This window comes from Bufo bufo, chromosome 3, assembly GCF_905171765.1.
Source record: "Bufo bufo chromosome 3, aBufBuf1.1, whole genome shotgun sequence".
NCBI classification, from domain to species: Eukaryota; Metazoa; Chordata; class Amphibia; order Anura; family Bufonidae; genus Bufo; species Bufo bufo.
This window is the reverse complement of record NC_053391.1, coordinates 498,369,888-498,514,066: the sequence shown is the minus strand read 5'-3', so window position 1 is coordinate 498,514,066 and position 144,179 is coordinate 498,369,888.

The window sequence follows — 144,179 nt, the reverse complement described above, 5'->3', positions numbered from 1 at the left end:
GTATGGTTATGTCCCAGTCATTTCTTTCATTAAACCATGTCTCCGTAACAGCCACTAAATCTACATTCTCAGATGCCATTATTGACCCAAGTTCATTGATTTTTTTACCTAAACTGCGAGCATTTGTAGACAGGACTCTGAGCTTATCATTTCTTAACCTCAGTGCTTCTGGCCTGTTCTGGCATTGTTTCGGGGGGCAATTGGACTCTTTTATTTTCACTCTTTTGCCCCCCCTTCCTAGTTTAAATACTCTTTCGCAAATTCTTGGAGTTGTTCACTAAGTACATTTGTTCCTTTGAGAGAAAGATGCAAACCATCTTTTTTGTACAGTTCCTTTCTATTCCAAGTAGAGCTATCATGAGAAACAAAGCCAAATCCTTGGTCTTGACACCATTTACCAAGCCATATGTTGAACTCCTTTATGCGCCTCTGCCTATCATTCTGAACATTATGCACAGGCAGAACTTCAGAAAATGAAATGGTGGATGCAAAATCCTGTACGTCATTACCAAGTGTGATAAAAGATTTTTTCACCTCTGACACTTCATTGCAAGCCAGGTCATTTGTCCCTAGATGGACAAGAACATCCACGTCCCCTTCCTGCTTTGCTTGCTTAACAATATTAATAATACGTCTTCTAACTCTTCTAGCAGTAGCCCCAGGGAGACATCTCACAAAACCATTTTCTTTAAGCTCCACACTTCTTATGATTGAATCACCCAGCAACAGCTGCATCCTTTGAGACTTCACTTTATCTTTTTTGTTGCATACATTAGACATAGGAGTCGATGGTTTCTCACCCTCTGTGCTTGAGTCCATATCCATGTTGTCCTTACATTCTGAGAGTGCTGCAAATGAATTATGGAGAACCACCGACTGTGGGACATGTCTTCTATCCACCACTCTAAGACTTCCAGAACCTACATTAACCCATCTGCCATTTCTGGGGGTCCTCTGTGGCAGTGGCATTGCAGCAGTCCTAGCTGGAGTTTGTTTAACAGATAATTTAAATATTTCAGCTTTCAAAAATGCAATTTCCTGCTGCAGTAAGGAGAACTGTCTACAGATCTGACAGCATCCGAATCTCCAAAGAGTGGAACATGAAATAAATGCACAACAATTCCTGCACTGAACCAAGTCTGCCATTTTAAAGAGGAGAAAAAAATAAAAAAATAAAAAAATAAATTTGTAACTTTAAATCAAACAAATCTTACCTTTTTTTTTTTGTATTGTTTCCACCTTCCAGCCTACCTCCTGACTATCTCCTGCAATATCTCTTTACTAGTACTTAATGTAGTACTTGAAGCTAGTACTTTCAGCTAATGAGTCTGTCTCTATATATACACACACTCCTTCCCAAACTCCTCCCCCAGCAACAAATGTAACACCTTTGTGAGCTAGGCTCATTAGCAAACGCACAATAGCAAACAGCTGACCGAATTCCTTACCTCTTCTCAAGCAATGATCAGCAAAAACAACACAGATGAGCCAGTTGGAGACTCTAAGCCAATCTCTTGCAGTATCTCTTGAATCTCTTCAGTCTGCTGCAATATCTCTTTACTAGTACTTAATGTAGTACTTGAAGCTAGTACTTTCAGCTAATGAATTAGGCCAGCTAATGAGTCTGTCTCTATATATACACACACTCCTTCCCAAACTCCTCCCCCAGCAACAAATGTAACACCTTTGTGAGCTAGGCTCATTAGCAAACGCACAATAGCAAACAGCTGACCGAATTCCTTACCTCTTCTCAATCAATGATCAGCAAAAACAACACAGATGAGCCAGTTGGAGACTCTAAGCCAATCTCTTGCAGTATCTCTTGAATCTCTTCAGTCTGCTGCAATATCTCTTTACTAGTACTTAATGTAGTACTTGAAGCTAGTACTTTCAGCTAATGTTAGGTCAACAAGTCAGTGAGGCAGTGGAAGAGGAGGTGGTGGACAATGAAGTCACTGACTCAACCTGGGAAGGTGGCAAGCCGAAAGAGGACAGCAGTACAGAGGGGGAGGGATCCGCAGCACCGAAAGAGCCTGTATGTTGCAGTGGGGGGGGGGGGGGGGGGAAAAAGGAAGAAGGCAGGCCACACTAAACAGGCCCGCAACTGTTTCTCCGAGCACACTCTTGTGGAAATCTCCCTTGCCAAGGGGTAGATGTTCCACAGTCTGGCGCTTTTTTGAGGAAAGTGCGGGCGACAAAAGAATTGTAATTTGCAACCTGTGCCATACAAAAATGAGCAGGGGCGTGAACACTAGCAACCTCACCACCACCAGCATGATCCGCCACATGGCATCAAAGCACCGTACTAGGTAGGCTGAACATCTGGGTCCACAATGCTGGCCAATCCCCTGTTGAAGGCACAGGCCCAGATGCCTTCTACCCTGCACATAGACCTTCACAAGCACAATCAGCGACCACATCCACTTCCGTGTCCCAGCGCAGCATACAAATTTCCTTACCCCAGGCATTTGAACACAAGCACAAATACCCAGCCACCCACCCACAGGCCATAGCACTAAATGCACAACTTTTAAAATTACTGGCACTGGAAATGTTACCATTTAAGCTTGTGGACACTGATGCCTTTCGCAGCCTGATGTCGGTGGCCGTCCCTCATTACACAGTCCCCAGCCTTACAACAGCATGTGTCCCGTAACATTAACCGTGCCCTGACCAACGCACTTACTGGGAAGGTCCATTTAACCACTGACACATGGACAAGTGCTTGTAGCCAGGGACGCTACATTTCCCTGACGGCACACTGGGTGAACGTTGTGGAGGCAGGGAGTGAGTCGTACCCTGGGATGGCACAGGTGCTACCGACGCCAAGGATTGCAGGCCCTAATTCCATCAGGGTTTCCGCCACCACCTACCTTAGTGGCTCCAAGCCCCACTTCTCCTCTTCCGCCTCCTCCTCCACTTCCACTTCCGAATTATTCTCTTGCAGCACCAGTCAGCCATCAGTCGGTGTAATGACCGACGTCACGCACAGGGAGGAAAACAGGGAAAGCCCTGCCCAAGGGAGAGGGAAAGGTGGTGACCCCTAACTCACCTTGCGGCTGGCACCTGACTGCCCTGACGTCCCTAGACGGGTTCCTCACCCGTGCGGCGATCACGTGCCTAAACCCTGGCTTTCCCTAATATGAGCCCTGGATAGTGAACAGGCCGGTGGGATCGCTAGTCCACACCACTATCACTAAGAGGGAAACACCAGGGAGAGGACAGACAAAACATACAAACACATACACCCAGGTGGGCGACCACAATAAACCAAAAAGGTCCAACAGGGATCCGGAGGGTAGCGTACTGGACCAACTACCAGCGAACGCAGCAACACAGCTCCAGAAGGTCAGAATAGATGTCCAGGCAGGAAGCTCTATCTCTGGCAACCAGAGAAGTGTGAGAGAGGAATATAAGGAGGTCTGGGAGTGCTGGACAAGGAACAGCTGAGGAGAAGGAGCTACGGATCCCTGAGTGAGCCAAAAGGGTTTGCTAAGCAAACCCAGAAAGCTACCATAAGGAAAACAGCCCTATCTTAAATAGAGCGTGCAGCCAACCACTGCGACTTCCTGACCCCGGGTATAACAGAGTCAGGCGTGGTCCTCGACACCCTCGTGACAGTACCCCCATCTCTACGAGGGGCCTCCGGACACTCAGGACCAGGTCTCTCAGAATGAGAGGCATGAAAAAATAATTTTATACAGTATTAGCCGCTGGTGACATCAACAACATTATCTGCGGTATTTCTCCTACGTAACGTGTGCGCATCCCAAAAATATCAGTGACATCCAGTGTACTTTTTCCGTAGATGGTGTCCGCTGCAGACAGTGACATTAGCTGTGCTACATTTCCTGAGTAACGTTTCCACATCCAAAATACCTGTAACATTCCCTTTAATTTTATATTAGCTGCTGGTGACATCAGCAACATTATCTGAGGTATTTCTTCTATGTAACGTTTCCACATCCAAAATACCTGTGACATTCCCTGTAACTTTATATTAGTCGCTGGTGACATCAGCGACATTATCTGCAGTATTTCTCCTGTGTATCGCTTCCACATCCAAATTACCTGTGACATTCCCTGTGATTTTATATTAACCGCTGCTGACATCAGCGACATTATCTGTGGTATTGCTCCTGTCTAACGTACGCGCATCCCAAAAATATCAGTGAAATCCAGTGTACTTTTTCCGTAGACGGTGGCGCTGCGGACAGTGACATTACCTGGGTTGCATCTCCTGTGTAACGTTTCCACATCCAAAATACCTGTGACATTCACTTTAATTTTATATTAGCCGCTGGTGACATCAACGACATTATCTGCAATATTTCTCCTATGTAACGTTTCCACATCCAAAATACCTGTGACATTCCCTGTAATTTTATATTAGCCGCTGCTGACAACAGCGACATTATCTGCGATATTTCTCCTGCGTAACATGTGCGCATCCCAAAAATATCAGTGATATCCAGTGTACTTTTTCCGTAGACTGTGTTTTCTGCGGACAGTGACATTAACTGCAATACATCTCCTGTGTAACGTTTGCACATCCCAAAAATATTAGTGACATCCAGTGTACTTTTTCTGTAGACAGTGTCTGCCTTGGACAGTGACATTACCTGGGGTACATCTCCTATGTAACGTTTCCACATCCAAAATACCTGTGACAATCCCTGTAATTTTATATTAGCCGCAGGTAACATCAGCAACATTACCTGCGGTATTTCTCCTGTGCAACGTGTGCACATCCCAAATACCTTTTTTTTGTGCATACACTTACAAATCCTATGCTACTGTACGTGTGAGATACTTTCAAGCATATATAACATTTAATATATAGAAGGTGAGCAGTAAGGGACAGGGGAGTGGCCGTGATGCTGATGGTGCACGCAGAGGCCGTGGCCCTGGGCACGTTGAAACTTTGCCTGCAGGACAACACTCTCGAAGTCAGACCAGTGCAACAAGGTGGTCGTTTGGATTGCAACAGATAATGCTTCCAGTCGGTTAAGCACCACCCTGTCTTCCACCAAGTCCAGTCATAGTAGCCAAGAGTCTGGTCAACACAATCCTCACCCTGATCCTCCTTCCTCCCACCATGGAGAGTCTTGCCAAAAAAGTGATCCCACACTCGGATATTCTGAGGCGCTCTTTTCAGCACCATTCCTTTATTTGGGCCTCTTGACAAGCCCACTTGAAGAGGGACATGAGATCTTGTGCCCTGATTCCCAAACTCTTGAGCATCCACAGGCACAAGAAGATGACGGTCGGGAGCGGCAATTAGTGTTTCCCAAAGTGGATGATGATTATGAGATACAGTTTCCAATAAGCCAATGGCAATTAGTGTCTGAAGAAGTTGATGATGAGGATGAGACACAGTTGTCAATAACTGAGGTTGTTGTTAGGTCAACAAGTCAGTGAGGCAGTGGAAGAGGAGGTGGTGCACAATGAAGTCACTGACTCAACCTGGGAAGGTGGCAAGCCGAAAGAGGACAGCAGTACAGAGGGGGAGGGATCCGCAGCACCGAAAGAGCCTGTATGTTGCAGTGGGGGGGGGGGGGGGGAAAAGGAAGAAGGCAGGCCACACTAAACAGGCCCGCAACTGTTTCTCCGAGCACACTCTTGTGGAAATCTCCCTTGCCAAGGGGTAGATGTTCCACAGTCTGGCGCTTTTTTGAGGAAAGTGCGGGCGACAAAAGAATTGTAATTTGCAACCTGTGCCATACAAAAATGAGCAGGGGCGTGAACACTAGCAACCTCACCACCACCAGCATGATCCGCCACATGGCATCAAAGCACCGTACTAGGTAGGCTGAACATCTGGGTCCACAATGCTGGCCAATCCCCTGTTGAAGGCACAGGCCCAGATGCCTTCTACCCTGCACATAGACCTTCACAAGCACAATCAGCGACCACATCCACTTCCGTGTCCCAGCGCAGCATACAAATTTCCTTACCCCAGGCATTTGAACACAAGCACAAATACCCAGCCACCCACCCACAGGCCATAGCACTAAATGCACAACTTTTAAAATTACTGGCACTGGAAATGTTACCATTTAGGCTTGTGGACACTGATGCCTTTCGCAGCCTGATGTCGGTGGCCGTCCCTCATTACACAGTCCCCAGCCTTACAACAGCATGTGTCCCGTAACATTAACCGTGCCCTGACCAACGCACTTACTGGGAAGGTCCATTTAACCACTGACACATGGACAAGTGCTTGTAGCCAGGGACGCTACATTTCCCTGACGGCACACTGGGTGAACGTTGTGGAGGCAGGGAGTGAGTCGTACCCTGGGATGGCACAGGTGCTACCGACGCCAAGGATTGCAGGCCCTAATTCCATCAGGGTTTCCGCCACCACCTACCTTAGTGGCTCCAAGCCCCACTTCTCCTCTTCCGCCTCCTCCTCCACTTCCACTTCCGAATTATTCTCTTGCAGCACCAGTCAGCCATCAGTCGGTGTAATGACCGACGTCACGCACAGGGAGGAAAACAGGGAAAGCCCTGCCCAAGGGAGAGGGAAAGGTGGTGACCCCTAACTCACCTTGCGGCTGGCACCTGACTGCCCTGACGTCCCTAGACGGGTTCCTCACCCGTGCGGCGATCACGTGCCTAAACCCTGGCTTTCCCTAATATGAGCCCTGGATAGTGAACAGGCCGGTGGGATCGCTAGTCCACACCACTATCACTAAGAGGGAAACACCAGGGAGAGGACAGACAATACATACAAACACATACACCCAGGTGGGCGACCACAATAAACCAAAAAGGTCCAACAGGGATCCGGAGGGTAGCGTACTGGACCAACTACCAGCGAACGCAGCAACACAGCTCCAGAAGGTCAGAATAGATGTCCAGGCAGGAAGCTCTATCTCTGGCAACCAGAGAAGTGTGAGAGAGGAATATAAGGAGGTCTGGGAGTGCTGGACAAGGAACAGCTGAGGAGAAGGAGGTACGGATCCCTGAGTGAGCCAAAAGGGTTTGCTAAGCAAACCCAGAAAGCTACCATAAGGAAAACAGCCCTATCTTAAATAGAGCGTGCAGCCAACCGCTGCGACTTCCTGACCCCGGGTATAACAGAGTCAGGCGTGGTCCTCGACACCCTCGTGACAGTACCCCCCTCTCTACGAGGGGCCTCCGGACACTCAGGACCAGGTCTCTCAGGATGAGAGGCATGAAAAAATAATTTTATATTAGCCGCTGGTGACATCAACAACATTATCTGCGGTATTTCTCCTACGTAACGTGTGCGCATCCCAAAAATATCAGTGACATCCAGTGTACTTTTTCCGTAGATGGTGTCCGCTGCAGACAGTGACATTAGCTGTGCTACATTTCCTGAGTAACGTTTCCACATCCAAAATACCTGTAACATTCCCTTTAATTTTATATTAGCTGCTGGTGACATCAGCAACATTATCTGAGGTATTTCTTCTATGTAACGTTTCCACATCCAAAATACCTGTGACATTCCCTGTAACTTTATATTAGTCGCTGGTGACATCAGCGACATTATCTGCAGTATTTCTCCTGTGTATCGCTTCCACATCCAAAATACCTGTGACATTCCCTGTGATTTTATATTAACCTCTGCTGACATCAGCGACATTATCTGTGGTATTGCTCCTGTCTAACGTATGCGCATCCCAAAAATATCAGTGAAATCCAGTGTACTTTTTCCATAGACGGTGGCGCTGCGGACAGTGACATTACCTGGGTTGCATCTCCTGTGTAACGTTTCCACATCCAAAATACCTGTGACATTCACTTTAATTTTATATTAGCCGCTGGTGACATCAACGACATTATCTGCAATATTTCTCCTATGTAACGTTTCCACATCCAAAATACCTGTGACATTCCCTGTAATTTTATATTAGCCGCTGCTGACAACAGCGACATTATCTGCGATATTTCTCCTGCGTAACATGTGCGCATCCCAAAAATATCAGTGATATCCAGTGTACTTTTTCCGTAGACTGTGTTTTCTGCGGACAGTGACATTAACTGCAATACATCTCCTGTGTAACGTTTGCACATCCCAAAAATATTAGTGACATCCAGTGTACTTTTTCTGTAGACAGTGTCTGCCTTGGACAGTGACATTACCTGGGGTACATCTCCTATGTAACGTTTCTACATCCAAAATACCTGTGACAATCCCTGTAATTTTATATTAGCCGCAGGTAACATCAGCAACATTACCTGCGGTATTTCTCCTGTGCAACGTGTGCACATCCCAAATACCTTTTTTTTGTGCATACACTTACAAATCCTATGCTACTGTACGTGTGAGATACTTTCAAGCATATATAACATTTAATATATAGAAGTTGAGCAGTAAGGGACAGGGGAGTGGCCGTGATGCTGATGGTGCACGCAGAGGCCGTGGCCCTGGGCACGTTGAAACTTTGCCTGCAGGAAAACACTCTCGAAGTCAGACCAGTGCAACAAGGTGGTCGTTTGGATTGCAACAGATAATGCTTCCAGTCGGTTAAGCACCACCCTGTCTTCCACCAAGTCCAGTCATAGTAGCCAAGAGTCTGGTCAACACAATCCTCACCCTGATCCTCCTTCCTCCCACCATGGAGAGTCTTGCCAAAATAGTGATCCCACACTCGGATATTCTGAGGCGCTCTTTTCAGCACCATTCCTTTATTTGGGCCTCTTGACAAGCCCACTTGAAGAGGGACATGAGATCTTGTGCCCTGATTCCCAAACTCTTGAGCATCCACAGGCACAAGAAGATGACGGTCGGGAGCGGCAACTAGTGTTTCCCAAAGTGGATGATGATTATGAGATACAGTTTCCAATAAGCCAATGGCAATTAGTGTCTGAAGAAGTTGATGATGAGGATGAGACACAGTTGTCAATAACTGAGGTTGTTGTTAGGCCAACAAGTCAGTGAGGCAGTGGAAGAGGAGGTGGTGGACAATGAAGTCACTGACTCAACCTGGGAAGGTGGCAAGCCGAAAGAGGACAGCAGTACAGAGGGGGAGGGATCCGCAGCACCGAAAGAGCCTGTATGTTGCAGTGGGGGGGGGGGCAAAAGGAAGAAGGCAGGCCACACTAAACAGGCCCGCAACTGTTTCTCCGAGCACACTCTTGTGGAAATCTCCCTTGCCAAGGGGTAGATGTTCCACAGTCTGGCGCTTTTTTGAGGAAAGTGCGGGCGACAAAAGAATTGTAATTTGCAACCTGTGCCATACAAAAATGAGCAGGGGCGTGAACACTAGCAACCTCACCACCACCAGCATGATCCGCCACATGGCATCAAAGCACCGTACTAGGTAGGCTGAACATCTGGGTCCACAATGCTGGCCAATCCCCTGTTGAAGGCACAGGCCCAGATGCCTTCTACCCTGCACATAGACCTTCACAAGCACAATCAGCGACCACATCCACTTCCGTGTCCCAGCGCAGCATACAAATTTCCTTACCCCAGGCATTTGAACACAAGCACAAATACCCAGGCACCCACCCACAGGCCATAGCACTAAATGCACAACTTTTAAAATTACTGGCACTGGAAATGTTACCATTTAGGCTTGTGGACACTGATGCCTTTCGCAGCCTGATGTCGGTGGCCGTCCCTCATTACACAGTCCCCAGCCTTACAACAGCATGTGTCCCGTAACATTAACCGTGCCCTGACCAACGCACTTACTGGGAAGGTCCATTTAACCACTGACACATGGACAAGTGCTTGTAGCCAGGGACGCTACATTTCCCTGACGGCACACTGGGTGAACGTTGTGGAGGCAGGGAGTGAGTCGTACCCTGGGATGGCACAGGTGCTACCGACGCCAAGGATTGCAGGCCCTAATTCCATCAGGGTTTCCGCCACCACCTACCTTAGTGGCTCCAAGCCCCACTTCTCCTCTTCCGCCTCCTCCTCCACTTCCACTTCCGAATTATTCTCTTGCAGCACCAGTCAGCCATCAGTCGGTGTAATGACCGACGTCACGCACAGGGAGGAAAACAGGGAAAGCCCTGCCCAAGGGAGAGGGAAAGGTGGTGACCCCTAACTCACCTTGCGGCTGGCACCTGACTGCCCTGACGTCCCTAGACGGGTTCCTCACCCGTGCGGCGATCACGTGCCTAAACCCTGGCTTTCCCTAATATGAGCCCTGGATAGTGAACAGGCCGGTGGGATCGCTAGTCCACACCACTATCACTAAGAGGGAAACACCAGGGAGAGGACAGACAATACATACAAACACATACACCCAGGTGGGCGACCACAATAAACCAAAAAGGTCCAACAGGGATCCGGAGGGTAGCGTACTGGACCAACTACCAGCGAACGCAGCAACACAGCTCCAGAAGGTCAGAATAGATGTCCAGGCAGGAAGCTCTATCTCTGGCAACCAGAGAAGTGTGAGAGAGGAATATAAGGAGGTCTGGGAGTGCTGGACAAGGAACAGCTGAGGAGAAGGAGGTACGGATCCCTGAGTGAGCCAAAAGGGTTTGCTAAGCAAACCCAGAAAGCTACCATAAGGAAAACAGCCCTATCTTAAATAGAGCGTGCAGCCAACCGCTGCGACTTCCTGACCCCGGGTATAACAGAGTCAGGCGTGGTCCTCGACACCCTCGTGACAGTACCCCCCTCTCTACGAGGGGCCTCCGGACACTCAGGACCAGGTCTCTCAGGATGAGAGGCATGAAAAAATAATTTTATATTAGCCGCTGGTGACATCAACAACATTATCTGCGGTATTTCTCCTACGTAACGTGTGCGCATCCCAAAAATATCAGTGACATCCAGTGTACTTTTTCCGTAGATGGTGTCCGCTGCAGACAGTGACATTAGCTGTGCTACATTTCCTGAGTAACGTTTCCACATCCAAAATACCTGTAACATTCCCTTTAATTTTATATTAGCTGCTGGTGACATCAGCAACATTATCTGAGGTATTTATTCTATGTAACGTTTCCACATCCAAAATACCTGTGACATTCCCTGTAACTTTATATTAGTCGCTGGTGACATCAGCGACATTATCTGCAGTATTTCTCCTGTGTATCGCTTCCACATCCAAAATACCTGTGACATTCCCTGTGATTTTATATTAACCTCTGCTGACATCAGCGACATTATCTGTGGTATTGCTCCTGTCTAACGTATGCGCATCCCAAAAATATCAGTGAAATCCAGTGTACTTTTTCCGTAGACGGTGGCGCTGCGGACAGTGACATTACCTGGGTTGCATCTCCTGTGTAACGTTTCCACATCCAAAATACCTGTGACATTCACTTTAATTTTATATTAGCCGCTGGTGACATCAACGACATTATCTGCAATATTTCTCCTATGTAACGTTTCCACATCCAAAATACCTGTGACATTCCCTGTAATTTTATATTAGCCGCTGCTGACAACAGCGACATTATCTGCGATATTTCTCCTGCGTAACATGTGCGCATCCCAAAAATATCAGTGATATCCAGTGTACTTTTTCCGTAGACTGTGTTTTCTGCGGACAGTGACATTAACTGCAATACATCTCCTGTGTAACGTTTGCACATCCCAAAAATATTAGTGACATCCAGTGTACTTTTTCTGTAGACAGTGTCTGCCTTGGACAGTGACATTACCTGGGGTACATCTCCTATGTAACGTTTCTACATCCAAAATACCTGTGACAATCCCTGTAATTTTATATTAGCCGCAGGTAACATCAGCAACATTACCTGCGGTATTTCTCCTGTGCAACGTGTGCACATCCCAAATACCTTTTTTTTGTGCATACACTTACAAATCCTATGCTACTGTACGTGTGAGATACTTTCAAGCATATATAACATTTAATATATAGAAGTTGAGCAGTAAGGGACAGGGGAGTGGCCGTGATGCTGATGGTGCACGCAGAGGCCGTGGCCCTGGGCACGTTGAAACTTTGCCTGCAGGAAAACACTCTCGAAGTCAGACCAGTGCAACAAGGTGGTCGTTTGGATTGCAACAGATAATGCTTCCAGTCGGTTAAGCACCACCCTGTCTTCCACCAAGTCCAGTCATAGTAGCCAAGAGTCTGGTCAACACAATCCTCACCCTGATCCTCCTTCCTCCCACCATGGAGAGTCTTGCCAAAATAGTGATCCCACACTCGGATATTCTGAGGCGCTCTTTTCAGCACCATTCCTTTATTTGGGCCTCTTGACAAGCCCACTTGAAGAGGGACATGAGATCTTGTGCCCTGATTCCCAAACTCTTGAGCATCCACAGGCACAAGAAGATGACGGTCGGGAGCGGCAACTAGTGTTTCCCAAAGTGGATGATGATTATGAGATACAGTTTCCAATAAGCCAATGGCAATTAGTGTCTGAAGAAGTTGATGATGAGGATGAGACACAGTTGTCAATAACTGAGGTTGTTGTTAGGCCAACAAGTCAGTGAGGCAGTGGAAGAGGAGGTGGTGGACAATGAAGTCACTGACTCAACCTGGGAAGGTGGCAAGCCGAAAGAGGACAGCAGTACAGAGGGGGAGGGATCCGCAGCACCGAAAGAGCCTGTATGTTGCAGTGGGGGGGGGGCAAAAGGAAGAAGGCAGGCCACACTAAACAGGCCCGCAACTGTTTCTCCGAGCACACTCTTGTGGAAATCTCCCTTGCCAAGGGGTAGATGTTCCACAGTCTGGCGCTTTTTTGAGGAAAGTGCGGGCGACAAAAGAATTGTAATTTGCAACCTGTGCCATACAAAAATGAGCAGGGGCGTGAACACTAGCAACCTCACCACCACCAGCATGATCCGCCACATGGCATCAAAGCACCGTACTAGGTAGGCTGAACATCTGGGTCCACAATGCTGGCCAATCCCCTGTTGAAGGCACAGGCCCAGATGCCTTCTACCCTGCACATAGACCTTCACAAGCACAATCAGCGACCACATCCACTTCCGTGTCCCAGCGGCAGCATACAAATTTCCTTACCCCAGGCATTTGAACACAAGCACAAATACCCAGCCACCCACCCACAGGCCATAGCACTAAATGCACAACTTTTAAAATTACTGGCACTGGAAATGTTACCATTTAGGCTTGTGGACACTGATGCCTTTCGCAGCCTGATGTCGGTGGCCGTCCCTCATTACACAGTCCCCAGCCTTACAACAGCATGTGTCCCGTAACATTAACCGTGCCCTGACCAACGCACTTACTGGGAAGGTCCATTTAACCACTGACACATGGACAAGTGCTTGTAGCCAGGGACGCTACATTTCCCTGACGGCACACTGGGTGAACGTTGTGGAGGCAGGGAGTGAGTCGTACCCTGGGATGGCACAGGTGCTACCGACACCAAGGATTGCAGGCCCTAATTCCATCAGGGTTTCCGCCACCACCTACCTTAGTGGCTCCAAGCCCCACTTCTCCTCTTCCGCCTCCTCCTCCACTTCCACTTCCGAATTATTCTCTTGCAGCACCAGTCAGCCATCAGTCGGTGTAATGACCGACGTCACGCACAGGGAGGAAAACAGGGAAAGCCCTGCCCAAGGGAGAGGGAAAGGTGGTGACCCCTAACTCACCTTGCGGCTGGCACCTGACTGCCCTGACGTCCCTAGACGGGTTCCTCACCCGTGCGGCGATCACGTGCCTAAACCCTGGCTTTCCCTAATATGAGCCCTGGATAGTGAACAGGCCGGTGGGATCGCTAGTCCACACCACTATCACTAAGAGGGAAACACCAGGGAGAGGACAGACAAAACATAAAAACACATACACCCAGGTGGGCGACCACAATAAACCAAAAAGGTCCAACAGGGATCCGGAGGGTAGCGTACTGGACCAACTACCAGCGAACGCAGCAACACAGCTCCAGAAGGTCAGAATAGATGTCCAGGCAGGAAGCTCTATCTCTGGCAACCAGAGAAGTGTGAGAGAGGAATATAAGGAGGTCTGGGAGTGCTGGACAAGGAACAGCTGAGGAGAAGGAGCTACGGATCCCTGAGTGAGCCAAAAGGGTTTGCTAAGCAAACCCAGAAAGCTACCATAAGGAAAACAGCCCTATCTTAAATAGAGCGTGCAGCCAACCGCTGCGACTTCCTGACCCCGGGTATAACGGAGTCAGGCGTGGTCCTCGACACCCTCGTGACAGTCGGTAGCTGGAAGCAGTGTAGCAGTGCAGTAGGAAGCGTCAACAGGCCGTGCTTAAGCTGATTTGCTTAGGTGACAAACAGCACACCGCCGCAGAGCTGTGGCAGGGTATAAGGGACCAGACTGAGCTGTGGATCTCGTTTTTCAACCTAGAACCAGGCAAGGTTGTGTCTGATAATGGCCGTAACTTTGTGACAGCTTTGGATCTCGGGAAGCTCACACACATCCAATGCCTAGCCCACATTTTCAACTTAGTGGTTCATCGGTTTCTCAAAACCTACCCCAATTTGCCTGAACTACTGGTGAAGGTGCGCCGCATGTGTGCCAATTTCCGCTAGTCATCGACAGCTTTCGCCGGTCTGTCAATGCTGCAGCAGCGCTTACAATTGCCAGCTCGCCAACTGTTGTGCGACTTCAGTACGCGCCTGAACACCACGTTCCATATGTTGGCCAGGCTTTGTGAGCAGCAGAGGGCAGTAGTGGAATACCATCTGCAATATGGTCGTTACCTTTCCAGTCAGCTTCCACTAATCATAAGCGAGGAATGGGCATGGATGTCTGACCTCTGTGACGTTTTAAGAAACTTTGAGGAATCAACACAGATGGGGAGAGTTGATAACGCTATTATCAGCATCACCATCCCACTTCTGTGTCTACTCAAACGCTCGCTGATCACAATTAAGGCCAATGCTTTTCATGTGGAAGAGGTGGAAATGGTGGAAGACATTACACAGGGTGATAGCCAGACCACCCTCAGTTCGTCTTCTCAGCGCAAATTGGACGATGAAGAGGAGGAGGAGGAGCAGTAGACGGTTGCCTCCACTACAGAGGGTAGTACCCATAGCAGGTTTATTCCATCTGTTTAGCATGGATGGGCCAAAGAGGAGGAAGAGGATAAGGAGATTGAGAGTCATCCTCCTGATGATGACAGCAAAGTTTTCTATGTTGGGACTCTGCCACACATAACTGACTTTATGCTAGGCTGTCTTTCCCATGACGCACACGTTTTATGCATTTTGGGCAACACCGATTACTGGTTGGTCACCCTTCTCGACCCCCGCTACAAAGAGAAATTCTCATCTCTCATTGCTGCAAATCATAATGAGTTGGTTATTATGGAGGACTTCAACTACCCAGATATAGACTGGGAAACTGAAAGCTGTACATCTCATAAAGGAAACAGGTTCTTGGCAATAACCAAAGACAATTACCTTTCCTAACTGGTTCAGAACCCGACTAGAGGGACGGCCATACTGGACTTAGTATTAACCAATAGACCTGACAGAACAACAGTGCAGGTTGGGGGACACCTGGGAAATAGTGACCATAAAGTAATAACCTTCCAATTATCCTTCAAAACAGCATTTCTACAAGGAGGAACAAAAATACCAAACTTCAAAAAAGCAAAATTTAGCCAACTAAGAGAGGCCATAGGCTGGGACAAGGTCCTCAAATATAAAAATACTGCCACAAAATCGGATATTTTTAAAATCATCCTTATAGGAATAAAGTGTTAATGAACAAGAAGAAACCAATGTGGATAAATAGAACTGTAAAGAAAGCAATAAATGACAAAAAAAAAGCATATAAATCAATAAAACATGAGAGTAGCAAGGAAGCACTGAAAAACTATAAGGAAAAAAATTGAATATGTAAAAAACAAATAAAAGCCGCCAAACTAGAGACCGAGAGATTAATTGCCAAAGAGAGCTAACCCTAAAATGTTCTTCAATTATATAAATGGTAAAAAGTATAAATCTGAAGGTGTCGGTCCTCTACAGAGCAATGAGGGGGAAGTTGCAGAGAGCGAGGAGGAGAAAGCAAAGCTATTAAATATTTTTTTCTCCACTGTATTCACTGAGGAAAATAAACTGTCAGATGAAATGCAGAATGTAAAAGTAAATTCCCCAATTAAAGTGCCCTGTCTGACCCAGGAAGAAGTACAACAGCGACTTAAAAAGATTAAAATAGACAAATCGCCAGGACCAGATGGCATACACCCCTGTTTCCTAAGAGAATTAAGTAATGTCATAGCCAGACCCTTATTTCTGATATTTATAGACTTTATACTGACAGGGAGTGTTCCACAGGATTGGCGCTTAGCAAATGTGGTCCAATATTCAAAAAGGGTACAAAAATAGACCCCGGAAACTATAGGCCTGTAAGATTAACATCTGTTGTGGGTAAACTGTTTGAAGGTTTTCTAAGTGATGCTATCTTGGAGGATCTCAATGAAAACAAGCAAATAACATCATATCAGCATGGCTTCATGAGGGATCGGTCATGTCAACTAATTTAATCAGTTTCTATGAGGAGGTAAGTTCTAGACTTGACAGTGGTGAATCAATGGATGTCGTATATCTGGACTTCTCCAAAGCATTTGACACATTACCACATAAAAGGTTAGTATATAAAATGAGAATGCTCAGACTAGGAGAAAATGTCTGTATGTGGGTATACTGGCTCAATGATAGAAAACAGAGGGTGTTTATTAACGGTACACACTCAGATTGGGTCACTGTCACTAGCGGAGTATCTCAGGGGTCAGTATTGGGCCCTATTCCCTTCAATATATTTATTAATAATCTGGTAGAAGGCTTGCACAGTAAAATATTCATTTTTGCAGATGACACTAAACTGTGTAAAGTAAATAACACTTATGCACATGGGAAGGAATAATGCAAATCACACATACATACTAAATGGTAAAAGACTCGGTAACACTGACATGGAAAAAGATCTAGGAATATTAATAAACAGCAAACTAAGCAGTAAAAAACAGTGTCAGGCAGCTGCTGCCAAGGCCAATAAGATAATGGGTTGCATCAAAAGGGGCATAGATGCACAGGATGAGAACATAGTCCTACCACTTTACAAATCACTAGTCAGACCACACATGGAGTACTGTGTACAGTTCTGGGCTCCTGTGAACAAGGCAGACATAGCCGAGCTGGAGAGGGTTCAGAAGAGGGCAACTAAAGTAATAACTGGAATGGGGCAACTACAGTACCCTGAAAGATTATCAACATTAGGGTTATTCACTTTAGAAAAAAGACAACTGAGGGGAGATCTAATTACTATGTATAAATATATCAGGGGACAGTACAAAGATCTATCCCATCATCTATTTATCCCCAGGACTGTGACTGTGATGAGGGGACTCCCTCTGTGTCTGGAGGAAAGAAGGTGTGTACACAAACCTAGAAAATGATTATTTACAGAAAGAGCAGTCAGACTATGGAACTCTGCCTGAGGAGGTGGTGATGGTGAGTACAATAAAATAATTCAAGAGGGGCTTGGATGAATTTCTGGAGTGTAATAATATTACAGGCTATAGCTACTAGAGAGGGGTCGTTGATCCAGGGAGTTATTGCCTGAATAGAATCGGGAAGGATTTTTTTACCCCTTAAGTAGGGAAAATTGGCTTGTACCTCACAGTTTTTTTTTTTTGCCTTCCTCTGGATCAACTTGCAGGATAACAGGATGGACAAATGTCTTTTTTCTGCCTAGTACACTATTTTACTATGTATTCCTGTGGTGAAGAGGACTAGCAAAATGGTGCAATACCAGAAGGCCCTTGTGGAAACATTGGTCCAAAAATTTCCAGCTGACAACACTGGCAGCAGAGTACGTAGTTCCTTGGGCAACCGAGTAGGGGAGAAGAGGGGAACACACAACAGTTCCAACAGAGGCAAGGCAACACTCTCCAAGGCCTGGGACAGTTTCATGACTCCCCGCCAGCACCCTCACCCTCATGCGCGGCCTAATGTCACAAGGAGAGAAATGTTTGGAAAGGTGAAGGAGTACGTAGCAGACCGTGTAAGCATTCTCAATGATCCCTCTGTGCCTTACAACTACTGAATGTCCAAGCTGGACACGTGGCACGAACTGGCGCTCAACGCATTGGAGGTACAAGCCTGCACTACTGCCAACTTTTTGTCAGAGCGGGTATTTAGTGCTGCTGGGGGCATAATTACTGATAAGTGCATCCGCCTGTCAACTGAAAATGCAAACAGGCTGACTTTTAAGAAAAATGAACAAGGCCTGGATTTCCTCTGACTTCTCTACTCCATCAGAGGAAAGTGGCTGAACATAAAGGCACTTTAATTATATTTTTTTTATAATGTACTAAATACACTGTATTCCCATGCACCCCTTCTACCACAAAAAAAGGGTATTTGGTTCAATCTTCCTTTTCTTGTCCTTTTTTTTCCTTCTCTTCCATCATATCAACATGTCTATTAGTCTGCCCTCGCTCCTAATGTTGTAGAGGGACAGTTCACCTGCAGGCCCTCACATATAATGTTTTAAAGGGTCAGCTCACCAGTAGGCTCTCACCTACAATCTTTTAGAGGGTCATCTCACCTGCAGGCCCTCAAATTTAATGTTTTAGAGGTTCATCTCACAAGCAGGCCCACACCTACAATATTTTAGAAGGTCAGCTCACCAGCAGGCCCTCACCTACAATCTTTTAAAGGGTCAGCTCACCTGCAGACCCTCGCATGTAATGTTTTAGAGGGTCAGCTCACCAGCAGGCCCTCACCTACAATCTTTTAGAGAGTCAGCTCACCTGCAGGCCCTTGCATATAATGGTTTAGAGGGTCAGCTCCCCAGAAGGCCCACACATACAATCTTTTAGAGGGTCAGCTCACCTGCAGGCCCTCGCGTATAATGTTTTTGAGGGTCAGCTCACCAGCAGGCCCTCATCTACAATCTTTTAGAATTCAGCTCACCTGCAGCCCCTTGCATATAATGTTTTAGATGGTCAGCTCACCAGCAGGCCCTCACCTACAATCTTTTAGAGGGTCAGCTCACCTGCAGGCTCTTGCATGTAATGTTTTAGAGGGTCAGCTCACCAGCAGGCCCACACCTACAATCTTTTAGAGGGTCAGCTCACCTGCAGGCCTTTGCATATAATGTTTTAGAGGGTAAGCTCACCAGCAGGCCCTCGCATATAATGTTTTAGAGGGTCAGCTCACCAGCAGGCCCTCACCTACAATCTTTTAGAGGGTCAGCTCACCTGCAGGCCCTCACATGTAATGTTTTAGAGGGTCAGCTCACCAGCAGGCCCTCACCTACAATCTTTTAAAGGGTCAGCTCACCTGCAGGCCCTCGCATATAATGTTTTAGAGGGTCAGCTCACCTGCAGGCCCTCGCGTATAATGTTTTTGAGGGTCAGCTCACCAGCAGGCCCTCATCTACAATCTTTTAGAATTCAGCTCACCTGCAGCCCCTTGCATATAATGTTTTAGAGGGTCAGCTCACCAGCAGGCCCTCACCTACAATCTTTTAGAGGGTCAGCTCACCTGCAGGCTCTTGCATGTAATGTTTTAGAGGGTCAGCTCACCAGCAGGCCCACACCTACAATCTTTTAGAGGGTCAGCTCACCTGCAGGCCTTTGCATATAATGTTTTAGAGGGTAAGCTCACCAGCAGGCCCTCGCATATAATGTTTTAGAGGGTCAGCTCACCAGCAGGCCCTCACCTACAATCTTTTAGAGGGTCAGCTCACCTGCAGGCCCTCACATGTAATGTTTTAGAGGGTCAGCTCACCAGCAGGTCCTCGCCCATCATTTTTTCAATGGTTAGCTTAGCAGCAGGCACTCACACTTAATTTTTTCAATGCACAGATCAGCAGCAGGCACTCGCCCCTAATGTTTTAGATGGTCAGCTCAGCAGCAGGTCCTCACGCGTAATGTTTTAGAGAGTCACCAGCAGGCCCTTGCTCCTAATGTTTATATGGGTCACCAGCAGCACATCAATCATGATTTTTTTTCAAGGGTGTGTATGATGCCCTCCTTTATGTGTAATAAAGGGTGTATTGGAGTGACGATTCCTTGTTTTTTTTGGAAGCCCTTTCACTTAGTGCATAGGCTTTATAAGTGCAAGAGTCCCACTACCTGAACAATTGTACCACAATGTGAATGAGGCCCTTCATTATGGGATATACAGGTTGTATCAGAGTGCCTCTTCCTTGTAATTTTTGGCAGCACTTGCACTTTATATACAAGTAAATATACAGGAAAGAATGTTTCCTAACGATTTTTCCTCTAAAATCAATTTATCTTTGGTTTTGTGCTTATAGTGTCAGTCTGTAAAATTGTCATACTACTCGGACAACATCGTTCCCAGCAGCAACCTGGGAGTCCAAGATGCATCCAGACATCCTCCCCATGCTGTTCCCGAACCATTTTGGTGGTGTTTCCATCAATTTCTGACCTTTTCCTATGAACCAGACACCCTCCCCTCTTCAGAGCAGGGGGTGCCTGGTTTAATGCTCGGGTTCTCCCATTGACTTCCATTGTGCTCGGGTGCTCCATAGAGCACCCGAGCATCCCGAGGTGTTCGACCCGAGCACCCAAACACCCGAGCACTTTGGTGCTCGATTAACACTAATGGTCAGAGATCAGAGATAAGGAGTCTGTCAGCTGAGTTGCCTGATGGAAAATAGTAAAAATACTGAGCATGGTACTAGAGATCTATAGGCTGTGCAGAGAAAAGGACTCAACATTTTTTAATAAAGACCAAATTAAAACATATCCTCTCAGTACATCGCAATGCTTCAAAACAGTGTTTGTAAGATGGGGGTGAGAGTTAGGGTTGCCAAAATTGGGGCTTTGTGACTTTAAAGCCCCAATTGAATGTTTTGTTTTTCACTCCAATGACTTGTTTTAAAAAGTGGGTGATAAGGTAGGTGTGATTGGATATGTTAATGTGTTTCATACATTTGGTGTTATGTACTCCAATGCAGACTCAAGCAAAACTGACTTCAAATATTACCCTCATGATAAATTCCCCCTGTGTTATTATTCATATTGGCATGGTTATCATATGTAGATATAAACATAGATCTACTGTCATCTTTCTTTTTATTCCTATAATTTGACAACACCCAAGGCAATGTTCCAACCTCATTCTCCACCTTCATGACCTCTTCTCAACAGTATCTTTAATGATTAAATTTGCTCACTAACTAATCTTTATTTCTCTCATAGTTAACATCCTCCTTACAAATCCGACATGCTCTAATAAGTTCAGAATGAACTTAAAAGTTTGTGGGGCATAAAAACTAGTCCTATGCTAAAGATTATTTTTATCAGTTGGTTTTATATATATTGCATTAACCATACCGTGTTTGCATTTACATACATCTAAATAAAGGATATATCTCCAGTGCAGGAAGATATCCTGCACATATCTAAACCACATGTTAATATCCCTGACATAGCGCTCCTCAAAATAAGCCATAAAAATATTAGAATAACTGGTTGCCACTGACAAACTCATAGAAGTTCCTTACAATTGTATATAAATCTGATCCAAAATGAAAATGACTCTTAGACACATGTCAAGAAGATTCATAATGAACCAAAATGTTTAATTTGTTAAGATACAGCCTTAAAGGGGTGACGTCACGAGTTGTATCAACTGGCCTGGGCGGGGCTAAGCTCCATTCAAAGGAACGGAGCTTAGCCGCACCCAGGCCAGTGATACTAGTCGTGACGTCACTGGGCCTGCGGTAAACAGTGAGAAGGCCGTGGCACTGCTGGAGCGCCGCTGCCTTCTCAAACAGCTGATCGGCCGGGACCCCTGCCGATCAGAAGCTGATGATCTATTCATAGGATAGATCATTAGTTAAAACAAAGTGCAGAACCCCTTTAACAAATTCTGTCTCACTGTCAACATTCTCTCTGTATATGGTATTTTGGGCTGAAAGACTTTTAACGTCTAATGCGCAGAGAAACGTCACACCAGCAACATTTTCAATTCAGGTAAAAAAAAACACCTGTGTCCTTCAGCCATAGAGGTAATTTAGCAACCACCTTCTGTTAAAAACTATCTACTGTATATAAACTGCCAAAGACTGGGATACAGAACACACCCTAGAGACAATAGGAGATCTGGGGGATAGTGATGGACGAACATCTGCCGGGACGGTTCGCAAACGCGAACGCGATCAAATGTTCGCGAACCGCAAGTTCGCGGCAGGTCCCATTCATTTTAATGGCAGGGAAACCTGAAAAACCTTCATCTCATATTTGCAGCCAAGAAATAATTACTAGAAGTGCACACATAGTCCCACAACATGAACAGTGACATACCAGATGTATTATTTGAATTTGCGATCTCCATTCAATATTTTTTTTTATGCGAAATATCGGCAATATAATTTTTGCTTACGCGCATGCGCACACCAGTTATAATTATTTTTTCCAATACCGTTTGTCACTGTGTGTAGCAGAGGGAACGCAGCAAAACCTCAAACAAATGCTGCAGTACCCAAATGCACTATATAGAAAGTATATTATTGGTATACACCCCGCTTCTATCAGTTTTTTGGGGGGATGACTGGTATATCACACCAGTTATAATAATTTTTTCCAATACCGTTTGTCACTGTGTGTAGCAGAGGGAACGCAGCAAAACTGCAAACAAATGCTGCTGTACCCAAATGCACTATATAAAAAGTATATTATTGGTATAAAACACCCCGCTTCTATCACTTTTTTTTGGGGGGGGCGACTGGTATATCACACCAGTTATAATTATTTTTTCTAATTGCGTTTGTCACTCTGTGTAGCTGCAGTATCGCTGCAGAACCGCTCACCGCTGCACAATACAAATCCACTATAATATGCTTTTTATGTTATAAAGTATATTATAAGTGTATTACATCCCTCTGTACTGCACACCTATCCATAGCACACCTATACCAGTCCTTAAACTGACTTGTGTGGCCCAATTAGCTAGCGTTTTGTGTCCCTAACAGACTGTCCCTGCTCCACACAGCAACCTCTCCCTACACTGGCAAAAGACTGAATGTAAAATGGCGGTCAGATCGGGTTTATTTATAAGGTAGGGGGTATGTCCATGTGCTGAAACATCTCAATTGGCTGTCCTGTACCACCTGATGGATGTGTCACTGGTCAAATTCTTCACAACGTAAAAGAATATGGCGGGCGCGAATATCACCATATGTTTGCATATTCGGCGAATCGCGAACGAGCAAAGTTTGCAGTGAACCGCAAGGCCATCACTACTGGGGGAATTCTCTTAGCTTTTGTACACCTTTGAAACATTTTTCTGTGCCTCCAGGGGAGCACCTAGCCTTTCTGCTGCCTGAGTCGAAAACTGAAACGACATCCCCCCTTCCCCAAATGCCAATTTCTTAACCTAATCCTTTTGCCAAAATGAAAGTGCTCATTGCCCATGACCCTTCTGCTGCCCCCCTCTTATCCCTACCTGGTGCTGCCTGAGGTGATCGCCTCACCTGGCCTCATTGGTGGTGCACCCCTGTGTGCCTGCTACCTTTGGAAGTAAACACAGGAACATGTGGATGTTAATCACACAGATATTTTAGTAAGATTTTTAATAATTCCAGCCTTATACATCAATTTATAGTGTCATTTATCAAACTGGTTTAAAGTAAAACTGGCTTAGTTGCCCATAGCAACCAATCAGATTCCACCTTTTATTTTCCAAAGGAGCAGTCAAAAAATGAAAGTTGGAATCTGATTGGTTGCTATGGGCAACTAAGCCAGTTCAACTTTACACCTATTAGTTTTTAAAATGACCAGAAGGATCATTATTCAATTCTCTCATATATATGCACTCAATATCTGCATCATAGTCTGATTCCAATACATGACATGACAAATGATCACTGTAGCATCACATTGTCTGCCTTCTTAAGTATAATCCTGTTTTAAACATCTAATAGCCCCAAATTCTATTTTTCTTTAAACGATATTTAACAATGTTATCGTATGCTTTACATTTCTCTATAATGTCAGTAATACAGTAGTCACCTCTGGATAGAACTGACTATGTAACCATAAACGTACAAGTATGTTACGTATTACTTCTCACATTGTAGAAATACATTCTAAGGCCTCATGCACACGACAGTTGTTTTTCTCGGCCTCCGTTCCATTTTTTTTAGCGGATAGGATGGGGACCCATTCATTTCAATGGGTCAGCAAAAAAAATGCTGATAGTTCATCCGTTTGTGTTCCGCGTCCGTCGTCCATGTTTCCCGTCAGCAAAAAAAATTGTGCATGTCCTACTTTTTTCACATTTGCGGACAAGGATAGGCATTTATTACAAGGGATCTGTGGAAAAAAACGGATCCTCAAAAAAAACTGATCCGTTTTTTTTAGCGGACGCACAATTTGCAGACACAAAAAACAACTGTGTGCATGAGGCCTTAACTGAAGCCCTAAACAAAACTTTTAAAGTGTAACTGTAATTTTTTTTTTATATTTGCAATGTATAGGGGCAGTGATGCTGACCATTTTTGTAATATACTTTAATTACTGAAATTTCTATTAGAAAAATAGCTCTAAAGTCGCCCATTTTGTGCCTTATCAATGCTCCTCTGTCTTCTGTTTACATAACACAGTCAGTGTTAGCAAGTCTCCACTGTTATGTAAACAGAAGACAAAAATAATAGTACAAAATTAAAAAAGAATGACAGTTACACTTTAAAAGTCCACAATAACATCAAATTTCCCAATTTTCTGCATAAAGAACAAACCCTAGCCCATTTTAAATTAGGCATAGCTCACTACCTGTCACTGGCTTAGCAGAAATATAGACATCTTGTTCACTCAGCTTCTCCTGCTGTTCTTGGCCTTGGATTTTGTCTCTATTGTTTGTGATGAACTTCTCTAGCTTGATGACTCCAGAGCATTCCCTCTTCGGTAATAGATCCCCTAAAATAGAAGTATATTTCCCTTTACAGTTAGAAGAACACAGAATCATGTGTTCCTTCTTCTGAGTGCCACTATGCATTTCAGTAGATGAATTCTCAGAGCTGTTGATAGAGCAATTAGGCATGTCTTCGCCTTTAAAAGGGTTGTCTCACTTTAGCAAATGGAATTTATCATGTAGGTAGAGTTAATCCAAGCCACTTAATAATATATTGTGATAGTCCATATTGCTTCCTTTGCTGGTTTGTTTTATTTTTCCATAGCATTATACACTGCTCGTTCGCAGGGGTTTCGGCCATGCCACAATATTCCGCAGTGCTTTACAAGTTCATAGGGTTCATATACAAAACAAAAATATCTGGATAATATGCAAGTGAAACACTAGGAGTCAGGGCCCTGCTCGCAAGAGTTTATAATCTATGAGGAATTGGGGGTGACACATAAGGTAGTTGATTGTGATAAGTAGGATTTGAGCCATTATTGAACTGACAGGAGTGGTGCCGGCCGATCTGCTTAGGGTTTGGGACTACTAGAGGATCGAGTTTAGGCCAGAGGAGTTGGTGGGGAGAGGTTTAATCGGGGAATAGTCAGTTTAGGTAGCTTGATAAGCCTGCCTGAAAAGATGTGTTTTTAAGGCACGTTTGAAGGTGGAGAAGTTGTGGATTGACGTAGTATTCCGGGGCAGAGTATTCCAGAGAGTAGGTGCAGCTCGAGAAAAGTCTTGAAGTCGGGAGTGAGAGGTACGAATTATGGAGGTTATTAATCTTAGGTCGCTAACAAAACGGAGAGCACGAGTAGGGTGGTAGATGGAGATGAGGGAGTTGATATATGGAGGTGCAGCACTGTGGAGAGCTTTGTGGGTGAGGGTGAGAAGTTTGAACTGTATTCTGTGAAGTGACTGGCAACCAGTGAAGTGACTGGCAAAGGCTAGTAGCATCAGTGTAGCGGTTAGATGGATAGATGAGCCTGGCTGCAGCATTTAGAACAGACTGAAGGGGGGAGAGTTTAGTAAGAGGGAGACCGATTAGTATTGCGTTGCAATAGTCAAGACGAGAATGAATCAAGGCAACAACAAGAGTTTTTGCCATTTCCACCGTAAGAGAAGGGCGGATTCTGGCGATATTCTTGAGGTGCAGACGACAAGAGCGTGTAAGTGATTGAATATGGGGAACAAAGAAGAGATTGGATTTAAATGTGGCCCCAAGACAGTGGGCATGTTGCACAGGAGTTATGATAGTGCTGCAGACCGAAATTGAAATATCAAGTTTAGGTGAATTAGTAGATGGGGGTGATGTCAGGGGACGAAATGTATAGTTGGGTGTCGTCAGCAAAGAGATGGTATCGAAAGCCAAATCTACTGATAGTCTGTCTGATGGGGGCTGTATAGAGAGAGAACAGTAGAGGACCTAGTACTGAGTCCTGAGGAACTCCAACATCAAGAGCAAGAGGAGAAGAAGAAGAGCCAGCGAATGATACACTAAAGGAGCGACCAGAGAGATAGGAAGAGAACCAAGAGAGAGCAGGAGGAGTTTATGGTCTACGGTATTGAACACTGCAGAGAGATCCAACAGAGTCAGTAGAGAATAGTCACCATTTCTTTTTGCTGTTAGGAGATCGTTAGACACTTTAGTAAGGGCAGTTTGTGTAGAGTGAAGAAGGTGGAAGGCAGATTGTAATGGGTCAAGAAGAGAGTTTGCAGAGAGATAGCTTATTAAGCGAGAGTTGACAAGATGTTCAAGGAGTTTAGAGATGAAGGGAAAGTTAGAAACAGGTCGGTAGTTAGACGCACAGGTTGGGTCAAGAGATGGTTTCGTTAGTAGTGGGGTGATAATAGAGTATTTGAAAGAGGAGGGAAAGATACCAGAAGAGAGAGAGAGAGGTTAAAAATTGTTAACGGGCGAACCGGGCGAACCACCATTGACTTCAATGGGCAGGCGAATTTTAAAACCCACAGGGACTCTTTCTAGCCACAGTAGTGATGGAAAAATTGTTTCAAGGGGACTAATACCTGGACTGTGGCATGCCGGAGGTGGATCCATGGCAAAACTCTCATGGAAAATTACATAGTTGACGCAGAGTTGGATTTTAATCCATAAAGGGCGTAAATCACCTAATAATCCAATTTATTTTTGAACAACGTGGTTTAAAACATCCAATGTGTGTATACTATCAGGTATGATGTTGTATCGATCAGGTAGTGTAAGGGTTACGCCCGCTTCACAGACATTGACAGACCAAACTCCCCTTTTAATGCACCGCAAACAACCGCAAACAGTCCATTTGCCCAACCGCAAACTCCCCATTTGTACAAGGTTGGATACCAAGCTAGCCATGTCCCGTTGATGTCATTGAAGGTTTCTTCCTCCACCCAGCCACGTACAACACCAAGGGTCCCGGAAAGGTGAATTGAATTGATTTTTCGAACGGGGAGATGGTTAAAAAAACGCTGCCTCCCTCCCCTTTGTGTGAATCCACGGTCACTGCGTCTGTGCCGTGCAATTTACTGTCCAACCCGATATGAGTGGTATTTTCTGTAGTTCTCTCTTCTCATCAGTTTAATCCCTGTTACGTCCCCAATCTGGGGTCCATTTATTAAATTGATTTTTCGAACGGGGAGATGGTTAAAAAACGCTGGCTACCTCCCCTTTGTTTGAATCCACGCCACGGTCACTGCGTAGAATTTTTTTTTTATCTGCGAGGTATTTGTGAGTGAGTGACACCCTGTAACGGTATGAGTGGAGGCCTAGCCAGTGGCCACAATACAGTCTGTGTGGGCCTGACACACACTGGCTTGCAACTGTGATTATATCACAGAAAAATATTAAATAAAATTTTTATTTATCTGCGAGGTATTTGTGAGTGAATGACACCCTGTAACAGTATGAGTGGAGGCCTAGCCACTAGCCAGTGGCCACAATACAGTCTGTGTGGGCCTGACACACACGGGCTTGCAAATGTGATTAGATCACAGAAAAATATTAAATATATTTTTTTTTATCTGAAAGGTATTTGAGTGAGTGACACCCTGTAACGGTATAAGTGGAGGCCTAGCCAGTGGCCACAATACAGTCTGTGTGGGCCTGACACACACGGGCTTGCAACTGTGATTAGATCACAGAAAAATATTAAATAGAATTTTTTTTTATCTGCAAGGTATTTTCTGTCACACCCTGTATGAATGGTGTGCACACAATACTGTCTGTGACTGAGCCTGCAGCCTCTCACACACGGGCGGGCAACTGCAATATATATATATATATATATATATATAAAAAATAAAAAAAAATCTTTTTGGGGTGCTGTCAGGATGCTGTCCTTACAGCAGATGAGTCTGTGGACACAGAACACTGCCCTAGCTAACGCTTTCCCTATTGAATCAGCAGCAGCAGCACTGTCCCTCCTCTCACTGAGAATGCAGATTCCGAATGAATCTAAAATGGATGCTGTCCAGGAGGTGGGAGGGTCTGCTGCTGATTGGCTGGAATGTGTCTGCTGACTGTAAGGTAGAGGGTCAAAGTTTACTCAATTATGATGTATAGGGGGCGGACCGAACATCGCATATGTTCGCCCGCCGCGGCGAACGCGAACAAGCTATGTTTGCCGGGAACTATTCGCCAGCGAACTATTCGGGCCATCTCTAGTGATGACAGCTGGGGAGAGGGACTGGAGGAGGTGTGATGGAATAGGATCACTGCTAAAGGTCGTGGGTCGAGAAGAAGAGAGAAGCGGGAAACTTCTTCCTCTGTTATAGGTTCAAAAAAGGAGAGAGAGCATGTGGAGGAATTGGAGGGAGGAGGATTGAAATTATTTGGGGACTGGGAGATTATTTCCTGCCGGATACTGCCAATCTTTTCTCTGAAGTAAGTGGCCATGCCATCAGCGCAGAGGTCAGTGACAGGTTCTGGAACTTTAGAGCTTAGAAGGGAGTGAAAAGTGTCAAAAAGTCATTTTGGGTTATTTGAGAGCGAGGAGATGAGAGAGGTGAAGTACTTTTGTTTGGCAATGTTGAGAGCCGAATTATATGTTTTGAGCATAAATTTATAATGGAGGAAGTCTGCTGATATTTGCGATTTTCTCCATAAGCGTTCTGCACATCTGGAGCAGTGCTGGAGAAAACGTGTTTCAGGTGTGTGCCAGGGCTGCCGTGTTCTGTGTCGAGAGGGTCTGATTGATATTGGAGAAACTTCATCTGGGTGGTTTTGAGGGTCTGGTTGTAATGATTTTATGTAATTGTATAAGTCTGCCGGGATTCGACCACGGCATTCGTGCTGCAGCGGGAAGTAGTGAAACTCCACGTGTAATTCAAGAGAAGATCCCAGCTGCCGGGATCTTCTCTTGAATTACACGTGGTGGTTGTAATGATTGGCAGCCAAGTTTTGGACAGGGGAGGGAGTGATTGGGGTAAGAGCTAGTTGTAGGGTGTTAATAAGTTGCTGGCAGTTAATGGTGTGTAGGTTTCTGTAAGTGTGAAAAGTAGGATTGTCATGAGAAAAGTGAGAGGTCTTTATGGTAAATGAAAGAAGATTGTGGTCAGTAAGTGGGAAGGATAAGTTACTAAAGTTTGAGACTGAGTAGTGACGGAAGAAGACGAGATCAAGTATATTGCCCTGTTCATGCGTGGCAGAGGAAGTAAGTTGTGATAGGCCAACAGAGGGGGTTAAAGAGAGAAAGTGAGCAGCTGATGGGGAGATGGGATCATCAATGGGGATATTAAAATCACCCATAATAAGAGTTGGTGATTCAGCAGAGAGGAAGTGAGGAAGCCAAGCTGCAAAGTGATCCAGAAATTGGTGGGGGGATCCGTCATACTTTGTCTTCAACTTCTTGATATCTTCAACTCATTAAGTTCAAAATTATGTTCCTCTACTCCAACAGTTTTTTTTTTTTTATGCAAATCTAGTTAACTAAAGAAATAGAGGTTCTTCAGTGCTCCAGTTAGAAGTGGCCACCTGGTTATGCTCATTCCCCTGACCTGCTTAGGATAGGGATTTAATGACAGGCCCAGGGTTTGATAGGTTAATATGAGGTAACAATCTGTATTACCTCAAGACCCGCCAACAATCTAAGAAATTAAAACAAAAACAAAAATAAAAAAATCTTCTCTCCCCTCAGAAAATGTGCTATTTAAGTAGCTTAACTATATATTATAATTGCAAGATCACTCCAGACTACCTCCTGGAGACACATCTGGTAACTGTATGACAGTTACACATCCACTATTAGGAGTCAGTATTAGAAGCTCACTTTTGCCTTCTCTCCCCCCCCCCCCAAACCCCTTCGCCCCCCCCCCCCACCTCCCATTTCCTCTCCTCCTTCAATGTCCCCCTTACCTTGACTCAATAGTCTTCCAGGGAATTGGAAAAATCTGCGGGGTAATATAATATATAATATAGTACAATATAATGCAATGTTATGGTGACCATCTTCTTCCAGAATGTTCTCAAATGTTTCAGGTTATTATAAAATGTTTGATAATAGCTCTGGCTTTCAGCCTGAGGCAGGCTGTAAGGCTACAAGTTAAATACAAATTTCCCTACCGCCTCATAATATAAGATTTTATCTGGGACTTATGCAGAGGTTTTTTGCCCTTGCCTGAGTTACAGATATTTCGGAGAGTCTGCAGTTTCTGACGGGCCTTCCCCCTAACATTCTAACATTCAATATATAACATCTATAGGGGTTCCTTTTACTCAAATAGACATAGATGTGTCTATTGAGGCCGACTACGTAGAGACGCAAGTATCATTTCTAGCAAAGAACTACAAACCGGATTCCAGAAAAGTTGGGACACTAAATAAATTGTGATTAAAAACTGAATGCAATGATGTGGAGATCGCAAATGTCAATATTTTATTTGTAATAGAACGTAGATGACAGATCAAACGTTTAATCCGAGTAAATGTATCATTTTAAAGGAAAAATACGTTGATTCCAATTTTCACGGTGTCAACAAATCCCAAAAAAGTTGGGACAAGTAGCAATAAGAGGCTGGAAAAAGTAAATTTGAGCATAACGAAGAGCTGGAAGACCAATTAACACTAATTAGGTCAATTGGCAACATGATTGGGTATAAAAAGAGCTTCTCAGAGTGGCAGTGTCTCTCAGAAGCCAAGATGGGTAGAGGATCACCAATTCCCACAATGTTGCGCAGAAAGATAGTGGAGCAATATCAGAAAGGTGTTACCCAGCGAAAAATTGCAAAGACTTTGCATCTATCATCATCAACTGTGCATAACATCATCCGAAGATTCAGAGAATCTGGAACAATCTCTGTGCGTAAGGGTCAAGGCCGTAAAACCATACTGGATGCCCGTGATCTCCGGGCCCTTAAACGACACTGCACCACAAACAGGAATGCTACTGTAAAGGAAATCACAGAATGGGCTCAGGAATACTTCCAGAAACCATTGTCAGTGAACACAATCCACCGTGCCATCTACCGTTGCCAGCTGAAACTCTACAGTGCAAAGAAGAAGCCATTTCTAAGCAAGATCCACAAGCTCAGGCGTTTTCACTGGGCCAGGGATCATTTAAAATGGAGTGTGGCAAAATGGAAGACTGTTCTGTGGTCAGACGAGTCACGATTCGAAGTTCTTTTTGGAAATCTGGGACGCCATGTCATCCGGACCAAAGAGGACAAGGACAACCCAAGTTGTTATCAATGCTCAGTTCAGAAGCCTGCATCTCTGATGGTATGGGGTTGCATGAGTGTGTGTGGCATGGGCAGCTTGCATGTCTGGAAAGGCACCATCAATGCAGAAAAATATATTCAGGTTCTAGAACAACATATGCTCCCATCCAGACGTCATCTCTTTCAGGGAAGACCCTGCATTTTTCAACAAGATAATGCTTGACCACATTCTGCATCAATCACAACATCATGGCTGCGTAGGAGAAGGATCCGGGTACTGAAATGGCCAGTCTGCAGTCCAGATCTTTCACCTATAGAGAACATTTGGCACATCATAAAGAGGAAGGTGCAACAAAGAAGGCCCAAGACCTTTGAACAGTTAGAGGCCTGTATTAGACAAGAATGGGAGAACATTCCTATTTCTAAACTTGAGAAACTGGTCTCCTCGGTCCCCAGACGTCTGTTGAGTGTTGTAAGAAGAAGGGGAGATGCCACACAGTGATGAAAATGGCCTTGTCCCAACTTTTTGGGGATTTGTTGACACCATGAAATTCTGATTCAACATATTTTTCCCTTAAAATGGTACATTTTCTCAGTTTAAACTTTTGTTCCGTGATTTATGTTCTATTCTGAATAAAATATTAGAAGTTGGCACCTCCACATCATTGCATTCAGTTTTTATTCATGATTTGTATAGTGTCCCAACTTTTTTGGAATCCGGTTTGTACATAGTCGGTTTACTCTTACTGCTATATTTCATTTACTTCTACATTGCTGTTCATAATTTGTGACGGTTTCAGTGTTTGTATTTGTTTTCCTTCCCACCCATACCTAATTCCTTATTCCTACCAGCCAGACTTCTTCCTATATAGGATACCTCAGTAACTACAAAGGGGATCCTTTCAAAAAATTTACTAAAAAATATCACAAGCTATCCTACCAAACGTTCAGACGTAGGACACACTATGAGTGACTTAAAGGTCACAACATTCAACGTTAAGGGGTTATACTCCCCAGCCAAACGTAGTCAGTTGATGCTCACACTTCGGAAACTACATACACACATCATATTCCTCAAAGAAACACACTTCCGCCAAGATAAAATACCAAAAATGCATACTCATCCATATAAACAATGGTTTCATGGCACACACCCTACCTTTGCCTCCAAAGGAGTGTCGATAGCAATACATCATACTATTCCGTTCATCATAAAACAACAATCAGATGCAGAAGGCAGGTTGCTGATACTCAAAGGAGACATAGGCAATCGCAGATTCACACTTGCTAACCTGTACGCCCCTAACACATCCACAGTCCCATGGCTAATAAAAAGCCTGGACACAATTAAAACATTTGCAGAAGGACAGATAATCTTAGGGGAAGATCTTAATCTGACCCTTAATCCTCTTGTAGACTCATCCACCACAAAAACACACATTTCGCAAAAACATATAGGTAAAGTGCATACAAAATTGCAAGAGTTACATATAGTAGACGTGTGGAGATGTCTTAATCCCACAGTTAAAGATTTATCTTTCTATTCCAATCCGCACAAATCCTATCAGAGACTTGACTATATACTAACCTCTGCCTCTCTTTTGCCCTTCTTTAGCGCTGCTGGGATAGGAAGCATCAGGATCTCAGACCATGCTCCATGCACGGCGAACCTCACCTTGGCCTCCCTGCTCAAGAGAGATTGGAATTGGAGGCTGAATGAATCACTCCTAAACAGCAAACAGAATTCGGAGCAGGTTAGGTCTCACTTAGAGACTTTCTTTGCAGTTAACTCTCCTGCACACAGTAAACACACAGTCATTTGGGAAACGCACAAAGCTTATATTAGAGGAATTTTCATAGCCCTGGGTACCAAGGTCAAAAAGGAACAACAAAAAGAGATAGATTCGCTCCTTGCCCAAATAGCAGCCCTAGAGAAACTAAACAAGCAATCTAAAAGTAGGGCTTTCCAGGAAGACCTGAAGAACCTTAGACTCAAACTACACAACCTCCTATCCCTAAAAGCTGCAAAACAGATGTTATATTTTCAGCATAAAATATATGCACACGTCAATAAAGGGGGGAAAATGATGACCTCACTACTCAAAAAAACTAAACAAATGACACACATACCCAAAATCAAAGATGCAAAAGGAAATATTCACTCAGACACCCCTACTATAGCAAAAACTTTTCAAAAGTTTTATGCAGCGTTATATAACCTTAATAAAAATGAAGACAGTGATAGCGCAAACACTAGGAAGGAGAACATCACTAAATTTCTTGGCTCTCTGAACCTACACTCTCTTTCACCTGAAGGAGCATCTTATTTACTAAACCCGATTTCACCAGAGGAGATCAGGTGTATAATAAACAGCTTTCCCCCAGGTAAAAGCCCTGGTCCGGATGGACTCCCCTTGGCCTATTATAAAAAATTTGAGGATATGCTCATCCCCAAACTTACAGAGGTATGCAACTCCCTCATGCAGGGAGAATTGCTGACACGACAAACACAAGAAACCTTTGTAACCCTGATACACAAAGAAGGTAAGGATCCACAGCAGTGTGGCAGTTATAGGCCTATCTCGCTACTGAACCTCGATTTAAAAATTTGGGGCGAAAATACTGGGTGGGTGGGATCCTCCCGGATTTGATAGGTACTGAACAGGCGGGGTTCGTAAAGGGGAGAGAGAGTAGGGACACCTCTCACCGAGTATTTCACTCTATCCATATTGCTCAAACAAGAAAACTGCAATTAGTATTGCTAGGAATTGATGCTGAAAAAACGTTCGATAGGGTGAATTGGAGATACATGCGAGCAACCTTCAATAAATTTGCCCTTCCAGAGCCCTTTATTGACGCTATATTCACTCTATACGAACAACCAAATGCTAGGTTGAAAGTTAACGGCACACTCTCACCAACGTTCGAAATTACGAATGGCACTAGACAGGGCTGCCCCCTATCCCCGTCCCTGTTTATCCTGGTAGCCAAGACGCTTCTACAAGCGGTCAGACAGGACCCAGAAATAGCAGGAATCAAATATGGAGAGAGAGAGCTAAAATGCACAGCATTTTCAGATGACCTCCTGTTTCTCATAACAAACCATAATGTGGGATTAAATAACTTAGAAAAGAAACTGGAGGAATTTGGCAATTTCTCAGATTTTAAAGTAAACACCTTACCGACCTAGAGACTCTATTGACAACTATTGAAAACAAAGGAAGATCTCTGAGATCTGCTTGGTGCTGGGGAGTCGAGGTGAGGCTACAAAACCACTGTACTTATTGGCATGGGAAAAAGAGCTAAATATTGAGCTCTCAGAACAGGAGACAAAAAAGATACTAGCAACCTCTCACAGGTTTTCACAATGTGTCCGCCTACAAGAGAACCATTTTAAACTTCTCTCTAGATGGTACAGAACACCAGAGTTCTTATTCAAAAGAGGGCTTTCTGATTCCCAGCGGTGCTGGAGATGTGGTGAAGGAGTGGGCTCTATATCACACACATGGTGGGCCTGCCCCCGGATCACAAAGTTCGGAAAGCAAAGGTAGATCAAATTTACAACTTGAACTGAAGAATAGACTAGCTGGATAAATAGAAGCTATGATAACTTCCTAAAAGTCTGGAGATTCTGGGAAATTGTCAAGACTGATGGATAGGAATTCACAGGAGGAGTGAGTTGGATGTAATATACTGACTCAATGTGAAAAGTATGAAATCAAGTTAAAACTAACTGAAAAGCAGATTATAGCTATCTAGAAAAGATACGGAAGAATTGGCTGCCCCCCCCCCCCCTTTACATTACCCCACCCCTCCTTGTTCCTTCTGAAGGTTCTGATTCTATTAAGCAACAATAGGCTTGACATCCAGGGCAACCCAGAATATTATATTCAGGATATCTGATGCTAGAAGACAAAATATATGTACATTTGTAACCAAAGGAGATCTCCTCTTAAACATATATGTACATCATATATATTTTGTAACAACTGTTATTTACGGCTACCTTAGCCCTATGTCGATTGCGAGAAAATTATCAGATTGTAACTGAAATGTTTATCAAATTTGAATAAAAAAATAAGGAAAATAAAGTATTTACAAAAAAAATAAAATAAATGCAAATCTAGTTTAATCACATCCTTACAAATGTCCTTAATTATCAGTTGTAAATGCATTTTTCCCCCCAGTAGAAAGCTAGTATTTATGCCGGTAAACTCCTTGATCCCATTATATTGAATGGGGATCTAGTGGTGCCCAGCAGTGTGCCGCTATGCCGGATACAGTAACTTCAGTAGTCTGCTCCACTGCCAGACATCAGATTTGCCTAACAAAAAGCTTAATTTAGGCTGTAATTCTTTTCCTGATGGTTTGTTGCAGTTAAATGCAATCTCTTGCATGATCTTACATCACAGAGAGTTGAAGGAAGCACATTGGATGGTACAATAGTGTATTGTGCATGGCTCCTATTCTAATTCCAGTTCATCTTAATTGTCATAGGATCTGTACATGAAACTTAAAAGGAAGCTTACCATTGTAGGAGAGAGCAGTATAATACAATGTTCCAGAGACTTCCAGTGGCAGGACAAGTGTGTGATGTGGGATAATGATTGGTTGAGGTGGTTGGGAAGCACAGCTGTTGCTATTCAGGCAATTTTCGGGGTTTGTAAATAGGTGTGATGTTGCTGGGGTAAACAATAGGTGTTATGTAGGACCACTAGGTATATATTTGGTTGTAAAAATCATCCAGTGTTACAGACTCACCCTGCTCTCACCCTGTGACACCCACCCAGTAATAAGCTGCAACCTGAACAAGCCCTGCTGGGACCTTTATTGTCGAACCTTGAGACTCTACGACTGAGGGCATATTCCCTAGTGAACAAGTGAGTCAGCACTTACATGAGTGATGAAAAATTCTTCAATTATCTACAACTCCGACAAGCATTGTCTTGGCAACTCTACCCCCTTCATGGTAGCTGTTTTTCTAAGCCCATGTAAAACTTGACAAGATATTACAATAAAAGGGACACTTTAATGCAGCTTTTCAATTAGGACAACTAATGTCAAAGAGAAAGGCTACCTCCATGCAGGTCTTTCTGTTAGGACTCATTCACACGACCGTATGAATGAGTCCGCATCTGTTCCACAATTTTGCAGAACAGGTGCGAACCCATTAATTTCAATGGGGTTGAAAAATATGAGGACAGCGTGAGGACAGCGGACACTGTGTGCAGTCAACATCCGTAGCCCCGCATAAAATATAGAGCATGTCCTATTGAAAATTGCGGAACGTACATGGGCCAGTATAATATGTGTAAAATGTGTAAAACAGCCACCTGCTCCATTGACCAGCCCAGATACCAGTCTGCAACTGACTGAACGTGATTGAACATCTTCAAGATTATTTAGACAAAATGCACCCAGCTTCTCAAATAGCCTATTCAAATATTATTTGTCAAAATTCCCTGAAAATGGAAGCTATAATACACAGAGATACCAAAATAGTTTAAGTTTAACAGCTGTTTCAGTTTATTTTTAATACTGTGTAGGGAAAGAGATGTTAAACAGTTTTGTTATATACTTTTTTAGGGAAATGTTTTTCTTTTGGCTATAAAAGAAGGTATGAAGAGTCTCCTCAGTAACATACTGAGCATTGCTAAGGATAGTCCGCCATCAGGGTTCTACTGAGCGCTAAAAAAGATTATGTGAGACATAGTGGGGCAGGTTTCCAGACCTTTCCTCAATATGTGGGCCCTATCATTGCTGTCATTGTTTCCATTGCAGTATCCCTGTCTATCTGACTTGTTGCCAGCACCATTCATAGGCAGCTCTTTACATGTCTGCACTTCTCCACTCAGCAGATCTGGGAGATCTGCAAACTAAACATACTGTACAGAATACAAATGAGACAACACCTAAAAATGGCCACATATAAGTTTTATAATGGCCAGTTGTATATATGCAGTTTATTTGTGGTGTAAGGGAGAAGATAATAGATATTAACGATTTTAAGCCATTGCTTTGATGTTTGGCAGTACTAAAAATATAAGCAGGCAAAATAAATTATAGTACTTTCGCATTTTCAGCTTTAAAACATGTTACATGGTTGCAATCTGCACAAATATAGTGAATAATATGGAATACATTTCTTGAGACATCAAATGAAATAAGATATTTTAGACTGAGTAAGCTAAAATCTTCAAAGGCAAATCCTGTAAACCTTCATATCTTTTGGATTCTAATTCTATCTTTGGTCACATTTTGCCGAGGAACATTGGTAGTTTAGGACTAGAGATGAGTGAGTCGATTCTAACCTAATTGGATTTGCTATGAATTTAACAAAAATTCATCAGCCAAACAAATCTGAAGTTTGTATTCTATTAGTTTCTGACTAGTTGCATAAAAACTGTTCCATTTTACTTTGAATACTGGTGGCAAAAACATGAGGAAAAAAGGAGATAAGTGATCACATGACACTAGGAGGAAATGGGTGAGGTTTGCCCTGATTGGCTTAGACCAGGGGTGCACAACCTTTTTTGGTCTGTGGGCCGCATTGTCACATCGCTCTATTTCAAGGGCCCGCAAATAAAAAATGTTCAAAAAACGCTCATCTGCCTATTACACAAGCCAGTGCAAAGTGACTGGGGATGAGTGATCGCTGCCACAGTCGTTCCATCTTCATTTAGATTACACAGATAGATGTGCTGCAGATAATCAGACATCTTTCATCCTGATAAAATATGCAAATCAGCCGACAAATGAGCGATTCCTTGTTTATCGACTGATCAGCTGAACGATTATACCGGCCAGATGTAAGATATGAGCGCTCCTATGAACACTTGTTCCCAGTAATTGTCCCAAATCTCATGCTGCAGCATAGCCCCTGAAACCGAAGAGTTATACTTACCTGCTCCCCGCCGCTCCGGTCCTTAAAACTGCCCCCGCTGTTTACACCTGGCAGTGCATGGACATGGTCATACACCACTCCAACCAATGACTGGCTTACGCGGTGATGTGGCCACAAGCAACGTGTCACTGCTGAAGCCAGTCATTGACTGGAGCCGTGCAAGTGATCATGGTTATGCACTGTCAGGTGTAAACAGAGCAGGAATCGGAAGATGGAGGCAGCGGGGGCAGCGCAGAGGACCAGAGCGGAGTGGAGCAGGTAATTATGAATCTTCTATTTCAGAGGCCATACTGCAGGAACTTATTAAAAATCATTTTATCAGAAAAGTGGCGACATTTCCTTCCATCCTGCCTCCTATTTATAAATCATCGTTTTCCTTCACTGCAGAGGACGGAGCTCACTGGTTATTACCATTTCCTGCCAATCCCAAACATTACCTTGCTAATAATTTTTGCAACAATTTTTATTTAGGGGAAACTGTACAAAACGTTTTTAAAAAGTATATTTTTTTCAAACTATATCTCCTTATTCTTTTAATATGCAAACTGACACCAAAATAAATTATTATAATTAGTTCCCTATTTCGTGTAGGCCGTTTTGCTATATAATATGAAAAGTTTCACGTGAATGGGGCGGTAATGGTGACGGTTTTGATTGGTGTGGGTGTTTTTTCTTTTATGCATATTTCTGCTACATAATATGTCCCCCAAGAGGTCATAAAAAGACCTTGGGGGACACTGTCACTTTTTTAAATTTTGCACTTTTTCCTTTTTATTTTTTACTTCTATTTGAAATTTATTAATATTTTATTGTATTATTTTTTAAAATTTTATAAATTTATTTTTTTGAATTTTCTATAATTTTTTTTAAATATATTTTTGCCACATAATATGTCCCCCAAGGGGTCATAAAAAGACTGTTGTGGGACAGTGAACACTCTTTTATTAAGCACTTTTTCCTTTCTATTGTATTTTATTTATTTTTATTTTTAAATCATTTCCAATTTTTTTGTGCCACATAATATTTTATTTCTCTTTTATTTTATTTATATTTTATTATATTTTTTATTTTGTTTTCACATTTTTTAAAATCATTTTGTAACTTTTTTTAAAATATATTTTTACCACAATTTGTCCCCAAGAGGTCACTGAAAGACCTTTGGGAGACAATAAGTGACTTTTTTTGGTACTATTTCCACTGTAACTGGAGCATCCAAAGGAGCCCCAGTTACAGGGAAACCAGCCTGCTGCGGAGGCTTTGTACTAGGGCAGCGCTCCTCTGTTCCCGAGACACCCAGCGATCACGTGATCGCCGGGTCCACACTGAGAGCGCTCATAGAGGAGAAGGCAGAAGCGCTAATAAAGCACTTCTGTCTTCTCCTCGGCTTCCCAGCTCTCACTAATAGCCGGGGACCCTTTTCGCTTCTGCTACAGTGCAGGAGCAAAACCTGTGATCCATCTGCTGTGCGGCGCTCTGTGCAGAAACACAGCTGATTGCAGGATCAGCTGTGTTTCTGCCCAGCGGGGCGGGGGACGCAAACTATGGCTCTGGGGGCCGCATGCGGCCCGCGGGCCGCAGGTTGTGCACCCCTGGCTTAGACGCTAACAGACAGTCTGATTAGGCAAGGGGCAGAATTCAGGAAGATCAGGGAAAGCTTTGAGGGAGTGTGTGACCCCTGATGAAGCCAGGTAAACTGGCAATACACGTTGACCCCTGACGATATGGGTTGGGTGAGCTAGAGGAAATTCAGCTTCATGGCAAATAAATTTTTTCCTTAAATTCTTATCAAAGTCAGTTTGCTTCGATTAGCACTGACTTTTTGATTGTAGTTGTAATAAACTTGCAGGTCACAATGCGACCCCATTCATTTTAACTTACTGCAACATAACATTGTGTTACTGTGATCCTTGGTTGCAGGACACATTCATCTCATCCATTTGCTTGTTGAGAGGTGATCGCGGCCATATTAGAAACATAGAATGTGTTGGCAGATAAGAACCATTTGGCCCATCTAGTCTTCCCAATATACTGAATACTATGAATAGCCCCTGGCCCTATCTTATATAAAGGATGGCCTTATGCCTATCCCATGCATGCTTAAACTCCTGTATTTGCAGCTACCACTTCTGCAGGAAGGCTATTCCATGCAATCACTACTCTCTCAGTAAAGTAATACTTCCTGATATTACTTTTAAACCTTTGCATCTCTAATTTAAAACTATGAAGCAGTTTTTCTTCTTTTAAATATTCTCTCCTCTTTTACCTTGTTGATTCCCTTTATGTATTTAAAAGTTTCTATCATATCCCCTCTGTCTCGTCTTTCTTCCAAGCTATACATGTTAAGGTCCTTCAATCTTTCCTGGTAAGTTTTATCCTGCAATCCATGTACCAGTTTAGTAGCTCTTCTCTGAACTTTCTCCAAAGTATCAATATCCTTCTGGAAATATGGTCTCCAGTACTGCACACAATACTCCAAATGAGGTCTCACTAGTGCTCTGTAGAGCGGCATGAGCACCTCCCTCTTTCTACTGGTAATGCCTCTCCCTATACACCCAAGCATTCTGCTAGCATTTCCTGCTGCTCTATGACATTGTCTGCCTACCTTTAAGTCTTCTGAAATAATGACCTCTAAATCCCTTTCCTCAGATACTGAGGTTAGGACTGTATCACTGATTTTGTATTCTGCTATTGGGTTTTTATGCCCCAGGTGCATTATCTTGCACTTATCAACATTTAATTTTAGTTGCCAGATTTTTGACCATTCCTCTAGTTTTCCTAAATCCTTTTCCATTTGGTGTATCCCTCCAGGAACATCAACCCTCTTACAAATCTTTATGTCATCAGCAAAAAGACACACCTTACCATCAAGGCCTTCTGCAATTTCGCTGATAAAGATATTAAACAATATGGGTCCCAGAACAGATCCCTGAGGTTGAAGAAACAGCACTAAATACCACATGTCACCGCGTAGTTTCTTCAATCAAGATGGCTGTGACGGCCTCTCCGCGAGCAAATGGATAAGGTGAGTATGTATTTTTTTTAACCCTAATTAGCGGTATCTGAGGGATTCTATGACGGGGTGAGGCGTGATCGCCATTACCTGTCATTGGGCCTGCTACTTACAAAGGAATGCGATTTGTGATAAAGTAATCCATAACTATTGACACTATTGATACTTACCGTCCGTGCGGCTCCCGGGGCGCTTCAGAGTGACGTCAGGGCGCCCCACACGCATGGATGACGTGTCGCATGGATCACGTCATCCATGTGCATGGGGCGCTCTGACGTCATTCTGGAGCACCCCGGGAGCCGCACGGACGGTAAGTATACTGCTTCCCTGCTCCCCACTACTACTATGGCAACTAGGACTTTAATAGCGTCCTAGGTGCCATAGTAACACTGAACGCATTTTGAAGACGGATCCGTCTTCAAATGCTTTCAGTTCACTTGCGTTTTTCCGGATCCGGCGTGTAATTCCGGCAAATGGAGTACACGCCGGATCCAGACAACGCAAGTGTGAAAGAGCCCTAACACATATTTTGGCTTCCTTGTAGCTGTTGGGGACCTACATGAATAAAGTCCCATGGAGGAGGAAGTGGAAGATGAAGATAAGGAACTACCACTGGAGGAGCAGGAGGAGGAAGAGTCTCTTGCTCAGGAGCACAAGGCTGCTGTCGATAATGACGATACCAACCAAGATGACCTATCCTCTCAGTTGGGGGCAGAGCGGCTAAGAACTGAGTCATTGGGCACGCTGGTGAGAATGGCAAGCTGTATGCTTGCTTGCTTATGTAATTACAAGAGTATACTTACTATCACACAATCTGATGATTACTGGATAGACATGATTTTAGACCCTCTCTACCAAAACAAAATATAGGAATATTTTGCTGTTGCCGAAAGAGAGGCCAAATTACTTTATTACCAAGATAAACTGTGTACTTGACTTGCCACAGCTTTCAGAGAGCAAACACCTGTTGCCTGTGTGTCTGACCAGGAGGCCCATCTCAGTCTCCTGCAGAGCCTCTCACTTCCAGCCATATCCACTACCACAAGCAGCAGAAACCACACCAGCCAGTTCAGTATCATCAATATGATGTTGAAATTTTTCTATGTTCCAACCCAGGCTGATGCAAATCAGGAAACAGAGCAGTACTGCCTCAATACCCCGGCTCAGTTCTACATCTGGGTAGCAAGATTGAAACAATGGTTGAAACTGTCCCAGTAAACTTTCTTTGTACTGTCTTGTCCAGCCTTCAGTGTCATCTGAGAAAGAGTAACGGATGTCTGAATATTTTCTCTCACCTTCGGCTGAGGATGATGAATAGATTTGCCATTGCTGACCATGGCCCATCATGCCACTGCTGCTGTCTGTCTGCCTAACAACATGTTATGTACCATAGGGCTACCATTGCCTTCATGATGCCACTGCGGCTGTCTGCCTGCAATCATGTTCCAAACCACAAGGCTGCTGCTGCCTCATTCCACTGCTTCTGTCTACCTCCCTACCATTATGTTCTGTACCATCTGGATACTGCTTTCGACATTGTGCCACTGCCACTGTCTGCCTGCCTATCATTATGTTCCGTAAGGTATGGCTGTTGCTGCTGCCACTGAAATCATGCCACTGTCTTCCTGCCTATCATCATGCTCCATACATGGCAGGCATACGGCTGTAGACAGTTCCATACACCTGTTTCTGTTTCTGCCAAAATCATACCACTGACACTGTCTGCCTGCCTATAATGTTCTGTACTGTATGGTGCTGGCATCATGCCACTGTCGATGTCTGTCTGTCTACCTTAATGTCCCTTACAATAAAGCTGCTGCTATTGCTGCTGTCATTCTGGCACTGCCACTGTCTGCCTGCCTAGCATAATGTTCTGTACCGTATGGCTGCTACTGCTGCTGCCACCACAGCTTTCTATTTTCTTCTTCCATTACCCCTACTGCCACTACCATTACAGTTACACAGCTGGTGCTACCAATATCACCCTTAAAAAGCAGCATACGGGGGCGGAGCTAGCCGCGAGCCGAGATGGACGCTTGATCTCAGAGCTCCTCACAGACGCCGCTGCTTTTCCAGCATAACGGAAGCCTTATCCCCCTAACATGGTGAAAACTAACAAAGATAGAAGTGAGAACACTCCTGGCACACAGAAATCATGCCACACACAATCTGAAATGGATCACTTTCTCAAAAAGAGAGGTTATTCACCGGCACACAGAACCAAGATGGCACCGGAGGGTGCCAGAGCAGCCACGCAGGCGGAAGACTCTGATGGAGAGAGCTCTTGCGCCATGTCAGAAGGAGCAGAAGCCGTAGATCTTCCTTTGTCAAGAGCCTTCTTCAAAAAGACACTGTACAAAGCTCTCCAGCCTCTGCATAAGGACATTTCAGACATCTAAACAGAGCTAAAACAAATTGGGGGATGCTTACTGGCGCTGGAGGAGACTTAAGCGGCCATAGTCAATCATGGCGAGGCCGTGCGTAAGGTCCTGCAAGACCACAACTCTTATCTTACCTCCGCTCTCCTCCACTTGGAGGATCAAGAAAACAGGAGCAGGCGGAAAAATGTCCGCATCAGAGGTGTGTCTGAGGACGTTCCCCCGGGAGAGATTACAAATGCGGTCACCGCTATCTTTGCTTCCCTTGTGGGAGAAAACAAAGCCTCACAGATAATAATCGAAAGGGCCCACAGAGATCTTCGGCCGAAACCACCAGAAAATGGCCCACCTAGAGACATGATTTGCGGCCTACTAAATTATCTCGACACTGCCTCTCTTTTACACGCTGCAAGAGATACTAAGGACATCACTTATAATGGGGCGCGAATGCAATTTTACCAGGACCTTGCCTCCAGCACACTGGCGAAACGCAGAGCCGTAAAACCTGTCACAGATGCCCTCAGGGCGCACAAGCTACCAGTGAGATGGTTGTTTCCCTTTGGCCTGGCTACCTCCAAAGCAGGGCAGCAAATTGTGATCAGAACGCCACAGGACTTAACAGCAGCTTGGGACAAGCTTGATATTGCACCAGTGGAAGTTCAGCCTTAGATGCCTGTGCCAGAGGAACTTCATATTCCGGACTTACCTGAGATTCCAACGTGGCAAGTGGTCAAGAAACCAAAGTCCCCAAGAAGCAGGAAGAACACTTGAAGATCGCCAGGAGTCCGCCTTATCTAGCTATAGATTTACAGTCGCCTCTACTCCTCAACACCAGACGCGACACTAGGGGGTCATCGGGCGACCCTCTAACTGATTTTTCTCAACAATTCAGATATGTGTTTCACTGCAGGTCGTATGTTCCCCTTGTTATGTTATAGTCTGCAGTAGGTTTATGTCTCCTAGTTCACTAATCCATTATCCTTTTAGTGGATGGTGAACTGCATCTGTAATTCACTTCTTTACAAATAGTCTTGAAAGGTTTTATATGGCTTTTTCACATTTTAGGATCTTGTTTGAACTATTCCTTGTTTGAACCCGTTATGCAATGATATGTGTAATCCTAGCTATTTACAAAAATGCAGCTAGTCTTGCTGTCAATGGCTTTCCTCCCTTCCCAGCGGGGGTGTTGTGTTCCTCCGGGCCCGTCCTCCCCATTTACACTTTGGGGATGATGTGGTTGGGCTCGTTGAAACGCAAGCACCTCAGTTACTGATTATATCAATAACCATTACCAACCCCCTGTCTGGTTCCTATTAGTTCCCACCTTTAAAAGGCAAGCACCTCAGTTACTGATTATATCAATAACCATTACCAACCCCCTGTCTGGTTCCTATTAGTTCCCACCTTTAAAAGGCTCACAGTAGGCAGTTATATTGGCTTTTCCTCATGGGGTTATGGCTAATTTAAATGTATTGTCCCACAATATGAACTGGCTTAATGTTCCCCAAAAAAGGAAACAGATTTTCAACCTGCTACTTAAACAAAAAGCGGATATAGTCTTGTGGCAGGAGACACATTTGCACCATAGCCACATACCTTCCCTACCCACATCTAAATATTCACAATGGTTTCATGCCACACACTCATCTGCTTCTAGAGGTGTGTCTATAGCCATCAGTTCCTCCATCCCTTTTCGTCTGGTTAAATCCTACATTGACCCAGATGGAAGTTTGCTCATTATACAGGGCACGATTTTTAATTTCAAAATCACTATAGCCAACGTATATATACACCTAACTCTTGCCAAGTTCCTTGGTTACTAGGGACGCTCAAGACGATTAGGGACTATACTGAGGGCATGCTGATAGTGGGTGGTGATCTTAATATCTCATTAGACACTTCCTCCTAAGGATCCTCCCAAATTCCTAGGAAACAAATGGTGAAATTGATGATGGCGATGGCGGAGATGTGTCTGGTTGATGTCTATCTATCCCACGGACAGGGATTACACTTTTTTCATCACACGTCCACAACTCATACAGTCGAATTGATTACCTATTCTTACCCGACTCCCATATAACATTGGTGAAGAGTGCAGATATTGGAAATCTGGTGATATCAGATCAGGCCCCCGTCATGATGTCACTCTCTCTCCAATTCTAGTAGAAAACATGGCGGCACTACCTTCTTTGAATTTGCGGTGCGCGTGTCCGTGGAATGGTGTCCAAACAAACGTTTCAGAGAAGAAGACCGGCACTTCGCAAAGATGTAGATCACAATGTAGATTTATTCAGTCACATATTCAAGTGGCATAGTGACGCGTTTCAGCACAAGTGTGCTTTCATCTCTCTCTCGCCAATGTCTCCCACATAAAGCTTGGTCATGGAGGTTGAATACCACACTTCTTGAAACGCAGACACGCCTAAAGGCATTAGGAGAAAAACTAGAAAATTACTTCAAAACTAATACTACACCCGAAACTTCTACCCCAATACTGTGGGAAGCTCATAAGGCTTATATAAGGGGCGAACTGATAGCCTTAGGTTCTTATGTTAAAAAGAAAACCACAAAGGAGTTGATGTCGTTGCTCTCTCAGATTCAAACGCAAGAAAAAATGCACAAATTAACACATTATGATGTGCATAAAGAGGCGTTGATCACACTTAGACGTAAGGTCAAAGACCTTCTTAACATTAAGGAAGCTAGATCTCTCTTACGCCTAAAAAGTTAAATATATGAACACGGCGACAAAGGGAACAAAATGATGACTCACTTAATTAAAAGGAGGAGAGAAAAAACCTTTGTTTCATCAATATGGTCCAGCCCTTCCTTAAGAGTCTCCTCTACCCCTCTCATTGCCAAAGCCTTCCAGACATTTTATACAAAACTATATAATCTCCCTTCACCAGCTGCGGACCCCGACTCACAAGGAAAACCATGTGAATCTCTCATAGAGGAGTTTTTAACCTCAATTAAATCTCCTACGCTATCTGGTAAGGAACGACAGCAACTCTTTAAACCTTTTTCTATATCTGAAGTAGAAAAAGTCCTCAGTTCCATCCCTGTAGGGAAGAGTCCTGGTCCTGATTGACTCCCAATTATCTACTACAAGAAATTTAAACAGTTCTTACTTCCCCATTTTACTGACCTCTGCAACTCGCTGTTGGGAGGATCGTCTTTAGCTCCCCAGGCCTTGAGGGCTCATATAACAATTCTACACAAGGAAGGCAAAGACCCTGAGGACTGTGGAAGCTATAGACCCATCTCTTTACTCAATTGTGACTTGAAATGGTTGTCTAAATTGCTGGCATATACTGTAGAATATCCCCCCTATTAAACAAACTTATTGACCCTGAACAAGTAGGGTTTGTCCCTGGAAGGGAGGGGAAGCACAATATATGGAGACTAATACACCTGATCCATAATGCCCAAGTAAAGAATACACCCATGTTGCTTTTGGGTACTGATGCAGAGAAGGCATTCGACAGGGTCAACTGGGAATTTATGAAAGCTACATTAATGAAATTTGGTTTCCCCTCTGTTTTTTTTACAGCAATTTTTTCACTATATTCCTGTCCTATGGCGCAAGTATTGGTAAATGGTGCCCTGTCGGATGCCTTCCCCATCAGAAATGGGACTAGGCAAGGTTGTCCCCTTTCCCCTTCCCTTTTCATCTTATGTCTAGAGATGCTCCTCCTAAAAATCAGACAATTGAACAAAATACAAGGTATTCCCCTTGGTCATTATTATCATAGGTCTGCAGCGTTTTCTGATCACCTCTTAATTATAATTTCCAACCCGACTGAAACCCTCCCCATTATCATGTCCATATTTAGCCAGTATAGTATGATCTCTAATTTCAAGATTAATTTTTCTAAATCAGAGGCCCTCCCGATTAACATTTCAACCACCACTTTAGCCCCAATCAAACGTTCCTCTCCTTTTAAATGGCCCACAACAGCAATTACGTTTCTGGGTGTTCAAGTCCCTGCTGATCTGGACCTACTGTTTAAACTTAACTACACTCCATTACTTTCTAAGATTAGATCCTTTATGTCTTCTTTAACCCCTTAGGGACGCATGACAAACCGGTACGGCATGTTTCCTGAGTCCTTAAGGACCCATGACGTACCGGTACGTCATGAGTTTAAAATGAGATTGCGGCGCTGCGGGTGTTAATCCGAACAGGATGCCGGCTGAAATCATTCAGCCGGCATCCTGTCACAACGCCGGGGGGGGGGTCATGTGACCCCCCTGTATCGGCGATCACGGCAAACCGCAGGTCAATTTAGATCTGCGGTTTGCTGCGCTTCCTGCCGATTCTGATCAGGGACCGCGGGGATCAAACTTTAAAATTTTTTCACAATTTTTTTCACCCCACCTGCACCCCTGAATGATTTTATGGCGGCGGGTGGTGCAGGGGGGGTGTTGCAGGCGGTGCGGGATCCCCCGCCCGCCTCCTCTTGAATAATTATTGGTGTTCAGTGGGTATACCAGAGTGTCAGCACATTGCTGACACTCTGGTATAAACGGCTGACATCTGTGATGCGATGTCAGCCGTTTAACCCTTTCCATACCGCGGTCCGTACGGACCGCTGTATGGAAAAAGTTAACAGTAAGAGGGGGCTCCCTCCCTCTCCCATCGGGGGGCTGCTGTGCCTTTGCAGCCCCCAGACAGGATGTGGTGACAGAGGGAGGGAGCCCCCAGACGGCCCCCCTCCTTACCCGTCCCCGTCTGCGCAGTTGTGGCCACAACTGAGCAGACGGGGAAGGTTCCCATGGCAACAGGACGCCTTCTCAGGCATCCTGCTGTCCATGGTGCTGAACAGATCTGTGCTAAAGGCATAGATCTGTTCAGACAAAGTATAAGTAAAATACAGTACAATACCCTATATAGTGTACTGTACTGTATTATACAGACATCAGAACCACTGGATCTTCAAGAACCAAGTGGGTCTGGGTCAAAAAAAAGTGAAAAAAAAAGTGAAAAAAGTTAAGATTAAAAAAAAAAACATTTATCACTGAATCAAAATTTTAAAAAATAAAATACACTACACATATTAGGTATCGCCACGTCCGTAACGACCTGATCTATAAAATGGTCATGTTACTTTCCCCGCATGGTAAACCCCATAAAAATAAAAAAATAAAAACTATGAGGAAATTTAAATTTTGCCCACCTAACTTCCCAAAAAAGGTAATAAAAGTGATCAAAAAAGTCGCATGTACGCAAAAATAGTACCAATCAAACCGTCATCTCATCACGCAAAAATCATACCCTACCCAAGATAGTCGCCCAAAAACAGAAAAAACTATGGCTCTTAGACTATGGAAACACTAAAACATTATTTTTTTTGTTTCAAAAATGAAATCATTGTGTAAAACTTACATAAATAAAAAAAAAGTATACATATTAGGTATCTCCGCGTCCGTATCGACCGGCTCTATAAAAATATCACATGAACTAACCCCTCAGATGAACACCGTTAAAAAAAAAAAAAAAAGTGTAAAAAAAGCAATTTTTTGTCATCTTATGTCACAAAAAGTGTAATAGCAAGCCATCAAAAAGTCATATGCACCCCAAAATTGTGCCAATCAAACCGTCATCTCATCCCACAAAAAAAGAGACCCTACCTAAGATAATTGCCCAAAAACTGAAAAAACTATGGCTCTCAGACTATGGAGACACTAAAACATGATTTTTTTTGTTTCAAAAATGAAATCATTGTGTAAAACTTACATAAATAAAAAAATTGTATACATATTAGGTATCGTCGCGTCCGTGACAACCTGCTCTATAAAAATACCACATGATCTAACCTGTCAGATGAATATTGTAAATAAAAAAATAAAAAAACGCTGCCAAAAAAGCTATTTCTTGTTACCTTGCCGCACAAAAAGTGTAATATAGAGCAACCAAAAATCATATGTACCCTAAACTAGTACCAACAAAACTTCAAACTTATCCCGTAGTTTCTAAAATGGGGTCACTTTTTTGGAGTTTCTACTCTAGGGGTGCATCAGGGGGGCTTCAAATGGGACATGGTGTCCAAAAAAACTGTCTAGCAAAATCTGCCTTCCAAAAACCGTATGGCATTCCTTTCTTTCTGCGCCCTGCCGTTTGCCCGTACACCAGTTTACGACCACATATGGGGTGTTTCTGTAAACTACAGAATCAGGGCCATAAATAATGAGGTTTTTTTGGCTGTTAACCCTTGCTTTGTAACTGGAAAAAAAATATTAAAATGGAAAATCTGCCAAAAAAGTTAAATTTTTAAATTGTATCTCTATTTTCCATTAAATCTTGTGCAACACCTAAAGGGTTAACAAAAATTGTAAAATCAGTTTTGAATACCTTGAGGGGTGTAGTTTCTTAGATGGGGTCACTTTTATGGAGTTTCTACTCTAAGGGTGCATCAGGGGGGCTTCAAATGGGACATGGTGTAAAAAAAAAACAGTCCAGCAAAATCTGCCTTCCTAAAACCATACGGCGCACCTTTCCCTCTACGCCCTACTGTGTGCCCGTACAGTAGTTTACAGCCACATATGGGGTGTTTCTGCAAACTACAGAATCGGGGCAATAAATATAGCATTTTGTTTCGCTGTTAACCCTTGCTTTGTTACTGGAAAAAATTTATTAAAATGGAAAATTTGCCCAAAATTTTAAATTCTCAAATTTCATCTCCATTTGCCAATAACTCTTGTGCAACACCTAAAGGGTTAAAAAAGTTAGTAAAATCTGTTTTGAATACCTTGAGGGGTGTAGTTTCTAGAATGGGGTCATTTTTGGGTGGTTTCTATTATGTAAGCCTCACAAAGTGACTTCAGACCTGAACTGGTCCCTAAAAAGTTTGTTTTTCTTCTAAACTTCTAAGTCTTGTAACATCCCCCAAAAATAAAATATCATCCCCAAATTGATCCAAACATGAAGTAGACATATGGGGAATGTAAAGTAATAACTATTTTGTAGGTATTACTATGTATTATAAAAGTAGAGAAATTGAAACTTGGAAATTTGCAATTTTTTAAAAATTTTTGGTAAATTTGGTATTATTTTATAAATAAAAATGATTTTTTTAACTTCATTTTACCAGTGTCATGAAGTACAATATGTGACGAAAAAACAATCTCAGAATGGCCTGGATAAGTCTAAGCGTTTTAAAGTTTTCAGCACTTAAAGTGACACTGGTCCTTAAGGGGTTAAGGGTACCTTACATGTCATGGTTTGGTAGAAAAAACCTATTGTCCACGTTTGTTTTACCCCAACTTCTATACGTTCTGCAAGCTGTCCCGATACATCTACCGTCCTCCTACTTTGCCCAAATTAGGAGCTTATTCACATACTTTTTATGGAAAAACAGAAGACCTAGAATAGCCTACTCACTTCTTTCCCAAAGGAAGCATAAAGGGGGTATTTCGCTGCCTGATATCTGTTTATATAATAAAGCTATCCAGATGGGCACTCTTAGCAAACGACAAATTAGAGGCACCCTATCTAGACATAGAAAAAACTCTATTGGGAGTGCATAGAAATGCTCTATTGTGGTTACAGGTTGCCCCGCTCTCTCTCTGCCCTAAGATGTGCATCCTGACCAGTGCTTTAAGTGGGCCAAAAGAGGTGCCGGTACTCTATTAGGCGCCGGTGCTCCCCCCCCCTGCACATCAGACCCCCCCATCACACACATATATATTAGTTCCTCTATGTACCAGTACAGTACCCCCCCCACCCCCGCACATTCGTTCCTCTCTGTACCAGTACCCCCCTGCACATCAGACCCCCCCCCCCCACTCATCACACACACACACATTAATTCCTCTCTGTACCAGTACCCCCCTGCCAGGGGGGTACTGGTACAGAGAGGAATTAATGTGTGTGTGTGTGTGATGAGGGGGGGGTCTGATGTGCAGGGGGGTACTGGTTCAGAGAGGAACGAATGTGCGGTGGTGGGGGGGGGGGGTACTGGTACATAGAGGAACTAATATATATGTGTGTGATGGGGGGTCTGATGTGCAGAGGGGTACTGGTACAGAGAGGCACTAATGTGTGGTGGTGGTGGGGGGGGGGTACTGGTAAAGAGAGGAACTAATGTGTGTGATGAGGGGGGGGGGTCTGATGTGCAGGGGGGTACGGGTACAGAGAGGAACGAATGTGCGGTGGTGGGGGGGGGGTCCTGGTACATAGAGGAACTAATATATATGTGTGTGATGGGGGGGTCTGATGTGCAGGGGCCCCCTACACATCAGACCCACCCATCAGACACATATATATTAGTTCCTCTATGTACCAGTACCCCCCCCCCCCACCACCGCCCATTCGTTCCCCTCTGTACCAGTACCCCCCTGCACCTCAGACCCCCCCCCCCCTCATCACACACATTAATTCCTCTCTGTACCAGTACCCCCCTGCCAGGGGGGGGGGGGGTACTGGTACAGAGAGGAACTAATGTGTGTGGGGGGAGGGGGGGTGCCTGTCACTCACCAGTACTCTTCAGAAGTTGGATTCCAAAGCAAAGTCGATGTTCTTTGCTGCACCGTCCGACTCCTGACTCCAAGGAGGACCAGTCACTGGTCGCCGCACTGATCGCTCCTCAGTCACAGGCGCGCGGGAAGGAGTTGACGTCACCTAACGTGAGGTCAACTCCCTGCCTGCGCCAGCCTGAGCCGTACTCTGCAACGACCCGCCCCCCTCCACTAGCTGCCCAGCCAACGACATTAGGGAGGAGATACTGCCAGCTCTCCGCTGCGCTCCGGCAGGGCCGGCCTTAGGTGTCCAGGCGCCCTGTGCGAGCTAACCTTGTGGCGCCCCCCCCCCCCCCAAAAAAAAACAAAAAAACACTGCTTGTTGCTGGCATCATGGCATAGGCTGGCTGACTATCCAACCAAGTAGTTACCAGCCCGCGCACCCCAAAGGCCGGTGTAATGTTATACTTCCCTACTTCGTGAGATTTCCCTACCTTCGTCACTTCCGGTCGCACCGGACATGACGTGAGGAGGTGTGCAGCGCCGCGCAGGCGCACAATGACAGGTTAGGGAAGTTTCACAGCAGAGTGCGCATGCGCCAGGAGTCTCGCCGGCGGTTAGGGTAGGGAAAAACTATGGGCCAGTGCGCAGGCGCAGTGATCGGATGGATGTTCTCAGCTGGACACCGGCCGACACTGCGCATGCACCGGGAGCCTCACCAGCGGTTAGGGAAGGGAAAAATTATGTACGGGTCAGTGCTTTTTCCCTACCCTAACCGCTGGTGAGGCTCCCAGCGCATGCGCAGTGTCGGCCGGTGTCCTGCTGAGAACATCCATCCGATCACCGCACCTGTGCACTGGCCCATAATTTTTCCCTACCCTAACCGCCGGCGAGGCTCCCAGCGCATGCGCACTCTGCTGTGAAATTTCCCTAACCCGTCATTGTGCGCAGTGCGCCCCCCCAATATAATAAACATTGGTGGCGCAGTGCGCCCCTCCCAACACTCCAGTATAATAAACATTGGTGGCGCAGTGCGCCCCCCCAACACCCCAGTATAATAAACATTGGTGGCGCAGTGCGCCCCCCCAACACCCCAGTATAATAAACATTGGTGGCGCAGTGCGCCCCCCCAACACTCCAGTATAATAAACATTGGTGGCGCAGTGCGCCCCTCCCAACACTCCAGTATAATAAACATTGGTGGCGCAGTGCGCCCCCCCAACACCCCAGTATAATAAACATTGGTGGCGCAGTGCGCCCCCCCCAATATAATAAACATTGGCGCAGTGCGCCCCCCCAATATAATAAACATTGGTGGCGCAGTGCGCCCCCCGAACACCCCAGTATAATAAACATTGGTGGCGCAGTGCGCCCCCCCAACACCCCAGTATAATAAACATTGGTGGCGCAGTGCGCCCCCCCATCACCCCAGTATAATAAACATTGGTGGCGCAGTGCGCCCCCCCCCAATATAATAAACATTGGCGCAGTGCGCCCCCCCCAATATAATAAACATTGGTGGCGCAGTGCGCCCCCCGAACACCCCAGTATAATAAACATTGGTGGCGCAGTGCGCCCCCCCATCACCCCAGTATAATAAACATTGGTGGCGCAGTGCGCCCCCCCAACACCCCAGTATAATAAACATTGGTGGCACAGTGCGCCCCCCATCACCCCAGTATAATAAACATTGGTGGCGCAGTGCGCCCCCCCTCAATATAATAAACATTGGTGGCGCAGTGGGCCCCCCCTCAATATAATAAACATTGGTGGCGCAGTGCGCCCCCCCTCAATATAATAATCATTGGTGGCGCAGTGGGCCCCCCCTCAATATAATAATCATTGGTGGCGCAGTGGGCAGTGCCAATGAGGGTTAAAAAATAAAAATAATAATTAACTCACCTCCTCCAATTGATCGTCTTCTGTTCTTTCTTCATGACCTGTCAAAGGACCTGTGGTGACATCACTGTTAGCATCACATGATCCATCACCATGGTAATGGGTCATGTGATGAGCTCAGTGACGTCACCACAGGTCTTGAAGAAAACAGGAGAACGGCAGCTACGCGATCATCTGGAGGAGGTGAGTTAAAAAAATTTTATTATTTTTTAACCCTCACTGGCACTTCCCACTGAGCCACCAATGTTTCTTATACTGGGGTGTTTGGGGGGGGAAAGCGCACTGCCTACCAACGTTTCTTATACTGGGGTGTTGGGGGGGGGGGGGCGCACTGTGCCACAAACGTTTCTTATACAAAAACAGGAGGCGGGTGCTGGAATCAAATAGCCGGCACCCGACCTCTGTGACAGGGAGCTGCGATCAGCTACAATTAACCCCTCCAGTACCGCACCTGAAGGGTTAACTCAACTGCAGCTGATCGCAGCTCCCTGTCACAGAGGTTGGCTGTCGGCTATTTGATTCCAGCACCCGCCTCCTGTTTTTGTATTCAGGTCAGTTATCTTCATTGGTGGCGCAGTGGCCACAGCCCCTCCCCTCCTCCTCCCGTCTCTCTTCTTATTGGCAGCGGCGGGGGCAGCAGGCAGGTCAGACAGGGGAGGAGGAACGAATCAGGTCAGACAGGGGAGGGCTAGATGGAGGGGGCGCCCCGAGGGGGAACACAAGTTCAGCCTCGCCTGCCGCATATTACATTGCGAGCTGTCGGCCGCTCAGCGCCCCTGTTACTATGGCGCCCTGTGCGGCCGCACAGCCCGCACACCCCAAAGGCCGGCCCTGCGCTCCGGTACCGGAAACCCACGTACTGGGCGCACGGAGAGGTGCTGGTACTCTCCAGGGCAATTTTTGGAAGTGGCGGTACTGAGTACCGCCGCGTTCCGGCCCACTTCAAGCACTGATCCTGACTAAAAAGGATGCTCAATAACTATCGCAACTCCCCAGTCTCTCCTCAAAAAGGAAGTAAAGTGTCAAAAATGGCCCCACTTAGTGTGCTGCCTTACCTTTTTAATAAGATGGGAGGGGGAGATAAAAGTTGGTGGCACTCTTTGGGAGGAATAAAGATAGGCAAGATGACAGAAACCAATCATATACTACCATCAGTTACTTATAACAATTTACTGAATATAATTAGTGTCTCTAAACCATACTATCTATGTCACTGGGAAAGAGAATTAGGGGGATGTTTCTCTGACATTGAATCTTCCTATATCCTCTCCCATGCAAAAGGTTTTTCTACCTGCATTCGATATCAGGAAAACTCCTATAAAATTATTACTAGATGGTATAAGACACCAGTTTACCTAGCTTCTATAGGGATCTCTCCCACTGATCAATGCTGGAGATGCCATTCAGATGTCGGATGCATGCTCCACATCTGGTGGTCTTGCCCTCTATTAGCACAATATTGGAAAGATGTAGAGGATTCCATCAACTCAATATGCTCTACCTCTATCAAACTTACTCCCGAGCTGATATTGCTTTGGATCCCAACCCCCAATTTCCAGCCTACTAAAGAAAACCTTCCCACACATATGATAGCAACTGCAAAATTACTCATTCCCACTAAGTGGAAAGACACCACTCCTCCAAATATAAAAATGTGGTTCAATAAAATGCATCAGCTTCACGGAATGGAGGAATTGGTGGGTTGGATCCATGGCAATAGAAATAAATATCTGGAGGTGTGGCAGCCTCGGAAAGGGGCCCAAGCAGTGAAAGACTCAGATGTTCTAGATCAGGTTGTAGTATAAGACCTTTAAAAATACATGAGTTCATTGCAAAAAACAGTATCCACTTCTCATCCTCTGAATATTGAGTTGATCCCGTTCATTACCAACGTTTGTGGGAAAGACATACTCATATTTATACTTGCATAATAACATATGCCTTCTTATCTTATATCAGAGCCTAGTTTCTTTTCTTTTCTTTTGTTACACCCTTGTTGTTTATTCTGTATTTTTCTTTGTCCTTATTGTACTCATTGTGCAATCTGATTATAATGTGCTTATGTACATATACAGCTTTGTCTTATGTCATGCAATGATGTTCTATAACTTCACAAACTGTATATCTCATGTGTCATAAGCCATTGTTTTATTTATATCTAAAACAATTGAAACAATAAAAAGAGATTATACAAAAAAAGCAGCACACATATCTATTGTACTCTCTGTTCAATGCTGTGCTGCAACTGTTGCCGCTTCTATACCAGCCACATGTCATTACTTTTCTATCCTTTTCATAACCGCACTGTACTACTCCCAAATAAAAGGGAGAATTGTTCCAGGTTCATTCAGAACGAGCCACTCTTTCTTCTGACAATTAATGCTTGTGCAGGTTTAAATATGGGAAGGCATTCAGCTCCCATTAAGGCATGATTTTCCACAGTTTTTTTTTTTTTTCTCGCAATACCATGTGTATTTAAACCCCATCTGCCCCCAATTATTTTTTGAAAGCTTTATAAACACGCTGTTTGTTAAGACAACATCAACCATGCGTTTACCCATACCTATATACAGGGAGTGCAGAATTATTAGGCAAGTTGTATTTTTGAGGATTAATTTTATTATTGAACGACAACCATGTTCTCAATGAACCCAAAAAACTCATTAATATCAAAGCTGAATATTTTTGGAAGTAGTTTTTAGTTTGTTTTTAGTTTTAGCTATTTTAGGGGGATATCTGTGTGTGCAGGTGACTATTACTGTGCATAATTATTAGGCAACTTAACAAAAAACAAATATATACCCATTTCAATTATTTATTTTTACCAGTGAAACCAATATAACATCTCAACATTCACAAATATACATTTCTGACATTCAAAAACAAAACAAAAACAAATCAGTGACCAATATAGCCACCTTTCTTTGCAAGGACACTCAAAAGCCTGCCATCCATGGATTCTGTCAGTGTTTTGATCTGTTCACCATCAACATTGCGTGCAGCAGCAACCACAGCCTCCCAGAGAGGTGTACTGTTTTCCCTCCTTGTAAATCTCACATTTGATGATGGACCACAGGTTCTCAATGGGGTTCAGATCAGGTGAACAATGAGGCCATGTCATTAGATTTTCTTCTTTTATACCCTTTCTTGCCAGCCACGCTGTGGAGTACTTGGACGCGTGTGATGGAGCATTGTCCTGCATGAAAATCATGTTTTTCTTGAAGGATGCAGACTTCTTCCTGTACCACTGCTTGAAGAAGGTGTCTTCCAGAAACTGGCAGTAGGACTGGGAGTTGAGCTTGACTCCATCCTCAACCCGAAAAGGCCCCACAAGCTCATCTTTGATGATACCAGCCCAAACCAGTACTCCACCTCCACCTTGCTGGCGTCTGAGTCGGACTGGAGCTCTCTGCCCTTTACCAATCCAGCCACGGGCCCATCCATCTGGCCCATCAAGACTCACTCTTATTTCATCAGTCCATAAAACCTTAGAAAAATCAGTCTTGAGATATTTCTTGGCCCAGTCTTGACGTTTCAGCTTGTGTGTCTTGTTCAGTGGTGGTCGTCTTTCAGCCTTTCTTACCTTGGCCATGTCTCTGAGTATTGCACACCTTGTGCTTTTGGGCACTCCAGTGATGTTGCATCTCTGAAATATGGCCAAACTGGTGGCAAGTGGCATCTTGGCAGCTGCACGCTTGACTTTTCTCAGTTCATGGGCAGTTATTTTGCGCCTTGGTTTTTCCACACGCTTCTTGCGACCCTGTTGACTATTTTGAATGAAACGCTTGATTGTTCGATGATCACGCTTCAGAAGCTTTGCAATTTTAAGAGTGCTGCATCCCTCTGCAAGATATCCTACTATTTTTGACTTTTCTGAGCCTGTCAAGTCCTTCTTTTGACCCATTTTGCCAAAGGAAAGGAAGTTGCCTAATAATTATGCACACCTAATATAGGGTGTTGATGTCATTAGACTGCACCCCTTCTCATTACAGAGATGCACATCACCTAATATGCTTAATTGGTAGTAGGCTTTCGAGCCTATACAGCTTGGAGTAAGACAACATGCATAAAGAGGATGATGTGGTCAAAATACTCATTTGCCTAATAATTCTGCACTCCCTGTATGTCAGTGTTATTTTGACATTATTTTCTGTTGCTGTGTAGAGCGCGAATATTCGAATCGTGAATTTTAATAGCGAATATCGTCACTTTGAGAATTTGCGAATATTTAGAATATAGTGCTATATATTCGTATTCGCGAATAGTGTTGAATATTCTAATCGCGAATTTATCACAAATTTATCGCAAATATATTACATTGAGGATTTTAGCAATCAAGTAAACAATGACTGGAGATCACAAATTCTCGAATTTGCTAATTTATGGGGAATATTCGGCCAAAATTTTTCGAAATATCGCGAATTTGAATATTGCCTATGTCGCTGAACACTATTGCTGTCATTGTGTTCAAGAGCTTAAAAGGGAAGGTGGAGAAGAGAAAGAGCAAACATTTGTTAAAAATGTAAAAAAGATGACAAAAATTGTGTCATACAATTTTTGGGGCCAATTGGAGTAACTTTGATTTGTGATGAAGGGATTTGCTCATCTCTATTTAGGGTTCTTTTTTTTCTTTATGTGGAAAGGTAAAAGGAGCAATGATCAGTTATTATGTATTACCTAACGGAAAATGCAAATGTGATCGCACACTACATCCAGCACTCTGCCCTCCATGCTGGATGAGACATTGGTTTATATTTTGGCCAAAGCATAGTAAGCCACTCACCGCGTCAAGGACGTCTCAATTGAGTGGTCTCTAACTCTTGTTCCCACCTGTTCATGGGCCATAACAGACACATGAAATCCAGGGAATGCAGGTCAGCATGCAAGCCAAGTATACTTTGCTTGTAACCCCGTCCGGTGCCATTACAGCTTTCATTGGATCCAGGGATGCAAGTACCAACATGCATGCTGAACCCACCATATACTTCTCCTGGAGCCAGATGGCTAATGGTAGGTTCTATATAAGCAGACTCAGTTTTATACTGACTTTAAAACCAGCCTCCAGGACAGATTAACTGGTCAGGTGTGCTTGACTCAAAGGAGATCGCCACGCCTCCAATATATGTTACAAAGAAAAAAATATAGGGGTTTGAGTCCGCACAACCTGCCTGCAGGTGCACATCAAAATGGCGAAATACATACACAAACGGAAAATGCAAATGTGATCGCACACTACATCCAGCACTCTGCCCTCCATGCTGGATGAGACATTGGTTTATATTTTGGCCAAAGCATAGTAAGCCACTCACCGCGTCAAGGTCGTCTCAATTGAGTGGTCCCTAACTCTTGTTCCCACCTGTTCATGGGCCATAACAGCCACATGAAATCCAGGGAATGCAGGTCAGCATGCAAGCCAAGTACACTTTGCTTGTAACCCCGTCCGGTGCCATTACAGCTTTCATCGGATCCAGGGATGCAAGTACCAACATGCATGCTGAACCCACCATATACTTCTCCTTGAGCCAGATGGCTAATGGTAGGTTCTATATAAGCAGACTCAGTTTTATACTGACTTTAAAACCAGCCTCCAGGACAGATTAACTGGTCAGGTGTGCAATGACTCCAAGGAGATCGCCACGCCTCCAATATATACTACAAAGAAAAAAATAAGGGGTTGGGTCAGCACAACCTGCCTGTAGGTGCACATCACTATGGCGAAATACATATACAAACGGAAAATGCAAATGTGATCGCACACTACATCCAGCACTCTGCCCTCCATGCTGGATGAGACATTGGTTTATATTTTGGCCAAAGCATAGTAAGCCACTCACCGCGTCAAGGTCGTCTCAATTGAGTGGTCCCTAACTCTTGTTCCCACCTGTTCATGGCCCATAACAGCCACATGAAATCCAGGGAATGCAGGTCAGCATGCAAGCCAAGTACACTTTGCTTGTAACCCCGTCCGGTGCCATTACAGCTTTCATCGGATCCAGGGATGCAAGTACCAACATGCATGCTGAACCCACCATATACTTCTCCTGGAGCCAGATGGCTAATGGTAGGTTCTATATAAGCAGACTCAGTTTTATACTGACTTTAAAACCAGCCTCCAGGACAGATTAACTGGTCAGGTGTGCAATGACTCCAAGGAGATCGCCACGCCTCCAATATATACTACAAAGAAAAAAATATAGGGGTTTGAGTCCGCACAACCTGCCTGCAGGTGCACATCAAAATGGCGAAATACATACACAAACGGAAAATGCAAATGTGATCGCACACTACATCCAGCACTCTGCCCTCCATGCTGGATGAGACATTGGTTTATATTTTGGCCAAAGCATAGTAAGCCACTCACCGCGTCAAGGACGTCTCAATTGAGTGGTCCCTAACTCTTGTTCCCACCTGTTCATGGGCCATAACAGCCACATGAAATCCAGGGAATGCAGGTCAGCATGCAAGCCAAGTACACTTTGCTTGTAACCCCGTCCGGTGCCATTACAGCTTTCATCGGATCCAGGGATGCAAGTACCAACATGCATGCTGAACCCACCATATACTTCTCCTGGAGCCAGATGGCTAATGGTATGTTCTATATAAGCAGACTCAGTTTTATACTGACTTTAAAACCAGCCTCCAGGACAGATTAACTGGTCAGGTGTGCTTGACTCAAAGGAGATCGCCACGCCTCCAATATATGTTACAAAGAAAAAAATATAGGGGTTTGAGTCCGCACAACCTGCCTGCAGGTGCACATCAAAATGGCGAAATACATACACAAACGGAAAATGCAAATGTGATCGCACACTACATCCAGCACTCTGCCCTCCATGCTGGATGAGACATTGGTTTATATTTTGGCCAAAGCATAGTAAGCCACTCACCGCGTCAAGGTTGTCTCAATTGAGTGGTCCCTAACTCTTGTTCCCACCTGTTCATGGGCCATAACAGCCACATGAAATCCAGGGAATGCAGGTCAGCATGCAAGCCAAGTACACTTTGCTTGTAACCCCGTCCGGTGCCATTACAGCTTTCATCGGATCCAGGGATGCAAGTACCAACATGCATGCTGAACCCACCATATACTTCTCCTTGAGCCAGATGGCTAATGGTAGGTTCTATATAAGCAGACTCAGTTTTATACTGACTTTAAAACCAGCCTCCAGGACAGATTAACTGGTCAGGTGTGCAATGACTCCAAGGAGATCGCCACGCCTCCAATATATACTACAAAGAAAAAAATATAGGGGTTTGAGTCCGCACAACCTGCCTGCAGGTGCACATCAAAATGGCGAAATACATACACAAACGGAAAATGCAAATGTGATCGCACACTACATCCAGCACTCTGCCCTCCATGCTGGATGAGACATTGGTTTATATTTTGGCCAAAGCATAGTAAGCCACTCACCGCGTCAAGGTTGTCTCAATTGAGTGGTCCCTAACTCTTGTTCCCACCTGTTCATGGGCCATAACAGCCACATGAAATCCAGGGAATGCAGGTCAGCATGCAAGCCAAGTACACTTTGCTTGTAACCCCGTCCGGTGCCATTACAGCTTTCATCGGATCCAGGGATGCAAGTACCAACATGCATGCTGAACCCACCATATACTTCTCCTGGAGCCAGATGGCTAATGGTAGGTTCTATATAAGCAGACTCAGTTTTATACTGACTTTAAAACCAGCCTCCAGGACAGATTAACTGGTCAGGTGTGCTTGACTCAAAGGAGATCGCCACGCCTCCAATATATGTTACAAAGAAAAAAATATAGGGGTTTGAGTCCGCACAACCTGCCTGCAGGTGCACATCAAAATGGCGAAATACATACACAAACGGAAAATGCAAATGTGATCGCACACTACATCCAGCACTCTGCCCTCCATGCTGGATGAGACATTGGTTTATATTTTGGCCAAAGCATAGTAAGCCACTCACCGCGTCAAGGTTGTCTCAATTGAGTGGTCCCTAACTCTTGTTCCCACCTGTTCATGGGCCATAACAGCCACATGAAATCCAGGGAATGCAGGTCAGCATGCAAGCCAAGTACACTTTGCTTGTAACCCCGTCCGGTGCCATTACAGCTTTCATCGGATCCAGGGATGCAAGTACCAACATGCATGCTGAACCCACCATATACTTCTCCTGGAGCCAGATGGCTAATGGTAGGTTCTATATAAGCAGACTCAGTTTTATACTGACTTTAAAACCAGCCTCCAGGACACATTAACTGGTCAGGTGTGCTTGACTCAAAGGAGATCGCCACGCCTCCAATATATACTACAAAGAAAAAAATAAGGGGTTGGGTCAGCACAACCTGCCTGTAGGTGCAGATCACTATGGCGAAATACATACACAAACGGAAAATGCAAATGTGATCGCACACTACATCCAGCACTCTGCCCTCCATGCTGGATGAGACATTGGTTTATATTTTGGCCAAAGCATAGTAAGCCACTCACCGCGTCAAGGTTGTCTCAATTGAGTGGTCCCTCAACCATGCTGGTTGCAGGCAGGTTGTGCGGACTCAAACCCCTATATTTTTTTCTTTGTAGTATATATTGGAGGCGTGGCGATCTCCTTTGAGTCAAGCACACCTGACCAGTTAATCTGTCCTGGAGGCTGGTTTTAAAGTCAGTATAAAACTGAGTCTGCTTATATAGAACCTACCATTAGCCATCTGGCTCCAGGAGAAGTATATGGTGGGTTCAGCATGCATGTTGGTACTTGCATCCCTGGATCCGATGAAAGCTGTAATGGCACCGGACGGGGTTACAAGCAAAGTGTACTTGGCTTGCATGCTGACCTGCATTCCCTGGATTTCATGTGGCTGTTATGGCCCATGAACAGGTGGGAACAAGAGTTAGGGACCACTCAATTGAGACGACCTTGACGCGGTGAGTGGCTTACTATGCTTTGACCAAAATATAAACCAATGTCTCATCCAGCATGGAGGGCAGAGTGCTGGATGTAGTGTGCGATCACATTTGCATTTTCCGTTTGTGTATGTATTTCGCCATTTTGATGTGCACCTGCAGGCAGGTTGTGCGGACTCAAACCCCTATATTATGTATTACCTGTTAGTTATTATGTAAAAAAATAAATAAATTTCCAAATACCATAGTAATGAATCACTTCCCCCCAACAACAACAAAAATCCTTAATTCAAATTTTCACTCAGGTTATCTCAATTGACCACTAGTTCATAATGATTAATTGCTATTACCGTATTTTCCGGCTTATAAGTACATGTATCTTCTCCCCAGATAGACTCAGTTTTTTTTACCACAGATAAGATGCACACCAAACTTCATTAGAGATCCACCGTTCCAACATTAGAATTGGCTGTAGTGCAGATGCTTCTGCTTCCCCCTGCCTTCCCTCAGAATCGACAATCCAACCCAGTATACAACAACCAGCCAATCACTGCAAGCGATGTACCGGTATTTTCTGTGCACACTGCATACAAAGCCTGCTTGGATTGGGTGGGTCAGCTCTCCCTGTCTGCCCAGCCCTCCCTGTCTTCAAGACGATCTGAGCGGTAGTACGCAATGTGATACTGCCGGCATGAGAAAACCACTGAGAGCAGGGAGAGGGGCTGCTTCAGGAGCGGCTGGCCGGGATGTAGTGCACGGTGGCTCAGCTAGAGGGCGCCTGTCCCTGAAGCTGGAGAAGGACAGCTTCTCCAGTCCGGCTAGGAAGTAAGTTTCAGCAGGCCATATACCGGCATATGAGACGACACCCGGCGTATAAGACGATCCCCGACTTTTGAGAAGATTTTCATGTGTTAAAATGTAGTCGTATACGCAGGAAAATACAGTATTTATCATTTACATTTTCATGGGTAATTGTTAAAAATGTTGCAATGTATATTGTGTCCCTTCTCTATTCCATTCTATTGAAAACACAAAGCTCCCACAATAACTACATTTTCCCATGTCCTGGAGCTTTTGCTAACTCATCCACAAGTGCAGCATGTTCCTATTAACCCACTAAAATTGCCAATTCACTCTGCATAGACTCTGCATATTTTCACCTTCAAAACTAAATGGCACCTCTGACTTACCCAATGGTATTTTATATTTTATTCTTGCTTTTATACATAGGTTGGATCATTCATCAAGATTGCTTTGTCACTAATGGCCTTCTGATGTCACATGTCCTCTGTCTACTTAAGAACTCTCTTTGTTTTACTCTGTATTCTCATAAAGGTGAAATTGATATCATACTGTTGTAGCAAACACATTTCTTGTATACCGTATTCATGTACCGAAAAGGCCACGCTACTATTTCTTCAAATTATCTATGGTAAATGCCAATGTGGGTCATTTTCAAAAGGGGTTGGCATAATAATAAAAACATCTCTGGACGCTGTTGACATCATTATGGATGCTGCAGCCATTGATTGACTTCAAGTGGACATTACTGTCAGTTAATATGTCATTACTATGGAGAGTTATGTATACAGCTGAACAACAGGCATTGCAAGATTAAGAATCTGTAGGAAAGAAAAGCTAAAATTGGTACCCGATAGTGTGTAAGGGATGCACAGTATAATACTATTTCACACAATTAGACTAGGTCAGAGATGTCCCCAATATGTCACACTTCTTCCTTTAAAACTTACATTTTAATTATCTCCAAGTAAAATGATTTAGTATATGGAAAATAAAAATGAAAGAACCCCACCAATTAATAAAACTGGTTGTCTCAGTCTATGGTTATTACTGCAAGGAATGTGCTGTAATATACTCAGTTTATAGGAGTGTTCAGTGTCACAGTTTATTACAGTGTTTCTCTTATTCACTTTTGGTATATAATACCCAGCCTGTAGATTTGTTTAAATATATTCTAATCCATGGGGTACATTTACTAAGCATGTTGCGCCAGAATTATGGCGTAAAATGCACAAAAAATAATGGTGTTTTTATTTGCGCCAAGTATATTAACTGTTTTCTGTCGAATTTTCACCATAAAGAATGCATCACGCCAGAAATGAGTTATAAATATCAAAGTGGGCAAGGCTATCAAATAGGCACATATTACGCCTCATTCATCATCCTCTTATGGGCAGAAATGGCTCCAATTGCTACGGACAATTAAGCCAGCTTATGTGGTGGTGTTTTGTGTAAAAAGTCGCATTCATGGCAGAAAGATGTGACTTTTTGTCAAAAAGTCGCCTTTATGAAGAAAAATAAATAAAAAATCGGAACAACAAGTGATAGGTAAGTATTAAAACAGGATTCATTTATTTTTATATGATATAAATGAGCTAAACAACAGGGTTTTGGCAATATATTGACATCCAACAAAAACAAAACAATAACAAAAACATCCCGAGTCTGAGACAAAAGTCACAATATACCACAGAAAACATTGCAAATATTCAAAAGTCGCAAATATGTTTCAAAAGTCGCAAGAACAGTTTGGCAGGGGTTGGCTGAAATTACGCAAATTGAGATAAATAGGCACATAATCAAATTTTAAAAAGTCACATTTTAAAAGTGGCATACACCTTTTGATATATGAGGTGAAACAAATCAACACTTTTGATTTGTGATGTTAGTATTTTTTGTCGCAAATTACGCCATTATTGATAAATGTCCCCCCCATGTGGTGCTGAACTCACTTGAAGGCCTAAGCTACATGTAGGCTCCAAGTGATGTGACTGGCAGTGATCACTTCATAAAGTTAAATTGAGGATGGTGTAACATTCGCCTTGGAAGCACAATGCTGTATTAAGCCTCCTGATGGCACGGGCAGTTAAAGTCCTAAATGTCTTCTAAGTCCCAGGAAGCAGTGTTTGAAGATAAACTGACTTTGCCTTAAGCCTATATCAGAGCTCCTGCTCTGTGAGCGGTATAGGAAAACTTTCCTAGTCACATGGTGCATGATGCAAGCCCTGGCCCCATAGAAGTGAATGGGGCTGTGTGAAGTTGAGATTCTCAGCGTTTGGCTTCAGGCAGTTGTCACGGTCATATTGTTGTTTGACCGTGACGCGGTTGCCATGCAGACTAGTTGCCGGTGGCAACGTGTTGTTGGCAGTTTGCATGTGCGCTTCCCCTTTAAGGTTTGCCTTCCTGCTGTTTGGTGAGCAAGGGGTTAATCTTCTTGCTAGTGTGGATTAAGATATTTCCTGTGTGTGGCCGCGGGCTTGATATATACAGTACAGACCAAAAGTTTGGACACACCTTCTCATTCAAAGAGTTTTCTTTATTTTCATAACTATGAAGGCATCAAAACTATAAATTAACACATGTGGAATTATATACATAACAAACAAGTGGGAAACAACTGAAAATATGTCATATTCTAGGTTCTTCAAAGTAGCCACCTTTTGCTTTGATTACTGCTTTGCACACTCTTGGCATTCTCTTGATGAGCTTTAAGAGGTAGTCCCCTGAAATGGTCTTCCAACAGTCTTGAAGGAGTTCCCAGAGATGCTTAGCACTTGTTGGCCCTTTTGCCTTCACTCTGCGGTCCAGCTCACCCCAAACCATCTCGATTGGGTTCAGGTCCAGTGACTGTGGAGGCCAGGTCATCTGGCGCAGCACCCCATCACTCTCCTTCATGGTCAAATAGCCCTTCCTTTTAAAGTTTTGCCAATTTTTCGGCTGACTCACTGACCTTCATTTCTTAAAGTAATGATGGCCACTCGTTTTTCTTTACTTAGCTGCTTTTTTCTTGCCATAATACAAATTCTAACAGTCTATTCAGTAGGACTATCAGCTGTGTATCCACCTGACTTCTCCTCAACGCAACTGATGGTCCCAACCCCATTTATAAGGCAAGAAATCCCACTTATTAAACCTGACAGGGCACACCTGTGAAGTGAAAACCATTTCAGGGGACTACCTCTTGAAGCTCATCGAGAGAATGCCAAGAGTGTGCAAAGCAGTAATCAAAGCAAAAGGTGGCTACTTTGAATAACCTAGAATATGACATATTTTCAGTTGTTTCACACTTGTTTGTTATGTATATAATTCCACATGTGTTAATTCATAGTTTTGATGCCTTCAGTGTGAATCTACAATTTTCATAGTCATGAAAATAAAGAAAACTCTTTGAATGAGAAGGTGTGTCCAAACTTTTGGTCTGTACTGTACCTGTGGCTTGCTGGCTGGGTGCGGTGGTACTACAGCCTTGCTTGGTGTTGGAGCTTTGCTCCTTGCCTGTGTGTTTCTGCCCAGTCCTTGAGGGCCACCTTATGGAACATAAATTGTCCTCCCTAATGTACCTATACCCTCACTGGTTGTATGTGTGGTGTGGGTTTATGTGCCGGGTGTGTTAAGCGTTTTGTTGGTTGTTACATGTCTGGGCTGTTGTTGGTGTTGGTCTCTGCATATATGCTATACGTCACTTGGTATGTTGATACCTCCTGAAGGGGATGGTTTCCAGGAGGGGTGAACCATAAGTCTGGATGCAGTGCTGCCTGGGGCTGCCATGCACCTTGCTGTATGGGGCCCAGATAGTATTAGGTGTGCTGGATTCCGGTGTGTGGTGGTGTTTGTACGGTGTCCTATTTGGTGTGTGGGCACCTGTACTTATGCATGGGTTCCAGTCGTGGTGGTGCAGCAGGTAAGTGTGTTTCTGGTGTTCTTACCTGCCGACTCTGTTGCTGTATTCAGTTGTCCACTTTTCCCTGCAGCTAGGTCTGTGGAGACTCTGGTTCATCCGTTTCTTGGATGAACCTGGTTGTCTCTTGTCCCTGTCTCCTAACCTCAGGGATATTCAGGGATTTCAGGGTTATGAAGTTCCAGTGTATGGGCCCTCCTACCTTAAGGGTCGGCTCATAAAGTTAGGAGAACAGGGCCAGATTTAGGGATGCTATACTAGGTGACCAGTTCCTTTTTCTTGGCAGCCTGGTCTAGCTGCTACCCCTATCCCTTTTACATTGTACGGTGGGGGGTTTCCCCCACTTTCCACCGTGACAGCAGTGCAGTGAGAGAAGTTGGTTTGGTTATTCTTCTGCCCTTGCAAACCTTTTAAACCTGTCATGCCTTGCCCTGTGAATGTGCGGAGATCTGTCCGACTGACTTCTTTGTTTGTTTTGATTTGGGTTTGAGCTGGATCCACCTTCCCTCAGATGTACTAGGTTTCATTGTTAGTGAGCCTATTTATCCCTCCTTCCCCCAGTGGCCTGTCCGGGTTATAAGTCTTTCCTGGGAGCTCTTGATTTGTGGTGGATCGTCTGCTCCAGCTCTGCTCAGGATGAGTCCTCTCTATTTCTCTTTGTGTGCTTAATCTAGGCCTCTAGGGAGACACTTGCTTCCTCCTGGTTTGAAGAAACAGGTTGCCTCTTCCCTTTTCCCTGCTGTTTAGGGTTTGCCCAGGGTGTTTAGGTTTAGTCACGAGGGCATGGGCATATCCACCCTAAGGGTATGCACATGGGCACAACAGTTTAGGGAAAGCTTTTAGGGATAACTAGGAGGTGACCCTTTTCTCCCTAGCTTTTGGCCTAGTCGTTTGTTCTGTTTGTTTTTCCGCGTTTGTTTATTTTCCCGCTTACCTACCTATCGTGACTAGGGATGAGCTTGAGGTGCCATATTCGATTTCGCGATATTTCGCGAATATTCGTTAGAATATTCGTATTATATTCGCCGAAATCGAATATTCGTAAGTTTGCCAATATAATGTGAATAATATGCGATTTATTATTCGCAAATTTGCGAATTTCTAAATGTCTTTAGTGTTCAGTGTTCACTGTTCAATTTATACAATAAAGGTTTTGAATATTCTCTATATTGCAATATAAAATCAGACTAATATTATAAAACACAATGTTATTGAAATATAGCCTAGCCAATATTAGTAAAAATTAAATTAAAGATTTAGAAAATACTAAAGCACTATATCCGATGTGTTTTTTTAATGACTCAAAATTTTTAGAAAATAGTGCTATATACGAAAATCAAGAATATAGCACTATATTTGAAAAATACGGCATTACGTATTTTTCGAATATAGTGCTATATTCTTGATTTTCGTATATAGCACTATTTTCGAAAAATTTTGAGTCATTTCATCAGTCAAGTATTACTATGCTTATTGCTAATGCTTAAAGCTTGTGTGCGGATCGCATGTTGTAAAGACGTTTTTTTTTTTCGCAAAGGCTAGGTTATGTTCCATGACAAGCAACCGTGCCGAGAATTCACTTGACATGTAAAAAGCATTCAGGTACTCATATAATTTTGACTCTTTCTTATATTGTATGCGAAAATTCGCTACCATTAAATTCGTAAAAAAATTCTGTTCGTGTAATGGTTAGCTGGCTCATCCAATCTACTGTTAGCTACTTTTGCTTACAGCTTGTGTGCGATTTATAATACACTGCGTGCAGAATTATTAGGCAAATGAGTATTTTGACCACATCATCCTCTTTATGCATGTTGTCTTACTCCAAGCTGTATAGGCTCGAAAGCCTACTACCAATTAAGCATATTAGGTGATGTGCATCTCTGTAATGAGAAGGGGTGTGGTCTAATGACATCAACACCCTATATTAGGTGTGCATAATTATTAGGCAACTTCCTTTCCTTTGGCAAAATGGGTCAAAAGAAGGACTTGACAGGCTCAGAAAAGTCAAAAATAGTGAGATATCTTGCAGAGGGATGCAGCACTCTTAAAATTGCAAAGCTTCTGAAGCGTGATCATCGAACAATCAAGCGTTTCATTCAAAATAGTCAACAGGGTCGCAAGAAGCGTGTGGAAAAACCAAGGCGCAAAATAACTGCCCATGAACTGAGAAAAGTCAAGCGTGCAGCTGCCAAGATGCCACTTGCCACCAGTTTGGCCATATTTCAGAGCTGCAACATCACTGGAGTGCCCAAAAGCACAAGGCGTGCAATACTCAGAGACATGGCCAAGGTAAGAAAGGCTGAAAGACGACCACCACTGAACAAGACACACAAGCTGAAACGTCAAGACTGGGCCAAGAAATATCTCAAGACTGATTTTTCTAAGGTTTTATGGACTGATGAAATGAGAGTGAGTCTTGATGGGCCAGATGGATGGGCCCGTGGCTGGATTGGTAAAGGGCAGAGAGCTCCAGTCCCACTCAGACGCCAGCAAGGTGGAGGTGGAGTACTGGTTTGGGCTGGTATCATGAAAGATGAGCTTGTGGGGCCTTTTCGGGTTGAGGATGGAGTCAAGCTCAACTCCCAGTCCTACTGCCAGTTTCTGGAAGACACCTTCTTCAAGCAGTGGTACAGGAAGAAGTCTGCATCCTTCAAGAAAAACATGATTTTCATGCAGGACAATGCTCCATCACACGCGTCCAAGTACTCCACAGCGTGGCTGGCAAGAAAGGGTATAAAAGAAGAAAATCTAATGACATGGCTTCCTTGTTCACCTGATCTGAACCCCATTGAGAACCTGTGGTCCATCATCAAATGTGAGATTTACAAGGAGGGAAAACAGTACACCTCTCTGAACAGTGTCTGGGAGGCTGTGGTTGCTGCTGCACGCAATGTTGATGGTGAACAGATCAAAACACTGACAGAATCCATGGATGGCAGGCTTTTGAGTGTCCTTGCAAAGAAAGGTGGCTATATTGGTCACTGATTTGTTTTTGTTTTGTTTTTGAATGTCAGAAATGTATATTTGTGAATGTTGAGATGTTATATTGGTTTCACTGGTAAAAATAAATAATTGAAATGGGTATATATTTGTTTTTTGTTAAGTTGCCTAATAATTATGCACAGCAATAGTCACCTGCACACACAGATATCCCCCTAAAATAGCTAAAACTAAAAACAAACTAAAAACTACTTCCAAAAATATTCAGCTTTGATATTAATGAGTTTTTTGGGTTCATTGAGAACATGGTTGTTGTTCAATAATAAAATTAATCCTCAAAAATACAACTTGCCTAATAATTCTGCACTCCCTGTATGTGAGTTGTTCTAAATGCATTGGGCCTAATAAATTATATTTCTATTATTTTATTAGCTTAAAAGGAAACAAAATTTTGTTTTAACGAATATAGAGGCAAATATTCTTATTCTTCGCGAATTCTCGAAGTCGCGATATTCGCGATAAAAATTCGCAATTCGAATATTCGCGCTCAACACTAATCGTGACATTAGAACCCGCCTAAAAACTCTCATATCCCTGCTGTTTGTAAAATGGCGGCTATGGATGCCTTGGTTGATCGCATGCAGGGATTGTCGCTGGAGGTTGCTGATCTCCACAGTTCTGTTGCACGGTGTCAGAATGCTCTGGCGCCTGGCGCCGTTGGAGGAAATCAGGTATGCTTAGAGCCTAAAGTCGCTCTCCCTGATAGGTTCTCAGGGGGTGGTGATGACTTTATTCGGTTCAGGGAGTCCTGCAGGTTGTATTTTCGTCTGCGGCCAATGTCATCTGGTGACGAGAATCAAAGAGTGGGAATCATTATATCTCTGCTCAAAGGGGACGCACAGTCCTGGGCTTTTTCTCTGCCGACCGGTCAGTGGATTTTCCATCCCTCCGGTCAGTGGATGAATTTTTTAGAGCCTTGCGCTTGATTTATGATGACCCAGACCGGGTCTCTATAGCTTAATCTAAGCTGCACAGTTTGTTACAGGGAGAACGTACTGCGGAGTCATATTGTGTAGAATTTAGAAGATGGGCAACTGACTCGGGGTGGAATGATCCTGCACTCCAGAGTCAGTTTTGTCAGGGGCTATCTGAGAGGTTGAAAGATGCCCTTGCTTTTCATGAGTATCCCGATTCATTGGAGACGGCCATGTCTTTGGCAATGTGGCTTTATAGAAGTCTTAGAGAAAAGTATAAGATTCCTCTCGAGCGGGGGGTCCCATCTGTAAGTGGATACATCCCCCCTAGTCCCTGGGGTAATATGATTTTCAAATCTGGGGCAGGAAAGGAGCCTATGCAGTTGGCAAAGCGGTAATGAAAAACTATGGAGGTATTCACATAAAGAGAAAAAAAAGACTCTCCTGACTCTTGGTAGTGTAAATGGGGAGTCTGAGCAAGCAAATATGCATTCTCCCTGCAATGCCCGTTTCCTCCTGCCTGCCATGGTGGTGCTAGGCTCAGGAAATTTAGATTTTGAGGTATTTGTTGATAGTGGTGCGGGGGTTAATCTTATTGATTTTCAGTTCCTCCAAAATCTTGGTTTTAGAACTAGCACTTTAGATAAAGAGATACCAGTGTTTGCTATTGATTCCTACACTCTCTCACAAAAGAGTCTTACTTATATCGTTCATAACATTCAGTTAAGGGTGGGTGATTCACATGTTGAGTCCATTTCTTGTTTTGTTATGAAGGGCTTGCCTGCTCAGATGGTTCTGGGTTTACCGTGGTTGATAAAGCATAACCCTACTATTGACTGGCAAACAAGACAAAGTAGCTGGACAACTGTCTTTGTGCTTCTATCTCAGGGGTGTAAACTACGGTCATACCTCAGTTTCTCTCTGATTTTGCGGACGTATTCTTGGAGGGTGGAGCTCAGGAGCTGCCATCGAGAATATAATTGTCCGGTCAATCTCATCCCTGGAGCTAAACTGCCAAAATCTTGAATATACAACCTTTCCCAACCCGAAAGAGAAGCTATGCGGAAGTACATTGCAGAGAGTTTGGCAAAGGGACATATTATGCCATCTAAGTCCTCTGTGGCCGCCGGCTTCTTTTTTGTAAAAAAGAAAGACAGATCACTTAGACCATGTTTAGATTTCTGGGAATTGAATCTCATTACGGTCTGTGATCCGTATCCCCTTCCTTTGATTTCTGATCTATATGATTAAATTGTCGGAGCCAAGGTGTTCTCCAAGGTGGATTTAAGAGGAGCTTATAATCTGATCAGAATTAAGGAAGGAGATGAGTGGAAAACGGCCTTCAATACACCCGAAGGTCATTTTGAAAATCTTGTCATGGCCTTTGGTTTAACTAATGCGCCAGGGGTCTTTCAGCTATTTGTCAATGATATTTTCCATCATTTAGTGGGAAGATTCATTGTTATTTACCTTGATGATATACTAATTTACTCACCCGATATGGAGACTCATCAGGATCGCGTGAGACAGGTGTTGTCGATCCTTCGGGAGAATAAATTGTATGCAAAATTGGAAAAATGTGTGTTTGCTGTCCAGAAGCTACCGTTTTTAGGATACCTGCTTTCTGACTCTGGTTTTCGTATGGACCCCGAAAAGGTCTGGGCGGTACTGGAATGGGACCAGCCTGAGAATCAGAAATCTCTGATGCAGTTTTTGGGTTTTACCAATTACTACAGAAAATTAATCCTGAATTATTCCACCATTGTAAAACCTTTGACAGATATGACTAAAAAAGGCGCCAACTTTTCTGTCTGGTCGGATGAGGCATTACAGGCCTTTTCTGCAATTAAGAAATGTTTTGCGTCTGCTCCCATTCTGATGCAACCTGATGTGTCTCAACCGTTCATCATGGAGGTGGGGGTCGGAGCAGTTCTGTCGCAGGGTCCATCCCCTAGCAAATGGCGTCCATGTGCTTTTTCCTCCAAGAAACTCTTGGCCGCTGAAAGAAATTATGATGTAGGAAATAGAGAGTTGCTTGCCATTAAATTGGCCTTTGAAGAATGCTGTCATTGGTTGGAGGGGGCTACTCATATTATTACAGTATATACTGACCACAAGAATTTGGCTTACTTGCAGTCTGCTAAGCGCCTGAATCCTAGACAGGCTAGATGGTCACTGTTTTTTACTAGGTTCAATTTTGTGGTCACCTTTCACCCTGGGGTTAAAAACATTAAGGCAGATGCGTTGTCGTGTAGTTTTCCTGGGGGGAGTGATTCAGAGGATCCCGCTCCGATTTTGGCTGTGGTGGTGGTGATTTCCGCTCTGTACCCCGAGTTGGAGATGGAGGTGTTGGGGGCCCAGGAGGAGACTCCTGATTCTTGTCCTCCAGACAAGTTGTTTGTGCCTGCTAAACTGCGATACAAGGTGTTGAAGGAACATCATGATACGTCCTTGCCGGACATCCTGGAAGCAAATCCACCATAGATCTTATTTCCCGGAGATTCTGATGGCCAGGTTTGCGCAAGGATGTTGAGGGTTATGTGACAGCTTGTGAGACCTGTGCACGTGTGAAGGTGGCTCACACTCGGCCTTGAGGATCCCTTCTTCCTTTATCCATCCCGTCTCATCCTTGGACACATTTGTCCATGGACTTTATTACCGATTTACCGAGTTCCTCTGGGAAAACTGTGATTTTGGTGGTAGTGGACCGCTTCAGTAAGATGATCCACTTTGTACCGTTGCCTAGCTTGCCCAATGCCAAATCTCTCGCTCAGGTTTTTATCGATAACATTGTGAAACTACATGGCATTCCCTCTGATGTGGTGTCTGATAGGGGGACACAATTTGTTTCCAGGTTTTGAAGGGCGTTCTGCTCTCGTCCAGGAATTCAACTGTCTTTTTTTCATCCCCAGTCGAATGGTCAGACAGAGGGCACTAACCAAAACCTGGAGACCTATTTGAGGTGTTTTGTTGCAGAGAACCAGGATGACTGATCTTCGTTCTTGTCTCTAGCCGAATTTGCCTTGAATAACTGTAGACAGGAGTCCACTGATAAGTTGCCATTTTTTGGTGTATATGGTTTTCACCCACAGTTTCGTACTTTTTCTGGGACTGGATCTTCTGGGATGCCAGAAAAGGAGAGATTCTCTTCCACCTTGTCATCTATCTGGAGGAAGATCCAAGTTAATTTAGAAAAGTTGGGTGAAAGATATAAACGGATGGCTGACAGGAGACGTATAACTGGTCCGGACCTGTGTGTGGGTGTTTCGGTGTGGTTGTCCACTAGAAACATTAAGCTTAAATTGGGTCCAAGATTTATTGGCCCTTACAAAATCTCTGCGATAGTTAACTCGGTGGCATCTCGTCTGGATCTTCCACAGACCTGGAAGATCCATAATGTGTTTCACAGGTCTTTATTAAAGAAATATGTGGAACCTGTGGAACCATCTCCATTGCCACCTCCCCCTATCCTGGTGGATGGCAATTTGGAGTTTGAACTCTCTAAGATCATCGAGTCACGTGTTCTTCGGGGTTCCCTCCAGTACCTGGTGCACTGGAAGGGATACGTCCCGAGGAAAGAATGTGGGTTCTAGCTGCTGATGTTAGTGCTAGCTTTCACAGGGCTCACACGGATAAAGTTGGTCCGGGATGTACGGAGGTCACCCGAAGAAGGGGCGGTACTGTCACGCCTTGCCCTGTGAATGTGCGGAGATCTGTCAGACTGGCTGCACATGTCTGACTTCTTTGTTTGTTTTGATTTGGGTTTGAGCTGGATCCACCCAGGTGTACTGGGTTTCATTATTAGTGAGGCTATTTATCCCTCCTTCCCCCAGTGGCCTGTGTGAGTTATAGTTCTTTCCTGGGAGCTCTTGATTTGTGGTGGATCGTCTGCTCCAGCTCTGCTCAAAATAAGTCCTCTCCTTCATTTCCCTTTGTGTGTTATATCTAGGCCTCTAGGGAGACGCTTGCTTCCTCCTGGTTTGAAGAAGCAGGTTGCCTCTTCCCTTTTCCCTGCTGCTTAGGGTTTGCCCAGGGTGTTTAGGTTTTGGCACGAGGGCATGTGCATATTCACCCTAAGGGTATGCACATGGGCACAGCAGTTTAGGGAACGCTTTTAGGGATCACTAGGAGGTGACCCTTTTCTCCCCAGGTTTTGGGCCTAGTCGTTTGTTCTGTTTGTTTTCCCGTGTTTGGCTATTTCCCTGCTTACCTACCTATCGTGACAGAACCATGCCAAAGACACCCAAGTCCATGTACGTGGAGAGGCTCATTATCCTCATGCAGGAGAGGCCCTGCATTTGGGATACTAGGTCTGGGGAGTACCACTACCGGTACAAAAAGGACGCAGCCACCATATGGAAGAAAACCAAAGGCCAGAGTCGCCAGAGTTTGGGTAAGTAGCCAATCTATACATGTGTGATCCTTTCTGTCCTCCCTAGCATAGCACATGTCATATGTTGTTCTCCCTAGCATAGCACATGTCATACGTTATCCTCCCTAGCATAGTACATGTCATACCTTATCCTCCTTAGCATAACACATGCCATATTTGGCTAAATTTTCCTTTCTTGTATTTTTATTACAAGTGGATGAAGTTAAGAATCGGTGGAGGAGCTGCAGGGACCAGTTCCACAAGGAGATCCAGCATCAAGGGCATAGTGGTTCCGGGCCACCCAAGAAAAGGGACCAGCTGATGTTCCTACGTGAAGTGATGGAACTGCGTCAATAAGTTAAATATAAACACTGAGCACTACATGTTTATCAATACACACTGTATGTTGACTATGTTGGTAATATGATTTTTAACAATTGGTAAAATAGAATGTCATAGTTGTGATGGCAACCAACCCGATTTCTCCTTTCATTAGCAAAAGTAGGTGAACAACATTCCAAGTGGATTTGGATTTTTGGCTATAGCCAGCTATGGCACTTCTAATTTCCCCAATGTTGCTAAATGACCCTATATGTAATATGTTGGTTAGTTCATGTAGTACTATGTGCTAAATGTATTTCGCTGATGATAGCAATATGTGACGTGAATATTTAGAATAAAAAAAAAGTGTGTTCATATATTAATTTACATGTTCTGTTTTTTTTTTATTTGTGAAGAACAGAGGACAACCTAGAGGAGGAAGGCAAAGAGTCTGCTCCCCAGCAGTCGAGCGCCAGCGAGGAGGACAATCCCTCCAGACCAGCTCCGACCGAGAGTGCAGAAGTACCCCGCACCTCAGCATCCGGTCTTCCTGCTTCCGGAGTGGATTCCCCCCCACACTTTGGCTCTACCCAGCCAGGCCAGAAGACGGGCCATGACTCCTGCCAAAGCTCTAGTTAATACCCAGGTACTGAATTATTTGTCTAGAGCCCGGCAGGAGGACCATTTAGATCTGTATGCCTGTAGACTGGCCCAATATTTGCGGAGGCTTCCTCCAGAATGATTACTGAGAACAAAAGCTGCTCTCGGAATCGTTCTGGATGCAGCCACCCCACCTAATGTTCCCACGGAGATGTTTGTGGCCCTGGAGAATTGGCGCACCCATAGGAACATGTTTGTCCCTGCCCAATGCTAATTCCCCAGGGTTCACAGGGTCCCCCACAGTTCCCTTTTCCAAGGGATTATTATGGGCAACCTAGTCGGCCATATGGCCAACAATATCAGGGGTAAACTTTGCATGGCCAGCCTGTGCCCTCCTCATCTCAAGCTGGCCCATCTCAGTACTCTGGGCCCCCTTCACAATCCTCCTACCATGGCCCTCAGTTTCAGGTGCCCCCCTCGCCACCTGGGCATTTTTTTTAATTTGTAATTTTTATTTTCTATTATTTATTTATGTTATGATTTAAAAAAAAGTCAAGTTGACTATTCTGTGCTATAATAAACAGAGTTTTATTTTCATGATTTTTATTGTTTTCTCTCTTTATTATATACAGTGCATAATGATATTTATGTAGCACAAACACAGTCCACATTAATAATTGTAAACGTTTACTATACATTAATATCACCCAAATTCACTTACTATATAAACTTGATTTATCAGTCAGTTACACACACTAATATTAGTGTGGTTATAAACAATATCTACAAATGTTTACACTTTACTCTACATATTTTTATTTATAATACATATCTACAAAACATGTCATAACAAATATAATGTCCATTATGGACACATTAGTAAACACAATACAGATAGAGTTAAGTGACATGACACAGGTAATGATAGTTTTATTAATTGAGAATGAGGCCAACTACAACTTTATTAATGGTGATAGGGAAACATGCATACATTTAGTGCTAAAATGTACACTTTATATTAATGAGGTATTAGTACATATTTCACATACTGTGTTCGAAACAATATATGTAAGCAAAATATGTAAGCTCACAACCCACATCAAGGGTCCTCATTATCTTGCGAGTTCCTAACTAAAAAATACAAAAAACTAAAAAATTAACCATCCAGGTTGTGAAAAAAAAGAAAAAACACTGGCAAATACAACCTTCCATGAGTCGAGCACTACTGCTGGAAAGGGAATGAACTGATAGGGGACATAAAATATTCAGAAAATAACTCCCTCACTCTCAGTCCAGCAGATCCTGATCTTCCAAGTTGGAAAGGGTCTCTTCCAGATGGCGGACTATATACTTGGGTTCCTTCATCAGGTGTCAACATAGGTATGTATGTAGTTGTTCAGCTATACACACGCTTTGATGACCACATTCACATTTTTGGGAGCCAGCTGTATGGCCGAAAGAAAAACCTGCCATTTGCTAGAAAAAATACCAAAGGCACATACCTTCTGGCCCTACTTATATGATAATTAAAAGTGCACCTCTTTTCATTCAAACCTCACCTAGGAAAGTAACGCATGAGGTGGGTGGAAAGGGCAAAACCCTAGTCCCCTACAGCCACATAAGGCGCAGGTGGACCAGAGGAGCCAGGAAGGTTTGCTGGCTGTGGTACATCCAGTTGGTTGGACTGAAGCCACCGACCCATTCTGGAAGCCCTGAAGATGCGAGCATCTGCAGTATTTCCATAGGACCTAATATCTACAAATATAAACTTGTAGTTTGTGTCAGCCAAGGCCAACAAAACTACAGAGAAAAACTCTTTATAAGTATATAATCAAGACCCTGAGTTTGATGGCTTCTTAACCCGTATGTACTTCCCATCAATTCGGGAGTTGAGCCCTCTCCAGGAAGCCCTGGGCTATATCAAGCCACTGCTGCATGGTTGGATGTGGCAGCACCAAAGCTTTCAGTCTCAACCAAATGGTGGAACATGTAGCCCAGGCATGGCCAACCTGCGGCTCTCCAGCTGTTGTAAAACTACAACTCTCACCATGCACTGCTGTAGACTGATAGCTGTAGATTGTCCGGGCATGATGGAGAGCCTCAGGTTGGCCATTCCTGATGTAGCCCATATTACGCTAGCAATTGTGGAGGTCCCCATTTGAAACTCAAAATGTAATGATGAAAAAAAATTGCCAGTCGCCAGATATCTGAAATGAAAATAATAATAATAATTAGCACCATTAATACCAAAAAGATTACATGTTTTAAAATCTACAACATTACTTAAAAGTATTTCATGGCAATGTGTATGGCAAGTTGAAATAAAATTAGACCATACTACAAGATTGGGACTCAATACTTTATATTGAAATCTACTTTAACCACCTCAGCCCCCTTAGCTTAAAACACCTTTAATGACCAGGCCACTTTTTACACTTTTGACCTACTCTACTTTAACAGTTTATTGCTCGGTCATGCAACTTACCACCCAAATTAATTTTACCTCCTTTTCTTCTCACTAATAGAGCTTTCATTTGGTGGTATTTCATTGCTGCTGACATTTTTACTTTTTTTGTTATTAATCGAAATTTAACTATTTTTTTTCAAAAAAATGACATTTTTCACTTTCAGTTGTAAAATTTTGCAAAAAAAACGACATCCATATATAAATTTTGCTCTAAATTTATTGTTCTACATGTCTTTGATAAAAAAAAATGTTTGGGTAAAAAAAAAATGGTTTGGGTAAAAGTTATAGCGTTTACAAACTATGGTACAAAAATGTGAATTTCCGCTTTTTGAAGCAGCTCTGACTTTCTGAGCACCTGTCATGTTTCCTGAGGTTCTACAATGCCCAGACAGTACAAACACCCCACAAATGACCCCATTTCGGAAATTAGACACCCTAAGGTATTCGCTGATAGGCATAGTGAGTTCATAGAACTTTTTATTTTTTGTCACAAGTTAGCGGAAAATTATGATTTTTTTTTTATTTTAGTTTTTTCTTACAAAGTCTCATATTCCACTAACTTGTGACAAAAAATAAAAACTTCTATTAACTCACTATGCCCATCAGTGAATACATTGGGGTGTCTTCTTTCCAAAATGGGGTCACTTGTGGTGTAGTTATACTGCCCTGGCATTCTAGGGGCCCAAATGTGTGGTAAGTAGTTTGAAATCAAAATGTGTAAAAAATGACAGGTGAAATCCGAAAGGTGCTCTTTGGAATGTGGGCCCCTTTGCCTACCTAGGCTGCAAAAAAGTGTCACACATGTGGTATCGCCGTATTCAGGAGAAGTTGGGCAATGTGTTTTGGGGTGTCTTTTTACATATACTCATGCTGGGTGAGAGAAATATCTCGGCAAAAGACAACTTTTCCCATTTTTTATACAAAGTTGGCATTTGACCAAGATATTTATCTCACCCAGCATGGGTATATGTAAAATGACACCCCAAAACACATTGCCCAACTTCTTCTGAGTACGGTAATACCAGATGTGTGACACTTTTTTGCAGCCTAGATGCGCAAAGGGGCCCACATTCCTTTTATGAGGGCATTTTTAGACATTTGGATCCCAGACTTCTTCTCACGCTTTAGGGCCCCTAGAATGCCAGGGCAGTATAAATACCCCACATGTGACCCCATTTTGGAAAGAAGACACCCCAAGGTATTTAATGAGGGGCATGGCGAGTTCATCACATTTTTTTTTTGGCACAAGTTAGCGGAAATTTATATATATTTGATTTTTTCTCACAAATTCTCCCTTTCCGCTAACTTGGGACAAAAATTTCAATCTTTCATGGACTCAATATGCCCCTCACGGAATACCTTGGGGTGTCTTCTTTCCGAAATGGGGTCACATGTGGGGTATTTATACTGCCCTGGCATTCTAGGGGCCCTAAAGCGTGAGAAGAAGTCTGGAATATAAATGTCTAAAAATTTTTACGCATTTGGATTCCGTGAGGGGTATGGTGAGTTCATGTGAGATTTTATTTTTTGACACAAGTTAGTGGAATATGAGACTTTGTAAGAAAAAAAATATATATTTCCGCTAACTTGGGCCAAAAAAATGTCTGAATGGAGCCTTACAGGGGGGTGATCAATGACAGGGGGGTGATCAATGACAGGGGGGTGATCAGGGAGTCTATATGGGGTGATAACCCCCCTGTCATTGATCACCCCCCTATAAGGCTCCATTCAGATGTCCGTATGTGTTTTGCGGATCCGATCCATGTATCAGTGGATCCGTAAAAATCATACGGGCATCTAAATGCAGCCTGACAGGGGGGTGATCAATGACAGGGGGGTGATCAATGACAGGGGGGTGATCAATGACAGGGGGGTGATCAGGGAGTCTATATGGGGTGATCACCCCCTGTCATTGATCACCCCCCTGTAAGGCTCCACTCAGAAGTCTGTATGTGTTTTGCGGATCCGATCCATGCATCAGTGGATCCGTAAAAATCATATGGACATCTGAATGCAGCCTTACAGGGGGGTGATCAATGACAGGGGGGTGATCAGGGAGTCTATATGGGGTGATCACCCCCGTCATTGATCACCCCCCTGTAAGGCTGCATTCAGATGTCCGTATGCGTTTTGCGGATACGATCCATGTATCAGTGGATCCGTAAAAATCATACGGACATCTGAATGCAGCCTTACAGGGGGGTGATCAATGAAAGGGGGGTGATCAGGGAGTCTATATGGGGTGATCACCCCCGTCATTGATCACCCCCCTGTAAGGCTGCATTCAGATGTCCGTATGCGTTTTGCGGATCCGATCCATGTATCAGTGGATCCGTAAAAATCATACGGACATCTGAATGCAGCCTTACAGGGGGGTGATCAATGACAGGGGGGTGAACAATGACAGGGGGGTGATCAGGGAGTCTATATGGGGTGATCAGGGGTGAATAAGGGGTTAATAAGTGACGGGGGGGTGTAGTGTAGTGTGGTGCTTGGTGCTACATATTGCTGAGCTACCTGTGTCCTCTGGTGGTCGATCCAAACAAAAGGGACCACCAGAGGACCAGGTAGCAGGTATATTAGACGCTGTTATCAAAACAGCGTCTAATATACCTGTTAGGGGTTAAAAAAATCGCATCTCCAGCCTGCCAGCGAACTATCGCCGCTGGCAGGCTGGAGATCCACTCTCTTACCTTCCGATCCTGTGAACGCGCGCGCCTGTGTGCGCGCGTTCACAGGAAATCTCGCGTCTCGCGAGATGACGCACGGATGCGTCCAGGAGGAATGAATCAACCACCTTCCGGACGCATCCGTGCGTTAGGCGGTCGGGAGGTGGTTAAAGTAACGAAAACCGTTTAGCTACATCAACTTCCAGAAAAGCACACACAGTTTCTTACTGATAATGTACAATATACAATATATGTGTACTACTATTAAGTACTTATACATAGAACAGGTAAAGTTCAGAATACACAGGCCATAGTCCAAACTGCTATGCATTGGCAAACAGTGGGTCATTCATGTATGAGTCGGATAATATAGTCTTACCTTAAAGTAATAATGAGACGTTCTTCAGGTGACACACTTCGCCGCATGTTGGTGTCCTGGAAAGTCAAGGCAGGAAGCAACTCCCCCAACAGCCGATCAAAGGTAGCCATCGACATGTGGCAATACCAACAAATTGACCTTTGCTGGCCCGCTGTGAAATTATAGGATGCACCCACATCTGCTTCCTCCGCGGTTCCTCCTCTATAATTTCCGGCCATTCTCCAACATAACGGAAAACCAGCCAGTGCAAGAACACATGGTCAGTGAATGATAAGGTGAAAATGGAAATCCTGCAAAGGAAAATCAAAAAACCAAACACACAAAGCAGCCAAATGACCAAATCTCCCTAAACAAATGGAGCTGTCCAAAAAAAACAATGCATGCTGGAGGTATTTATATGTGTTTGCAGTAACAGGTGAATCTAAAGGATGAATCTTTTTTTTTTTTACGCGTGTTAAGAACACATGCAATCCACATGTCATCCGCGCGGGAAAAACACAACGCAATCGCATACAAAACGGATAGCACACGCAAGCAAAATTGCGTGATTATCACTCAACGCACCCTGAACACATCCGGACCTAATCCATCATGCTCGTGGGAAAGAGGCATTAGTCTCTTCTAGTATCTTCTTCCGCTATATTACTGATAATAGTAATATTTCAAATTGCATCTATTCCAGTACTTAGTTATTAGATATTATTAGATATGCTGTATATTTAAGTTCCAGTTTATTTATTTTATTGTATATCTTCAGAATAACAAAGCTAATGATATTTAGGGATTTTGACAGCTGATCATTCCTATTGCTTATTGTTTACAGTAACTATGGGAAAAAATGGGGGGTACAATAAAATTCTTATTGTACTCTGGACATTAATATACCCCTTGGGACTTTCTAACCTGTACTTATAATTTGAATCTTCTTCTATATATTAGGATGCATTGATGTGTCCTATTGTTAAGGGATATCTTCACACTAGGGAGGAAGAAATCAGTTCATAACGAACCAGGTTTATTACTTACTTCCCAAATTTCATCCGCTAGACGAAACCGGAGCTTTTCAGGTTTACTTCTGATGAATCAAGTAAAATGGCTCGCAGCACCATTTCACTGCACATGTCAATGGCAAACAGCATGAGGGAGGAAGAAGAACAATGCTCACATAGCCCTGAGAGGAAATGGGAGGGGAAGGGCTTGCTCTGATTGACTAACAGGCCGTCAGACAGCCTGAATGGGCCAATCAGTGCTGCAGAAGGCAGGGAGCTGCCCTTGTAGAATGAGCAGAACGTAATTCTGTGTTTGGCTGTGAATGAAGGGGGATTGGTCTATGCAGTGCCTGTCAGAAACTGATCTTAGTGTCAGTGTACAGTCACAATGAAGCTTCAGTTCTAATGTGAGGGACAGTGAAAGGGAAGGCTAGAAAACTAAATAATGATTTAGAATAGGGACAGGCAGGGAAAACTGTCAGCCAGGGAGTGAGAAGTGAGGAGCTGAGGTTGGGTGTGTCTCCTAGCACAGCTGCAGCTGCTGCCAAACCTCAAAATCAGCTACAGCACCTGCAAGAACATGTTTCCCATTTGAAAAGAAATTCTGCATTTTTTCCCTCATGTTTTGGTGTGTGGGAAGGGGATAACCTCAATACTACTGTGCAACATGTCTATAAACAAAGAGGTGTATTGGGTTGCTCAACCGAGAGTATAGATGGGTAGGTGCAGCTGCTAAAGACTCACCCAGTCTGAAAAATGTGCAAATAATCGGATAGTAGCAGGCACACTTATAAATGGAGTAAATATTGATAGCTAAGATTTATTAATAAGTGCAGTTATGGATACAATAAATGCAATACAGTATAAAAACAGAACAGAGCCAGAATAAATATCAGAATAATTATCAGAATAAATTTCAGAATAAATATCAGAATAAATATCGACTGAGTTGTTCAACAATATCGTATGGTAGCAGCAACAATAGGTAATATTCAATTTCAAAAGGGATATAACGGACTGTAATCATAGGTGATGTTTTAGAAAGGTTGTATCGACATGAAATTGATATAAGGGTAAATGTCCTGAAACGGTATACCAATTGTAGAGCAATAAAGTTGATGTATAGTCGATATAATGTTCAGCCCAAAAAAATCTCAATAGATAGTGGTAAGTGAGGCAGTAATATTGGCCATATATCAGGTGTTGGTAGCAATGCTTATTGGTAATAACACAGTAGTGGACGGAGACAATGATTTTAAGGACCTGCAAGCGGGAGTAAAGTACGTTTCAGGCCGGTGTACCTCAAAGTGGCGTCCTACGTGTTCTCCGGTACTATCCCGGCGCTTCCCTCTCCTGAAATTCCCCTTGCAGTCCCGTGAGTGGCATCTGTTATATCCGTCTGTGTATAGGCTTTTCGGCGTTCCACATGAAGTAAAGCAGCGCTCGTGGGCTCTGTATGTTACAGCGCACTTCTGAGACGTCAGCGGTGACCTCACTTGGATTCCCTCTCACACATGATGGGTGTTGCAGAGGTTGACATTGACCCTTATATCAATTTCAATATTTATTCTGATATTTATTCTGATATTTATTCTGATATTTATTCTGATAATTATTCTGACATTTATTCTGGCTCTGTTCAGTTTTTTTTACTGTATTGCTGCTTAATGTCCACTCATATTTTATGCATTCATAACTGCACTTATTAATAAATCTTAGCTATCTTTATTTACTCCATTTATAAGTGTGCCTGCTACTATCCGATTATTTGCACTACTGTGCAACATGTGTTTTACAATTCACACAATACAGTAGATAGCATTTGAAGTCTCAGTGAAAACACCTGAAATACTAGACTGAAATCTGTGTCAGGGCATCTCCAGACAGTTCAGTTATAATAATAATAATAATAATTATTATTATTATTATTATTATTATTATTTTATTATTAGCAATGCAAGTGTCCAATGTGTGCTTTTCAAAACAGAGGGTTGCACTTTTAATCAAACACATGAATTACTAGACCAAAATTTATGTCAGGGACTCGCCACACAGTTCTATAATTATTATTATTATTATTTTGCACTAAATAGCACTGCAAGTGTCCAATACAGAGGGCAGAATCTAAAAGGGGTTGTCTGGGCTTTTAACATTGATGTCCTCAGGATAGGTCATCAATATCAGATTGGCGAGGGTCCTGCACTCAGCACCCCCGCCAATCAGCTGTACAAGGAGACAGTGCGTGCAGTGTGCATGTGCCATCTCTCTTCCTGTTCACTTCTGCTGTCTATTGTAAAGCAGCAGTGAGCAGAAAGAGAGACTGTAGACTTCACGTGCGCACTGCGCACGCCATCTCCTCATACAGCTGATTGCAGTGGTGTCGAACCCCTGCCAATCTGATATTGATGACCTATCCTGAGGATAGTTTATCAATATTTAAATCTCTGAGTGAAAACACATAAATACTAGTCTGAAGTCGGTGTGAGGACATCTGCAGACTGTTAAAGTTTTTTTGGTTACTGAAATATAGCAATGTAGGTGTAAAACTTGTGTGTTTTACAATACAGAGGGTAGCGTTTTAAATCTCTGAATAATAACACTTGAAATACTAGACCAAAATCTTGGTCAGGACGTCTCCACACAGTTCAAGTGTTGGTCTGTGTGTAGACAGATGTAATCTCATAGTACGTAGACATGATGATGATTTTGTGTTGGACAAGACCTAGGAGCCGGATCATGGGGCTAAGGAGGAGGCAAGATCAGATCTGCCATATATGCTTCTGAATCTGGTGATGCCGCTGACACTGAAGGTGCATTAGGCCCAAAATGTGCCAGAGCTAAGCCAAGCTCAGCTGCCTCTAGCTCTGCGCTAGTATCTATCTGGCAGTTTTTCTCCACACTGCTGGAAGACAGAAACATTGCCCTGTGCAAGCTCTGCAAGAGTAAAATAAGCCTTGGGAAGGCAAACACAAACATAGGCACTGCGACTCTATTAATCCACATGAAGCGGCATCACCACAACCCGTTGGAAAAAAGAGGAACCTATACCAACAAGAGTTTCCTCCTTCTCCTGGCCTCCCTTGTGGCAGCTGGGCTGCAACCACAGACAGTACAGTGTCTTTCATATCATCATCATCACTTTCTGCTTCTTTCACTCAGAATCCTCCTCCTTTGCTTCATGGTCAGTCATCGAAAATGGAATGCGTTGCCAGAAACCAAGTTTACACACCTAGCAATCCGCTGAAAAGTTCATTAAATTCCCACCTAGCCAAGTTGCTGGTGGTGCAGTTACTGCCGTACTATTTATTAGAGTCTGCTATCTTTAGGAAACTCAGCCTTGCTGGCATTATTCTTCCCAAAAAGCCATCCCTGCCTTGTAGGGATTGAGATCATGGGCTGTTCTTCAGGGATGGAGACTGTGCATAATGTGGGCTTCTCCTTGTGATTGTTATTGTGTGCCATGGTATGGGCAAGGACAGTGCATGCTTTTCATGGCCCATTGGGTCAATAATTTTTTATGGCAGTGGCGAGGCAGCACTCCAGAAACAAGGCCAGTCCTTTTTGACTAGTGATGAGCGGCAGGAGCAATATTTGAATTTGCGATATTTGGGCGAATATTCGTCATATATTTGCGAATTTGCGAATTCGCTATTATTTTCTTGATTGCGAAAATCGGCAATCTAATATGCGCGTATTGCACGCGCAATACAGGCGTGGGTCACTGTTGCTACATTTTTCAAGCTGCTAGAAGTTTCCTGAGACTGGAGAAAATGATTGGCATGGCAGAACATTACAATAGCTTCATATGCAGAAAGACTGCTCCAATATATTTGCAATTGCGCAAATCGGCAATAAATGATACACATATTTTTGTGCAATATGTGCATCTTCACATTTTATCATGTATCACTACATATTACTGATTGGTGCACTAAGTGTTGTCACACTACCTAACACCCTGCACTGGAATCTATCAGCTACACTATATCACTATCTAACCTACACTGACTATCTCCCACTAACTATCTGTATTATATATATAAGCTAACTAACATATCTAATGTAATTAAACAGTAAAGCACAGAGCACAGCAATGACACTGCTGTCTCGCTCAGAACTCCATAAAACTACAGAAAATGGCTGCTGGGGAGGTTCTTATATAGTAAGGGGTAGGCAACTTTCCTATTGGTTGCTAGGGATGTTGCTAAGCTCAGACAAAGACATTGAAGTCTTCTCATTGGCTCCCAAGCAAGAAGAGAGGTTACTGATGAAAAAAAAATCTGGAATATTCGAGAATACGAATATATAGCACTATATTCTAAATCTTTGCAAATTCTCAAAGTGGCGATATTCGCGATTAAAATATTTGCACCCAATACTCTTTTTGACCCCCCCCCAACACTATTTTGTCTCCCTGGATCCCACACCAGGCACTTATCTGCCTCCTTCAACTCCTCCTCCATGGGCATCCTTCCTGCCCCAACTGCAGCAGGGCACAACGTTGCTCCCACTCCCCGTCCTTCCTATGACATGTGTCAAGTCATGCATTGCGATGCAGTGTAGAATCTGATAGGCCTGGATGAGAGTAGCCCCTCCAATTCCAACTGGGTAAGGTGGTCAGCGAGAATGGCCGCAACATTGTGGCTGTGATGAACCTAGGGGAAATAACACATGCTCTTTGCATGGAGCACTTCATTCACCTAGTCTTGCAATGCTTTTTTTTAAAAAGTAAAAGTTTGTCCAGGGGGTCATCCTTGCATTTCAGCCATTCTTATGTGGCGATGAATGCTCTCCTGGACTTTAAGCTACAGAAAGTTCTGCTGCTATACACAGTTTAATCTGCAGCGTTCCATCTTGCTGGAATTCAACATAGCACATGTCAGAGCGTCTGTACGAGCAGCAGAAGCCACAAACGATTTTGTCATGCACCAGACTACCTCAGCAGGGTGCATGTGTTTCCAAGTCAGGCAGTGGCAGCTCGTCTGAGATGCTTGTTGGGTGCTGAAGCCCTTCTATAGGGCCACAAAATTAGTCAGTAGGGACAACTGCAGCTTTAATAAACTCATCTCCCTCCTATTTATGTTAGAACAGATGCTGATGCCTATTGAGCAGGGCACTGTCACGGTCCCTCCCATGACCGAGGTGAGAAGATCTGAGAGACTGGCTGCATGTGAGGATATTTGACAGTCTCTCTGTTTTCTCCTTGCAGTATTGCTGCTTGGTAACACCTCATGTCAGTTTCAGCTTGTGGTCATTACTGAGGCTCTATTTATTTCTGACTCACACTGCTTACCATGCGGTTGATATTTCCTGCTGGAGTTGGTTGAGCTGGTGTGCTGTTCCTTTGGATCTCCTGCTCCTCCATTCTTCTTTAAGCTAAGTGCATTTTGTTTTGCATTTTGTTGTTTGCTTATGTGTGTTGTTGTCCAGGCCTCAGGGAGATACTGGTTCTTTCATCTGGGGAGGTAACAGTAGTCTCATTCCCTGCCACCACTCCTAGGTCCTTCCAGGGTCTCCAGGGCTAAGGTTATGGTGTATGAGTATTTCCACCTTCGGGGTCTACTTATATTGGCAGGAGTCAGGGAGAGGTCTAGGGATTCCTAGGAGGTCACCATCCCTCTAATCTAGCTTTGAGGCTCTGGTCCATTCCTTCTGTGTGTTATCTGGTGTTATCCCCTCCCCATTACCCGTGACAGGTACAATAATGGAAGAAAAATTAACCAAGCTTGGATTCTGAAGGATTTTCACACTCCTCCAGCTGAGGCTGATGAATAGATCTGGCCTTGCTGACTGTGCCCCATCTTGCCACTGTTGCTGTCTGCTTGCCTTCTTTTCTACCATAATGTTCTGTATGGATGTTGCTGCCTCTATTATGCAACTGCCACCATCATACCACTGCTGCTGATTGCCTACCATCATGTTTAGTACTGCTTCTGCTACCGCCTCCATCATGCCACTGCCACCATCATGATACTGATGCTTGTCTACCATTATGTTCTGTATGGCTGCCTCCATCATGCCACTGCCACCATCATACGGCTGCCTGCTCTCCAACATCTACCATATGGTTTCTGCTTACACTACCACTGCTACTTCTTGCAGCTAATCCCCTAATTCCATCACAATTAATGTTATACATTTGCAACTACTACCACTACTACTACCACCCATAGACAGCTGATCTACTGCCATGTATGTTCCATTTACTTGAATACAGTATGCTAGAAATGTATGATATCAATTTTACCTTTACTGAGCTGTGAGATAATCTAGCAAAGTTTGCTAGGTAAATCCAAGGTGATAAAGTGACAACACTGTTTTATGAGAATACTGAGTAAAATCAAGAGTTCTTAAGTAGACAGAGGACAGGTGACATCAAAATGCCATTAGCGACAAAGCAATCTTGATGAATGATCCAACCTATATACAAAAGCCAGATAAAAAATGTAAAATAACATTGAGTAAGTCAGTGGTGCTATTTTTTTTTTTTTTTTATATTGACAATTTTTTATTTTTTATTTATTTTTTTCTTTTTATATATATATATATATTGACAATTTTTATTGATTTTCCATTTTCCAAATAAATGACATTGGCCAGGTACAAGACAGAGTCACATTACAAGCATTATTTTGTGCTAGGCCAGATAACGAAACATAATAAAAAAAACATAATAACATAATAATTAAATAAAGTAAAATTAACAAAAAAGTGACCAGTATTAAATTAAGTCACTACCATTTTTAATCAGCTACACAGTTGAATTATGGGTTATGAGACGCGTCAGGGCCTAAGAGAAATTTCTATAATCCTTCCAAGGTGACCAGATCTGGCAGATCTGGAGGAAAATGGGTCTACTGTAGAACGAAGTTCCCAATGGGAAATTTCCTCTAGACTATACATCTGATCTAGCCTGTTAATCCAATGTTCTAGGCTTGGGATTTCAGATGAAAGCCAATGTTTTGGTATTAATAATCTAGCAGCTGCTAGCATAAAGGAGAAAAGTGTTGATTTATGAGGGTTCACTCCTCTAACTCCTAAGGAGAGTAAGGTTAGCTCAGGAGTATAGGGGAAGGAGGTCTGACAAATCTGATTACTGAGCTTGACTATGTTAGACCACCATGGTTTTATTAAATCGCAAGACCACCATGTATGGATAAAAGAGCCCCTTTCTTTACAACATCTCCAGCAAATATCAGAGGAGTTGGGATTGTAATAGCTGGTTTTATCTGGAGTTCTATACCAACGCATTAAAATTTTGTAGCTATTTTCTTGTATTAGGATACATCTGGAGCTCTTGTGAGGGGTAATCAGTATGCTTGAAATCTCAGATGGCGTCAGTTTTTGTTGTAGGTCTTTCTCTCATAGGCTAATGGCAGCGGGTTTTACCAAAGAGGGAGGAGATTTTAGTTGTTTGTATATTGTTGATATGGTTTTAGGGGGGTACAATGAATTACCAATCATCTTATCAAACCAGTAGAGTTCATGAGAAGGAGGAGTTTTTTTTCGCAATAAGGAGCGATTCTTTTCTAAGGAATCTTAAGAAAATAGGGTTCTGATTTTTTTTTTAAATAGGTCACAAATGTCAAGATCAGAAAGGATACCTCCATCTTGATTGAACAGTTTTGAAAAAGCAAGCTCCGATGATCTTAGGGGGAGGGGACAGCTCTCTTTCAGTTCTTTGGGAGCTAAGGCGATTACATCTTTTATAAGGATAAAAGGGGAAGGTAGTGTTAAGGCCCCAGAGTTGGCCGAGAACCACCTCCAGACCTTCAAAGTTTTGCAAATCAGGGGGTCCGGTATAGAATTGGGTAATGGAGGTGGTCTGTCAGCCAGCAACAAAGCCCGAATGGGGGACGATAGGAAAGCATTTTCCAAGACTAGCCAAGATTTGTGAGATGGGTTTCTGATCCAATCTACTACTCTTGAGAACTGGATAGCTTTCATGTACATCTCAGGATCAGGTAACCCAATGCCTCCTTTAGATCTGGGCTTGGTTAGTGTCTGAAAAGAAATACATGATTTTTTTCCCCGCCAGATAAATTTACAAATGTGTTTGTTAAGGGAGGAGAAGTAAGATTTGGGGATCTCAATGGGAAGTACTTGCATCAGGTATGTAAGTCTAGGTATTATCAAGGACATGAGGATATTTTTCCTTCCAAACCAGGATAATTATGGGAAGTCTAGAGAATCCATTTGGGTAGTCATTGACACTAATAGGGGTTTGTAGTTAAGTTTAAATAGGTCAGCTGGATGCGGGGATAGTTTCACGCCTAGATATGTCAATTGTTGGGTTTGCCAATTAAAGGGGGAGTTTGTCTGGAGGGATAGAAGAGAAGATGAGGAGAGGTCAACATGGAGTATTTGTGATTTGGAGGGGTTGACTTTGAAGTTGGATAAGGATCTGAAGTGGCTAAGTTTTGATATTATTACAGGCATAGACTTATGTGGGTTAGTTGTGAGAATCAATAAGTCGTCAGCGAACGCAGCTAATTTAAACTCACATCTGCTAACTTGTAGGCCTCTAATTTCTGAGTCTTGTCTAAGGGTCTGTAAAAGGGTTTCCATCACTAGGACAAATAGAAGAGGGGAAAGCGGGAAGCCCTGTCTTGTTCCGTTTCTAATTGGGAAACAGGAGGATAGAGTGCCATTGAAATCACCAGCCATAACCAGTATTCCCTCTCTATGGGTTTCTACTAATGAGAATAAAGTGGTAAGGCAGTTAATCTGGTCTGAATTGGGGGCGTAGACATTTACCAATGTAAACAAGGTTCTACCCACTAGGCCTTTGAGGAGGAGGTATCTACCTTCCGGATCCTGAATGTGGGAGTTGTATTGGAAAGATAGGCCTCTATGAAAACCTATACTAACTCCCCTCGAGGCAGCACCCCCAGCTCCGCAGAGGTGTTCCACAAGAGTTAATGGCAAATGGAGATACAATTTCAGAATATAAATTTTTTGGCAAATATTCCATTTTAACCCATTTTTTTCCACTAACAAAGCAAGGGATAACAGCCAAAAAAGACTGTATCTTTATTGCCCTGACTCGTTTACAGAAATACCCCATATGTGGTCGGACACTACTTTACGGCCACACAGTAGGGCGTAGAGGGAAAGGTGCGCCATATGGTTTTTGGAAGGCAGATTTTGCTGGACTGCATTATTTACACTATGTCCCATTTGAAGCCCCCCTGATGCACCCCTAGAGTAGAAACTCCATAAAATTTACCCCATCTAAGAAACTACACCCCTCAAGGTATTCAAAACTGATTTTAAAAACTTTGTTAACCATTTAGGTGTTGCACAAGAGTTATTGGCAAATGGGGATGAAATTTGAGAATGTCATTTTTTTGCCAAATTTTCAATTTTAATCAATTTTTTCTACTAACAAAGCAAGGTTTAACAGCCAAACAAGACTGTATCTTTATTTCCCTGACTCTGCCGTTTACAGAAACACCCCATATGTGGTTTTACACTGCTGTACGGCCACACGGCGGGGCGTAGAGGGAAAGGAGCGCCGTGTGGTTTTTGGAGGGCTGATTTTTATAACCCGGTTTAGTTACACCTTGTCCTGTTTCAACCCCCCTGATGCACCCCTGGAGTAGAAACTCCCTAAAAGTGACCCCATTTTGGAAACTACGGGATAAGGTGGCGGCTTTGTTGTCACTATTTTTAGGGTACATATGATTTTTGGTTGCTCTATATTACATTTTTGTTAGGCAAGGTTACCAAAAATATCAATTCTGAAATTTCATCTCCATTTGCCATTAACTGTTGAGGAACACCTAAATGGTTAATAAAGTTTGTAAAATCAGTTTTGAATACCTTGAGGTGTGTAGTTTCTTATATGGGGTCACTTTTAGGGAGTTTTTACTCTAGGGGTGCATCAGGGGGGCTTCAAAAGGGACATGGTGTCAATAAAAAAGGCCATCAAAATCGGCCTTCCAGAAACCATGTCGGTCCTTTCCTTTTGCGCCCTGCCTTTTAGTGATACAGCAGTTTACGACCACAAATGTGGCGTTTCTGTAAACTGCAGTATCAGGGTAATAAATATAAATTTTTTTTTGGTTGTTAACCCTTACTTTGTTACCGGAAAAAACGTATTGAAATGGAAAAGTGCCAAAAATAGCTGTTTTGGCACCGTTTAAAAATTTTTTTGGACCGTGTTAATCTGGGGGGTTAGGTCATGGGGTATTTTTATAGAGGAGATTCTTACGGACGCAGCAATACCTAATAAGTCTACTTTTTTACAATTATTTAGGTTTTAGACTATATTATCCTTTTTGATACAAAACATTTTTTTGTATCTCTCAAGTCTAAGAGTCATTTTATTTTTATTTTTTAGCCGATTATCTTATGTAGGGGCTCATTTTTTGCGGGATGAGAGGTCGGTTTTATTGGCACTATTTTGGGGGCTATATGACTTTTTGATCGCTTGCTATTAAACTTTTTGTTATGTAAGGTGACAGTGACCAAACAATTATTTTTATTTTTTTTACTGTGTTAATCTGGGGGGTTAGGTCATGGAGTGTTTTTATAGAGGAGATTATTACCAACGCGGAGATACCTAATTTGTATATTTTTTTTTTATTATTTTAGTTTTTACAATTTTTTTTGGTGTCTCAAGTCTGAGAACCATATTTTTTTTATCCAATTGTCAGTGGCTACATTGGGATATAAATTTAGTACTCCATGGAAGTGTGGCACTCCCTGAAGCAACCAATAATGCAGAGGCCCGGATGATCGGGCCACATGTCACATTGAGTAGTGGTGGACTTCCGTATCCCGCTCCTGTGACACACTCTGCACCTTTTTTGGGTTCGTCCCTTCTTTCCAGTATGGGGGACCACACCTGGAAAGTGTTGGCCAGGGAGGATCCGGGCACCTCCAGTTCCTGAGGTACTCCGGCCTGCTCTTTCCCGGTCCGAAAAGATCAGGGCCTTGAGGACTGCCTCATAGAACTGAAGGAATGTCCCTGTGTTGCCAGCACTCCGGGACAGCACAAAAGAGTTGTACATGGCAACCTGCACCAAGTAGACCGCAACTTTTTTGTACCATGCCCGGGTTTTGCGCATGGCATTATATGGCTTGAGGACTTGATCAGAGAGATCAACTCCTCCCATATACCGATTGTAGTCGACGATACAATCGGGCTTGAGGACCGTTGCCACGGTAACTCGCACAAGGACAGGGGTGATGCTGTTACCGTGAATTGTGGACAGTACAAGGACATCCCTCTTGTCCTTAAATCTGACCAGCAACAAGTTTTCAGTGATAAGGGCACTGGTCTCACCCCTGTGGATAGGTACCTGGAGGGGGTGGGCAGGGAGGCCGCATTGATTTTTACGCACGGTCCCACAAGCGGACGTGGATCTGGCGGCGAGGGACTAGAACAAGGGGATACTAGTATAAAAGTTATCCACGTAAAGGTGGTAACCCTTATCTAGCAGTGGGTGCATAAGGTCCCACACAAGTTTCCCGCTAACACCCAGAGTGGGGGGACATTCTGGGGGTTGAATACGGGAATTTCACCCCTCGTACACACAAAACTTGTAAGTGTACCCTGAGGTACTCGCACAAAGTTTGTACAGCTTCACACCATACCTCGCCCGATTTGAGGGAACATACTGGCGGAAAATGAGTCTCCCCTTGAACGCAATGAGAGACTCATCAACCACGACCTCCCTTCCAGATAAATAGGCCGGTACAAATTTGGCCCCAAAGTGATCGATGACCGGCCGTATCTTATACAGACGGTCATAGGCAGGATCACCTCGGGGGGACATGCTACATTATCTGAATGATGCAGGCATTTCCGGATGGCCTCAAACCGGGAGCGTGTCATGGCCGTACTGTAAAGTGGGGTCTGGTAGAGGACGTCCCCACTCCAGTAATGCCTGACACTAGGTTTCTTGACTAGGCCCATATGCAGCACAAGACCCCAAAATGTCCTCATCTCGGCTGCACTGACCGGAGTCCAGCCACCGGGCCTAGCCAAAAAGGAGCCCGGGTGTTGAGCAATGAACTGTTGGGCGTACAGGTTCGTCTGCTCCACCATTAGATTTACCAGTTGGTCACTGAAAAAATGACAAAAAAAGTCATATTCACTGAAACCCACTGTGGAAATCTGGATTCCTGGTTGGCCTACAAAATCAGGAATCACGGGCTCAAATCGCTCTGGGGTACACCAGACAAGTTCACCGGCAGAGGGCTCCGGTGGATTTAACTGGTGGGCCGGAAAACTAGTATGAGCCCCAGAACTGCTCGTACTAGGGTGGGCCACAGGGTCCCTAACATGGCGGTCCCCTTGCTCTGTCTGGAAGCGTCTCCGCCGCCTTGGGGGGTCATCATTATCGCTAGATGAGGAGGACGTGGATGACAACAGGAAAGTGGGGTCATCCTTGTCCTCACTGGGACTCTCGGACTCTGAGGCAAGCTGGGCGTATGCCTCCTCAGTGGAGAACATCTGGCGGGCCATAGGGGAGTGTGTGTCTGCGTGTGTATGTGCGTGCGTGTAAATCTTTATTTGGTGTGCGTGTGTGCGGGGGCACGGGTGTTCGCGGACTTTTCCCTAAAACTAACAGAAAAAAAAAAGACTAAATAAATAAAGGGCAAAAAAAATTGAAAAAAAGGTTAAAAAAAATTCTAAACCACTGATCAACCGTCCGAAGTTGATCTGCGGTGGGGTGTGCGATGCGCTAACAGTGGCCGGATGCTAAGAGTGCCTGCGCCCCAAAAAAGTTGGGGGGGAGGTAGAGGGGCAAGCAGCAGCACACCTGGGGGGTCTAGGGTCCCCAGACACCCTACTTGCGATGATGCAATAAAAACTTTCACACTAACTTTCCCTTTATTATCCCTGCCTAGCCCAACCTTTGCCTAGACTTTCCCTAATTACCTGCTGATCAGATAGGGGGTGCTGGGCCACAGATCGGGTCTTGGGGGGCAAGGATGGGTGCTGGGGCACAGATGGGGTGATGCTGGCTCAGATCCCACTGACGTGCAGGCAGCGCTCCTCTCTCCTCCGCTCCTGGACACAAAAGGAGGAGGAGAGGAGCGTTGCTATGATTTGAATCTCCCGCCAGCCCGCCCACCTACTAATCAGAGGTGATCCTGAGAGGTGATGTCACCGTCACCTCTCAGGATCGCAGGATGGTGATTGGTGGGGTAAAATCACACCACCGATCACCATCAGAGACCCGAATAACCCGGAAACGCAGAAAACCGCAGGTCTGAATTGACCTGCGGTTTTCTGCGATCGCCGACATGGGGGGGGGGGTCACAGGACCCCCCGGCGCATCTAGCCAAGGTGCCTGCTCAATGATCTGAGCAGGCACCGGGTTTCGATCACCGCCCGACGGGCGGAGGTGATCGGAACTATACATGACGTACCGGTACGTCATGTGTCCTTAAGTACCAGGACAACATGCCGTACCAGTACGTCACGTGTCCTGAAGAGGTTAATAACTGAATTAATGCCCAAAAAATAGTTTGGGAAATTTTGTTGAAAATTTTAAAAATTGCATCTACAATTCTAAGCCTTCTAACGTCCTAAAAAAATTAAATGACATTTACAAAATGATGCCAACATATATGGAAAAGGTAAAGTAATAATTATTTTGTGAGGTATCATTATCTGCCATAAAAGCGGAGAAATTCATATTTAGAAAATTGTGTTTTTTTTTCAAATTTTCTCAAGTTTTTAGATTTTTTTAATAAATAAAGGTAAAACATATTGATTCTAATTTAGCACTAATGTGAAGTACAATGTGTCATGAGAAAGCAATCTCAGAATGGCTTGGATAAGAAAAAACGTTCCAAAGTTATTACCACATAAAGTGACACATGTCAAATTTGCAAAAATCGGCCTCGGATTTAAGGTGAAAAGTGACTCAGTACTGAAGGGGTTAAGTAAGAGTGACAACAAGATAAAGTACATAACTTGTCGCGCCTTCACATGTGTTATCCTTATTCATATTCCGAAGCTTGCAAAAATTGTCCCTTATCAGGGGCTGATGCTGTAAAAAAGCACACTGTGTTATGGGACAAAAAAAAAAAACATGACTGCTTGGTCCATTTCTGTGTCACCACTCTCCCTGTGGAGCTGAAAATCATAATTATATTTACTAGTAATTTGATTTTCCTGAACCCATGACAGCAGCATAGCAAAATGGATCCACCCACACTGTTGGATAGGAAACCCCAGAGCAATTAAAAAGGAACACTCACTTCCTCCTTCAGTGTTGATTCCAGACTAGATCAGTAGGAGCTGTACAAGTAGAATTCTTATAACTTTTTTTTTACTTGAAAGACAGACACAATTCTCATTAACCACAAGTACCAGGGTGGGAATTAGAGTGGTTCTGTCATGGATTCAGGAAAATCATTTTACCGGTAACTGTAATTATAATTTTTCGCATAACCCAAGACAGCACCATAGAGAGACCGAATAGCAGATAAATAAAACACCCTTTGGGAGGGACATCGCTTGAAAAGTAATCTATGCTAAGAAAACCCAGAAGGAAGCAGAGGGAACCGAAGGCTTACACGAGGTCCAAACTAAAAAAAGTCAGATCAAGAAACATCTTAAAACCTAGGAAAATTAAAATTAAACTTTAAAAATTTGACTTTAAACCTGGCATAATCTTATAAAATAAATCCCATATGGGTTTCTCATCATGTGCTTATAAAAATAATCATAACAGATTTAACAAAACATTTAAAAAAAGTTACTTATCTTCAGACAGAATGATCAAAACTGACGATCATTGCTGAACATTACTTTGGTGCAGATTACATTGCAAAACAGATATTTAGATTCAAGATCCTCTGGAGGTCCTATTCTTTTCTTTCTGTTATGTCTACCAGAAGTAATTCAGATGCCAAACTCTCCAATTTCCCTCAAAATCTGGCAACCATTATGCATAGCCACCAAGGTAGACCACCACCGAGACATGGCGGCACCTCAGGCACAGCTGGACACCCACTCAGAGCCGAAAGTACACTCATCCAGACACAGCTGCTCGAGCCGACAGCCATCCAGACACGGCTGCACAAGCCACCAGCCTTCCAGACATGGCTGCACAAGCAGACAGCTACATATGCATAGCTACAGGAACAGTCATTCTAGCAAGCAAAAACACAAAAGCAATCAGCTGCACAGGAAAAGAGTAACATGGAATTACTGACCCCGGCCAGGCTTCTCGCAGGTAAAGGACAAAAGTCAGTCAGTTTTAAAGGCAATTAGCCAGACAGGCATGGAGCCAAAGGCAGTTGGCCAGACAGGCATGGAGCTAAAGGCAGTCAGCCAGACAGGCATGGACCCAAAGGCAGTCAGCCAGACAGGCATGGACCCAAAGGCAGCCAGACAGACAGGAATAAGCACCTAGGCATTCAGCCAGACAGGCTTAGACACAAATGTGTTTGACCAAGCAGGCACAGATGCAAAGGCGTTCAGCCAGATAGGCATAGAACGCAAAAGGTATTCAACAAAGCAGGCAGTGGTATCCAGCCAGGAATGCCTAAAGTCAATCATCCAGGCCTTGTAGTCATGAGGCAGCCACCCAGGTCTTTTAGCTGTGAGGAGGCCTTCCCAGCCCCGAAGCCATTAGACAGCCATTCAGCCCCAAAGCCATGAGGCAGTCAACCAGGTCCTGAAACCAAAAAGGATCAAAGATTCAAACATATCAACCATGCTAAAGGCAGCATAACGGATTAGGTTTAGCACCAAACAAATTCACACCATTCATACGACACAACTAGAGATGAGCGAATCGAAGTTGACAAAGTGGAATTCATTTAGAATTTCAGGAAAAATTTGATTCCCACCGAATCTGAATTTCCTCACGTTTCATGGTAGCGAATCAGATTTTTTCCTAAAATGGCTGCTGCACTTGTTAGGACATGGAGCAAAGAACTCTGGGAACGAGGGATCACCCGAATTCAGCCAATCAGCAGCCAGCCAGCCCCTGTGATGTCACAGCCCTATAAATAGCCTCAGTCATCTTAGATTCAGCCATTTTACAGTGTACTTAGTGCAGGAAAAGATGCGACAGGTGCTAGGGAAAGTGGTAGAAAAGACTTGAAAACTTATATTTTGCTCAATAGAAGTTCAGGAAAGAGCATTAGAAGTGTAGGGAAAGGATAGGGGGGAATTATTACAGAGTATTGAAGCAGAACAGGGTCCAATAGGGGAGTGTACAGCCTGGGTAATAGGAGCAATCTGTTGATCGAAATTGCCATTATACTGCTGTTTTTAGGTTTGCAATAGATGATACCTTTTTAATTCCAGCAAACCTTGCTTGTTTTTGGGGTGCAAGTGCTGTGTGATACAGCCATTAACAGGGTGTAATACTACGAAATAATTGTACATCTTATTAGCCGTTGTGCGGCGCAGTTATATGTTCTAAAGCATGTTAAGGGTGTTTTAGTGGAAAAAAGGGCTTATTAGTCATTCAGTGGTACAGTTACATGTTCTAAAGCCTTTTTTTGGTTGTATTAGTAAAAAAAAGGGCTTATTTGACGGTCAGCGGTGCAGTTATATGTTCTAAAACCATTTTTGGGTTGTATTAGTGGAAGAAAATAAGTCTTATTAGCCGTTCTGTGGTGCAGTTATATGTTTTAAAGCATTTTTTGGGTGTATTAGTAGGGGAAAAAGTCTTATTAGCCGTTGTGCAGTGAAGTGACAAAATTGCTGCCTTTTTGGGGTGTATTAGTTGGAGATAAAAGTCTTATTAGCCATTTAGAGGTGCAATTATATGTTCTAAAGCCTTTTTTGTGGTGTATTAGTGGGGAAAAAGTCTTATTAGCCATTGTGCGGTGAAGTGACAAAATTTCAACTTTTTTGGGGTGTATTAGTTGGAAAAAAAAAGTCTTATTAGCCATTCAGAGGTGCAGTTATATATTTTAAAGCCTTTTTTTGTGGTGTATCAGTAAAAAAAAAAAGTCTTATTAGTCATTTAGAGGTGCAGTTATATGTTCTAAATCCTTTTTTGGCGTGTATTACATTGTGTGCCAGGACGGATCCATCTTGCTCCGCACAACATTGCAGACAGTATCCACCTCTAGAGCGGAACGGTGACAGAACGGAAGCAAACTGATGCATTCTGAGCAGATCCTTTTCTATTCAGAATGCATTAGGGCAAAACTGATCCATTTAGGACCGCTTTTGAGAGCTTGAGAGCCCATGATGGATCTCAGAAATGGAAAGCCAAAACACTAGTGTGAAAGTAGCCTTAGCCGTTCAGCGGTGCAGTTATATGGTTTAACCACCTCAGCCCCTATAGCTTAAACACCCTTAAAGACCAGGCCACTTTTTACACTTCTGACCTACCCTACTTTCACAGTTTATTGCTCGGTCATGCAACTTACCACCCAAATGAATTTTACCTCCTTTTCTTCTCACTAATAGAGCTTTCATTTAGTGGTATTTCATTGCTGCTGACATTTTTACTTTTTTTGTTATTAATCGAAATTTAACGACATCCATATATAAATTTTGCTCTAAATTTATTGTTCTACATGTCTTTGATAAAAAAAAAAATGTTTGGGTAAAAAAAAAAAAATGGTTTGGGTAAAAGTTATAGCGTTTACAAACTATGGTACAAAAATGTGAATTTCCGCTTTTTGAAGCAGCTCTGACTTTCTGAGCACCTGTCATGTTTCCTGAGGTTCTACAATGGCCAGACAGTACAAACACCCCACAAATGACCCCATTTCGGAAAGTAGACACCCTAAGGTATTCGTTGATGGGCATAGTGAGTTCATAGAACTTTTTATTTTTTGTCACAAGTTAGCGGAAAATGATGATTTTTTTTTTTCTTACAAAGTCTCATATTCCACTAACTTGTGACAAAAAATAAAAAGTTCTATTAACTCACTATGCCCATCAGCGAATACCTTTGGGTGTCTTCTTTCCAAAATGGGGTCACTTGTGGGGTAGTTATACTGCCCTGGCATTCTAGGGGCCCAAATGTGTGGTAAGGAGTTTGAAATCAAATTCTGTAAAAAATGGCCGGTGAAATCCGAAAGGTGCTCTTTGGAATGTGGGCCCCTTTGCCCACCTAGGCTGTAAAAAAAGTGTCACACATGTGGTATCTCCGTACTCAGGAGAAGTTGGGGAATGTGTTTTGGGGTGTCATTTTACATATATCCATGCTGGGTGAGATAAAAACCTTGGTCAAATGCCAACTTTGTATAAAAAAATGGGAAAAGTTGTCTTTTGCCAAGATATTTCTCTCACCCAGCATGGGTATATGTAAAATGACACCACAAAACACATTCCCCAACTTCTCCCGAGTACGGAGATACCACATGTGTGACACTTTTTTGCAGCCTAGGTGGGCAAATGGGCCCACATTCCAAAGAGCACCTTTCGGATTTCACCGGCCATTTTTTACAGAATTTGATTTCAAACTCCTTACCACACATTTGGGCCCCTAGAATGCCAGGGCAGTATAACTACCCCACAAGTGACCCCATTTTGGAAAGAAGACACCCCAAGGTATTCGCTGATGGGCATAGTGAGTTCATGGAAGTTTTTATTTTTTGTCACAAGTTAGTGGAATATGAGACTTTGTAAGAAAAAAAAAATAAATCATCATTTTCCACTAACTTGTGACAAAAAATAAAAAATTCTAGGAACTCGCCATGCCCCTCACGGAATACCTTGGGGTGTCTTCTTTCCAAAATGGGTTCACTTGTGGGGTAGTTATACTTCCCTGGCATTCTAGGGGCCCAAATGTGTGGTAAGGAGTTTGAAATCAAATTCTGTAAAACATGGCCGGTGAAATCCGAAAGGTGCATTTTGGAATGTGGGCCCCTTTGCCCACCTAGGCTGTATAAAAGTGTCACACATGTGGTATCTCCGTACTCAGGAGAAGTTGGGGAATGTGTTTTGGGGTGTCATTTTACATATACCCATGCTGGGTGAGATAAATATCTTGGTCAAATGCCAACTTTGTATAAAAAAATGGGAAAAGTTGTCTTTTGCCAAGATATTTCTCTCACCCAGCATGGGTATATGTAAAATGACACCCCAAAACACATTCCCCAACTTATCCTGAGTACGGAGATACCACATGTGTGACACTTTTTTGCAGCCTAGGTGGGCAAAGGGGCCCACATTCCAAAGAGCACCTTTCGGATTTCACCGGCCATTTTTTACAGAATTTGATTTCAAACTCCTTACCACACATTTGGGCCCCTAGAATGCCAGGGCAGTATAACTACCCCACAAGTGACCCCATTTTGGAAAGAAGACACCCTAAGGTATTCGCTGATGGGCATAGTGAGTTCATGGAAGTTTTTATTTTTTGTCACAAGTTAGTGGAATATTAGACTTTGTAAGAAAAAAAAAATATGAAAAAATCATCATTTTCCACTAACTTGTGACAAAAAATATAAAATTCTAGGAACTCTCCATTCCCCTCACGGAATACCTTGGGGTGTCTTCTTTCCAAAATGGGGTAACTTGTGGGGTAGTTATACTGCCCTGGCATTTTCCAGGGGCCCTAATGTGTGGTAAGTAGGTAAATGACCTGTGAAATCCTAAAGGTGCTCTTTGGAATGTGGGCCCCTTTGCCCACCTAGGCTGCAAAAAAGTGTCACACATGTGGTATCTCCGTACTCGGGAGAAGTTGGGAAATGTGTTTTGTGGTGTCATTTTACATATACTCATGCTGGGTGAGAGAAATATCTCGGCAAAAGACAACTTTTCCCATTTTTTTATACAAAGTTGGCATTTGACCAAGATATTTATCTCACCCAGCATGGGTATATGTAAAATGACACCCCAAAACACATTTCCCAACTTCTCCTGAGTACAGTGATACCAGATGTGTGACACTTTTTTGCAGCCTAGATGCGCAAAGGGGCCCACATTCCTTTTATGAGGGCATTTTTAGACATTTGGATCCCAGACTTCTTCTTACGCTTTAGGGCCCCTAGAATGCCAGGGCAGTATAAATACCCCACATGTGACCCCATTTTGGAAAGAAGACACCCCAAGGTATTCAATGAGGGGCATGGCGAGTTCATAGAATTTTTATTTTTTTTGGCACAAGTTAGCGGAAATTGATTTTATTTATTTTTTTCTCACAAAGTCTCCCTTTCCGCTAACTTGGGACAAAAATTTTAATCTTTCATGGACTCAATATGCCCCTCAAGGAATACCTGGGGGTGTATTCTTTCCGAAATAGGGTCACATGTGGGGTATTTATACTGCCCTGGCATTCTAGGGGCCCTAAAGCGTGAGAATAAGTCTGGAATATAAATGTCTAAAAATATTTACGCATTTGGATTCCGTGAGGGGCATGGTGAGTTCATGTGAGATTTTATTTTTTTACACAAGTTAGTGGAATATGAGAATGTGTAAGAAAAAAAAAAAAAATTCCGCTAACTTGGGCCAAAAAAATGTCTGAATGGAGCCTTACAGGGGGGTGATCAATGACAGGGGGGTGATCAATGACAGGGGGGTGATCAGGGAGTCTATATGGGGTGATCACCCCCCTGTCATTGATCACCCCCATATAAGGCTCCATTCAGATGTCCGTATGTGTTTTGCGGATCCGATCCATGTATCCGTGGATCTGTAAAAATCATACGGACATCTGAATGCAGCCTTACAGAGGGGTGATCAATGACAGGGGGGTGATCAATGACAGGGGGGTGATCAGGGAGTCTATATGGGGTGATCACCCCCCCCTGTAAGGCTCCATTCAGACGCCTGTATGTGTTTTGCGGATCCGATCCATCAGTGGATCCGTAAAAATCATGCGGACGTCTGAATGGAGCTTTACAGGGGGGTGATCAATGACAGGGGGGTAATCAGGGAGTCTATATGGGGTGATCACCACAGTCATTGATCACGCCCCTGTAAGGCTTCATTCAGACGTCCGTATGCGTTTTGCGGATCCGATCCATCTATCAGTGGATCCGTAAAAATCATGCGGACGTCTGAATGGAGCTTTACAGGGGGGTGATCAATGACAGGGGGGTAATCAATGACAGGGGGGTGATCAGGGAGTCTATATGGGGTGATCACCACAGTCATTGATCACGCCCCTGTAAGGCTCCATTCAGACGTCCGTATGCGTTTTGCGGATCCGATCCATCTATCAGTGGATCCGTAAAAATCATGCGGACGTCTGAATGGAGCTTTACAGGGGGTGATCAATGACAGGGGGGTAATCAATGACAGGGGGGTGATCAGGGAGTCTATATGGGGTGATCACCACAGTCATTGATCACGCCCCTGTAAGGCTCCATTCAGACGTCCGTATGCGTTTTGCGGATCCGATCCATCTATCAGTGGATCCGTAAAAATCATGCGGACGTCTGAATGGAGCTTTACAGGGGGGTGATCAATGACATGGGGGTAATCAGGGAGTCTATATGGGGTGATCACCACAGTCATTGATCACGCTCCTGTAAGGCTCCATTCAGACGTCCGTATGCGTTTTGCGGATCCGATCCATCTATCAGTGGATCCGTAAAAATCATGCGGACGTCTGAATGGAGCTTTACAGGGGGGTGATCAATGACAGGGGGGTAATCAATGACAGGGGGGTGATCAGGGAGTCTATATGGGGTGATCACCACAGTCATTGATCACGCCCCTGTAAGGCTCCATTCAGACGTCCGTATGCGTTTTGCGGATCCGATCCATCTATCAGTGGATCCGTAAAAATCATGCGGACGTCTGAATGGAGCTTTACAAGGGGGTGATCAATGACAGGGGGGTAATCAGGGAGTCTATATGGGGTGATCACCACAGTCATTAATCACGCCCCTGTAAGGCTCCATTCAGACGTCCGTATGCGTTTTGCGGATCCGATCCATCTATCAGTGGATCCGTAAAAATCATGCGGACGTCTGAATGGAGCTTTACAGGGGGGTGATCAATGACAGGGGGGTAATCAATGACAGGGGGGTGATCAGGGAGTCTATATGGGGTGATCACCACAGTCATTGATCACGCCCCTGTAAGGCTCCATTCAGACGTCCGTATGCGTTTTGCGTATCCGATCCATCTATCAGTGGATCCGTAAAAATCATGCGGACGTCTGAATGGAGCTTTACAGGGGGTTGATCAATGACAAGGGGGTAATCAATGACGGGGGGGTGATCAGGGAGTCTATATGGGGTGATCAGGGGCTAATAAGGGGTTAATAAGTGACAGGGGGGGGTGTAGTGTAGTGTGGTGCTTGGTGCTACATATTGCTGAGCTATCTGTGTCCTCTGGTGGTCGATCCAAACAAAAGGGACCACCAGAGGACCAGGTAGCAGATGTATTAGACGCTGTTATCAAAACAGCGTCTAATATACCTGTTAGGGGTTAAAAAAATCACATCTCCAGCCTGCCAGCGAACGATCGCCGCTGGCAGGCTGGAGATCCACTCGCTTACCTTCCGATCCTGTGAACGCGCGCGCCTGTGTGCGCGCTTTCACAGGAAATCTCGCGTCTCGCGAGAGGACGCGCCGGCGCGTCCAGGCGGAATGAATCACTGTATAGTTCGGCTTCGTACCGAATTTTGGGGTGTTCGTGACACGGACCCGAACATTTACGTAAAAGTCCGGGTTCTGTGCTTTCTTGCAAAGCAGCCAATCAACAAGCGTCATACTACTTGCCCCAAGAGGCCATCACAGCCATGCCTACTATTGGCATGGCTGTGATTGGCCAGTGCAGCATGTGACCCAGCCTCTATTTAAGCTGGAGTCACGTAGCGCCGCACGTCACTCTGCTCTGATCAGTGTAGGGAGAGGATACAGCTGCTGCTGTTAGGGCCAGATTAGGCAGGGATTTACTCATCAAAAACACTTACTGAAGTGATCGATCTACAGCTGTGTATGATTCAACTTCTGCTAGTTAATTGCTCACTGTTTTTAGGCTGCCCAGAGCGTTTTTCTGTCACTTTTTTCTGGGGTGATCGGCGGCCATTTTGTGTCTTGTGGTGCGCCAGCACAAGCTGCCACCAAGTCCATTTAACCATCAATAGTGTGTTGTTTTTTTTTGCTATATCCTACATCAGGGGCTTGGCTGTGCTTGCTATTTTATTGAGGGGTGAAATACAATTGCCAAACTAGCAGTACTAAAAATCTGGTGTTTCAGCTGTGGCTAGCCAATTGTAATACTGTCTGCTGTCTGGCAAAGGATATATTTTTTTCTGGGTTGAAATACAATTCCCAAATTAGCAATTCCCTAAATCAGTGGTTTCTGCTGTAGCAGGCCAAGTTTAAATCTATCCATAAAAGGGTATATTACATTGAAGGTGCTGATAGGGTCATTCTCAATAACTTCACACGCTACCGTGCATCTCCAAGTGTAATTCTGTCCGTAAAGGGATACCTGTCATCCATCCAGGGCCTAAATACTAGGCCTACAATTTATATTCAGCTAAATCTGTGGTTACTGCTGTGGCTGGTAAAGTTATTTAGTGTCCGTCAAAGCACAGTTTTTTTTCTGGGTTGGATTTCAATTTCCAAATTAGCAATTCCATAAATCAGTGGTTTCTGCTGTAGCAGGCCAAGCTTAAATCTATCCATAAAAGGGTATATTACATTGAAGGTGCTGATAGGGTCATTCTCAATAACTTCACACGCTACCGTGCATCTCCAAGTGTAATTCTGTCCGTAAAGGGATACCTGTCATCCATCCAGGGCCTAAATACTAGGCCTACAATTTATATTCAGCTAAATCTGTGGTTACTGCTGTGGCTGGTAAAGTTATTTAGTGTCCGTCAAAGCACAGTTTTTTTTCTGGGTTGGATTTCAATTTCCAAATTAGCAATTCCATAAATCAGTGGTTTCTGCTGTAGCAGGCCAAGCTTAAATCTATCCATAAAAGGGTATATTACATTGAAGGTGCTGATAGGGTCAGTCTCAATAACTTCACACGCTACCGTGCATCTCCAAGTGTAATTCCGTCCGTAAAGGGATACCTGTCATCCATCCAGGGCCTAAATACTAGGCTTACAATTTATATTCAGATAAATCTGTGGTTACTGCTGTGGCTGGCAAAGTTATTTAGTGTCCGTCAAAGCACAGTTTTTGTTCTGGGTTGGATTTCAATTCCCAAATTAGCAATTCCATAAATCAGTGGTTTCTGATGTAGCAGGCCAAGCTTAAATCTATCCATAAAAGGGTATATTACATTCAAGGTGCTGATAGGGTCATCCTCAATAACTTCACACGCTACCGTGCATTTCCAAGTCTAATTCTGTCCGTAAAAGTGATACCTGTCATCCAGGGCCTATATACTAGGCCTACAATTTATATTCAGCTAAATCTGTGGTTACTGCTGTACCTGTATTAGTGTTATACGGTACCTAAATAGATAGCCAGATAGTGTTAGGTGCCTGTAAAAAAATGCCTGAATGTGAATTCAATACATTGAGCCAAATAATTTTTTTCTTATTGTGGTGAACGGTAACAATGAGGAAAACATCTAGTAAAGGACGCGGACGCGGACATGGTCGTGGTGGTGTTAGTGGACCCTCTGGTGCTGGGAGAGGACGTGGCCGTTCTGCCACAGCCACACGTCCTAGTGAACCAACTACCTCAGGTCCCAGTAGCCGCCAGAATTTACAGCGATATTTGGTGGGGCCCAATGCTGTTCTAAGGATGGTAAAGCCTGAGCAGGTACAGGCATTAGTCAATTGAGTGGCTGACAGTGGATCCAGCACGTTCACATTATCTCCCACCCAGTCTTCTGCAGAAAGCGCACAGATGGCGCCTGAAAACCAAGCCCATCAGTCTGTCACATCACCCCCATGCATATCAGGGAAACTGTCTGAGCCTCAAGTTATGCAGCAGTCTCTTATGCTGTTTGAAGACTCTGCTGGCAGAGTTTCCCAAGGGCATCCACCTAGCCCTTCCCCAGCGGTGAAAGACATAGAATGCACTGACGCACAACCACTTATGTTTCCTGATGATGAGGACATGGGAATACCACCTTAGCACGTCTCTGATGATGACAAAACACAGGTGCCAACCTGAGGTCAGGGAGGAAGACTGGGTGGAAGATGATGCAGGGGACGATGAGGTCATAGACCCCACATGGAATGAAGGTCGTGCCACTGACTTTCAGAGTTCAGCCGAAGAGGCAGTGGTGAGACCGAGCCAACAGCGTAGCAAAAGAGGGAGCAGGGGGCAAAAGCAGAACACCCGCCACCAAGAAAGTTCGCCTGCTACTGGCCACCGCCACCTGGGACCGAACACCCCAAAGGCAGCTTCAAGGAGGTCCTTGGCATGGCAGTTCTTCAAACAATGTGCTGACGACAAGACCCGAGTGGTTTGCACGCTGTGCCATCAGAGCCTGAAGCGAGGCATTAACGTTCTGAACCTTAGCACAACCTGCATGACCAGGCACCTGCATGCAAAGCATGAACTGCAGTGGAGTAAACACCTTAAAACAAGGAACTCACTCAGGCTCCCCCTGCTACCTCTTCTGCTACTGCTGCCTCGGCCTCTTCCTTCACCTCGGGAGGAACGTTGGCACCTGCCGGCCAGCAAACAGAGGATGTGCAACGCCATCTGTGGCAAGGTCCACCTAACCACAGATACGTGGACCAGTAAGCACGGCCAGGGACGCCATAACTCCCTAACTGCACACTGGTTAAATGTAGTGGCGGCTGGGCCCCAGGCGGAGAGTTCTTTGGCGCACGTCCTTCCGCCGCCAAGGATCGCAGGGCAACATTCTTTGCCTCCTACAAGAGTACAGCGGCTCACCCCCTCACCGTATGGATAAGGTGCTCACCCTCAGGTCCCACCCTCAGGACCTCAGAAATCAAAAGGAGGTGTAAGCAATATGAAGGGGCACACTCAGAAGGGAAACACAGTGGTGGTGAAGAATAATGGACTTTATTAGTCTAAAAACATACCCCCCAAAAAATATATAGAAACATACATGTAGACACACATATACCTATGCAAATAGTTACAGATGGTATGAAACTATAATAGGGAGGAATTCCTGTGGGTGTATTGAAGTCCCAAAGCTCTATATATACAACAGCGTACCCGCAATGTCCTATAAATACACGTGGATGCTGATAGTTTGGCCGAAACCACAATGCACAATGTTAGTGCTGCACTGGATTCCGTAGCGTGCAAGAAACAGTTGTGTTTCTTGCACGCTACGGAATCCAGTGCAGCACTAACATTGTGTGCCCCTTCATATTCTTTGCCTCCTGTAGCCTCCTCCTCCTACTCAGCTTCCTCCTCCTCTTCTTCCACCTGCTCATCCAGTCAGCCACACACCTTCACCACCAACTTCAGCACAGCCCGGGGTAAAAGTCATCAGGCCATTCTGAAACTCATATGTTTGGGGGACAGGCCCCACACAGCGCAGGAGTCGTGGCGGGGTATTGAACAACAGACCGACGAGTGGTTGCTGCCGGTGAGCCTCAAGCCCGGCCTGGTGGTGTGCGATAATGGGCAAAATCTCGTCGCAGCTCTCGGACAAGCCGGTTTGATGCACATCCCTTGCCTGGCGCATGTGCTGAATTTGGTGGTGCAGAAGTTCATTCACAACTACCCCGACATGTCAGAGCTGCTGCATAAAGTGCGGGCCGTCTGTGCGCGTTTCCGGCGTTCACATCCTGCCGCTGCTCGCCTGTCTGCGCTACAGAGGAACTTCGGCCTTCCCGCTCACCGCCTCTTATGCCACGTGCCCACCAGGTGGAACTCCACCTTGCACATGCTGGACAGACTGTGCGAGCAGCAGCAGGCCATAGTGGAGTTTCAGCTGCAGCACGCACGGGTCAGTCGCACTGCGGAACAGCACCACTTCACCACCAATGACTGGGCCTCCATGCGAGACCTGTGTGCCCTGTTGCACTGTTTCGAGTACTCCACCAACATGGCAGTGGCGATGACGCCATTATCAGCGTTACAATACCACTTCTATGTCTCCTTGAGAAAACACTTAGGGCGATGATGGAAGAGAAGTTGGCCCAGGAGGAGGAAGAGGGGTCATTTTTAGCACTTTCAGGCAAGTCTCTTAGAAGTGACTCAGAGGGAGGTTTTTTGCAACAGCAGAGGCCAGGTACAAATGTGGCCAGACAGGGCCCACTACTGGAGGATGAGGAGGATGAGGATGAGGAGAAGGTGGAGGAGGAGGAGGATGAAGCATGTTCACAGCGGGGTGGCACCCAACGCAGCTCGGGGCCATCACTGGTGGGTGGCTGGGGGGAAACGCAGGACGATTACGATACACCTCCCACAGAAGACAGCTTGTCCTTACCTCTGTGCAGCCTGGTACACATGAGCGACTACATGCTGCAGTGCCTGCGCAACGACAGCAGAGTTGCCCACTTTTTTTTTTTTTGGTTTTTTAAATTTTTATTGAATAAATCAGTACAATACAAAAATAGAGCAGAAGAGAAGTAAACAAACTCCTCTACTCTTACATATAAGAAAAACAGAATACAGGTCTGTCAAATATTAATTATACAATAAGTATGATGAGACGGCATCCAAGGGGTTAATCGGTATAGAACATCACATGGATAATATGGAAAATATGTTTTAGAAAAAGCACATTTAAAAACCGGGTGGTAATTATTGATCTAAAATGTCTGTTAATCACCTTAAGTCTTAGTGATATGATCCATCCGAGACGGTCCCAAGCGGGAGCAGCAGCACCATCTGAGCAACTCAACGTCCAACAATATGAGAAGGGTTAGGAAATAAGTAGCTGGGAAAATAGATGGGGTGAGCCCTAGATGCTGTATATCTAAGGATAATGTTGATTGTGCTAATCCCTGTCTAATAGCCTCTAAAGGAAATCCATTGACTCCAGTTCTTTAGAAACTTATGATGGGATCTCAGTTCCCATGAGGATAACTCCTCTAATCGGTAAATTTGATCTATTTTCTGATACCATTGATCCAAAGAGGGAACCTCGGAGGATAACCATAGTGTAGGGATCAGCAATTTTGCAGCATTCACTAGATGTTTGAAAAGAAGTAGATTGGGGGGGAGGGGTTACGAGGATAAAGATTCAGGAGGGCAACTTCCGGAGACGGAGTAATATTGGAATTGCAAATCTTGTTACCGATTTGAAAAACCTTTTCCCACCAATTAAGTAAAATTGGGCAGGTCCACCATATGTGGATAAAAGCGCCCCTTTCTTTTGAGCATCTCCAACATGTGTCAGATGCTGTAGCTGAGTATAAGCATGTCTTGTCGGGGGTTTTATACCATCTTGTGATGATTTTATAGTTATTCTCCTGTATCCTGACACACCTTGAGGTTTTATGTGAAGAGTTATATATGATGCAGGTATCCTCTGGTGAGAGACTTATATTTAGGTCTTTTTCCCAAAGTCTTATGAAAGCAGGTGTTAGGGCTTCAGGAGGAGTTCTCAACCTGTTGTACCATTGTGAGATCAGTTTATGTGGGGTAGAATCACGAGAGATAACATGTTTAAGCCAGGTAATAGGGCGTAACAGTGTATGTAATTGTACGTTTTGAGACATGTATGCTCTTAAGAAATGGAGCCCATTAAAACTTGAGAGTGGACTTTTTAAGAGATCACATATTTCTTTTATGGAGAGTAGTTTGCCTTCTTTGTATAGATCTATCAGTTTCAGACTAGACTGAGCAATTTCAGTGGGAAGGCTGTTCTGTAAGAGGCCTGGGGGGCTAAGTGAAAAATATCAACTATTTTGAGGACAGGAGATGGGAGTGGGGAGCTTAAGGGTGATTTTTGTAAGGTGTACCACGCATTTAGAGTGGCTTTCATAACTGGAGTAATGTTAGGATGGGGGGGGGCAGTGGAGACATGCGTCCCAGTAGAGCCGCTCTGAACGGAAGTTCCAGCAAGGACTCTTCCATTGGGACCCAAGATTTCTGCTTGGGGGCCATTAACCAGTCTACTACTCTAGTAAAATAGCTCTGCCATAGAGTTCAGGGTCTGGTAAAGCTATTCCTCCCCTCTCTCTCGGATAAGACAAAGATTTGTAAGACGTTCTGGCCTTTTTCTTATTCCATATAAAGGAACGGAACATGGACTTGAGTTTAGAGTAGTATGTGGAAGGGACGGGAATTGGTAAAGTTTGTTGGAGGTAGGTAAGTTTAGGGATGATGAGTGACATTAATATGTTTTTCCTCCCAAACCACGAGAGTATAGGGATATCAAGAGAAGTTAAATCTTTCGCCAATTTATTTTGGAGAGGGATATAGTTCAGGTTAAAGAGTTGATTGGGATCTGTACTCATTTTGATGCCTAGAAAGGTTAGATAGGGAGAGGACCAATTAAATGGCGAACACGCTTCTAGATGAATCTTCAAAGACTTTTTAAGTCCTGTGGATATTATTAGTGATTTATTGTGGTTCACCTTAAAATTAGAAAGTGATCCGTATGTTTCAAGATGGTCATAAATTCTAGGGAGAGCCATTTCGGGGTTACTTATTATTAAAAGCAAGTCATCCGCAAATGCGGCTACTTTGTGTTGTTGGTCACCTAGATTTATTCCCAATATGTCAACAGCCATCCGAATAGTCTGTAGAAGAGGTTCTAAGGCGAGAACAAACAGTAGGGGAGATAGAGGGCAGCCTTGCCGGGTGCCATTACTAATTCTAAAGGAATTTGACAGGGTATCGTTGACCCTAACTGAAGCTGAGGCATGTTGATACATTGCTTTTATTGCTGCTATGAAGGGGAGGGGGAAATTCCGAGATTGCAGCGCCGCGTACATGAAGGACCAATTGACTCTGTCAAATGCCTTCTCAGCATCTGTGCTGAGAAGGACCAGAGGTAGGCCCTTCCTCTTGACATAGTGTATAATGTTAAGGATACGGGCCGTGTTATCTTTCCCTTCTCTTTTTTTCACGAAACCCACTTGGTCTCTGTGGATTAATGAGGGGAGAAATTTTGATAATCTGTTTGCGAGCATCTTAGCTAGAAGTTTTAAATCAATATTGAGAAGAGAGATGGGTCTGTAGTTGGGACAAAGAGAATGGTCTTTACCTTCCTTGGGTATTAAGGTGATGTGAGCTTTGGTCATATCAGTCGATAATGGTATACCCTGCAAGGCGCTATTGTATACTGGTATAAGATGTGGGATTAGTACTTCATGAAAAGACAAGTAGTAGGGTATAGGGAACCCATCCGGGCCTGGGCATTTCCCTTTGGGGGAATTTTTAATGGCTTGTAAGAGTTCCTCTGAAGAAAATGGGGAAGCTAAGTGAACTTTATCCTGTTCTGAGAGAGAGGAGAGGACCAAACCACTAAAATATGAAGTAAGAGGTGGCGGGACCACTGTAAACACCAGAGGAAGGTTGCGTCGAGTTAAGATTGTAGAGGGATTCGTAATAGTCTCTAAATAAGGAAGCAATTTTACTTGGTTCAAAGGTTAGAGCACCTTCTGGAGTCTTTAGTTTATGTATATAATTATTTAGTTTCCTACGTTTAAGTCTGGACATCATATATCGGGAAGCTTTATTTCCGTGGGCAAATATTTTATATTGGGAATGTAAGTAAAGTTTGGCAGAGGCCGTGTTTAACAAATTTTTGATGGCAGCCCTACATGAAGAGAGTTCCATTAAGTGTGATTCTAATTGGGATTTTTTTTGTGGGCACTCTCCAGGTGACTAATTTTTTCATAGAGGGCGTCTAATTGCTTTTGTCTCTCTTTTTTGAGATGAGCCCCTAAACTAATACAGTGGCCCCTTATAAATGCTTTATGGGCATCCCAAATTGTTTGTGGCAAAACCTCGGGGGTACAGTTTGTTTTGAAATATTCTTCAAGAAGGTCTTTTAGTTTAGATTTAGTGGCTGGTAGATTGGTGAGATGCTCATTGAATCGCCAATGACTGGAGGGTTTATGGTTAAGGGGAGAATTCATATATAAAAATATGGGAGCATGATCAGAAAGGATTATAAATCCTATTTCAGTTCTAGCGCATAAATGGAGATGTTCCTTTGAGATGAATAGATAATCTAGGCGTTGATACGATCTGTGTAGTGATGAATAGAAAGAATAATCTCTGGAATCTGGATGTATGGTGCGCCAGACATCTATTAGATGAGCTTTGGCTAGAGACCTTAATAGAGAACGAATTCCCTTTTGGGATTGGGCTGATTTGTGCGTGGAGGAGTCAATGAAGGGGTTTAGGACCAAATTTAAGTCCCCCCCCAACTATCGTAATGCCATCTCTAAAAGACTCTATTTTTAGTAGCATTGACTTAAGCCAAGGTATCTGTCGGTTGTTTGGAGCGTAGATATTTATAAAGGTATATAGGTGTTGGCCTATCTTGCCTTTAATCATAATGAAACGACCCTCAGGGTCACATAGTTGATCATCTAAGATGAAGGGTATCTTACTCTGGAAGCCGATACTGACTCCTTTAGAGTTTGACTTGGGGGAACCACAATGAAACCAAGTAGGATAGAATGAGAAGGATAAATTGGGGAAGTGTTGAGACTTAAAATGTGTTTCCTGTAAGAGGATTACGTTCACTTTGTCTCTCCTCAACATCCCAAAGATCTGGCTCCGCTTAGAAGGTGAGTTGCAACCCTTAAAATTATAAGAGGCAATACTGATAGCCATTATGGGGGTGACGAGGAGAGGCAGAGCAACGAGTCAGATACCTATGGAGGTATTGATTTCTATGGGAGCAATGTCCAGGATGTCAAATGCAGGGCCTAAGTCCTGGTGAGATTTGATAGAGATCTTTCTGCCTTGGAAGGAGAAGGCTAATCCAAATGGAAATTGCCAGCGATATAATATCTTGTGGTTTCTGAGCCAATCTGTGAGAGGCTTGAGGGTCCTTATTTTCTGAAGGGTCATTGGGGCTAAATCTTGAAAAATACTTATCGGCACCCCATTGTGCTTCACTCCATTTGGCAATCTGGCTTTGTTGATTATGGCCTCTTTGTCTTGGAAGTGGAGGAAGCGGCATATAATATCTCGAGGGGGCTCATTGCCTTTAGGTTTTGGGCGCAAAGCCCAGTGTGCCCGTTCAATGATAATTGAGGCAGAACGTTCTGGGCCTAGAAGGCTTTCACAGATCTCTTTGACTATATCGGCAGAGTCCTGTTTGACTTCCGTTTCTGGGATCCCTCTGAAACGTAAGTTGTTTCTTCTCCCACGGTTTTCTTGGTCCTCCAGGGCGTTAAATGCATCATTAAGGTGCGTTTGGCAGTTCTGTAGGCTTTTAATTGTGGCCATCTGGAAGTCCAGGATTGCGGCCTGGTTAGATTCAAGGGCTTCTACCCTGCCGCCCACATGTCTAACGTCCTGTCTGAGGGAAGATAGCTCGCTCACTAGAGGTTCCATTGCTCTTTGAAGAGCTGAATCCAGATATTTTCTGGAAATCAGGAGGTGTTTACGATGTCTCTGGTCCTCCACATCGCTGCCATCAGCTTGGAACTCTGATTCGCTCTCCTCAGTTTCTTTATGAGGATCCGGCGCCATCTTTGCTTCCCTTGCTGCACAAATTGCCGCCGCTTTTTTGACAAACTTATCCATGTCTCCGCAGTTTGTAGTTTGCTTGTGTGAGAGGGACGAGTCTCCCGTTCTCTGCTGGCCTATTTTACCCATTTTTTGAGCTTAGTAGCCAACGTTAGCTGATGTGAAGCCGGGTCTGAGTTGCAGAGCTCAGACACGCACGTCCATTCCTGTCCGGCGCTAGCTCCTTCCCCCCAGGTTCAGGCTTTTAAATCATTTTATGAATGTGGGGTAATGCTGCTTTAATTTTAGGATACTGTCCCTTTAAATCTGAATGGGGTTATGCAGCACAGCATATAACAGTAAATGTGCTTCTAGTTAGCAGCTTTAATGGCTTCTTCTGTCTGCAGCTGAGCTCTGCTATGAATATTTACAGTGTATTTAATTTGAATTTTGCGCTTTTTTTTTTTTTTTAGGGACGGCGGACTGATCTATCTGGTGGTGAGGCTACTAGGCCCGGTCTGCTCAGTGCTAATGACGATTATCTGGAGCAGGTAAGAGATCTGCAAAGATCTTATATTTCACTGCCGCTTTGTTAGGGGCTGCTCAGGGCACTTACTGCTCCTGTGACCGCTTGAGCAGAGGTGTCCGGAGTGGTGTTTTGATGTTCTTATTATTTCAGACGGCCGGATCTACTTTCGCCAATCCTAGGCTCAGTCAGACCCGCATTTAACAGCGCTGCTGATTCACAGGTTTTCCAGCCTGCTGAGCTTCACTTCTTTGGGTAGATCAATCACTCGCTTAAGGCCTCAATTGAATCTGGCGGCAGGTGGCACATAAGCCGGGGGGCACGGCTTCTGCAGCCCGGATGGGCGTTCTAATAAAGTGCTCACCAGGTTTTTGTAGGCCGCAACTTCTCGCCTTCTCAGCTTCAGGAAAAAATAGTATCCTGTTGATCCAGGCGATGACCTGAGACAGGATCTGAGATTTTAGGCGAAATTCAGCCTGATTTTGCCGAGTTATATCGGTTTATAGTCACTTTTTCTTCAGAGCTCCCACAGGCTGCGTCTGGTAAGCTCTGCAGCTAGCTCTGCCCCTCGAGTTGCCCACATTTTAACGTGTGTGGACTACTGGGTTGCCACCCTGCTGGATCCCTGGTACAAAGACACTTAAGCGTGATAGGAAGATGTGCGAGAAAAAAAGCGCACGTTGGTAGACGCGCTACTGAGAGCATTCCCAAATGTCACAGGGGAACAAGTGGAAGCCCAAGGCGAAGGCAGAGGAAGAGAAAGAGGTCGCCAACGCAGCTGTGTCACGGCCAGCTCCTCTGAGGGCAGGGTTAGCATGGCAGAGATGTGGAAAACTTTTTGTCACCACGCCACAGCTAACTGCACCACCACCTGATACGGAATGTGTTAGCAGGAGGCAGCATTTCACTAACATGGTGGAACAGTACGTGTGCACACCCCTCCACGTACTGACTGATGGTTCGGCCCCATTCAACTTCTGGGTCTCCAAATTGTCCACGTGGCCAGAGCTAGCCTTTTATGCCTTGGAGGTGCTGGCCTGCCGGCGGCCAGTGTTTTGTCTGAACGTGTATTCAGCACGGCAGGGGGCGTCATTACAGACAAACGCAGCCGCCTGTCTACAGCCAATGTGGACAAGCTGACAATCATAAAAATGAACCAGGCATGGATCCCACAGGACCTGTCCATCCCTTGTGCAGATTAGAAATTTATAACTACCTCCCCTTAACCATATATTCTTGTACTCCAGGGCACTTCCTCATTCAATCCTCTTTTTTTAATTTTACCATTTTATTGCGGGGCAACCCAAAGTTGAATGAACCTCTCCTCTGTCTGGGTGCCGGGCTAAAAAAAAATCTGACAATGGCCTGTTCCAGTGGTGGGTGACGTGAAGCCTGATTCTCTGTTATGGGACCTTTCTCCTCTGTCTGGGTGCCAGGGCCTAAAAATATCTGACAATGGCCTATTCCAGTGGTGGGTGACATGAAGCCTGATTCTCTGCTATGACATGAAGCCTGATTCTCTGCTATGGGACCTCTCTCCTCTGTCTGGGTGCCGGGGCCTAAAAATATCTGACAATGGCCTGTTCCAGTGGTGGGTGACTTGAAGCCTGATTCTCTGCTATGACATGAAGCCTGAATCTCTGCTATGGGACCTCTCTCCTCTGTCTGGGTGGCGGGGCCTAAAAATATCTGACAATGGCCTGTTCCAGTGGTGGGTGACATGAATCCTGATTCTCTGCTATGACATGAAGCCTGATTCTCTGCTATGGGACCTCTCTCCTCTGTCTGGGTGCTGGGGCCTAAAAATATCTGACAGTAGCCTGTTCCAGTGGTGGGTGACATGAAGCCTGATTCTCTGCTATGACATAAAGCCTGAATCTCTGCTATGGGACCTCTCTCCTCTGTCTGGGTGCCGGGGCCTAAAAATATCTGACAGTGGCCTGTTCCAGTGGTGGGTGACATGAAGTCTGATTCTCTGCTATGACATGAAGCCTGATTTTCTGCTATGGGGCCTCTCTCCTCTGTCTGGGTGCCGGGGCCTAAAAATATCTGACAGTGGCCTGTTCCAGTGGTGGGTGACATGAAGCCTGATTCTCTGCTATGACATGAAGCCTGAATCTCTGCTATGGGGCATCTCTGCTCTGTCTGGGTGCCGGGGCCTAAAAATATCTGGCAGTGGCCTGTTCCAGTGGTGGGTGACATGAAGTCTGATTCTCTACTATGACATGAAGCCTGATTCTCTGCTATGGGACCTCTCTCCTCTGTCTGGGTGCCGGGGCCTAAATATATCTGACAGTGGCCTGTTCCAATGGTGGGTGACATGAAGCCTGATTCTCTGCTATGACATGAAGCTTGAATCTCTGCTATGGGAACTCTTTTTTTATTATAAAATTACAAAACGTTACATAAATAATTACAATTACAGACAAACAAAACTTAAACATAGACAGCATTCCAGCTGCCCCAGTCACATTCACACACACATTTATACCTACACATAAAACTACAAACCTACAATCTACAATAAATAACCTACAATAAATAACCTGAAATAAATAAAAGTTACCCAGCCGGTTCGGCCGAAATAACCTAACCCAAAGAAATTGAAATAAAACACAGAATAAAATCAAACTCAAACGAAAATATGGCTACTTCGCCGTAACTCAACTCCAGGCAACTTGCCCCTAAGCAAAAAAAACTTTTTTTTAATATATATATATATATATATATATATATATATATATAAACACAACACTACAAACTACAAACTTACCCTAACCTAACCTGTCCCTAGCCATTCCCTATCCTAAACTAAAACTAAAACGCCCAGGGCTGACCTCCGCCTCATGTCCTCTGCATGTCCGCATAGTCCGAGGCCAGCCCTACCTCCACCACCCACATCCAGCCCTCGCCCCATGTCCTCCCATGTCCGCGTAGTCCAGGACTGGATGTAGGCCTCCCCACACTTTGTAAGTGTCCACCCCCCTCACCCTAACCCACCCAACCTAACTAACTAACCCCCGCTTACCCTATCCTTCAACATAATATACACAATATATACAATATACCATACAATAAACATACAATAAACATTACTATAACCACACATAACCACTCTCGAAGGACCAAGTTCAGCCTTTGCAAGCCTTTCAAAACCATACACTTTATCCAAAACAAAAATCTAGGGTGAGAGTATCAGCCCACCACCAGGAAGAGTACTACTAGGCTATGGTACACTAAAAGCAAAACCTCTCCAGAGGAGAGAGGCCCTGCTGGTACCCAGTCTTTCGTACTCGAGAGAACGTACCTTCACCAGGTCCCCCAGAATGTTCCTACACACCTCATCCACTGGGAGGACTTTCTGCCTTGTTGAAACTAAACACCGTGCGTTCCACGTGTAGTACCTAACCACTATGCTAACTAAAAAACATGTGCACAGGTCCCTTCTGCCCAGGTCTCAGAGTACTCCATAGGCCCACTCCGCATAGGAGAGGCTGGCTAGCCTAGGCCATCCAATGGAAGCTCCCACCCGTTTGTACACCTCTGTATTAAAGGGACACTGGAGCAGGAAGTGCTGCATACTTTCCAGTATGGAGCCGCACTCCTCCCGGGGACAACCCCTTTCATCAGAGTTCCTGTACTTCAGATTGTGCCTTACATACAGCCTCCCGTGAAAGCAGCGCCAAGCCAAGTCCCAAAACTTCAAGGGGATCCTTGCAGAATTTAGCAACTGTAACCCCTTGTCTAGATCCCGGCTTGGGCAATCCTTGAGGGCCAGGGGCTTCTGGAAGTGGGACAACAAGACCCTCTCATCAATCGACCTCCTTGACAGAGTCCTGATTTCCCCTACCTCCAAACCCCACCAGCGGATTACCTTCAGAATCGGCGTGACGTAAGCCGGAAGATATCCGTGAGGCGTACGCAAGTCCTTCACTTGCCCTCCTGTCTCCCATTCCTGGAAGAAAGGCCGAAACCACCCCCGGCAGGAGACTACCCACGGAGAAGCCCTCTCCATCCAGAGGTTCGCCAGATTTACTTTAACAAATGTGTTTACAAGAAACACCACGGGGTTGACCATAGATAACCCCCCTAATCTCCTCGTGCGGTAAGTCACCTCCCTCTTGATCAGGTTCAGTCTATTCCCCCATAAGAGCTGGAAGAACAGACTGTAAACCCGAGTCCAGAGAGGCTCTGGCAAGATACACACCCTGCCCAAATAGATAAGCAGAGGGAGCAGGAAAGCCTTGATCAGGTGCACCCTTTCCCTGAGGGTCAAAGACCAGCCCTTCCACTGGTCGACCTTCTGAGCGGCGATCTTAAGCCTGTCGTCCCAATTTTGAGTGGGATAATCCCCATGACCGAAATGGATGCCTAGGACTTTGGCTGATGACTGGGGCCCTGATCGGGTGTCCGGGAGATCAAAAGCTGGATCACCCCCTCCCAGCCAGAGACTCTCACACTTACCCCGGTTGATCATGGACCCGGATGCTTCCGAGTAGCGATCCACCTCAGACATCACATATTCCGCCTCCCCTTTCGAGGACACGAAAATGGTGACATCGTCGGCGTACGTTACTGTCCCCAGAGTGGCTTCCGGTGCCGCCCGATCCATCCCGACTCCCACCAACGGTCCACGACTGACCCTCTTAAGGAAGGGATCAATCGCGAACACGTATAAAAGCGGGCTCAAAGGACAACCCTGGCGAACGCCGGACCCAACCTCAAAGGGGCAGCCAGACCAACCGTTCACAAGTGGGAAACTCTCTGCCCCCGCATACAAGATCTTTAACCAATCGACAAACCCCCCCGGCAGGCCATACTTCAAAAGGACAGACCAGAGGTATTCGTGGTTCACCCGATCAAACGCCTTTGCTTGATCTAAGGACAGCATGTACCCCCTCCAATGGCCTGCTCTACTCTGTTCCACTGCCTCTCGGACACCGAGTACAGCACTAAAAGTGCTGCGGCCTGGAACCGAGCAATGCTGAGCCACCGAAAGGAGTTGAGGCGCAAATTTCAACAGCCTCTTGAACAGTATCTTGGCCAGAATCTTTCTGTCCGTATTCAGAAGTGCTATGGGACGCCAATTCTCAATACGGCTCGGATCTTTACCCTTTGATAGACGGATCAGGGCTGACCTCCTCATTGACCGAGGCAAAGTGCCCGAGGATAGACACTCATTGAATACCTCAGTCAAGAGGGGACATAAAGAGTCCTTAAAGGTCTTATAAAACTCGGATGTTAAGCCATCCGGGCCTGGTGACTTCTTCAGAGCTAACCCTTCCACCGCCAGGATAACTTCCTCCTTCCTGATCTCTTCCACCAAAACGTCAAAAGAGAGGTGAGCTTCTGACTCAGGGGTGATTTCAGCTAGGAAAGCCGACATCTTGTCCCGATCCAGATCCCTCTTTCCCAAGAGACACGAGTAAAAGGATCTGACGACTTCCAGGATCCCTGATCTGGACCTGTTCAGAGATCCCGTACTATCAACCAGTCCTGTTATTAACTTACTCTTCACTGACATCTTACAGTTTCACATCAGCGGCTTCGTCAGGAGGTGACGAAGCCGATGAGGTGAAACGCGCGTCGAGGTCTCGCACTCAGGGTCTGACATCCACCTTGCTACCATGTCTTCAGGTGAGTCCTGTCACTAGTACAGCTCCATACTCCCTATAGGGCACCCCTGTATATATCCATATATACATATGTCCCTTGTATGTCCCTTGTATTTAGGTGCATGCCATTTCTGATCTTTAGACATTGATTCCTTTTTTTTGGATTTACTATTATATTGGTCGGTCTTGGCGCCTATGTATTTTGGTGTATGTGTGTAATGGCTCACGGTTCACCAGATTTGGTCCCTTGTACCTTGTGTACATAGCCCTATTGGGGGCGACCCTTACACGTCATACTATTCTGGTTACCCCTGAGCTTTACGCCCTGATTTTTTGGTCGTACCTACCTGTGCCTTACACTGCACAGATTTACTGGTAGTTTTTTGGTGTTATTGGCCCTGTGCTTCTCCGTACTCTGTATACCATCCTGTTGTCTCTCCATACTTTATATATTTTATAATAAATGATATTTTGATACATTACTTCCACTTGTTTCTTTTAGTCACCTCTGCTTCCTCCAGGACTCCCGCATTCAGCTTCCAGTAACCTCTTCCCATTTGGGGGGATTCTGAAATATTCAGAGAAAACATAATCAGACAGTGGTCGGAGAATTCTACCTCTACAACCCTTAAGGGCGAGAAGGTAGCCTCCTCCTTAAAAAAAAAAAACTATCTATTCTAGACCTAATCTTATTACCTCTGTAGAAAGTGAAACCACCGTGGTCTGGGGTGTGCCTAATGTGGACATCCACCAGACGAGCCTCACTAGCTATACTGTTTAGAGCTATACTATCATAAGTCAGCCGGTCTCTGGTGCCTCCCCTATCCTGGGACCTTATGATAGTGTTAAAGTCCCCACCAAAGACCACTTGCCGGCTCGTAAAAAGGAAAGGCTTGATCCTCATAAAGAGACATTTCCTGCCCCACCTGGACTGGGGCCCGTAGATATTGATCAGGCACAGTTCCTGTCCCTTCATGAGGATATCCAAGATCAAACACCTCCCCATTTCTAGTTCAACCACCCGTTGGCATTCTACCGGTACGGTGAAAAGAACCGCCACTCCGCTATACGGCTCAGCCGCAAGAGACCAGAAGAAGGGCCCAGATCTCCACTCCCTCTTCACTTTATGGACTTCTGCCAAGTTTGACAGTCTGGTCTCTTGCAAAAATAAAACATCAGCTTCAACTCGGCTGAAAAAATCAAAGGCTGTGTAACGAGCCGCATCAGATTTAATGCTGGCGACATTAATGGTCGCCAGTGTCAGCTGAGTGGGTACAGCCATACTTGGTGTTTAAGCTAGATGTCCTCCTTCCTTCCCAACCTTCTTACCCCTCCCGGGGCTATCCTCTAAAGCGGCACACCCTCTTTTGAGGGAGACGGTGGTGTCCATTCCATCTGTCACCACCGCTCCCTCTAGCGTACCGCCCCTGGCTTTCTCAGTTCCAGGAATCGGATTTGCCTCCTCTTCTGGGGACCTTACATCCTCACCAGAGAGGGGCACGGGGCCTCCTGAAAGCCCTCCCTCCTTCGCCCCCGGTACCCCACTTCTTACCTCCTCCTCAGATGAAGAGGAGGCGGCGGTCTCATCCAAAGTGAGATACCGGTTGGAGAGCTCTAGAGGGGAGCCGGTTTCGCCTTCCCTGGCTACTTTGGTCGGGCTCTTTTTTTTTGAGTACCGTTTCCTTCTATTGATGTTAGACCCAGTCTCACTACCCTCTGCTGCACTTTCGTAGTGTGAAGACTGGGTCTCATCGGCTTGTTCTAGTCTCCTGATCTCCGCCCTTAGCTCCCTGTCCCCTAGGGTCTCTGAACTACGGGAGTCAGCCACTTGGGGAGGGGCAGACATCACCCCATTGTGGTGGGGTTCCTTCTGTTCCCTCTCCGCCTGGCGTCTCTCCCTCCGCCTCTGCCGGAACGGACCGCTCTTGGTCTTCACTGACCCCTTAACTGGACTGTCTCCGCCAGCACCCGCCTCAGCCGAAGAGACCTCCCGGCCCACTCCTGCATGAGCTCGGGCCGCATTGACCTCAGAGAGGGGACAGCGACTAAATGGGTGTCCGAGCACACCACACAAGTTGCACCTAATCTCCTCACAAGTTGCGGCAAGGTGACCTGTCCCTCCACACAACGCGCACTTCTGCACTTGGCAGCTGGCGCTGAAGTGTGAAGGGCTGCCACACTTGTGACAGAGCTTAGGTTGCCCCCTGTAGAAAACCAGGATCCTATCCCGGCCGATGAAGGCAGAGGATGGAATGCGGGAAACCGTGCTTCCTAGACATTTCAACTTCACATTGAAAGTCCAGGCTCCCGACCAAATGCCAAATTCGTCCAGGTTTTTGGATGGTACATCCTGGACATCCCCATACCTGCTTAGCCACGTCAGAATATCAACGCAAGAAAGTGATTCGTTACGGGTTAAAACGGTCACCTTCTTGACGTTGTTCTGCCGGGTTATCGCCTGAGCGAAAAAACCCTTCCAATCCGGTAAGTTCTTCACCAGCTCATACCCAGACCAGAAAAGCTCTAGGCCCTCCGGCCGGGCAAAGCTGATGTCGAACTCCTTTGAACCATAAGGATGTATCAGGGCGAAGATGTCAGCCACCCTGAAACCCATCTCAAGCAGGAGCTCCACCACCCTCTTTCTCGTAGGGCAGGCATCATTGCTTCTCCACTTGAGACAGACTACATTCCGTCTGGTCCCAGGGCCGTTTGTGGGCAGGGACCAGGTGGTCTCGTCCCCCTTTCCTCTCGGAAAGCTCGCAGGCCATGCCTGTTTATCCATAAGGATAGGTCCACCTTCTCACCCTCTACTGTCATTGAACTCTCCCCCCTTTTGAGGGCCTCCAGGTGTCGCCGTTGCAAGTCACCAACCGCGACTCCTGGGAATGAGGAAGCCAACGAGGATAGCCCATCCCCCCCCACGGCCGCAGCCACACTGGCATAACTTCTGCCAGGTATTACAGCCGCAGGAGGGGCAACCGAACCGGCCCCCTCACTATACTAGTACCGGATGCCACACCGGACCCCTCCGGAGGGCGGACACCAGGAGCCGCAGCCGCCGCTTTCTCAGCGACAGTCCGCTGACCCCCAGCATCCCTCCCACCTTTGGGACTCGATGCAGCACCCTCTCCACCAACACCCTCTCCACCAACACATTCTCCACCAACACGCTTACCAACATCCTGCTTGCATTCACCCTCTCTCCATGCTGGGACAGATGGTGCAGCAGGTGTCACCATATCATTATTTTTATTATTTTCATCAGCCCTTTTAACAGTATTTTTAACAGTATAAACATTGCCACTGTCACCGCCCCCCGGCCATGCCCCTCCCCACCTCCGCTGCCCCATGGACCTGGGCATAGGTTACCACACTTCTCCCCTCCCCAGCACTTAATTCAGCGCTGGAGGAGGAGGCAGAGACAGGGGGGGCATGCCCAGTGGCAACGTACATGGCCATATATTTTGGAGCAATATACCCTTCCTTTCCTTTCTTTTTCGCCTTACAAGAGGACCGGAGCGCCCCAGACAACTCTTTTCCGGCAGCTCCGGCCTCCGGTTCTTCAGTGCGTAGGCGCTTACTCACTCACAACACCAGGAGCGCGTCCGGAAGCACGGCCGGGCACCCCCCCCGGCCACGCCCACATGCGCGCCAATTGGAGGAGGCCCGGACGCACCCCGGACACACCCCCAGCCACACCTCCAGCCTCACTCGCTGCTGCTTCCCCTGATCTCAGCCGCACTTTCGCAACCGCAGACGGGGACTCAGGGCTGTCACCGCCTTGTGTGGGAGGGACGGTGCTCCCATTACACCGCCCCAGCACCACCCTACATACCGGAATGGCAGGCAGGGCAGTAGCCAGAGCGGGGCCACCTCCTTCACGGGAGCTAACTCCAGCACCGGACCACCCCCCTCCCACTGGGGAGTGGCCATCAGCACCGGAGGCTCCCGCTTGAACTAGATCTTTGCCGCCTCTTTTGCCTCTTATGTCGGCGTTCGGCGCCATCTTGGATTCAGTATTAACAGGCAGTGAATTGGGGACACTAACCTGCGGAGTACCTGGCACAGACTTTTCAGCCAGCGCTAAGCGCTCCGCAGGGACATAGATGAAGTGTGTCTCAACTGCCTGCTGTTTTTTCTTATTCTTGCTCTTGTTCTTGTTCTTGTTTTTCTTGTTTTTCTTCTTTTCTTTGCCGGTTTCTTCTAGCAGCTCATCACCAAAAACAAAGTTCTGGAACTGGACAGGGGATTCCAGCTGACAAATTTCTTCCATCAATCCTCCTCCTCTACTGCCCTCCTCTTCACTGAAGGTCTCCGCAGCCGAGGACGATTCTCCCTCGGATGAGGGCAACCCCGCTTGCTGCGCTGGAATACTGCAGTCTCCTGGCACAGACCACTGCGAGTTAGGAGGAACGGGCGCAGGCTCCGGCCGGACCGACCGGGAGGTGACAGATTTGGACACCACGCCAGGTATGCGGTTATCCTCGTCCTCACTGTCGCTGCTGCTGTTTGCTTTCCGCTCTCTCCTTCTCTCTTCCATTTCCAGGAACCTCTCCTCATTAAGGAGTTTTTCCCTAAAAGGGCCGCTCTCACTCAGAAGCTTTTCCCTTCTTTACTGTGCCTCTTTTACCTCCTTTTTAAGTGTCTTAATTTTTCCAGAGATAAGGGCTCTTTTCTTATTGCTTGTAACATTGGCCTTTGCCCTAAGCAGTTTCAGCTCTTGGCTCAGGCTTTTGAGGTGTCGTCCCAGCTCCTTGAATTCATGGAGGTGGTATGCCACGCAGGAGCTGTAGGTCTGGGTGGTCTCCCTCTCCCTCCGGGACCCCCAACCTACCTGGGACAACACCTCCTGATCTTCTGCCTGCGACTTCAGGTCCTCAGGGGGGACTCGGCTGCCTCTGCCACGTGCTGATGGTACTACCCCCTCGCTGTCGTCACTCCTGGCCGGTCGCTGTAGCTCCCTACTCCCCGCTGACCCAGGCCGGGGAGCAGGGGAACCCTTCCTGGATGCCATTGCCACAGGACCCTACCAGCTCCCAAGGGAGAGGCAGGGCCTGGGCTGGGGAGAGATGGAAAAAAACTCCCCGCAAGTCTGGATCCGATCACAGGGGAAGCAGATGGAAAAATCACCCTGGAAGTCTCTGGAGGTTCAGGAGCTCTCCTAGCACACGTCTGATCACCTCAGCTGCAGGCAGCAGACACACCCAAGCCTGAATCTCTGCTATGGGACCTCTATCCTCTGTCTGGGTGCCGGGGCCTAAAAATATCTGACAGTGGCCTGTTCCAGTGGTGGGTGACATGAAGCCTGATTCTCTGCTATGACATGAAGCTTGAATCTCTGCTATAGGACCTCTCTCCTCTGTCTGGGTGTCGGGGACTAAAAACATCTGACAATGGCCTGTTCCAGTGGTGGGTGACATGAAGCCTGATTCTCTGCTATGACATGAAGCCTGAATCTCTGCTATGGGACCTCTCTCCTCTGTTTGGGTGCCGGGGCCTAAAAATATCTGACAATGGCCTGTTCCAGTGGTGGGTGACGTGAAGCCTGATTCTCTGCTATGACATGAAGCCTGAATCTCTGCTATGGGACCTCTCTCCTCTGTCTGGGTGCCGGGGCCTAAAAATATCTGACAGTACCCTGTTCCAGTGGTGGGTGAAGTGAAGCCTGATTCTCTGCTATGACATGAAGCCTGATTCTCTGCTATGAGACCACTCTCCTCTGTCTGGGTGCCGGAGCCTAAATATCTGACAGTGGCCTGTTCCAGTGGTGGGTGACATGAAGCCTTATTCTCTGCTATGGGACCTCTCTCCTCTCTCTGGGTGCCGGGGCCTAAAAATATCTGACAGTAGCCTGTTCAAGTGGTGGGTGACATGAAGCCTGATTCTCTGCTATGGGACCTCTCTCCAATTGATATTGGTAAAAAAAAAAATATATATATTTTTTTTGTTTTATTCATTTCCCTATCCACATTTGTTTGCATGGGATTTACCTACATTTTGCTGCCTTTTGCAGCCCTCTAGCCCTTTCCTGGGCTATTTTACAGCCTTTTTAGTGCCGAAAGGTTAGGGTCCCCATTGACTTCAATGGGGTTGGGGTTCGGGGCGAATTTCGGGTCGAGTTCGGATCCCGAACCCGGGAAGTTCGGCCGAACTTCTCGAACCCGAACATCCAGGTGTTCGCTCAACTCTAGTGTTAAAGCCTTTTTTGTGTTGTATTTGTAAAAAAAAGAGCTTATTTGCCCTTGTGCAGTGAAGTGACAAAATTCCAGCCTTTTTTGGGGTGTATTAGTGGGGGGGGGGGGGGTCTTATTAGCCGTTCAGCCCTATTTTGTGGTGTATTAATGGAAAAAAAAGTCTTATTAGCCGTTCATAGGCCAAACTAACTGGGACAAAGTCCTCACAAATACAGACACAAAATGGGATATCTTTAACCACCTCCGGACCGCCTAACGCAGGATCGCGTTCCGGAGGTGGCAGCCCTGCGCAGAGTCACGCATATGCGTCATCTCGCGATGGCCGAGATTTCCTGTGAACGCGCGCACACAGGCGCGCGCGCTCACAGGAACGGAAGGTAAGAGAGTTGATCTCCAGCCTGCCAGCGGCGATCGTTCGCTGGCAGGCTGGAGATGTGTTTTTTTTAACCCCTAACAGGTATATTAGACGCTGTTTTGATAACAGCGTCTAATATACCTGCTACCTGGTCCTCTGGTGGTCCCCTTTGTTTGGATCAACCACCAGAGGACACAGGTAGCTCAGTAAAGTAGCACCAAGCACCACTACACTACACTACACCCCCCCCCCGTCACTTATTAACCCCTTATTAGCCCCTGATCACCCCTGATCACCCCATATAGACTCCCTGATCACCCCCCTGTCATTGATTACCCCCCTGTCATTGATCAACCCCCTGTAAAGCTCCATTCAGACGTCCGCATGATTTTTACGGATCCACTGATAGATGGATCGGAACCGCAAAACGCATCCGGACGTCTGAATGAAGCCTTACAGGGGCGTGATCAATGACTGTGGTGATCACCCCATATAGACTCCCTGATCACCCCCCTGTAAAGCTCCATTCAGATGTCCGCATGATTTTTACGGATGCACTGATAGATGGATCCGATCCGCAAAACGCATCCGGACGTCTGAATGAAGCCTTACAGGGGCATGATCAATGACTGTGGTGATCACCCCATATAGACTCCCTGATCACCCCCCTGTAAAGCTCCATTCAGATGTCCGCATGATTTTTACGGATGCACTGATAGATGGATCCGATCCGCAAAACGCATCCGGACGTCTGAATGAAGCCTTACAGGGGCATGATCAATGACTGTGGTGATCACCCCATATAGACTCCCTGATCACCCCCCTGTCATTGATCACCCCCCTGTCATTGATCACCCCCCCTGTCATTGATCACCCCCCCTGTCATTGATCACCACCCCTGTCATTGATCACCACCCCTGTCATTGATCACCCCCCTGTCATTGATCACCCCTCTGTAAGGCTCCATTCAGACATTTTTTTGGCCCAAGTTAGCGGAATTATTTTTTTTTTTTCTTACAAAGTCTCATATTCCACTAACTTGTGTCAAAAAATAAAATCTCACATGAACTCACCATACCCCTCACGGAATCCAAATGCGTAAAATTTTTTAGACATTTATATTCCAGACTTCTTCTCACGCTTTAGGGCCCCTAGAATGCCAGGGCAGTATAAATACCCCACATGTGACCCCATTTCGGAAAGAAGACACCCCCAGGTATTCTGTGAGGGGCATATTGAGTCCATGAAAGATTGAAATTTTTGTCCCAAGTTAGCGGAACGGGAGACTTTGTGAGAAAAAAATTAAAAATATCAATTTCCGCTAACTTGTGCCAAAAAAAAAAAAAATTATATGAACTCGCCATGCCCCTCATTGAATACCTTGGGGTGTCTTATTTCCAAAATGGGGTCACATGTGGGGTATTTATACTGCCCTGGCATTTTAGGGGCCCCAAAGCGTGAGAAGAAGTCTGGTATCCAAATGTCTAAAAATGCCCTCCTAAAAGGAATTTGGGCACCTTTGCGCATCTAAACTGCAAAAAAGTGTCACACATCTGGTATCGCCGTACTCAGGAGAAGTTGGGGAATGTGTTTTGGGGTGTCATTTTACATATACCCATGCTGGGTGAGAGAAATATCTTGGTCAAATGCCAACTTTGTATAAAAAAATGGGAAAAGTTGTCTTTTGCCAAGATATTTCTCTCACCCAGCATGGGTATATGTAAAATGACACCCCAAAACACATTCCCCAACTTCTCCCGAGTACGGAGATACCAGATGTGTGACACTTTTTTGCAGCCTAGGTGGGCAAAGGGGCCCATATTCCAAAGAGCACCTTTAGGATTTCACAGGTCATTTACCTACTTACCACACATTAGGGCCCCTAGAATGCCAGGGCAGTATAACTACCCCACAAGTGACCCCATTTTGGAAAAAAGACACCCCAAGGTATTCCGTGAGGGGCATGGCAAGTTCCTAGAATTTTTTATTTTTTGTCACAAGTTAGTGGAAAATGATGATTTTTTTATTTTTTTTTTTTCATACAAAGTCTCATATTCCACTAACTTGTGACAAAAAATAAAAACTTCCATGAACTCACTATGCCCATCAGCGAATACCTTGGGGTCTCTTCTTTCCAGAATGGGGTCACTTGTGGGGTAGTTATACTGCCCTGGCATTCTAGGGGCCCAAATGTGTGGTAAGGAGTTTGAAATCAAATTCTGTAAAAAATGACGAGTGAAATCCGAAAGGTGCTCTTTGGAATATGGGCCCCTTTGCCCACCTAGGCTGCAAAAAAGTGTCACACATCTGGTATCTCCGTATTCAGTAGAATTTGGGGAATGTGTTTTGGGGTGTCATTTTACATATACCCATGCTGGGTGAGAGAAATTTGATTTCAAACTCCTTACCACACATTTGGGCCCCTAGAATGCCAGGGCAGTATAACTACCCCACAAGTGACCCCATTTTGGAAAGAAGAGACCCCAAGGTATTTCGTGATGGGCATAGTGAGTTCATAGAAGTTTTTATTTTTTGTCACAAGTTAGTGGAATATGAGACTTTGTAAGAAAAAAATAAAAATAAAATCAGCGAATACCTTAGGGTGTGTACTTTCCGAAATGGGGTCATTTGTGGGGTGTTTGTACTGTCTGGCCATTGTAGAACCTCAGGAAACATGACAGGTGCTCAGAAAGTCAGAGCTGCTTCAAAAAGCGGAAATTCACATTTTTGTACCATAGTTTGTAAACGCTATAACTTTTACCCAAACCATTTTTTTTTTACCCAAACATTTTTTTTTTATCAAAGACATGTAGAACTATAAATTTAGAGCAAAATTTCTATATGGATCTCGTTTTTTTTGCAAAATTTTACAACTGAAAGTGAAAAATGTCATTTTTTTGCAAAAAAATCGTTAAATTTCGATTAATAACAAAAAAAGTAAAAATGTCAGCAGCAATGAAATACCACCAAATGAAAGCTCTATTAGTGAGAAGAAAAGGAGGTAAAATTCATTTGGGTGGTAAGTTGCATGACCGAGCAATAAACGGTGAAAGTAGTGTAGGTCAGAAGTGTAAAAAGTGGCCTGGTCTTTCAGGGTGTTTAAGCACTGGGGGCTGAAGTGGTTAAAAACATCCTAAAATCTCATTGTGAGAGGTACATACCGTATGGGAATAAAAGGTTAAGGAACAAAAAGAAACCAATGTGGATAAATAGAACTGTAAAGAAAGCAATAAATGACAAAAAGAAAGCATATAAAACACTAAAACAGGAGGGTAGCACGGAAGCACTGAAAAACTATAAGGAAAAAAATAGAACATGTAAAAAACAAATAAAAGCGGCCAAACTAGAGGCCGAGAGATTAATTGCCAAAGAGAGTAAAACTAACCCTAAAATGTTCTTCAATTATATAAATATTAAAAAGTATAAATCTGAAGGTGTCGGCCCTTTAAAGAGTAATGATGGGGGAGTCGCAGAGAGCGACGAGGAGAAAGCAAAGCAGTTAAATATTTTTTTTTCTCCAATGTATTCACTGAGGAAAATAAATTGTCAGATGACATGCAGAATGCAAAAATAAATTCCCCATTAAAAGTGTCCTGTCTGACCCAGGAAGAAGTACATCAGCGACTTAAAAAGATTAAAATAGACAAATCGCCAGGACCGGATGACATACACCCCCGTATCCTAAAGGAATTAAGTAATGTCATAGCCAGACCCTTATTTCTGATATTTGCAGACTCTATACTGACAGGGAATGTCCCACAGGATTGGCGCGTGGCATATGTGGTGCCAATATTCAAAAAGGGGCCAAAAACAGATCCTGGAAACTATAGGCCGGTAAGTTTAACATCTGTTGTGGGTAAACTGTTTGAAGGTTTTCTGAGAGATGCTATATTAGAGCATCTCAACGGAAATAAGCAAATAACGCCATATCAGCATGGCTTCATGAGGGATCGGTCATGTCAGACTAATTTAATCAGTTTCTATGAGGAGGTAAGTTCTAGACTTGACAGCGGCGAATCAATGGATGTCGTATATCTGGACTTCTCCAAAGCATTTGACACTGTACCACATAAAAGGTTAGTATATAAAATGAGAATGCTCGTGCAGCATACGGGTAGGTTATCCGACACTGCTAGATTATATGTGTATTTCCCTTTAAGCCAGTTAGGCCTGCAGCAGGCAATTCATATTTCAGCCAGCAGAGGGAGCCCCCTGGTTAGTATAAATAGGCTAGGGCCTAGCCTAGGAAGGGAGTTCAGAAGTTTCCAGAGTCAGTGCTGGGAGAGACAGAGGCAAGTCCAGAAAAGCAAGAGGTACTAAAGATAACAGAGGAGGTACTTGATCATTATAAAACCAAGGATATAAGCCAGAGCTAGGGCATCGGGCCTTGGAGAAGAGTTTCTATGTTCCAGGATCAGTCAGGAATACAGTGCAAGCCGCCTGTACTACAAATCCTGTGTTTCACACTCTAAAGTCACCTTGCTATATATATTGCCTGCATCAAATGTACTGCAACCAACTGTCTGCAAAGGAACTGCGCTTCCATCTATGTCCATGCATGATGACTACTAAAGTTTGAGTTCTGTTTTAACATCACGTGGTTCCTCAGTTATTCCTGCTATCAGCAAACGGCGTGCCACCGTTTAATTGGCACTGGCGTCACGAACATTACTTATCATCACCTGCCCTTGCAGAGAGTCAGCTGTCTCAGGTTAGTGTCACAATTGCACTACAACACCCAGGAACATTTCTACACCTAACTTGAGTACGCTGCACCTCTCTTTTGGCGTCACGAACAGGATACTCACACTTTCTAGTGCAAGAAGCGTGAACTTTGTGCCTTATACAGTTGCCCTGTGACCAAAGTGACAAATTGCCTGTTTTATTAAAGTGGACTTTGTGGACTGAAAAAACATACCAAAAGTGTCCCTAAAACCTCCAAAAAGCGCTGTGCAGTGTTGCGCTATCAAGAGGAAGGAAATCGCCACATCGGAGTGTGGTTTTATGGACTTTTTACAACCCTGCTTGCTGTCAGGGAATGGTGACCAAGATGGCCACCGGCCACCTGGAGTAAAGTTTCCCGCGCTGCTGAGGACCTTCGTGGGCGGATCCCTTCAAAGACACAGAAAATCCCGCCCCTCGTCATCATCGCACCGCCGCGGCCCGTTTTCTTCTACGTCACCGCGTACTCAGGACGTCCGGGATCTCTCGAGACTTGGACTGCGCAAACCCGGCGATACCGGTAAGGACTTGTAACCGGAGGGAAGGGGATTGTTCCGGCCCCTTTAGTCGCCAGCGGCCACATCTTAATAGACTAACATGTCAGAACCGGGAGTGCCCGAGCAGCCGGCCCCGGGAGAGCTTGCGGCTCCTAATCATCCTATAGCCCCCAGCATGATGCCCTTTACCATGCCTTACTATTTTGGGGCCCCATGGTTTCCCCGCTACAGAGGAGAGACCCATACCCTGAGAGACTTTAAAGAAAAGTTGCTGGCATTATTCAAACTGTACCCCATAAATGCCGATCAGCAAATGGAAATCCTGCTAGCGCAGCTGGAGGGAGCTGCCCGCAGGGAGGTATTATCCTGGCCTGCTACTGAGCGGAGTACTCTAGAGCAGATATTCACCCGCCTCAGGGCCACTTTTGAAACCAGGACTGCCTCAGAGATAAAGATGCACTTCTTTGGCAAGAAACAGAAGCCCGGTGAGTCCCTCCGTGACTATGCCCTATCACTTCAGGAGGCTTTAGGGGCTGTAATCCAGATAGATCCCAAAGAGTCTGATAATCAGGACCAGACCTTGAGGGAACAATTTATCAACGGGGTGTCTAGTGAGCAAATAAGGACCCAACTAAAGATGCTGTCCGCCCAGCACCCTAACAGTACCTTTCTGGACTTTAAAGAACTGGCTATAAAAATTCTGGGGTCAGTAGTATCTATGGAGTTGAGCACCCCACCTGAGTTATCAGCCTGCAGGCCAAAACCGCTTATCACTAACCAAGCTCAGGCCGGGTAAGCTGTTCAAGCTTCAGCTACCGATACTATCGCCATGCTGACAGAGCAAGTAAATCACCTCACTAAAAGTCTAGAGAGAGTGTGCAGAAAAATAGAGGAATGGGAAAAACCCATAATGTCAGAAGAAGAGTTCCTGTCACCTCCTAGGCCGTTCCCACCTCCATACCAAGAGACTCACCCCAGGGATCCTGGGAGGCGTAATAGAAATCGCAAGCGGCCCGTGTGTACATACTGCAAAAAGGTGGGACACACAGAATCCACATGCTGGCAGTTAAACGGGCAACCCCTGAGGCTGAGGACCACCCCTCGGGAGGTAGAACACTAGGTCCAAAGGATCCAAATTGGATGCCACGGTATGTAGGATCCCATCCTAAAATCAACATAGAGATCAACGGGGTCTCCTTTGAAGCCCTATTGGATACTGGGTCTCAGGTCACTACTATTCAGCTGCCCGCCTTTGAAAGATTCTGGGACACCAACCAATTGACCCAGCCGCCTGAATCCTGGGTGGAGATTATCGCCAGCAATGGCAAACTAGTAAAGATTCACGGATACTGGGAACCCACCTTGCAGGTGGGAGAAGTAACCTTGCCTCAACAGGGCGTGATAGTAGTACAGGCCGGCGACAGAGGAGGACACCCTGTCATTCTAGGCACCAATGTCTTCAAAAACTGTTATTCAGAAATACTTGCCGTATTACATCAGACTTTGCCCACTGCTTCCTCTGCATCCAAGAGGGTAATTCAAAAGACTATTACTGTGTTAAGTGCCCAGCAGAGGTTTGCTAATGGGAAAGGAGAAATTTGTACTGCCAGGATTAGTGATATTAAGCCTGTGACTTTGCCTCCTAACTCTCAAACTCTTTTATGGTGTCGTGCTGTCCTGGGAGTCCAAGGCCGAGATTATCCAGCCCTGGTGGAACCAATCCAGATGGAGGATTACCCTTATGTGAGAGCTGCCAAGTGCCTGGTGAACGTCTCCCAAGGTAAAGTACCTGTCCGTCTGATTAACCTGAGTGATCATCATGTGGCGCTTACTAAGCATTGCCGTGTTGCCCAGCTTTCTCAGGTGTCCTTCCAAGACATCATTCGTCTTCCAGTGACAGAGAAGCCGCCAGCTGCAGTCAGCGGATGTCCGCCGGTGACCCAGCCACAAGTGCCCTGGTGGGAAGAGCTCCATGTCGGGGACGAGACTACCCCCCAACAACAACAAACAGGGATTATACAGCTTGTCAAAGAGCACCACCAGGCCTTCAGTAAGCATGCTACTGATTATGGAGAGGTTAGTGCCATACAACACACCATACCTACTGGCTCTCATCCTCCTATCAAGGAGAGATACAGACCTTTACCGCCTACTTCATATCAGACTGTAAAAGAGATGATCCAAGAGATGAAAGACTCTAATGTAATCCGGGACAGTCGTAGCCCGTGGGCGGCACCCCTGGTCCTTGTAAAGAAGAAGGATGGTGGTATCCGTTTCTGTGTGGATTATAGGAAAATTAATCAAATAACCCACAAGGATGCATACCCACTGCCCCGCATTGAGGAGTCACTAACTGCTCTGGGCTCCTCTGCCTATTTCTCCACATTGGACTTGACCAGTGGCTACTGGCAAGTACCCATGGCCCCTGCAGATAGGGAAAAGACTGCTTTCACCACTCCCATGGGCCTGTTCGAATTCAATTGTATGCCGTTCGGGTTATGTAATGCCCCAGGAACTTTCCAGAGACTAATGGAGCAGTGTTTGGGTCACAAAAACTTCGAAACAGTGCTGCTGTATCTAGATGACGTCATTGTGTACTCAAAAACATATGAAGAGCATCTGAAACATTTAGCAGAAGTATTTGAAATCCTTATCAAATATGGCCTGAAGGTAAAGCCATCCAAGTGTCACTTGCTCAAACCTGCAGTAAAATACCTGGGGCATGTGGTAAGCGGAGAGGGCGTGCAACCTGACCCTGATAAGCTAGCGGCTGTCCGTAATTGGCCGGTTCCTACAACCGTCAAGGAAGTGAGGGGTTTCCTTGGTTTTGCAGGCTACTATAGACGGTTTATCCCCCATTTTGCTCAAATAGCTGATCCTATCCAGGAACTCTTGAGGGGGCAACCCAAGAAAAGTCCTAGAACTCCTGTGCCCATTGAGTGGAATGAGGAAAGAGAGATAGCGTTCCAATTGCTAAAAAAGAAACTGACCGAGCCTCCTGTGTTAGGTTATCCAGACTACAGCAAGCCCTTTCATCTGTATACCGATGCTAGCAAACGAGGCCTGGGAGCTGTGTTAGCCCAGATCCAAGAGGGAAAAGAAAGAGTGATAGCTTATGCCAGCCGCTCCCTGAAAGGAGCTGAGAAAAATGACCAGAATTATAGTTCCTTCAAACTAGAGTTCCTGGCATTAGTGTGGGCAGTGACGGAGAAATTCAAAGATTATCTAGCCGCCACCCCGTTCATTGCATTCACTGACAATAACCCTCTGGCGCATCTAAATACAGCTAAATTAGGGGCCTTGGAGCAGAGATGGGCCTCTCGCCTCGCCAACTATGATTTCTCTGTAAAATATCGTGCTGGACGTACTAATGATAATGCTGATGCTTTATCCAGGCTTCCCACAGAGACAGCTCCTGATGATGTGCGAGATGCTTGGGAAGATGTAGAGATGCCGGCCTTCTATAACAAATTTGCTCAACAGGATCAGGCTCGAGCTACCAATGACAGAGCTGCAGTTCCTTCACCCTCCAGTAGGCCTGATCCTAAAGAAGAAAGGTGGGTGAAACTACAGTCTGAAAGTAGAGTGCTGGGTGAGTTGTTGGACTTCATTACTAGTGGCAGAGCCCCTGAGAGGATTCGGCGTAAGAGTGCAGATCCTGAGCTCATCAAACTGTGGAGACAGCGCCATCAACTCTTCATACAAAAGGGCCTATTGCTACGGAGAAGCCTAGACCCAGTGTCCAACGAAAGAGTACACCAGATTCTCATACCCCGACGAGATGCAGGTATGGTGTTGGAGATGTACCATAATCAATCCGGTCACTTTGGGGTCCAAAAGACTGAGGCTAATATCCGCCAGCGGTTTTACTGGGTGGGCATGAGAGAAGACATTGAGAAGTGGTGTCGGGAGTGTGTAGCCTGTGCCTTAAAACGAAGTGAGCACCATGATCAGAGGGCACCACTGAGACCCATTGTAAGTACTCGTCCTCTTGAACTTGTCGCCATCGACCATGTAAACTGGAGCCTAGTCGCTCAGGGTATACTTATGCCATGACTATTATTGACCATTTCACTAAGTTTGTTGTAGCGGTGCCTGTGAGAGACCAGACAGCCAAGACTACAGCCGAACTGTTCTGGAAGCACTTCCTCCTGCCCTACGGATGTCCAGAAAAGATCCTCACCGATCAAGGACCTGCTTTTGAGTCCCATCAGTTCCATGAACTGTGCCGCTTACACAACTGTAAGAAGATCCGGACAACGGCCTACCATCCTCAAGGTAATGGATTATGTGAAAAAATGAATCAGACCTTGATAGAGATGCTGAGGGCCGTACCTCCTGGAAACAGAGGAGATTGGCCTAATCTGTTGCCACAGCTCATGTTCACGTACAATCATACCATACATTGTTCCACCGGGTATACCCCCTTTTATTTGATGTTTGGGCGCCAAGGGACATTGCCTGCTGATCATTCATTGGACATACATGTACCTGATTGCATTAACCCATTACCTAACACCGACTGGGTTGCTGAGCATCAAAGGCGATTAAATACAGCCAAAGCCATTGTTCAGGAACGTATGGACTATGCTAGGGACCGACAGCAGAAAGACTATGATCAAGCAGCCCATGCAGAACCCTTGACAATAGGGGCTGTGGTATGATTAAAAAATAACCGCCGTACCAGTAAACTGGACAGTAAATGGGAGCGAAGTCCCTATGTTGTCACTGCAATCCCAAATGTTGGAACTCACACTTATGAGATCACCCGGGAAGGCAGGGGATCCCAAATTGTACACCGAAACCGGTTAAAGCTCTGCCTGACACCAGAACCTAGTGCCGAGAGTTCTAGATCTGAATCCCCTGTGTCAGAGTCATCAGTACCGCCCGAGGATCCTATGCAGGCTGTCAGTAATCTTTTTTTTTTTTTTTTTTTTTTTTTTTAATATTTTATTGTTATAATACAAAAATTTAAATCCATATTACATACTTGATATTATAAATTCCATAGATCCGCCAATTCTAATCTGTAAACATACTTGACAATAATTTCATGCAGATATCCATAATAATGTCAGTATTTGAAAATCAAAGGGAGGTCTCCTACTGGGGAGGGTGACAGGGCTCACCCGACATCCTAGGCTTGATAATGCAAATGGAAAAAGCAACCCACTTAGCCCAGGTTCTCCATTCGCTACAGGGATAGGGGCCCGAAATCCAGACAGCCGCCCGGCAGCGAGCGCCGCTCGCGCACGCCCTCCCCCAGACACGGGCAAGTACGAGCGGAAGGACTGGCACTCATGTGGCCGATCGCTTTATGCTCACATGCTGCCTAAAGGCGAGCTTGCAGCGATCTTTAATCGCAGGCATTTGATAAAGCAAAAACCAGAGAGGGGGGTCCAGCAGTCTTTTACCACAGTGGTAGAAACCCACTCGTATATTTTACTGCCTCATCCCCATGTGATTAAGTCAGCTATCAGTTGCATGGTTCGCCATACTTTGCGTTTATTCGCATTGATATTTCATGCGGCAGAGAACTCGAAACGAGTGTCACTCAGCAATTAAAAAGGATATAAGCAAAAAACAGAGCCAGATACCTGCTCTGTCTCTATAAATGAGCACATAGTAGCGCGCCCACCGCGTGTGTCACCTCCCTGCCCGCAATCGAGCCTCATGTCTGACGGGAAGAGCCGTATCCCGAGCTGCGCCCGATACCCGGGCACCTCCAGACCTCGAGCCACGGTCCCCTACCCATGTACCGCTCGATATTATACCTGGATAAAAAATTTCCACCATTATTTAATACCGGGAAGTCCCCCCTCCTTCAGTCCTGGAGACCCTCCCATGCTTCCAATATACCTCCACATTCTTAATCAATATAATACATACAGAAAAGCCGGACAGCTAGAATTTTCCCCAGCTCACCCCATAAACCCACCCCCCCCCCCCCCACCTTGCAGGAAAAAAAAAAAAAAAAAAAAAAAAAAAAAAAGAAAAAAAAAAAAAAAAAAAAGAAAAAGGGATCATAATTAATTAGTCGTATCCCAATCTTTCCATAAGCTATTCCACTTTAAATAGGATCCTCTTTTTTTGTACAGGATCTTCTCGTAACTTTTCACTTTCTCTACCAAGCCCAGCCAGTTATTACAGTCTGGGGCGGAAGAACAAAACCAGGATCTAGAAATCAGGAGCCTAGCTAAGAACATCACCTTAGTCAACAAATGGCTTTTTATGGGTTGATAATTAACCTCAGATAAATCTCCCAGGACCCATATCCTGGGAGACAAGGGAACCACAATTTTAAGTTTACGCGCCAGATTCTTTTGGACCAGGCTCCAATAACTACTCACCATTGGGCAGTCCCAGAACAGATGTAAATGATCTGCCTCGGGCTCGCCACAACGGGGGCAGTCAGAGGAAGCCCTGAGTCCTCTTCTATATAACCATATGGGTGTTACATAAATTTTGTCAGTAATCTAAGGTATGACGCTGATCCCATGCATTGGCTTCTGACACCGTGGCTGAACTTGTTGGTGCCCGCTCCTACTGTATCTTCACCTCCAGAAGAGCCGGTTCAAGATGCCCCGGATCCAGTTTCCCCTCTAGTAGATCTAGTTGTTCCTGTTGTTCCTGTTGTTCCTGACCAAGGTCTCACTGATGGAGACCCTCCTGTTGCTCCTCTCTCTTCTACCTCGTTGCTAAGGGAAGGGGAGACCCCTGTGTTGAGAAGGTCCACCCGGATGACCAGGGGACGTCCGCCAGTCCGTTTAGGAGACTTTGATTATACTGGTGGTGTCTCCTCCCGGGCAGTTGCTACTGGTAATACTTTACTTGACATTTGTGCGCAAGAATGGACTCCTCCACGTGAGCCCTTGCCTGTGATACACCCACAGGATACTCCTGGGTAGTTCCGTTAATATACTGCCACCAAAGAAGAATGGACTAACCTGGTTCACCCTAAGTCCGCTGTGCCAGGTCAGCGGCCGTGTCTAAGAAGTAAGAAGACGCCCCTTTCCCTTGTGTCATTTGTTCATGGAGTTACAAATGTTAAATAATTATTTATCCTATTTATGATGTCATGCTTAAGTTATGTACCATGTTATGCCGGTTCAGGAAGGTGTGTGTGAGTACGAGGCCTTACTCACGTTAAAGTCTGGGGGTGTGCAGCATACGGGTAGTTTACCCGACACTGCTAGATTATATGTGTATTTCCCTTTAAGCCAGTTAGGCCTGCAGCAGGCAATTCATATTTCAGCCAGCAGAGGGAGCCCCCTGGTTAGTATAAATAGGCTAGGGCCTAGCCTAGGAAGGGAGTTCAGAAGTTCCCAGAGTCAGTGCTGGGAGAGACAGAGGCAAGTCCAGAAAAGCAAGAGGTACTAAAGATAACAGAGGAGGTACTTGATCATTATAAAACCAAGGATATAAGCCAGAGCTAGGGCATCGGGCCTTGGAGAAGAGTTTCTATGTTCCAGGATCAGTCAGGAATAGAGTGCAAGCCGCCTGTACTACAAATCCTGTGTTTCACACTCTGAAGTCACCTTGCTATATATATTGCCTGCATCAAATGTACTGCAACCAACTGTCTGCAAAGGAACTGCGCTTCCATCTATGTCCATGCATGATGACTACTAAAGTTTGAGTTCTGTTTTAACATCACGTGGTTCCTCAGTTATTCCTGCTATCAGCAAACGGCGTGCCACCGTTTAATTGGCACTGGCGTCACGAACATTACTTATCATCACCTGCCCTTGCAGAGAGTCAGCTGTCTCAGGTTAGTGTCACAATTGCACTACAACACCCAGGAACATTTCTACACCTAACTTGAGTACGCTGCACTCGGACTGGGAGAAAACATCTGTGTGTGGGTAAGTAACTGGCTGAGTGATAGAAAACAGAGGGTGGTTATTAACGGTACACACTCAGATTGGGTCACTGTCACTAGTGGTGTACCTCAGGGGTCAGTATTGGGCCCTATTCTCTTTAATATATTTATTAATGATCTTGTAGAAGGCTTGCATAGTAAAGTATCAATTTTCGCAGATGACACTAAACTGTGTAAAGTAATTTACACTGAAGAGGACAGTATACTACTACAGAGGGATCTGGATAGATTGGAGGCTTGGGCAGATAAGTGGCAGATGAGGTTTAACACTGACAAATGTAAAGTTATGCACATGGGAAGGAATAATGCAAGTCATCCGTACATACTAAATGATAAAACACTCGGTAACACTGACATGGAAAAGGATCTAGGAATTTTAATAAACAGCAAACTAAGCAGCAAAAACCAGTGTCAGGCAGCTGCTGCCAAGGCCAACAAGATAATGGGTTGCATCAAAAGGGGTATAGATTCCCGTGATATGAACATAGTCCTACCACTTTACAAATCGCTAGTCAGACCACACATGGAGTACTGTGTACAGTTCTGGGCTCCTGTAAACAAGGCAGACATAGCAGAGCTGGAGAAGGTCCAGAGGAGGGCAACTAAAGTAATAACTGGAATGGGGCAACTACAGTACCCTGAAAGATTATCAAAATTAGGGTTATTCACTTTAGAAAAAAGACGACTGAGGGGAGATCTAATTAATATGTATAAATATATCAGGGGTCAGTACAGAGATCTATCCCATCAGCTATTTATCCCCAGGACTGTGACTGTGACGAGGGGACATCCTCTGCGTCTGGAGGAAAGAAGGTTTGTACACAAGCATTGAAAAGGATTCTTTACGGTAAGAGCAGTGAGACTATGGAACTCTCTGCCTGAGGAGGTGGTGATGGTGAGTACAATAAAGGAATTCAAGAGGGGCCTGGATATAATTCTGGAGCGTAATAATATTACAGGCTATAGCTACTAGAGAGGGGTAGTTGATCCAGGGAGTTATTCTGACTGCATGATTGGAGTCGGGAAGGAATTTTTTATTCCCCTAAAGTGGAGAAAATTGGCTTCTACCTCACAGGGTTTTTTGCCTTCCCCTGGATCAACTTGCTGGATAACAGGCCGAACTGGATGGACAAATGTCTTTTTTCGGCCTTATGTACTATGTTACTATGTTACTAGTTATACAGGGAGTGCAGAATTATTAGGCAAGTTGTATTTTTGAGCATTAATTTTATTATTGAACAACAACCATGTTCTCAATGAACCCAAAAAACTCATTAATATCAAAGCTGAATATTTTTGGAAGTAGTTTTTAGTTTGTTTTTAGTTTTAGCTATTTTAGGGGGATATCTGTGTGTGCAGGTGACTATCACTGTGCATAATTATTAGGCAACTTAACAAAAAACAAATATATACCCATTTCAATTATTTATTTTTACCAGTGAAACCAATATAACATCTCAACATTCACAAATATACATTTCTGACATTCAAAAACAAAACAAAAACAAATCAGTGACCAATATAGCCACCTTTCTTTGCAAGGACACTCAAAAGCCTGCCATCCATGGATTCTGTCAGTGTTTTGATCTGTTCACCATTAACATTGCGTGCAGCAGCAACTACATCCTCCCAGACACTGTTCAGAGAGGTGCACTGTTTTCCCTCCTTGTAAATCTCACATTTGATGATGGACCACAGGTTCTCAATGGGGTTCAGATCAGGTGAACGAGGAGGCCATGTCATTAGATTTTCTTCTTTTATACCCTTTCTTGCCAGCCACGCTGTGGAGTACTTGGACGTGTGTGATGGAGCATTGTCCTGCATGAAAATCATGTTTTTCTTGAAGGATGCAGACTTCTTCCTGTTCCACTGCTTCAAGAAGGTGTCTTCCAGAAACTGGCAGTAGGACTGGGAGTTGAGCTTGACTCCATCCTCAACCCGAAAAGGCCCCACAAGCTCATCTTTGATGATACCAGCCCAAACCAGTACTCCATCTCCACCTTGCTGGCGTCTGAGTCGGACTGGAGCTCTCTGCCCTTTACCAATCCAGCCACGGGCCCATCCATCTGGCCCATCAAGACTCACTCTCATTTCATCAGTCCATAAAACCTTAGAAAAATCAGTCTTGAGATATTTCTTGGCCCAGTCTTGACGTTTCAGCTTGTGTGTCTTGTTCAGTGGTGGTCGTCTTTCAGCCTTTCTTACCTTGGCCATGTCTCTGAGTATTGCACACCTTGTGCTTTTGGGCACTCCAGTGATGTTGCAGCTCTGAAATATGGCCAAACTGGTGGCAAGTGGCATCTTGGCAGCTGCACGCTTGACTTTTCTCAGTTCATGGGCAGTTATTTTGCGCCTTGGTTTTTCCACATGCTTCTTGCGACCCTATTGACTATTTTGAATGAAACGCTTGATTGTTCGATGATCACGCTTCAGAAGCTTTGCAATTTTAAGAGTGCTGCATCCCTCTGCAAGATATCTCACTATTTTTGACTTTTCTGAGCCTGTCAAGTCCTTCTTTTGACCCATTTTGCCAAAGGAAAGGAAGTTGCCTAATAATTATGCACACCTAATATAGGGTGTTGATGTCATTAGACCACACCCCTTCTCATTA